This window comes from Canis lupus, chromosome 29 (genome assembly GCF_011100685.1).
Source record: "Canis lupus familiaris isolate Mischka breed German Shepherd chromosome 29, alternate assembly UU_Cfam_GSD_1.0, whole genome shotgun sequence".
In the NCBI taxonomy this organism is placed as follows: domain Eukaryota; kingdom Metazoa; phylum Chordata; class Mammalia; order Carnivora; family Canidae; genus Canis; species Canis lupus.
The window spans coordinates 26,714,479-26,836,374 of record NC_049250.1 but is presented as its reverse complement, the minus strand read 5'-3'; the positions used below and the strand labels follow the sequence as shown (position 1 = coordinate 26,836,374).

Sequence of the window (121,896 nt, the reverse complement as noted above, 5' to 3'; positions counted from 1 at the left end):
CAGATAGTTTTGTTAATTTTGACTTCGTAGTGAGAGATAGCCAGGATCCCAAATCCCTACATTCCGGCCTAGATAGAGACAACAAATATGTAAAGAGAAGAAACACCAGAGAAAATACAAATTTGTTTCCCACTGGCTAGCATTTTGTTCCAAATCCCTGTGTAGTGTTTTATCCTTGTGACCTAAGTAAAATGAGCCTCAAGATTTACATCCTCTTTTACCACTTCTGCCTAAGACCTTGCCTGAACTCAGGGTATTATTTGATGTTACTTTCTCCTAGGTCCTTACTGCCTTTATGTGATAAAAATAATATAATGAAAAGAGACACCACCCAATAAAAGAAATTAAACTCTCTGCTTTTCTACCCCAAGATGTTATCCTCAGTATAGTAAAACCATGGGTGCCTGTGAGCATTCCATTTTGTTACTGACTCATTTTAAAACTTTTCAGTGGCATAAATAGAGCTGGAGCGTCTGGAAACTTTGCAGTTTTTCCAAATTAGTGGTTCTCAGGTGGTGAGGGTGAGGGCGGTGGTGGTGGTGGGGGGGCGGCGGCAGAAAAAAATGACAAAGTTGCACAGGGAGTGTTCTCAAGGGGAAGTGTGTGTGTGTGTGTGTGTGTGTGTGTGAGAGAGAGAGAGAGAGATAAAGAGGATGTATATGGGTGGAGGAAGGAGTGTTGTAAAACCTTCAAGGGATTCTGATAAACACTGATCTTTTTCCTGATTCAAAATCACTGCCCTGCAGATGAGCAAGTGAAAACCATAGGGGTGTAGGATGTAAGAGTTGGCTCTGATAGATGATGAAGTCCAGGAAGTGGGCTACCAGAATGGAAGTGCAGGTGAAAATTATTGGAGTTAAGGCCCAGAAAAAGTGAGGCCAGAATACTGGTATGTCTACCACAGGATGGCTGAGGCTTTGAATTTCTCCTTTCTCACTCGCAGCACTTTCTCAAGCATCAAATACATAGTGTATGTTCAATAAATACTCTTAATAGACTGTGCACATTTCAGAAAAAATGTATTACTTTTAATATCAATTATGTGAGCATGCAACATTACTAAATACAAAAGTCATACAAGCTCACAAATTACTTCAGAGACTGCCACCCTTTAATTAAAGAACAATTTGGGGCCTATTAAGACATCATAAATCATAGATGCTTTCCTGTATTTACTTGATAACTATACATTGTCTTCCTATTGTCACAAGCTTCACTCAGAAGCTTGGCTACCTAGCAGTTACATTTCTTTACCCATTATTGCTTCTCTGAAGAGAAAGAGCAATATCATTCGTCTTCAAAAATGGTGCATTTTCACTGTGTCTGAGTAAGACTCAAGTGTAGAGCATTTACAGTGAGCAGTTCTTGGAGTGTTGCCTAAAAATTGAAGACTGCCTGTTATATATTAGAAAAACATTTCTATGGACTATGAGAACAGTATGTTGGCATAGGATGTTTATAATTAATAGAAGGTAAATTTGACAAGTTCATATCTATGACAAATGAGCTGAAAACTGAAATTTTCCTATTTTTAGTTAATTAAACAAAATGAGTAGCATGTCACAAAAAATTCTGAACCATGCTAAATTCATAGACTATATGTCAGAAAAATATTTTGGGGGAGTATAACACACAAAATAAATTCTACTTGAATTTCTTTTTTTTTTTTTTTTTTTTTTTTTTTTTAAGTGCACTATCAATGGTCTGGTCACATCTGTGTCATTTCTCTTCTAGGTAACCTTGAGAAAGACAATTTCCTCTTCCAAGAGTCACTTCCCTCTCTAAAATATGGAGGTTGAACCAGTTCATCTCTAAATGTTCCCTTACAGATAAAGATGCTCTATAATTAGCTTAGTTTTATGGCATGTGCAGTAGAAAGCTCCTTGGAAACAGATAAAAATAGGTTCAAATCTAATTTCATCATTTATTAGCTCTTTAAACTTGAAAAGTTATACCTTATTAAGCCTTAATTTCTTAATCTGTGAAATGGGATAACACTACCTCTTTAATCAAATTATATAAGGAGAAAAAATAAAATGTGAGAAAATGTGCTAGGAAGTGATTAGCATAATGTCCATTGGTTAGTAGGCACTCACTGCATATTCTCAACCTAATGCCTTAGTTTTCCGCCCTTTCCTTTTCTCCTTAAAAATTCAATCCCATGTATATTACTGACTTGCAAGTAAAAGATATTACAATATAATTTGGAAGACACTGTGGACTTTTGCTGAGCAACATTTATAGGATGTGGACATTTTGGAAAGTTGATTTTTATCTTCTAGCTTGGGAATGCCTCAGGGTTTGAATATAGCAGACAAAGTAGCAGTAAAAGGTCAAAATAATTCAAAAGCTCCATATGACTTTGCAATTTAGCACTATTATATATTCAAAGACAAGCATGACACCACATGCATTAATAATAGTATATCACATAGGAATATAAACTCTCCACATACACTCAGCACTAGTCCTAAACTTAACAAAATCACAGGTAATCAGTTTGGAATTCCACAACTTTAAGGATGGAGAGAACTTTATCTAGATTCACAAGAAAGCCATGAGGATAGTAAATGAGGATATTGAAAAAGTGATTTTATGGGTTGGATGTTTTAAATGGACTACCAGAGATTGTCTAAAAAAGCTTAGGAACCTCTCTTCCCACTTGTAAGTCTATTAACAGGTGGATTTATTTGAATTTTAACGTGAGATTTTGGACCCTAACTGGTTAGAATGAAGTACTCTACTATTTAGTCTTCCTTCTATTTTCTGAGAGACTCATTCTATTAACATTTTTTTCTAGTAATATCTGATTGAGAACCAAATGATACCCACCCTTATCCTACTTATTTGGAAAATACTATAAGGGGAAATGAGGGCAAACTGGCCTTTTATCCTATAAGCAGCTACAGAAGAGGGCTGAATTCCCAGTATGTCCATGGAGATTATCTGTGGAAATGCTGCTTAACCTACCTCACATGGGACTATCTCTAAGACCTTGAGGATAATTAAGTGGGGTATTTATTGTAAAGGGTCTTCCTGTTATCTGTTATTTGTCCAGTTATCCATGAGCCATTGGCATATTACTGGTTCCTTATTTATTACTACTGATAAATGATTTTATAATACTGACCAATGGGATTACATAGCTCACAGAAACTTTCCATAGATGAACCATGATGTCAAAACACAGCAGAGGCTATCAACAGTATTTTGTTAGCTTCTAATGATAATTATTATTGTATCAGAATGCAATTCACACTAATTGTTAGTAAAAGTTTACAAACATTAAAAAGTGCATAATAACATTTGTATCTGATAGGGCTGAAAAAAGACATGAAAAACACAATGCAAGGGCTTTACTTTTGTGATTGGTGTCCACATGATTGCAAGATAATTTTTTCCATCTGTTACAGCTCCATGCAGATAAGTTGTCCTCCAAATTTAAATAGTAGCATACAGCATTGAGAAGTTTGATTCCATAAGAACAAAATGTTTCCCGTTCTTAATATTATCTTGTTTTATCTTTCCCACCATCTTGATTATCCAAAATCCTCATAATTAAAAACTTTAAAAAAATATATTAGTTGGGAAAAGTTCTCCAATTGAAAATAAAACAAAATTTGCATATTGAATTCTGGTCTGTGCAGACACCAAACAGACTGAATTCAAGTAAAATTCACATTAACAGATAGTTTCAAATGCCTGTATAATAGAGCAAAAGAGTCTTAATTCATTGGTTAGACTTAATAAATTCACCAACAGTGAATCATGGGGAAAGATTAAGTTAAAAAAAAAGTGCGATCTATCCTGTGTACACCACCACACTGTGGAGAAGGAAAAAGGCAGCCCTTTTAAAAATGAGTGGTATAAAAATTCACAGTAACATACATTATTTTTGTTTCTCATAAGCAATCAAAGAAGGGGGCAGTGCTGAGCATCTATTATACAATACAAAACAGTGTAAATAACACAGCAGGAACACACAGATACATAATGCTAAAAAACAGTGCTTTCTGGATGGTTCTTTTACTGGGTGAATACTTGGACCAGAGATATTTAAACTCTGGGGTTCAACCAACCTTTTGCAATTAGACACAATTAAATCCTCTGACATTGTGAGGGGCCAGATGCTACAGGAAGAATCATCATCTAGGTCAGTGCTACTCTCTACAAGCATTTTGTCATATGGTCAAGTGAAAAGATCCATACAAAAATGACATCCAAACACAAGCCACATGATTTCAACCATTGCTAATGACAGAGGTAGAGAAAAGTCTGTCTGCAGCCACAACCTCTGCCCCCATTTTTAACATGATAATGAGCAGATTCCTACAATGCAGCACAGCTATATTTCCCCCCCCTTTTTCACTCATGGAAACAAATGCATTCCAGCCAGGCCTGGAGATTTGAGACATTGTCAGATGTTGCTGAAGTTATCAAAGTGGGCTTTAGCTTTCAGATTTTGCTGCTTCTCCCTGGGCTTCCCCACTTTGTTCTGTGGAACTTCGTTGTGCATCTTCTTCACCTTCTGTAAGAGACAATGAGAAAAAGATAAAGGCAAAGTAAAAACTATTGTCTATATTTACTGACTCTTAAGATATCATATTGGGAATTTAAGAGATACTCAAAAAGTCTGAAGTTCTCATAGAGACAAGTGTATTTTATTGATAATCAATTCTTCAATTAGTGTTTCAAAGGCTGGCTAATTCTGGTTCTGTGAACTAGGGACAGCATAGCTCAAAAACAAAATAATAATTTATACAGTGCTTAGTGATCACCTATGCTTTTGATAAATAGCTAGGAAATCTCAAGGCCAGGTTTTGACACTTAGAGTTTCACAGGTTGCAGAAATTGAAAGTGATTTTAGGCAGAAATCAGAATGGGAAGCAAGTTTACTATTTCACTCCTGTCTTATTTTAAGAAATATTTAAAATTGCATTTTACATTATTTATATTACTTGTCGAGAACCCACCTGCTTTCTCAGATGTTTCGTTACTTTACCCTGGGTGGCTCTGCGGTTTAGCGCTGCCTTCAGCCCAGGGTATGGTCCTGGAGACCCGGGATCTAGTCCTATATCAGGCTCCCTGCGTGGAGCCTGCTTCTCTCTCTGCCTGTGTCTCTGCTTCTCTCTCTCTGTGTGTTTCTCATGAATAAATAAATAAAATCTTAAAAAAAATTAAAAGCAACAGTACAAGATGAAGGGACATTATGTTAGCTCATGGGTCTCTGGCCAGTAGTTATGGCCTCCAGTCTGCCCTTGAAGAACATAAACTATATCAATATTTGCTGAGTGTTTGTTACCATAATTCAAATAGATAGAGGTGAGTAGGCTGTTCCATTCTTTAAATGGATGTGTTAAGAGGCAATTTCTCCTTTATTCTTAATGAGTATACACAAAACATTTCACCAGATACTATACTTTAAGGAAATTAAAGGCAGTTCTACATAAATATACATATTCTGTTCCTAAAGGGGTTTTCAGAGTATAACCAGGCATTATATATCATGTTCACAAACTACTTTCATTATTACAGCAATGAATAGCCTCCCAAAATGTGTAGATGGCCTGAATCTGAAATGTGTAGATTAGCATACAACAAAAACTTGATAAATATGAAAAGCTCTTGGTAACCAAAAGAATGAAGTCAAATTAGGGCAGATACAAGACAGAAGAATATTTAAGGATGAAACTGACTGCATAAATACAAGATGAGGAATTTGACTTCCATGGAGCTTGGAACTTTCTAGGTGTCTGAGAACTCTTCTCACAGCTTAGCATAATGCTGCAGTCACAGATTCGTGGCTAAATAGGTGCTTGTTAGAAAGTTGAAATAAACATGGGACAGCAATATTGTTGAGTATAAACTAAAAAGAAGTTGAAACACTCAAGAATTATAGAAGTCCCTCATAATATTCAGCCATTGATATTGCATTTGTCATTATATATTTGTCATAATTGCAGTTACTATATTTAGTTCTTTGTACTTAGAATAATAAAAAAGTTACTACTGTTTATATTTTGCCTGTTGCTGGACTTTAGGATTTGAAGAGAAACAAAAATTTTTAGGAGCCTGGAGAATAGTAATTAAAATATAGAAATGTTTAGAAAAGAAGACATTTGATAGCATAAAGATATTTTAATTAATTTAACTTGTTTAATAATACTGCTAATATAAAATATAATTATTTTATTATATTTATTAATATGAAATGAATTTATTTCACTTGTTATATAATTTAATATATTCTCTTGTATAAGCTAGGTCTTAATGCTGATGAGTCTTAATTTCAGCGAAGACTGAAGAGGAAGAAATAGAACTGCTCTATCAATAATATTAGAGGTGTCTAAAATTAATGCAGATTATTTAAAATAGAATATTATTTACAAATAAAAATATAAATCTCATAAAAGAAATTAGCAAACTCTCAAAGACCACAGAAAAAATTTTACTTACTTCATGCAACCAAATTGCAATAATTCCCTAAGTCCTTTCTGACAGCTGCTTTCCTAAGTAACTTCTAGTAGTAAATAACAGAGAAACAACCAAACCTAAAGTATGCATAAGCCTGTATATTTCCAAGGTGGTGGTAGTAAAGTTTTATTTTCAATTTGAATTTGAAAAGACCAATCTGTGACCTGCTGACCCTTAGCCATTGAATAAAGTACTATCCCTAGGTATTTTAGGGTAATGTTGTTTAGCTGTTTCATTAACATAAAACTCTGACTCCGTTTTCCAATAACCAGAAAGCTTTACCATCATAAAAATTCTAATAGCAAAGAAGTACTGAGTGGTTACCATGAGTCAGAAACTCCTAAGTGCTTTTCATGTACACAACTTTGTGGTTCCTCTGTGGTAAACTCCTTTTTTTCACTTTTAAAGGTTATTTTTACACAAGATTTGTTAGGGAAAGACATCCAGTTTTAAATCTTGCAAAAGCTATGAATGAAAGAACTATTGGGATTTATTGAAATACTCAGAAATACTTTGATATTACAAACTTGTTTTACTTTTTCATTGGTAAAGTCTGATTACTTAGGTAGGAAGAGTGCAAGGCCCAATAATAAGACAAATTTTCCACACACTAGTTCTATCATGAAAAGAAAACTGTAAGACCTTTTTACCAAAGACACTGATGTAATTTTACTTCCATTTTTCAATAGAATTGGTCCCAGAGACGCTGTGCCTTTGAAATGGTTATTGAAATATTACAGATGGCCGATATTGAAGGGCTCCAATTTTGTTAAATATTCTATATAGAAATTTCAGAGCTTTTATAGAGATTAGGATTTTTTTAAAAAACCTATGTGTTTTATTGATTGCATTACCAAAATAAGATTAAGGATTCTGCATTTGAGTGGGAAACCCTATAAAGAAGAGTCATTGAAAATGGAGTATGAGTGATTAAGAGATTAGTCCCTGACTTATCTTCCTTAGACTGTTTATAACTCTACTAAATTACTTTCAAAGGTGATTTTTCATGTTTTAATCCTACTTAGTGAAATGCTACAAATCATCCCATGTTCAGAGAGAGATGTGTGTCAAGCAACTCACCTGTCTTGTTGATATCAAGACCTGCTAATTTCAAGGCTAATTCATTGCTGTTGCCACTTGCAGAGGAAACCAGGATATCATGTATTGCATTTCTTCTACCTGTTCTTCCTGAAGCAATGAAATCTGCATATGTAGTTTCCACATCAGTCATTGCTAACAAATATCCACATAGCAGGGACTACAAAACAAAGAAAAACTAATATAAGGTTGGTGAATGGTAACATTTAACAAAGACACTTATTAAATTATTGGCCTACAATCTGAACGTGAAATAATGGTCTTGCTTAGGTGTCCACAGAGCAAGTAATGCTTTAATCCTTGATCAAACATCAGGGAATTTTTTTCTGTAAAGGCCTGATGGTAAATAAATTAGGCTTTGAGGGCTAAATGGTCTCTATTCCAGCTACTCAGTTTTGTGGTTGTAGTGCAAAAGTAGTTAAAGTAATTACATTAAATGTCAAACAAACTGTATTTGCAAAAATAATAATAGGATCAGATTTGGCCTGAATACCATAATTTGTGGACACCTGGTTTAGATCATAAAATTCTCCTTCTCTAATACTATTTCAGTCAGTCTTCAAAGGCAGAAAGAAGAACCTGAGATCAGTAGCATACCAAGGTTGGGAGCAGAATGGAAGTGGTCCATCCTAGAGATAAGCAGAATGCAAGTACATTGTCTGCAGAGTCTAATAATGAAATTAACCAAAATTCAGTTTGCTTTTTATCATCACCATGTGCAAGCAATTCTAAGCAATGTCAGTGACCAAATAACTGCTCCAAGTCCAGGAGGATGGCTCCCTTTGGCCCCCTAGTTAAGTCATTGCTTGAGAGGAATAACAATCTTTCTTGACTGAATCTTTGAAATAAAATGTTCAAGTTTAAAAAGGAGTCAATGAGGGGTGCCTGGGTGGCTTAATCGGTTAAATCACACTCTTGATTTCAGCTCAGGTCATGATTTCAGGGTTGTGAGATCAACCCCAGTGTGAAGCCTGTTTAAGATTCTTTTTCTCCCTCTCCCTCTGCCCCTCCCACCCTAAAAAAAAAAAAAAAAAAGCCAATGAAAGTGACTTTTCCAAACTTGTAATATATATGCTTAAAGACTCAATGAAATAAAATATTTTCAAGGTACTTTTTTAAAACGATTTTATTTATTTATTTATTCATGAGGCACACAGAGAGAAAGAGAGAGAGAGAGTCAGAGACATAGGCCTGGGGAGAAGTAGGTTCCCTGCAGGGAGCCCGATGTGGGACTCAATCCCAGGACCCCAGGATCACAACCTGAGCCAAAGGCAGACACTCAACCACTGAACCACCCAGGTGTCCCTCAGGGTAAAATATGATATATGCATTAACAAAAAACTACCAAAACCAAATCTTTAGTTTTTTTCTGTTTAAATTTATGTTCTTCCCTAAAAATCAAAAGAAAGATGGATAGAAGAAATAATAAATTTCTGTTGTATTGTCTAAACATAATTTTAAAGTGAAATCATTTCCCTCCTATTCCAATTACATTTTTTATAGTTTAAGATTAAGAACATATCAATAATCAAGAGAAAGGAATCTTTTCAAAAGATAAGAAATATGGGCAGCCTGGGTGGCTCAGCGGTTTAGCGCTGCCTTCATCCCAGGGTGTGATCCTGGGATCGAGTCCCACATCGGGCTTCCTGCATGGAGCCTGCTTCTCCCTCTGCCTGTGTCTCTGCCTCTCTCTCTCTTTGTCTCTCATGAATAAATAAATAAAATCTTTTCAAAAAAAGATAAGAAATACGGGGGAAGTAAAAGTTGGAACCCATACATCATCATGGCATGCACACACTCTGAAATAACTTGATGCCATCTACACTGCAATTTAGGAAAGCAGTCAGTAGCACATTCTTTTAGACTTAGTTCCCCCAATGCATAATTGATGAGGGAGCTACTAATTCAATCTAGAGAAAACTTATATTTTCTCTTCTTTAAGAGGAAGCTGAAACAGGAAGGAGGGAAGAATAGCATAATATACATTTGAAATGGGAAAAATATGTATGCGACCTACTTACTGTGATTATATTATCAGTAACATTGGTTTCCATTCACTCAACTATATCTACTATTATTTTTAAGGGAATATGATTTAATGACTATTATTTTACTTAAAATTTCAAAATGCTCCTCAGAAGATTATTTGGAAAATCACTTGACCTCTTGGTCTTCCATTTTCTAATAAGTAATAGGACAGCTGAATGGCATGATGCTTAATTGCACTTCAAGCGAAGATGTAAAAACAATGATCACTTAAAAATATCTCATTTCAAAAATTTTGAGTTTGGAGATTTCTTTCATAGCCATAACCACCTATTCTTTTTTCCCACTTATTCTTTTTTTCTTAATGAATCTGTTCTTCACACTGATTATATTTTTAATTCCTTTAATCCTTATTAAGCTTCCTCTAGATCCAGTCTGGATCAGTTGCTGACCAATTTCATGTAACTTCTTATTGGCATCAAAAAGTTCCTTTGACCTACTGTCACTTTGATCTTCCTAATAAGCTTCACCTAGGAAAACAGTATGGAGCACTTTCTCTGATTTCATTAACTGGGTAACTGAGTGTTACCAGAAAAAGTCACAAAATTGTGCCAGTTGGCTCAACTAGAAATTTTCGATTCTATTATTAGTATACACTCTGAGTTGTTCAGAAATTCTTTAGTTCACCTCTAGTTGACTCTTTCATATGCTTTTCTCTGTGGGAAGGATTCCAAATGCTTTCCAGGCCACACAACCAGATACCACCTGCATTAAGAGATGACTTTGCATCTTCCTTCTCTGAGAAGACATAGGACATCTACTGCAAATTCTTTTAAATTTCTTCCTCTCTCAAACACATTTCTCTGTAAAACATTATTTCTTCTTTTCTGGATGACCTAGGCTCTTTCTTTCTAAGATATGATATTAATTCTATTTCCTGTCACCTCCTGTAGGACCTTGCTCCATCCATTATTTTTTCCTCAATAATAATTTCTTCTTTATCCTCTGCATTTTCCCATAAGTCTATAAGCATGTTCAAGTCCTCTTACTAAATAAACAAAAACCAAAAATCAAAACCAACAACAAAAAACTCCAATCATTTAACCAAATATTCTTGCTTCAACCTTTATACATCTTTATACATGTATAAAGATACATCTTTGCATAACCATCTCTTTTCTTCATTAAATTTCTCAGAAGGTTTCAGCTACTTTTATTTTCTTACTTTCCTTGAACAAAACTTGAAAATTTCTGTATTCCACTGGCTTTATTTTTTTTTTGGAGATTTTTTTTTGGAGATATATTTTTTTTGGACATTACTTTCTTACAGATCACTAAAATGGTTTGTATTAACATTAAATAGCTGCTTAATTATTAAGTTTCTGGAGAGTGCCCATCCTGTTTGAATTCTCTATAATACTTAATATTGCCAGTTACATTCTCCTTGAAACTCTACCCTGGCACATAATGCAAGCTACAGAGGCAAGATTATTAAAGGTATTATTATAGCTCTCTGTAATTTAATCTAGACTTTCCATATTTCTGTACTCAATGTTTTATCTATAAATTGTGATAAATATACTTAGTTCTTAAGGTGGCTATGACAATTTATCTGCATTATGTATCTAAAGAACCTAACAAAATATTTGGTACGTGGTGGGTACTGATAAAAGAAAACAAAAACAAAACAAAACACCACAGCTGTCACCTTACTATCCTCGTTCCATCCTATTTGACTTTTGTATTCTTCAGATTTCTCTTCCTACGGCACATTTTGTAGGAATTCAGGGTCAGTCCTTGGCCTTTTTTGCTTCTTTCCTTTTGAACTTGAAATACTCATCTAATCCTGTGGCTTTTAATTCCTCACTATGGATAATGCAAAAGTATGCATCTCCTGTTCAGACTTTTTTCCTCAGGCTCCTCACACACAAGGGCAAGTGCTTGCTAAATAGATATTTTCACCTAGTTTTGCACAAGCATTTCAAATTCAATAAAACAAAATAAGACGACAATGAAACACAAATAGAGTAAACTGGCCTCACTAATACACTCTGTTGGAGCATACTTGTGCTTTTTTCTCTCACTCGATAGCCATGTGTGTAATCGCTTGACTGGTCATGTTGATTTTTATTTGATCTCATTCATTTTTACTCCTTATAAAACGCAGGAAAAGATCTTCTCAGGATTATTGCTGAGTTTTCCACAATCTGGAAAGAACTTACTTTTGTTGCCTTACCTTCAACCACTAGCTCTTATGCTAGGTCCCTTGCAGAATAAGGCACAATATTTTTCCAGAGTTTCTCAGCTGCTCTATTGCTCAAGCCTGTGATTCTTTTTTTAAAGCTTTTTTTTTTTTTAATTTTTATTTATTTATGATAGTCACAGAGAGAGAGAGAGAGAGAGAGAGAGGCAGAGACACAGGCAGAGGGAGAAGCAGGCTCCATGCACCGGGAGCCCGAAGTGGGAATCATCCCAGGTCTCCAGGATCGCACCCCGGGCCAAAGGCAGGCACTAAACCGCTGCGCCACCCAGGGATCCCCAAGCCTGTGATTCTAATTCAAATGCCTTCCTCTGACAAACTTGCTTGTTGAAATGGACTTGTCTCAGAATTCAGCCAAATGCCATCTCTCTCTGTCTTCTTTTCCCTATCTTTTCAGCTGGCACTTCTGCTTGGGCCTTGATTTGTACCTATTACAGAGCACTTAAATTCTAACTGGCATTATAATTACCTCTCCTCCTAGACAGATCATAAGCTCCAACAAAGCAGGAACTACATTTTAATGTTTTAATTACATATAATTTCTAGTAGAGTCCTTTGCATATACTCAGTGCTAAATGAAGTATATTGAATAGAACTAAACAATACAGAAAAAAACATTTTGCATCCTTCAGTAGCCACAGAAAACTTCCCTCTTTCCAATTTATACTAAATTACCAAATCCTAAAAATTCATAAATTTTTATAAGTGGAGAATCAGAGGACTAGACAATTCTGTGACATGCATATAACCCTAATAAATATTATCTCATAAAAGTTTAAGGAAAAGTGAAGATACAGGAATAAGTATGTCTCATAATCACTGTTACTGTCTCTCACTCTTAGTCTCTTTATGGGTTTTTAAAACACAGGCTTTTAAAAAAGCACAACTGCTATCATTTTCATCTAATAATGCTATGGAGCAGGCAAAAATATCCTCATTTTCAGATGAGGATAAATCTTAGAGATTATTAAGTGACTGCTAGGTAATACACAGAGCTATGACTTAACCCAAGTCTATGGGTTTTGCATAGAAAGCATTACATTTTGCAATAGAAATTCTTATTTTTTTGCCATTATCATTTTTCTATGTAGACTGTCATAATAATACATGTGACTGTCGGGGCTTAATATCTAATTTACTTTGTTTTTAATAGTTTTAAGGAGATTTGAAATATCAAGAATGAGACAGGTAAAAAATGTGACATTTTTCATGAGAAAATATGAATTAAAAGAATGTGTACTGTGTTGTGATTTGTATATCTGGAAATGTTAAAAGATCCTGGCAGTAATTCTATGTATAAAGAGGGGAGCCAACAACTTAATTTGAATTTTCACTTAGTGTTCTCTTAAGTAATAAGCACATGGAATAAGAAATGGGGTTATGACAGGTGTAAATGTATATTAGGTTCACCTTCAAAATGTGTATGTATGGCTTTCAATTGGCTTGAAAGACACTAATGGTGAATGTGAGAAGAGCTTAATCTTACAAACTTCTCTCCTTAAGTACTTATAAAACATAGTTACTAGACTGATGTGCTAAGTATTGTGTATTCCACTTTAGTCCATTAGAATTATTATTATAATAATAGCCATCATAAAAATAGTATTTCACTTTTATTACATTTTCTTTCTCTGGACAATAGACTTATTTTTCAGTTAAAAGAAAAATAGCTGACAAATAGAACACATAAATACGTGAATGAAGAACACAATTACATTTTTAAATAAAATATATCGGTGCTGTGTACTCTTTTTTTTCTCTCTCTCTTTCCATGATAATAGTGAATTCCCATTAGATGCTGAAAAAAGATATTTTTACATGTATGGCAGCTATGTTATTTTTTCTTTCAATTAAACATTTAGACACAGCTCTTCCGTTTAGTGAAATGACTATCAGAGACCAGAAATATCTTTTACACCAAATACTCCACTGTATAATGACTTGTAGTTTTGCTTAGATATTCTGGGGAAGCTATTGCTAAATGATTATGTCTAATAACCAAAAAATGATAAAGGTTAAAAAAATCTAATGTCAACAGCTGGTAGAGGTTTAATAGAGTTTAATTAGTACACACTCTGGCCTTATAAAAATAATCAGAATAAAACCTGCAAAATTTACTCAAAGTGGGCTCCACTAAAGTTTCCTGTTTATGTTGCTATAATTAGAATTTTGTAGATAAAGCAACATGGTAGTATTGCATACAAACAAGATAAAATGATATCCTTTTGTATCCAGTTATACAAAACAGCCAATTAGACTAATACTCATAGTTTGATTAGAGAGGGAAAAAATACATTTTGTTATTTAAGTACTGTTCCATTTAAAGTTAGGTTAAATTTTAAAGCATAAATCTCCAAATATTGATATCTAAAAAGTCAATCAAAATTCATGACTAAGGAACAAGCTTTCTCTTTCTTTTCTCCCTTCTTAAAAGATTTCTCACTCTTTAACAAAAGAAACAGAATATTGTTATTCTAAAGATTCTTCATTTGTAAAATGGACTATTAAACTGAATTCATGATTCATGTTGGTCTTTCTTGTTTATGCTCTTTACCTTTTTAAATATCATATATACAAATTATTTAAGAGAATAAACCAAAAGATTTTACCCTTGTAGATTTTACAGAATTAGAGAGATTGCAAGAGGCTAGGAAAAGTATGTACTTACGTCTCCTATATTAAACAAATTGAAGCATTCCACATAGATGGGTATCTTAAAAGAAGTTGGGCCTATGAAGCTGCTAAAGTGATTTTTATAGTGACATTGAGTCATGAGCCAAATGGTGACTGGATAACATGCTAATTTTACTCCTGTAAATGGGGACATATGAAATGAGCCTCACAGACTTGGAAGAAAGAATGGAGAGAATGCCATCAGCAGGCACTGAAGTCTTCTCTCTAGTATGAATGGTATGATTTCTTTTAAGTTTAAAAGAAAAGGAAAATTCTTCCTGTGCCATATTACAAATGCAATTATATAACTTCTCAATTGTTACTTTATGAAATCATCAGAAGTATGTTAAAAGCTTTTGAGTAGTTTACTATATGCTTAAGGCTTGGTCTACATTAGTGTTTCTGGAGCATTTTGGTCTCAGATATCCATTACATTCTCAAAAATTATTGAAAACACTAGTGAGCTTTTGTTTATGTGATTATATCTGCTTATATTTATCATATGAGAAATTAAAACTGAAAAATTTTAAAATATTTATTAATTCAGTTAAAATAAATAATAAGCTCATACATGTTTCCATAAATAATATGTTTTAAATGAAATCTATTTTCCAAAGGAAAAAAAAGTGACAAGAATGACATTATTTTACATTTTGCAATTCTCTGGCTTAATTTTGTAAATGTCTGGCTTTATAAAAGACATCTGGTTTCTCATATCTGCTTCTGCATTCAATCTGTCTCAATATGTTGTTTTAGTTGAAGTATATGAGGAAAAGCTGGCCTTACACAGATTTTTTAGTTGGAAATATAAGGAGAGTTTTAATAGCCTTTTCAGATGATTGTGGATTTTTTTTCAATGTGGAACTCAACCATATCAATAAACAGACTACGGACTCTGTTTTATTAAAATCTATGGTCTACCTTGCACTTTAAATGGATCTTTTGCAATACATACATACATACATACATATATATATATATATACACACACATATATGTATATATACATATATATATATATTTTAGTATCAAGCATTAGTCATTTGGAAGATAACTGGTTCACTGGGTTATGCAAAAATTCCAAATAGTACCATATTATACAATATCACATTTGTTAGTAACACTACCTATCTCATCAGAAAAGTCTTTAAAATTTGGGAAATTGAGAAGTTCACAGGGGCAGATAATAAGTTTTCCAAAACTGTAATTTTTGTTTGAAAGCTCAGATTTAATCATTGGCAACAGATACAGTTGGATTTTGCTCCCCTTGAAGTGACAAGCTCATTTTGTTCATTTTCAAGAAAATCTCTGCCAAATATCCAAGTTTGAAAAACTACAGTTTGCCTGTCAGTTGTTCTTTCAAGTAAAAATGGTGACTAATGAAAAAGTGGCTAATTCAGCTCTCAGCCCAAGTAGTCACCCAAGTACTTTACTTGAGAACCATCTACTTTGGTACTTTGGCAGAAGGGCTTCATGTGACTTCCTGTTTCATCACAAAGATGTTAAACAGATCTGTACTCGAGGGTGAAGATTTGATAAAAATTTAGCATTTTTTACTGCTTCATCAAGTATATCTGTAGGTAAATCTAGCATTTTAAAAATATTATCTGTAAATGTGTGATAGTGAAGAATACCAGGGTTACTAGTAGAACTTGGTGTTGCTGACTTGATTGGTGTTATGTGCCAGCAGTGTTTCCCACCAGGCTTTTGCACCATTCATGCAGTGTTGGCCAATAAAAAAAGGCAATTATCATCAATATTATTATGAAAATTATTTTGAATCTGTGAACCCAATGAAATGTCTCAGAGACTGGCTGACAGGGTTTTGGCGACCTGCAGGAGTCCAGGGACCAAATTTTGAGAATTGTTGATCTCATATGACCAGGAAGCTGTCTGATCAACACTATAGATTATGGAAGGAAACTCTTTGGTAAAGAATTTAACTGAGCAAATTTTTGATTCCTAAAATACTCTGGAAATATCAGCTATTCTATTTCCATGCTAAGTACTATCTTTTTCTCTTTTCCTTTCCTGTTATAATTCCTTCTTGTTTATCTAATTCAGGCTTAAGAATCTAGTAGCTTATTTCCAAAAAACAACCCCTTAATCTCACAAATCAGAGGGTTTCACACTAAGTATTGATATCAGAACAAAGTTCTAGAACTTGAAGCCTCGATTCCCTTTTTCCATGAATTGAGCTATATTCTAGTCACACTTTGGAATGAATGACAGCAAAGAAGAAATAAAAAACACAGAATTTTGTAAAATTCTACAAAAGTCTTCTCTGTTAAGGCATGATTAAATTCCTGCACCAGGTGATGATACTGCATGCTCCAGAGTATTATTTAGTATATAACAAGGACAGGTATTGCACTTCAGAAGAGTTTGGATAGGGTCCCATTGAAAGCATTCTTTCAAAAAGCAGCCTCATATACTGAGTTATATCACAGAGATGGCAATTTTTATTACCTAGGTTAAGTCAAATTAGGTTTTTATTCTGAACCTAAGGCATTGAACTTTTTTTCACAAAAACATTGCTAGAATGAATTTTGCCCAATATGAGAAAAAATAGAATGTCTCTTGCTGGTTTTCACAATAAAATTTTGATTAATATTATTAGAATTTATATCCAGTCGCCCTTGGTTGAAGGAAGTTCTTCACTTTCTTCCTGGTTTTCAGTGTATAATACAAATTCTGAGGTTCAAAAATGTTCCAATATTTGATACTAATGATTATTCTTCTCAATCTTTTCTCTATTCATCAATTCATCTCTGATCCCAGTGAGGTGATAATTGTGACCCTTATGTTTTCATTCAAAGTTTTATGTATAGTTATCTATCTAGATATATAGACAAATAAACATCTATCTATATTTCTATTTCTATCTATCTATCTATCTATCTATCTATCTATCTATCTATCTATCATCTATCTATCATCTATCTATCGGGATATACACAGATATATACTTCCTTTTTTTGACATGGGCACATTTTCACATTGTTTTTGTAAACTCATAATTAGTCATTTGCATCATCACTTAAATTATTCTCTGGAACTTCCTTTAGCTCAGATTCAAATCTTTTTTTTTTTTTTTCCTTTCCACAATGCTTATCAAATCAAAATTTTGTAATAAGAAATCTCAGCCTAAAAATGTTTCAGAGCCAGAAGTATAGGCTATATTGCTTTAGGAAATAATTTCCGTGTCTAATTAGGCAACAAGTGACTTCAAAGTTACTCATTTGTAGCTTTGTTCATTTCTAGCTGACCTCTTTACCATCTCTAACAACAGCAATTTATTTTATTGTGCTTCTTCAGTCTTAATTATTCTTTCAAATTCTTATTCTCCACAGAAAATCTTGCCTGATGACTTTATGAAGATCAAGGTCATCCTACATAATTTTCTTAAGTTCCTCTTTCTTTATCCTCACATGAAAATTGTACATCTCTTTATTCAAGAGTCCTTTTGCCCAACATTAACACCTGACTAGTACTTTTTATTCTATCTCCTTTTTCATTATTGTTACTTCAGTTCTGCCCTTTACTTCTTTTCCCTATTTCTCCAATGCCTGTAAAATTGCTTACATTTTCCCTGTTATATATAAAATATATTTCATCTTTTAATTCTTTATGTTCTTTAGGACACTAACATATTTTTTTCATTTACTCCCAAACTTACAGGAAAAGAGGTAGATACTGATTTTTCCTGCTTTCTCTATTTTTATTTTCTTTGCAATATGACTCACACATTTATTAATTTATCAGAATTGCTTTCTTAAAGAAAAACCATTACAGATTAATCACAAAATTCAAGGTTTTTCACAATAATAATCTATATAAAATTGTTGACAGCATTTTACATTGCTATTTCTCTCTTGAAATGTTTTTCATCTTTGGCTACCAAAGTTACTGCTCTTATTTCCCCATAATCTTTTTCTGGTATTTCTTCTTGCTCTTTCCTCTGCTTACCTCTTCTATAATATTTATTCTTTTTCTTTTTGTTCTTTATGTTCTTTTTGATAATCTCTTTTACCTCCATACTCTTAACCTGTATATAGGTGACTATCAAATCTATAATATTTGGGGCCTGATATTTTTCTGAAGTATAGCCTGAGAAATTCTTTTCTTAAGATTTTATTTATTTATTTATTGCATACACAGGCGAGAGTGGGAGAAGGACAGAGGGAGAGAATCTGAAGCAGACTCCCCACTGAAAACAGGGTCCAGAATAGGGTTGTATCTCACCAGTGAGAGATCATGACCCGAGCCAAAACCAAGAGTCAGACACTTAGCCCACTGAGCTACCCAGGTGCCCCTAGTTTGAGAATTTTTATTGCCTATTGAATATTCCACCACCATGATTGTCCTCAAAAACTCAAATTTAGTTAAGTTCAAAATGGAATCTCTTTGCTGTATCTCCACCTCCACCCCCAAAACTATACATTATTTAATAATTTTAGTGCATATTATTACTATTTGCTCAGGCATCTAGGATAGAAATCTTAAAATTGTCTTCAATTACTCTATCCCAATAATTATGCACATTTCTTCTTTACAGCTAATCATTTTTCAAACCTCATTATTTTAATTCTATCTGTTCAATGTCTATTTTATATTCTTCATTTCCATTTTTTCTCTGGTCACTGCCTTCATCATCTTCTTGACACTGAAGTTATAACTACTTTCTTAATTAAATATATTTTTCTCCAACTTACCCTTTACATTATCACCAGAATGAACTTTATAAAACATAAAAATACTCAAAAATTCTTCAGTGGCTCCTTGAAACCCACCAAACATAGTTTAATTTTTTTTGCATGGCCTTCTAGAATGTGAAGCCAACCTACTTTACAAGTATCTTTCCTTAAACTATCTCTCTCCCGTATACTAAGGTTCATTCATAGCTATCACTTGTCTTCTATTGGTTTTCTTTTCTTTTCTTTTTAAAAATTTGACAGAGAGAGAGAGAGAGCTTGAGCACAAGTAGGGGAAGGGGCAGAAGAAGGAGAAGCAGAAGCAGAGTCCCCGCTGAGCAGGAAGCCTGACTCAAGGCTTGATCTCAGGACCCTGGGATCTTGACCTGAGCTGTAGGCAGATGTTTAACTTACTGAGCCACCAGGCGCCCCTCTATTGGTTTTCTAATGCTGTTTTCTCAACCTAAAATGCTCTTCTCGCCCAATGACAACAAAATCCTGCTCATCTCTCAAGGTGAATTTATAAACCACACCCTCTTCCCATTTCCAGGTATAATGATGAATTCTATTACAGTGTTCATTTAATTTGTGCTGTGCAATAATTAATTATTTTTATGTTGCTCTTCTCTTTTATTTTATTTTCCTGGAGATTTGGGTCTTAAATTTTTTACTTCCTCACAGTGGGAGTTGGTTCAGGATTTTTTATGTTGTTCACATACCTATAAAAAGCATTTTGTAGAGTTGATTTTAATTATCTTACTTAAACTTCTTATGGGTTAAGTAAACTTATCAAGGTCATACCATTGTCAATAGTAAAGGTAAGCTGAGAAAGCAGGTTTCCTTATTTTTATTCAGTTCTTTTCCTGTCTTGAAGACTTTTCATCAATTTGAGGAGGTGAGCTATAAACACTTCCTCTAATATACTTTTCTTCTATATATTCTTAATTATAATAGGATTTAAAAAAAACAGCAACAAAAAACACTCTAGAGTTCGTAGTAATCTTTCCTATTTTCACTGTACTTAACAGCTCTCTCTTTTTAGAGTGTTGTTTTTAATTAAATATATATGATTAAATAGCAAATTAATGCATGGAATGATCTGTCCTTCTCTTGTTTGAGCATTTTACATTACTTATTTAATATTTCAAGGGGTTTATAAATCATTTATCTGCTAATCTTTGCAACATCCCTGCTGAGACCGTCAATTAGCTGAAGAAGTACTGCTGGTTGGCAAGTGACAAGTAATATTACTTGCACTTTACAGATGAAGAAACTAAAGCAGAAAGAGGTTAATCGACTTGACCGTGTCTTACACAGTCTGTGGTAGTACTGATGTTAGAATGGGAGCCTGAGGTTTTTCACATCAAAATTGCAAAAGCATTAAAAGTCTGGGGCTGGTGCTGTTCTTAGTTATATAATACTTTCTAAATCCTCTGTCTTCTCTTCTCCTTTTTTGGGTCTGTAGGATTTTAAGGAGAAAAGATACCTTTAAAATCCATACCTTCTCATTGAACTAAGACTATTTTTCCCTATATCAAATAAATATTTAGCTTTTGAAAGGATGCTAGGACACTGACACATTTATTTTCAAAATAACTCATTAACTTTTCCATCTTTAAAATAACAATGAAAGGTCAAATCAAGCTCAGTAATATTGTCTGGTCTGCTCCAAGTTATAACAATGACCATAAAAATAATGAAACCATTATTGTTTGCTAGTGTTTTATCAAAAATAACAAAATATTGACTATATTCCAGATTCCACACCAAATTATATAGTTTGTGAGAATTATATAATTTAAATTTCCCAACAGTTCTATCAAATATGTATTCTCATTATCTCACTTTTAAAGATGAAACAACAAGGATTTGGAAACATTAAGTCATGAAACTGGTAGGTGATTTAATCACTTATAAAAGTAGCTGACTGGGCAGCCCTGATGGCCCAGCAGTTTGGCGCCACCTTCAGCCCGGGATATGATCTTGGAGACCCGGGGATCAAGTCCCACATCGGGCTCCCTGCATGGAGCCTGCTTCTCCCTCTGCCTGTGTCTCTGCCTATCTCTCTGTGTTTCTGACATGAATAAATAAATAAAATCTTTAAAAATAAATAAATAAAAGTAGCTGATTGTCAGCAATATTTCTTTTAAAGTATGGAAGCAGTTCATATACTGTTTTAAGACATAGGATGATAGTTTATTGACATCCCTACAGTACCTGGTTTTTTAATATTATCATCTGAGATGGAAAATAATTGACATCACCATTTCTTCCTTGATTTCTAGATTTGTTTTAGAAACATTTTGCATTCCAACTCCCATAGATCTGGTCTACTCATCCAGGTGATGGTCCTCATCTTTAGACGTCTCAGGGCTGTTCAGCCTTGTGATAGTAAAAGCACACTCACCAGGAACTAGGAGTTTGAAAAGGACTTACTAAATTGATATCTAAAACAAAAATGATTTCAAAATATGAAAAAAAAAATCTCCAAAACTGAGATATAAACTTGGTTAAATAATTTTTCCAATACCAATATTTGTACAATTCATCAACTGCTATGTTGTTCAATCTCAGAGAGTTCTGTTGGGCCTAGAGAGTGAAAGAGCAAGCATACAGTGGAGAGAGCTGTCTGGTATAGGAGGGCTGGGACTTTGTGACTAATTGAGTGGGGAGCATGAAGGTAGAGTGCCCTTCAGTGAGAATTCTGGGATTGCTTCTAGATCTCTAACTTGGATGGATGATAAGATGGCATTTTTTGGTGAATGCTAAAGGAAAGGCAAGGCAGCAGCAGCATAAGTCTAAAACGTCACTTTAACATTTCACAATGTCACATTTAAAGTAAATCTGGCATTCTTTTCTGAATGAATGAAAATGCATTCACTGAAAACACACATTCACACACATGCTAATATCTGCTCTTCTGCAATCAAGTATTTTTTGCATAATGTCTAAATATCTATCCCAATTGAAATAGTGCTTATGCAACTCCAATATGCCTCTTTTCAGCCCAAAAGAAAAACAGTTGCTATGATTATGTTTTCATGTATTTTAATATATGTATCATCATTGCCAATTATCTGCTTTGCAGTTATGAGTTTTCTATATAGTATTTAATATCTTCCTTTATTGAAAATCTCATTGTTCAGGGGCACCTGAGTGGCTCAGTCAATTAAGCATCTGCCTTCTGCTCAGGTAGTGATCCTGGGGTCCTGGGACTGGGGCTCTCTGTTCAGCAGGGAGTCTGCTCTCCTTCCCTCATGTTCTCTCTCTCAAATAAATAAAATCTTTTTAAAAAATGAAAAAAGGGGAAAATATCATTCAGTATTATAATGTTTTTCATGTTTATTATATGTCTGAATGTTAGAATTACTGATTAATCTCTCTATTAATGGAATGATTTTCAGGACAATGTTTAATACTCTTTTTCTCTACCATCATTATATTTTAAGATTTTCCATACATCACTTTATATGGGATTTTCAGATTTTTTAGACTTTTTGAAGTCAGTAGGATAGGCGCCAGAGAGAAAAAGGAATGCTGATAGCAACACAAATTAAAGAAATATCTTAACAAATTAAAAATGCATTAACTAGCTACTGAAAAAATATATAAATATTTACATAATATATAGTAGCTATATAAATAATAGTTTTAAAATGAGATAATAGGGATCCCTGGGTGGCGCAGTGGTTTGGCGCCTGCCTTTGGCCCAGGGCACGATCCTGGAGACCCGGGATCGAATCCCACATCGGGCTCCCGGTGCATGGAGCCTGCTTCTCCCTCTGCCTGTGTCTCTGCCTCTCTCTCTCTCTCTCTCTGTGACTATCATAAATAAATAAAAATTAAAAAAAAAAAAACTTAAAAAAAAAATAAAATAAAATGAGATAATACAAAGCAAGCTATGTTAAAATATGAATTTTAAAATGTGGTAAAATCACTATTATAAGAAGCTTTTTATAAGGTGAGAAGACAAATAATAAGTGCTTTTTTGTCTAGGAGACAAATTGTTATTCTGAAAAACCTCATGACATTTCTTAGCTTATCAAAATCACTTTGCGGGATCCCTGGATGGCTCAGGGGTTTTGGCGCCTGCCTTTGGCCCAGGGTGTGATCCTGGAGTCCCGGGATCCAGTCCCACATCGGGCTCCCTGCGTGGAGCCTGCTTCTCCCTCTGCCTATGTCTTTCTCTGTGTCTCTCATGAATAAATAAATAAAATTTTAAAAAACAAAAACCAAAACCCAAAATCACTTTGCTATCAATATTAAGCATCTCTGTTATCAACTCTATTATCAGTATTGGAAATTGTTATGACTCAATCTCATTAGAAGGAACATTTAAGAAACACTTAAAGCGATAAACATTGATTTTAATAAATAGAAAACCACTTATATGATGAAATATAATAAACTGAGAAATTAAAAGATCTCAAAATAGAGAGATTCCATTGACCAAAGTATAAACTACTAAAGGATGGAGGTTTCTATTTTTCTTATTTGTCCTTCAAATTTCAGAAACGGGTTATAAGTATGGTGTAGGGTACAAAGTAAATATTTTTAAAACATTTTTTGAGTTCATTACCTTTGTGGTACAAATTAGGATTTGTACTGACATAACTAGAAGATTTTTATTTCGGCACTCTGAATTGTTAATGTCTTTATCTAATTTCCATAATGTCTGTGTCCACCAAACTTATTTGACCACATGCATCTCCTAAATTCTAGGCTTTCATTTTTGCATATCACTTCATTAATTCACACCAACCTTTGATATTTTTATAGCATAGCTTAAGAGTATAAAAACACATAGAAGCATTTGTCAAAGAACTCTAAATAAAACAGGTCTCAGAAGACAACTACCATATGATTTCACTCATGTGGAATCTGAAAAACAAAGTGAATTAACAAGCAAACATAAGGTAGAATCAGACCTATAAATACAAAGAACAAACTGATAGTTATAGGGGTGGGTGGGCAAAATGGGTGAAGGGGAGTAGGAGATACAGGCTTCCACTTATAGAATGAATAAGTCACAGGAATAAATGGCACAGCACAGGGAATGTAGTCAACAATTTTGTAATAGTGTTATATGGTGACAGATGGTAGCTATACTTGTGGTGAGCACAGCATAATGTGTAGAGATAATGAATCACTATGTTGTACACCTGAAACTAATGTAACATTGTATATTAACTGTACTCAAAAAAAAAAAAAAACAGATCTCATATATGAAATTAGAGGCCTGCTTGGTTATACTTCTATCTAAAGGCCTTATCTAAAGCAAGACCTATCAATCCTGCTGCACATATAAATCACCTAGGATGGCTTTTAAACCTACTAATGACTGACCCTACTATCATATTTGATTTTCATCTAAATGACAATAATAGTTTTTTTATTTGATTTTGTTTATTCATGAGAGACACACAGAGAGAGAGGCAGAGACATTGGCAGAGGGAGAAGCAGGCTCCATGCAGGGAGCCCGATGTAGGACTCGATCCTGGGACTCCGGGATCACGCACTCAGCTGAAGGCAGACACTCAACCGCTGAGCCACCCAGGCGTCCCAATAATTTTTTGATTGAGAACTTTATTTCATTGTCTGCAAAGGCAGCACAGTATTTGATAGGAAATGTGTTTCTATGTGTGTTTGTGCACACACACGCAATCTCTAGTGCTTTTAAAATTATGAGACAGGGTTAACAATAATAGCTGAATTCCATTTATCAGCTTGGTAAAGTGCAAAGAAACAGGGAAAATAATTCAAAGATTTTTTTTTTTAAAGTCTTGAAGAAATCTTTAGGAAATTAATACAAAATGGTGGAACATAAAAAAATCTTGTTTCATTTACTCCCTAATCTGTAGCACTGCAAACAACAGAGGTTAACCTGGAATTTAAATTAAGTTATGCTATATTGTATTAAGTATAACCAATAGCCAAAAATTAACTTGCCGTTAATTTTTTCCAAACAGATCACATTTTTGTCCTTCCTTCTCTCCCCATCTACCTTTAAGTTATATCAACTCTACATTTCACCATGTTACTCCTAATACATCTCCTCTACTAGAATGTGTTTCTGTATTTACTGCTATTTAATAGTTCAACAGTAAAAAATCATAAATGTAGGCAGAGGCATTTTAAGAAGGAAAGAAAATGTCCTTACACATTTTAAACTAGAAATAGCAGTTCAAAATGAATTATAAAATACCAAAAATTTTAAAATGTAGTTATAACTAAATTTTGCAGTTAGTTATCACCCCTATTAAAGAAGCAAGAAAGGCAAGGCATAGAAGGAATGCGTTGTTGAGGGCAATGAAAATAAGCAGGTACTGAAAGCTACTATTTTACATGTCATCCATGTTCAATGGATTTAGAAGGCAGAGGTTTGAGTGCCATTATTATTACTTGCTTACCATTTGATGCTGGGCAAACTTTTGAATTTCTTGGGATTCTGTTTTTTTGGGGGGTGGGATTCAGTTTTAATGACTTCAAAATATGGGTTCCCAAACTAAGAAAATACTTAAAAGCTTTTCTAAGCCTAAAAGTCACTGACCTAGTGTCCACGTGCCCTTTACAAAGCTAAGTTTTCACAAAAGATAGCATATTTCTAAAAGCTTTTGGAGATAGAAAAAGCTATATTTAGATAGTGTGTTCAGTGTCCATGGGTGTTCTCAAGTCTTACTACTATTTTTAGCCAGGTGTAGGCCAGTAGGACAACACATTTACTTTAACTCCTAACTGTCCAGGTTTCTTTGAGTTAAAGATAAGTTTTCCATTATTCCAAATGTTGACTTAGGAAATTGTTGAAAAGAAGAATTGTTTTAATTTATTTATTAAATTGCCCCACTGTTACATGACCTGACTGGAAACATGATTTATAAGGTTGTATTTTGGTTTGGACATGTAGTCTTTATCCTGTTGTTTCTTTCTTTCTTTTCTTTTCTTTTTTTTTTTTTTAAAGATTCATTTATTCATGAGAGAACAGAGAGAAAGAGGCAGAGACACAGGTAGAGGGAGAGCCTGATGTAGAACTTGATCCCAGATCCCGGGATCAGGCCCTGAGCTGAAGGCAGGTGCTCAACCGCTGAGCCACCCAGGCGTCCCACATCCTGTTGTTTCATTATAGACTTCTTATAGGCTAAATACGTGCAACTGTTTTGTATTCCTGAGTGTGAGTGTTTCTTAGCTTTTTGTTTTGTTGTTCTGTTTATAAATTTCAGGCTGATTTTCCCCAATTTGAATGCAAGTAGGAATTTATAAATTTCTTAAGAACATATTTTCATTCTTACGAATCTTGATTTTATTCTAATACACAGGAGACTTTATCAGATTCACAGACATTTGATAAAGAACAAAAGAAAAAAAATATCATTAGGGAAAAACCCAAAACCTCAAATGTAAAGTGATATAACTGATAAGAAGTTTACGGTGTTAGTAAGAGAAATTAGCACAAATAGACCTACCATTGTAGACTTTTAACTACACTAGTCTCCAGGAGGAGGAGGATTACCTGAATTCACCAGTTCTAATTTTTGTTACATATGGTTAAAACACATTTTGCACACATGTACCAGGAAACATTAAAATAAATGTTCATGTAAGTGCTGTTCATAATATGTCCAAAACAACCCAAATACCACCAACAGAGTAAACAATAAGCATATTTTCTTCTATTTACAATGCAATATTATACAGTAGTAAAATTAATGAGCACTAACACAACATGGCTGAACCTTAGAAACATAATGGTGAGTGAAAAAAAGCAAGCAGAGGAGACTACATAAAATATGAAATTATAAAAGTCAATGATAAGCAAAATCACATATATAGTTAAAAAACATACATAAAAATTAAATGAATGCTGAACATAAAAACAAGAACAGTTATTTCTTTGGTGAAAGCAGGAAAGTGGGATGAGGGTGAGGCACAATGATTCAGCAGTTTGGATTCTAGTTCTTAGTTTTAGTGGTGTGTGTGTAGTTTATTTTGTTATTATATCTCATAACAATATACTTGAATATGTTCTTTTGTATGTATTAGGTATTATATAATAGTATTTTTAAAATTAGAATCTCCTATATACCAAAGATAACCTCTAGTCATTAATTATAGAGAAGGAAGTCTACTTTGACCCACATATGTATTTATTCATTAAGGTTGTAAAGTTGAAATCTTTCAGGGACTCCTGGGTGGCTCAGTGGTTAAGTGTCTGCCTTTGGCTCAGGTTGTGATCTCAGGGGCCCAGGATTGAGTCCCACATCAAGTTCCCCACAGGGAGCCTGCTTCTCCCTTTGCATATGTCTTTGTTTCTGCCTCTGTTTCTGCCTCTCTCTCTCTCTCTGTGTGTCTCTCATGAATAATAAATCTTTAAAAAAAAAAGTTGAAATCTTTCAACTATAAAAGTTTTCCCTATTCATATGAGGACTTTATTTTCCATACGGAGACCTCCTACTTTGGGACAATTTAAGTGATACTAGTCCTGTGGCTGCCTAGGAATTTTAAAAACAACTGATGAATAAAAGTGGACCATTTCCTCACACTATACACAAAAATAGACTCAAAATGGATGAAAGACCTAAATGTGAGACAAGAATCCATTAAAATCATAGAGGAAAACGCAGGCAGCAACCTCTTTGACCTCAGTCGCAGCAACTTCTTACTAGACACGTCTCCAAAGGCAAGAGAAACAAAGGCAAAAATGAACTATTGGGACTTCATCAAGATGAAAAGCTTTTGCACAGCAAAGGAAATAGTCAACAAAACAAAGAGACAACCAACAGATTGGGAGAAGGTATCTGCAAATGTCTTATCAGATAAAAGGCTAGTATCCAAAATCTATAAAGAACTTATCAAGCTCAACACCCAAAGAACAAATAATCAAATCAAGAAATGGGAAGACATACAAAGGACCAACAGACACATGAAAAAATGCCCCACATTGCTCGGCATCAGCTAAATACAAATCAAAACCACAATGAGTTATCACCTCACACCAGTCAGAATGGTTAAAATTCACAAGGCGGTAAACTACAGATGTTGGTGAGGATGTGGAGAAGTGGGAACCCTCTTACATTATTGATGGGAAGCTGGTGCAGCCTTCTGGAAAACAGTATGGAGGTTCTTCAAAAAGTGGAAAATAGAGCTACCCTGTGTTCTAACAATTGCAGTACTAGGTATTTACCCCAAAAATAAACATGTAGTGATCCAAAGGAGCACCTGCACCCCAGTGCTCATAGCAGCAATGTCCACATTAGCCAAACTATGGAAAGAGCTTAGATGTCCATCAACAGATGAATGAATAAAAAAAGATGTGTTTTACATATATATATATATATATATATATATATGTGTGTGTGTGTGTGTGTGTGTATATATATAATGAAATATTATATATGTATAAAATGGAATATTACTCAGCCATAAAATATCTTTTGCCATTTGCAACAGCGTGGATGGAACTAGAGAATATAATGCTAAGTGAAATAAGTCAATCAGAGAAAGACAATTACCATACGATCTTACTAATATGTGGAATTTAAGAAACAAAATAGAGAATCATAGGGAAAAAGAGGAAAAAATAAAACAAAACGAAATCAGAGAGGGAGACAAACTATAAGAGACTCTTAATCATAGGAAACAAACTGAGGGTTGCTGGAGGGGAGGAAGATGGGGTGATGAGGTAACTGGGTGATGGACATCAAGGAGGGCATGTGATATAATGAACACTGGGTATTATATAAGACTGACAAATCACTGACCTCTACCTCAGAAACCAACAATATGTCATATGTTAATTATTTAAATTTTTTTTAAAGATTTTATTTATTTATTCACAAGAGACACAGAGAGAGAGAGGCAGAGACACAGGTAGCAGGAGAAGCAGGCTCCATGCAGGAGCTGATGTGAGACTTGATCCCAGGACTCCAGGATCACACCCTGGGCCAAAGGCAGGCTCTGAACCACTGAGCCACTCAGGGTGGCCCTAATTATTTAAATTTAAATAAAGTCTTAAAAACCTTGATAACTACAATCTCCTGCCCCAAGAGAATATAATTAAAGAATGGAGAGGGATAAGTAATCTCATACATTATTGATAAATACATATAAAGACAAAAATGTTACAAAGTTATTTCCCCATCTAGCAACTTAGTTTTTATTAATAAGTACATCAGAATACCACTGATTAATAAAAGACTAAAATAATCATAATGAGTGGATTTCCTCTTTTTGCAATGAATTCCAGGATACTCTTTTAGAATTTTACTTCATCGTCATATCTGAGAGAGACAGCGACAGAGACTGTGTGCATATGTGTGTGTGTGTGTCCGTGTGTGTGCGTGTGTGTTTGGTTTTGTGGAAGTTGCATTATGCTAAAATTTACATTTCTTTAATTAAATGGTTTTTGTTTTCCCTTAGGAATGCAAAAAAGATAGCAACAGCAGGTTACAGAGAAATAGCTGATGCAGTACTATGGCTATACCTGTGGAAAAAGTATAAATAACTTTAGAAGTGAATGATTCTGAAATTGCCCTTACCTTGTCATTATAAAAATGCTCCAGAAATTATGTGTTGTAAATAATATGGCCCAGAAGTTTATTAGGGGATTTTCTATCCATATATGAGTCATTTAATAGTATGTCTAATGTAGGTACTATGCCTAAATGTAATGGGATGACATGTAAATGATTAAAACTAGATAAATTTTCTACAAAGCTGTAATAATCAAAACAGTATGGTACTGGCACATAGATCAGTGGAACAGAATAGAAAGCCCAGAAATAAATCCACACTTATTTGGTTAATTAATCTTTGACAAAGAAGGCAAGAATATGCAATGGAAAAAGATAGTCTCTTCAATAAATGGTGCTGGGAAACAGGACAGCTATATGTAAAAGAATGAAACTGGACCTCTTTCTTATGCCATATACAAAACCGAACTCAGATTAAATTTGAGTTGGATTAGATTGGATTAGAGACCTAAATGTGAGACCTGAAACCATAAGAATTCTAGAAGAGAACACAGGCAGTAATTTCTCTGATAGCTGCAGCAACACTTTTCTAGATGTCTTCTAAGGCAAGGGAACAAAAGCAAAAATAAACTATTGGAACTACATCACAATAAAAAGCTTTTGCATAGCAAAGGAAACCATCACCAGGGACGCCTGGGTGGCTGCCCGGTTAAGCACGTAGGCCTTTGGCTCAAGGCGTGATCCTGGAGTCTGGGGATCCAGTCCCACATCAGGCTCCCTGCATGGAGCCTGCTTTCCCTTTGCCTATGTCTCTGCCTCTCTCTTTCTGTGTCTCTCATGAATAAGTAAATAAAATCTTAAAAAAAAAAAAAAGGAAACCATTACCAAAACAAATAGGCCACCTACTGAATGGGAGAAGATATTTGCAAATGATATACCTGATAAGGGGTTAATATCCAAAATATATAAAGAACTTATATAACTCAATACCCCCCCCAAAAAAAAAACCTCCCAAAAAAGGAAAAAAAAAAAAAAACACCAACAATCCAATAAAAAAATGGGCAGATAACTAAATAGACATTTTCCAAAGGCATACAGATGGCTAACAGACGCATGAAAAGATGTTCAACATCATAATTATCAAGGAAATGTAAATCAAACCACAATGAGCTATCACCATACACCTGTCAGAATAGCTAAAATCAAAGACACTAAATAAAAAGTGTTGGTGAAGATGTGGAGAAAAAGAAACCCTTCTGCACTGTTGGTGGGAATATAAATTGGTACAGCCCCTGTGAAAAACAGTATGGAGATTTCCCAAAAAATGAAAAATAGAAATACCATATGATTCAATAATTCTACTGGGTACTTACCTAAAGAAAACAGAAACACTAATTTGAAAAGCTATGTACCCTATGTTTCTTGCATCATTATTTACAATAACCAGTTATGGAAGCAACCTAAGTATCCCATCAGTATCCCATGAATGAATAAGAAAGATGTGGCACACACGTATACATACATATACACACAGGAATATTACACAATTATCAAAAAGGATGAGATCATGCCATTTGAGACAAAATGCATGGACCTAGAGGGTAGTATGTTAAGTGAAACAAATCAGACTAAGACAAATATCATATGATTTTACTCAAATGTGGAATCTAAAAAAACCAAATGAATAAACAAGCAAACAAAAAGGAGAATCAGACCTATAAATACAGAGAACGAATGATGATGGCCAATGCAAAAGGTGGTAAGGGGACTGACAAAATGGGTGAAAGGGAGTGAGAGATATAGACTTCCAGTTAGAGAATGATCAAGTCACAAGAATCAAAAGCCTAGCATAGGGAATATAGTCAATGATATTGTAATAGTGTTGTATGGTGACAGATGGGAGCTACACTTGTAGTGAACATGGGGTAACATATACAGATGTTGAATCACTATGTTGTACACATGAAACTAATGTAATATTGTGTGTCAACTATACTTGAAAAAAATTTTAACTAGATAAATTCTTCGGCCTTATTAGTAGTGTGAGATCTATGTAGGCTTTCATTTCATGGGTATTTTTGCCATAGGCCCTCACAAATATGGGGTCTGTGTTGGTCTTATAATTATTCCTAGAATCATGAGGACTGATCCATTCTTTCCACAAATTTTATTGCTTACATTTCATGTGTCAGGTACAGTGCTGGGTCCTGAGAATATAAAAGTCAATACGCAAGGAAATACAAGGATAAACATTTTCTAACATGTTAAGTTTTTTTCATTCATTCATCCATAAGTCATTCCCCACGGTCTTATATTGAGTAGCGAGTAGGATCAAGTGGTGGGCTAAATACTGAATATATAACTGTGAGTGAAATGGAGAGGCCCTTGATTTTTGGATGTCACTACTGTCTTTTGTCTTGCCATATAATGAGTCATCTTTATTATTCCTTTGCCTTACGTTTTTAGCTCAAATTTTGCTAATGAAAAATAAAATCATTAGTTGTATTTTGACATGCATAGGTAAATGAGGTCCTCTTTCCTATGCCCCATTTTCCTCCTTTTTAACTCCCTATGTGCACTACTTTTTGGCAAGACCAAAAATAGATGTGCCCCAACAAGAACCAAGCTGATTTCTTCACAACATTGACTAGAGCTGTTCCCCACTTAAAAGACTACTTGATGTCATCATGGCCATTAATTTGAATAGGAAAATAGAAGATCATGAAGACAATCTAGTCAATGATTTGTCCTAGGAGAAAGGAACAAAGAGATTAATCTGCTGTTCCACATGCCTAACCTCTTAGGATTAAACTAGTCACCAAGATCACTACATGTACTAGGCAACAAGGAGCTAAAAATGGAAAAAAGCATCATACTGTTATTGCATTCATTTTCCTCCAAGGTACTCTCTGATAAACACTACAACTGCCAAGGGAATTGCAAACAGCTTCCTTGTAGGTTATACATCTATCTTTTTCCAAGTAATTATATCCAACCCTCAGAACAGGTGGTTGAATATGTGAGATAAATGTTCCTACCTGATTGGAAACCTTCTTGTCCTTAATTCATTGGCTATACTTGATTTTTTTGTTCTTGGATCACACCTTCTACCAGAAATTGCTCCTTTGGAGAAACCAGGCCTTCCAGAAACTCAAGAAACTGAAATGGAGATGGCAAGAGAAAGGAACATTATTGGTATTTATAAATCTCAATTTTAAAATTTTAAGTAAATGTCCAAACCTAGTCTTCTAAACAATATAATAACTTAAGGGAAATCCACAGTTTATAAGTTTGAATACTCACAAGTGAACATTTTTTTTTTAAGATTTTATTTATTTATTCATGAGAGGGAGAGAGAGAGAGAGGCAGAGGGAGGGGCAGAGACATAGGCAAGGGAGAAGCAGGCTCCCTGTAGGGACCCTGATGTGGAACTTGATCTCGGACTTCAGGATCACACCCTGAGCTGAAAGCAGATGCTCAAATGCTGAACCACCCAGGTGTCCCTCACAAGTGAACATATTATGATAAGAGTACAGGTTGCATTTTGGGCCTTCAAGCCAAGCAAGAAAAGAAAAAAAAGCCATTATCCTTTGTTCATTATAACACAAAAAGCAAAAAAGGCAAGTTTTCTGTCTTTTTCTTCAAAATTTGCTTCCTTCAGTCTTCATCCACATCTTTAGTAAATTATTAATTTGACTAAACTTATTCATAAAATAAACATAGAAACTTAACAAATATATTTCATAGAGACCTTTAATGTGTATTACCCATTGCACATGCGCACCATGAGCTTGTCTTTTTAAGCACTGTTGCACACAAAAGTGTCTTTGTCTTGGGGAAACACACACACACACACACACACACACACACACACACGTGTCTCTTTGTGATGGGGTGGTGGCGAGAGAATACATCTGTTGACTGCTAGTCAGTGATTTAGAAAAATAAATACAAAGGTAAAAGGAAAGGTTGCAAGTAAAGAAATAAAGTCCTGACGCTGTGCTTCAGAAATAATAATAGCAGTTTTCTGAGTAGCTGAGGAAGCAGTCTCCTCAAATTATAGTCACACCTGTTATAGACCATCTGCCATATATTCCAGCATCATTAATGGAAAACAAATGGCACTATATTACCTTCTCTTTATCCATTGGCCATTTTCATACAAATTATTTTTCTCTTCAAAGTTGTGCCTTTTCCTATATGGTTTACATTAGGATCTGGGAAGAGTGACATAATGTGCCATGCCTTGGTACTTTTACAGTGATGTGTCTGCAGGAGTTGGATTATTAGGAAGCTATAAATTGTTGAAATCGTCTTAGGTTGAGTTCCCTTAGAAGCAGAACCTAAGAGAATTTGAATGCAAACTGTTTATCTGGGAGGTAGTCCCAGGAAACTCAGAAGTGGAGTGGAAATTGAGAACAGAGGCATGGAAGGAGGCCAATAGTGGTGCATTACTGAACAGATTACTCTGGGGGAACTACTGTGGGAGTTCATGGGAATTCTGTGAGTCTGTAGAGCATGACTCAGAGTTATCTCAATAATGGGTGAGAAACTTGAAGTACTTATCTTCCGACCCCCCTCTGTCATGGTTGAAAGCTACACCCAGATCCATTAACTCTTCAACACTTCTATGTGTACTGTGTACAGTATAGGCTGATATGTAACATGAATGAGTGAATTTTTAAAGCAAAGGAAAGAGAAAATCATGGTAGCATGAAAATGAATAGCTAAGGATTAGACCAGAAAGGAGTTCCACATACAATCAGTATAAAGAGTGCTCACCAGAGTATAAGAAAAGAAGACATTGGGGAGAGTGTTAGAAGCCAGATCATGAAAGGTCCATGTGTGTATAGTAAATGCTATGGTCTGAATGTTTGTGTCCTCCCAAAATTCATGTTAAAACCCTAATTCTCAGATGTACTGGTATTCATAGGTAGGACCTTTGGGAGGTGGTTAGGTCATGAGGGTGGAGCCCTCTTGAATGGGATTTGTGATTTTGTAAAAGAGACCCCACAGGGCTCCCTAGCACCTTCTGCTACTTGAGGATACAACGACAAATCTGTGACCCAGCATGCTGGCACCCTAATTGAATTTTCAGCCTCAGAACTGTGGGAAAAAATATATTTTTGTTCATGAGCTACCCAGTCAGCATTTTGTGATAGCAGTGCAAACGGACTAAGATGGTTCAGAATGTGAGATTTTTATCCTAAGGAAGATGGGAATCCATTGAAGGATTTTCTTAAAGATACTATTTTTTTTTTTAAAGATACTATTTTTAAGTAATCTCTACACTCAACATGGGGCTCAAACTCACAACTCTGAGATCTAGTTGCTTTACTGAGTCCCCTACTCCCCTGCCCCATTGAAGGATTTTAACTGGAAAGTTAAAGTTAGAGAAAAATTTATTTGCATAACAAGATCAGGTGTTTTTATAAGAAAAAATTGCTTGTTTGTTTCAGTTTTAGAAAATCACTCTGGAGACACTGTGGCTGGAATGCTGGGGAAGTGTGATGACAATTCCGGATATAGAAAGATTAATTAGTAGTCCAATAATATAATCAAACAAAAAAGTAAACATAAAATTTGTGAATTTGTGACTGACAGTTCTTTCAGTACTTGAAAAATGTTATGCCAATGTTCTGGCTCCAAGTTTCAGATTATAAACATGTTGCCATTGGAACTGGTGTTTCTCTGTAAGTAATATATTCTCTCTCCTTGTTTACTTTCAAGATTTTTTTTATCTTTATTACTTATAAGTTTAATTATGATATGTCTCAGCAAGGAAATCTTCGTGTTTATCCTGTTTGCGATTTCTCAGCTTCTTAAATCTGCAAGTTTATGTCTTTTAAAAATTTGGGTACTTTTTGAAAAAAATCATTTATTCATGAGAGACAGAGAAAGCCAGAGACATAGGCAGAGGGAGAAATAAGCTCCCTGCGGGGAGCCCAGTATGGGACTTGATCCTAGGACCCCTGGATCATGATCTGAGCCAAACGCAGATGCTCATCAGTTCTATAATTTTCACTTGTTTTTTTTAATTTCTAGTTCTCTGCTTACATTTTCTATTTTTCCCCCATTTATTTCAAGGAATACATAATGGCTTATTGAAGCATTTACATGATAGCCTATAATCTTTGTTAGATAATTCCAATATCTGACTTATCTTGATGTTGATGCATGTTGTTGGTCTTTTTCATTCATTTTGTGATTTCCTTGTTCTTGAGATCATAAGTAATTTTTAATTATATGTGAATATTTTAAGTATTATAGGACTCTGAATCTTATTTAATCTTCTTATTATTATTATTTTAAGCAGGAAGACCCCTCTATTGAGGTGTGACATGAGGCCTGGAGATGGAAATAGGTATATACAGCTTTCCATTGGGCCCTGTTGACAATATCCCAGCAAAAATGGACACTGACTCACATTGTTTCACTGTAGACAGGTGGCATAGAAATTCAGTTCTCCTTTTGCCCTGCTGATACTTGCCCCCAAAAGTGGGACCATTCATATCACCTTGTGAATGGGACTGGAGGTTCAGCAGGTTCCCTGACATTAGGAGAGGTGGAAGTAAAGTGTTAACTGTCCTTCTTCACACCATCTCATTTCATTTCATTGATGCTGGTTGTGGGTAGAGACTTAGTGCTCCACTGACACCAGAGTGGGAAGATGAAAACTGCCAACTAGCCCCGCCAACTAGCCTTTCTTCTACCTCAATTCTATCTTACTGCTTCAGGATAGATATAGGCATTCAGCACCCTACTGGGTCTCACTGACACCAGGTGTCAGGGGAAAGTGGAGTGCCTACTAGTTCCAATTTGCAACATTCTGTTATATTGATTTCAAGTGGAAGTGGAGGCTAAGCTCCCAAATTGGACTCTAAGACTGTGTGAAGGCAGTTCAGTGTTAACTAGTCCTGTCTTAAATCTCTTTGCTGATAGGTAGGTGTGGAGGCTCAGCCCACTGATGGACCACACTGAAATAACCCTAGTAGGAGAGTCAGAGTGCTGCTTGCTTTTTGGAGGGTAGGAGTGTGGAAGATCAGTTCTTCACTTGGTCCCACTGAAACCAAGGGGCATAGGTGGTGGTTGCAATTTTTCCATTGCATTTTGGCTTGAGCACAATAGGTATTGCCAAAATGGTTTTCTGTTGTTAGCAATCCTTTTCCTCATACTTTGGCTGGAGAGACAAAGTTTTTCTGGAAGCTTTTTCTGTCTCTTTCTATTGGTGGTTATGGATTGGAGGCTCCTGCAATGTACTCTGCAGAATATATGGGAAGCAGTAGTAAATAGAAGTCACCATGTCATTCCTCAAGTCCCAAGGTCCCTAGTAAGTCCATCTCTGGTTGCATCTTTCAGTATCTTCCTATTCTTGTTTGTCATGTTATATTCAGAGTTTTAGTTTTCAGTGTGAGGACCTGGGAGAAATGGACTACTCCATCTTGTTGGAAGCAGATGTCTGGCAGTCTATTGATGTTGGAAGTACTAATTTTCACACTTTGAGGAACGCCTTGGGTGGTTCAGTTGGTTAAGTGTCCAATCTTGATTTTGGTTCAGGTCATGACCTCAGGGTTATGAGACTGAGCCCAGCATTGGGTTACACACTCAACAGGGAGTCTGCTAGAGATTCTCTCCCTCTCTCTCTACCCTTCCTCCCCACTCTCTCTCTAAAAATAAATAAATCTTTTTTAAAAAGTATTGATTTTTACATTTTTAAAACTCAAGTGTTTTGTCGGATTGGAAATTTAAAAATAAGCAAGGAATGAGGCAAGAAGGATATTACATGGTTATAGATCAGAGTAGGAAACTTCAGTATACTTTCATGATTAGCTTAATATTGACACACATGGTTAGTATAAACACATATGTCTCTTTGCTTAGTCAGCTAAAAAGACTAGAAGCAAAGACACTCCAGCAGCAATGCACATACCACCCACCCAGACCTTTGTGTCTAGTACCATTCTACAATAAAAGGATCTAGGAAAAATGACTGATTCTAGGGCTGGGACAGTAAATATATAAGATGAGCCTGGACCATCTTTCAGAAAAAAGGAAATACTAAAAAATACAGACCTATATGGATCAGGACATATCAGAGTAGCAGAAGAGCCAACTGAAAGAGTTCAGATTGGTCATAACTAGAACAACTTAAGCAACAAAGTGAATAAAGTAGTATTATTATAACCTAAAGTATAAAATAAAAATCCATGAGTTCTTATTGATAAAAATAAATAATTGAATACATGATTAAATGGGGAAGAACAGTCAAATCTCCAATGCAGAATTCCAAATAGCTTATATAGATACTCTACCTTAAGCATAACTCTCCATTCCTTAGCTTTGGGCTAAGCATAATGACTCTCTTCCAAAGTATAAAGTATGAAATTGGAGAAAAGACTAACTTTACAAAAGAGAAACCTGAAAAGTCCTACCTCAGCCAGGCGATCAAGGTTACTTTCAGCAGTCATAAATCATGTTGATAGTATGTACCCTTGATGTGATCTGACAAAATGGCCCTTGTACTCTGCTGTCTTCCCCCGCCCCCAAACACAATCCATTAATGGTATTGTACAAAAACCTGATTTATACTACTCAAAATTGTCAAGGTCATCAAAACCAGGAAAGTCTGAGAAACTAACAAAACCAAGAGGAGCCTAAGGAGATATGGCAACTAAATGTAATTATTATCCTGGATAGAATCCTGGAACAGAAAAAGGACATTACATAAAAACTAAAGAAATATGACTGAAGTATGGACTTTAGTAAATGATAATATATCAATATTTGTTAATTAACTATAACAAATGTAACATTCTAATATAAATCATTAGTAATAGAGGAGAATGGGTATATGAAATATGGATATATTCTATACTATCTTCTCAATTTTTCTATGAAATTAGAACTGTTCTAAAAAATAAAGTCTATGAACATAACTATTTTCTGTTTTATAATTTTGCCTGTATTTCTTAACGAATATGTAACTTTGATTTACTTTCATTGATATTGATGTTAAAGAAAAAAACTTTAGAAAGGATATGTAATTCCAATTCAATAAGCAATGACTCTTGGTACCACTTTTTTGGAAGAAGCACTACATAAATCAAAGCAAACTGTCTTTAAATACTGAATTCTTTTCCATGCTTAATCTTTTACATGACTAATGTGTACTACAGGCATGATCCTACTTCAGAGGACAGAGATTATCATAAACATTGTTTGTAGGCAATGTCTAAAGTATAGTGAAATATTAATGGAAGATACTGAAAAAACTTTGGATAATGTATTTTATGTTTTCAAAATGATGTATTATTATTTCAGTCTATAAAGGCTTCATTGTTAATACATATCCTATCCTACCCACCTTTGCCCATAAAACATAAGAAAATTATACTATCATTTGATTGTATATTCATCAATTTAAATTGAAGTTTGTTGGCACTTGTAATTGCCAGTGATACTGGCATGTGTGTTACTTTTGCAAATCCATTACATGGCAAAATATGACCTACACAGGGGAAATCTTTGACACAGTAGGTATCTAAAAGTCATGACTTATAGCTTTGTAGCTAGATTCCCAAACATTTTACTTAGAGGCACGATAGACTGTAGAAAAGACCCATCAGAAATGTTCCATAAATTTAGAGTACATACTGTCATTTAATGTGATTGTAGCTCAGCATTCTATCTCTATCTCATTCTATCTCTAATTCTATCTAATGTGGACTAAGCCCACATTATTTTTATTGCTGCCAAATACAAAAATCATCAGGGGATTTTATCAACCTTTAAAAGTAGTTAAAGTTATTTAAAAAGTTCTCCTTTGCGGTTTTTTTTTTTTTTTTAAGATTTATTTATTTATTTTAAAGAGAGTTAGAGAAGCTTGGGTAGCTCAATCAGTTATGGGTCTGCCTTTGGCTCAGGTCATGATCCCAGGGTCCTAGGATCCAGCCCCCAGTCGGGGTCTCCACTTAGCAGAGATCCTGCTTCTCCTTCTCCCTCTGCCTCCTCCCTCCCCCCACACTGGTGCTCTCTTTCACTCTCCTTCTCTCTCTCAAATAAATAAATTATTTTTAAAAAGAGAGAGAGAGAGAATGAGCACAAGTAGGGTAGGGGCAGAGGGAAAGGAAGGGAGAGAATCCTCAAGTGAACTCCCTGCTGAGTGCAGATCCCAATTCAGGGCTCCATCTCAGAACCCCAAGATCATGACCTGAGCAAAATCAAGAACTGAGCCACCCTTTGCTCTGCATTTTTCAAAGCAGAGAAGTTCTTTTTAGTCTGACCCTGGACACAAAAGTGAGTCGGCCATTTTTTTCCATGGATCCTTTTCTCATCTGTTCCACAGTCTCATTTGTTCTACCTTCTCAAGAAGTAACAATCATTCATCCATGCACTCATATATTAATTATTTATTAAATGAATCTTTATTTAACATCTACATAAGGCAAAAAAAAAAGGAAAAATACTAATCTGTGTTGCATTGAAAAATAATCAACTCGGTTAAAATCTTTGCTGATAACAAGAGCTACTCAATTTACTGGAAATTACATTTCATTATGGAGACTTGGAGATTCAGGGAAAAGCAAGACCTAAATAATAAAATAGTAATAAAAATCAGGCATATATATTGACCCTGTAAAAAAGAATCTGAATCTGTAAAAGAAACTCTAAAATAATTAGGGATGAAAAAAATGATTCGTGATGTTCTGAAGATTGGCAATTATAATTGGAATCTCCATTTTACAGATGAAAATAGAAAGGCTCACAGATTAGGTTACTCACCTAAAACGAAATGGACTGGAAACAGCAGAACTGGAATTATAACTTTAGACTTTATAATGCCAGAGCCTGTGCTCTGAAGTACAATATGTGTATATGTGTGTATGTTGGGGGGGTGGAGAGAAAGAGTTGAATAGGGAACTTCTGAGAAATGACATGAGTACTGCCAAGTATCCATCAGCCAATAATTTAGGAACTTCTAACTATGCAAATAATTGTTAATCACAAGGCTGAACTAAGGATCTCTTACTTTTGAACTAAGAATTAAAAAGCTTCCAGAAGTTGAGTCCAAATTTTACCTTACATAAGATACTTATTACAGAGAGTCAAAGCATAAGTCAGCCTCTAAAGAGCTCTGAAAATACTGGAAATATTCATATCAGTGCAGTTTCATAATGTGGATAATAGAGGATTTAAGAAATTGGAAGATGTACCTGCAGACTCATTTGTTATCACTTCTGTGAATATAAGTGAATAAAAATGAGAAAAGTGGAAATGAATGGCTAGCAATTTTGAGTAGTCTTCTTAATATTCATCTAGGTAAGCACGAAAATGTGGATCTTGAAATGATATTTTTAAAGCACTTATGAGTACATCTGGTCTTTTTATATCAAATAACTTGGAAATGTGAACTGTAAAATAAATCTAGTCTCTGATGATAGAATTGTTGGCTTTATTTAAAGGTATGAAATGTAATATGATGCGATAACCAAAAAGTCTAAAGAAAAGAGCAGAAGACTCCTTCACTACTCCTCTTAAAAAGCAAAATTATAATAAGGACCATGTTAAAAAATATGTTTGAAACAAACAGAAAATCTCCAGTGTTACAGAGCTTTTAAGATTTTTATTTTGGTTTAATTTATAATAAATATTCATATGTTTACATAGTTGTCACAAGGTAGACACAATTTTGAAATCAGCTTTCTTCTTTCTTTCTTCATTAAACATTCTAGTAATGTAATTACTATAACTGTAATTATAACTGTAATTTGGTATGAAGGAGATACAATTAACTAAAACATTCTATTGTTGACTATTAAAGATGTTTTAATGTTTTGTTATTAGAAATGATATAACAATGAACACCTTTATTTATATAATAATTTCCTAAATATAAATTATTTATTAGAGTAAGTTTCCAGAATTAGAATTAATGTATAAAGCCTATAACATTTTTATCTTGCTAGACATTGCCAAATTACTTTTTAAAAGATCAAGTCAAATTATATTGCCAAGAACTTTGCCAATATATCATATAAATTTTTTTATTTTGCTAAAGTAATAAACTGAAACCTCATATTCCATTTCTTTGACTTTTTTTGATAACTACTGAGGTCGAACATCACATATGTATTTAAAATACTAATTGTAATATTTCTTTTTTTTTATTTTTTTTTTATTTTTTATTTTTTTTAATTTATTTATGATAGTCACAGAGAGAGAGAGAGAGGCAGAGACACAGGCAGAGGGAGAAGCAGGCTCCATGCACCGGGAGCCTGATGTGGGATTCGATCCCGGGTCTCCAGGATCGCGCCCTGGGCCAAAGGCAGGCGCCAAACCGCTGCGCCACCCAGGGATCCCCTAATTGTAATATTTCTTGACTGTCATCTCTAACTTTGTTGTCTCTTCATAATCTATAACCAGGTGGCTGGAGAAAAAAAACACATGGCAGGGCAAATTGGTATCCCAATAAATTAAAGATTACTAATTTCAAATGGGTTTTTCAAGACTGGAAATATGGCTCTGACTTACCAATAAGTTTCTAATTCTTTTATTTATTTATTTATTTATTTATTCATTCATTCATTCATTCATTCATTCATGAGAGACACAGAGAGAGGCAGAGACATAGGCAGAGGGAGAAGCAGGCTCCCCGCAGGAAGCCCGATGCAGGACTTGATCCCAGGATCCCAGGATCACGCCCTGAGACACAGGCAGAAGTTCAACCACTGAGCCACTCAGGCATCCAAATTCTAATTCTTAAAGGACTTTTTTTTTTTTTAAACAAATCTCCACTCTACTCAATTTTTCAAATCTCTCACTCTATTCAATAATTTCTCTCTATTCTCTCTACTTTCCTTGTTCTCAGCAGATGAGTTGCCTCATATCTCATTAAGAAAACAGAAGTCAGTAAATAACTTACTATCAAATCCATTAATTCATTAGCATTTGCACTGATTTTTATATTTCTTTTTATTTTAAGAGTTAAAGTTAAAAAGCAACTTATATCACACATGGTGGGTATTCATTTTCTCTCATATTCTCAAGTACTTCACAGAACTGCATTTTCTACAATCCAAATACTCCTTATGAATTGTTCCTATCAAAATTCAACCTATTCTAAACTTATCACTCCTACTTAAAATGTTAAAAACTACACATGCAGCATTGTCCTTTGATCTCTGCTTACCTTTTTTATCCAATTCATGGCTCAGCTTTTCAAACTTATCTTCATTTATTGTTTCCATTTTCACACACCCCATTTATTCTATAATTTATTTCCAACTGGCTTGTCTCACCCCAACCTCTTTGCCCACTGCCTTGAAATTTTTCTTATGAAGGTCACCCGCTATCTCCATGTCAGCAGAGCCAATGGATAGTTTTTGTCCTCATATTTCTAGGTTCTTTCCTTCTTTAAAAAGAGAAAACAAAAACAAATTTGTTTTTATGCATTTATGCTTTTACACCCTTATAATCTTCTGTATCAGTATATTTTAGTGGCTCCCCTTCTTTAATTTGATTTCTAAATATTCTATTAGTCTTATCATCTTCAGTGGAATATACAACTATATGAAGGAAAAAAAAAACAACAACTATATGAAGAATTATTCTCAACATTTAGTGCTCATAATAATACTGATGACAGGGCATTCCTGGGTGGCTCAGTGGTTTAGTGCCTGCCTTTGGTCCAGGGTGTGATCCTGGAGTTCCGGGATTGAGTCCCGCGTCGGGCTCCCTGCATGGAGCCTGCTTCTCCCTCTGCCTGTGTCTCTGCCTCTCTCTCTCTCTCTCTCTCTGAGTCTCTCATGAATAAATAAATAAAATCTTAAAAAAAATAATACTGATGACAGCAATCGTAATACTTCCATGTGCTGGTACACACACACACACACACACATATATATAACCTATATATATATATGAGTTTATATGTTTATATATAAACTATGAGTTTACATATAACCTATGAGTTTTACATATATATAATATATATATGATTTTATCCTCATAAACCTATGAGATAAGCCTTATTATTATTTTTATCTTATAAATAAGGAAATAGGCCTGAGAAATAAAGTATAATTTACCCAGTGTCACACCATCAGTAACCAGTAATGTCCTGAGCTGAGTTAATGCTGGGTAAGTTCAAGAGTTTAGAGTAGACAAGTTAAATAATGTCTCATAGATTGGCCTTAAAGTGAGCAAAATTTAGTTAATAACTTGTAAGGAACTGTAAGGAACCAGAAAGCAATGGAACTTTTTTACTGAATACAAACTTTTAAGTCATACGTCAGTAACTAAGTATGATTGATTCTTATTGAATGAAATTATTTCTTATTTCTCTGTTCTTTTCAAAGAAATATTCTTGTTCTAGTGTTTTACATTTTTTAAATTCATTCACATACTTATCATTCATTAAACACACATTTCCTCAGCACTTTCCATACCCCAGTCTCTGTTGAAAGCCTTGAAGGATTCAGTGGTTAAGGAGAAAGCATGAAGTCTTTGCTCTTTAGCAAATGCCCTAGAGGTAGGGGGAAACAGAGTAAACATGTGAACAAATTTCATAGTGACAGAAATTTAACTGGATGATGGGATAGAGAGGCACCGAGGAAGCAGGTCTCTGACCAAAACAATAGTGGCAACATTTGAATTGAGCCATTAATGAGCAAAGGGAAGTAAAAGGATCAGCGAGTGCAAAGCTGTGAGGCAAATGTGCCTGGAACTAGGTGAAGGTTGGGGAAAGATGTAAGAAGTGGCCAGAGCATATGGTGCCCATAAGCCTCCCTCAATATTTTATGTTTTAGTCTCTTCACAGTAGATAGTCTTTAGAGGTGAGAAACAAGCCAATGATATCATCTAATTTGTGTTTTTTAAATATTACCTTGACTGTTGTGGCTCCTACAAAAGACAGAATAGCTGTGCCTCTTTAAAGTGTGGATAATAAATTTTAAAAAGCCCCAATGAGCTCATAAATGGTTAATTATCATCATTAGTTTCAACTAGATTGCATTAATATAAGCCTGGTTACCCTGTAGTCCTGGAGCATGTTAGATTAGGGAAACCCAATTATTTTCAAATAGTGTGATTTGAACCTCAAGACTGTTGATGTTCAGGAATATTATTTTATTGATGGGAGCTGGGTGAGAGCTTTAGAGTAAGAAAAGAACACAGGTAATAGTTTGCTTTTTCTGTCTATTCTCCCTTTCTGTGGGAGAAGTGATGGGAAATGGGTTACTACTCTGCATTGATGCATCACTTAAATTTCAGAACTAGTTCAATCTCTTAAGTATTTGCTAAGAAACTACTATATGTTAGGCCCTTAGCTGAGACTGGGGATACAAAGTGAATAGTGATAAGAGCAACTATTACTAATAAGAGCTAGGTACTGTGCTAATGCATAACATGTACCATCTTATATTAATTTCTGCATTAACTCTATACAATAGGTGCATTTTCCCATTTTCCAGATGAGAGATCTGATGCTTTCAAGGGGCTCCAAGGTTACACAGCTATTCAGGGGTGTAGGCAGTATTTGGACTCAGAAGATCACCAACTCTCTTAACCATTATGTTGTATTATCTGCAAGAACCCTACTAGAGAAGTCCAAAATTGTACATATATGGGTACAACTGACCCTAAGACTACCTGGCACAAAATAGCTGCTTGACAAGGCTTGCATTTATGTAAGATGCACTTGGAGAGAAGACTGTGAGAGAGGATCATGAAAACATGCTCTCTATACTAAGGGGTAACAAGTGAGAAAGAATAGGGTAGGCTAAAAGTATGATGTTGAGGACCAAGAGGCAGAGTTTCTTCTTGTTTCCCCTCAGAATTATTAAATTATGTCTACTTCACAATATTAGAAAGAAGTCACAATGTAATGAACAGTTTGTGGACACATCTAACCTTCAATCCTGGCAGATGTAGAGTATATAATAGTGGCCCCTAAGTATATTTTTAAAAACTTTCATTTTTCTCTCTTTTTTTAAGATTTATTTTATTTATTTTAGAGAGAGAATGTGAGCACCAGCTGGGGAAGGGGCAGAGGGAGAGAGACTCCTTAAGCAGACTTCTTGATGAGCAGAGAGCCTGAGATGGGGCTTGATCTCAGGACCCAGGCTTGAGGCCAACGTGGAACTTAGAAATTGAGAGTTGGCTGCTTAACTGGCTGAGCCACCCAGGCACTCCATAAAAAAAACTTTCATTTTTTTCTTTAGCCTTGAAGAAAAATAGTTTTCTAATATGTATAATTTAGGAAATTCTTCAGAGAAAATATTTAAAGCATACTATCTCAGAGGAAAGTGATTTTGCAAAAAAATCTACCAACAGAACTCCAAACCCACCAATCATTTAGTGATCTATCATCCCTTGTGTTTATGCATTTTTCTGAAAGAAGGCTCATAATAGTTCATTAATTATCAAAGATAAAGATCCACATTGATGGCAGAAAAGAGCTTCGCTCTGGATTAGACCAGTTTAGGTTTTCCTACTTACTAGAATTATGTAACATTCTTAATCTTTCTGAGCCTGTTTCCTATCTGTAAAGAGGGATAACACTATTAGAGAGGGATGTGTAAATTAAATGATGTACAGAACCTTCCAGATTATAAGAATATGCCTAGGGCTAAACTCAGTGGTTTAGCGCCGCCTTCAGTCCAGGGTATGATCCTGGAGACCTGGGATCAAGTCCTACGTCAGGCTCCCTGCATGGAGCCTGCTTCTCCCTCTGCCTGTATCTCTGCCTCTCTCTCTGTGTCTCTCATGAATAAATAAATAAAATCTTAAAAAAAAATGCCTAATAAATGTTAAGTGATGTGCAAATAAATATTCTGCTTCCTTGAAATGAATGAAACCTGTATTCATGCTCTTTACACTATTTTTTAGCTAATGGTCTAAATATCAAGGTAATGTTTATTAGAAATTATTTTTGTTCTGTCACTGTCCATCTCCATTTCCAACATATTCTTGATGAATCAAGTATCCATATCAGTAATATTTATCACATAAGTTCATCTGTTTAAGATATTTCAATGTAAGGTAAGTTACTACTCAAAGGGATGGCTAAGCTGACTTTGCCAAGATTTCAATGAGATATAAATACATTTTATTCAAACCTAATTTTCAAAGAAGAGAAGAATATAGTTTCAAGATGTGAAAAGGAAAACCATTTCTTTCTTTTTCTTTTTCTTTTTTACAAAATGTTATTTTGTTTTAGAAGAGAAAAAAGACAGTTTGTAGTTAATTTATAATAATTTATAATATAGTTATATATAATACAGTAAATTTATAGCTGGTAGTCTAACATTTTATGGTTGGCTTAAAAGAAAGTGTCATAGGGATACCTGGGTGGCTCTGTCAGTTAAGCATTTGCCTTTGGCTCAGGTCATGATCCTAGAATCGAGCCCCGCATTGGGCTTCCTGCTCAGTGAGGAGTCTGCTTCTTCCTCTCCCTCTTCCCCTCTCCTCTGCTTCTGTGCTCTTAAATAAATAAATAAATAAATAAATAAATAAATAAATAAATAAATAATCTTTTTTTTTAAAGGAAGTGTCATAAATTTACAATAATAAATCATTTTTCTTTGATCAGTAATGCAGATTTACAAATATTCTTTTCTGTGAGTACCAAAAGGAACCACTGTTTTTCCTTCAAGTCCCAGACTCTATTAGTTGTAAATGCTAGTAACTCTCAAATGCAAATAGAATCACTATTCCACATGTGGCAATCAGGAAATGATTTGTGTACCAGCTACCTTAACAAAAGGCTTGCAAACACACTAAATGAGTAGTGAAAGTCAAAATGATGCCAAATGTGTGTGAAACCAGAGCATACAGAATTATAAGTTATTTGGGGGGATTAATTATAATATTCCTTCTGAAAGGTTTGTGTGTTACTATTTAAATGGAGAACACAAAGCACCTGGGTGGCTCAGTCAGTTAAGCATTCTGCTCTTGATTTTGGCTCTGATTGTGGGACTGAGCCCTACATTGAGCTTAGTGCTGGACATGGAGCCTGCCTAAGATTCTCTCTCTCTTCCTCTAACTCTCCCATCATCCTCTCTAAAAAGTAAATAAATAAATGGAGAACACAGTCAGATGATCTAGGTTATCAATACTGCCAAAAATACTCATGTGATAATATGTATTGTAGTAATCGATAAAATTTGATAGGTAAAACTAATCAAATTATAATTTCATTTTATACTTTGGCATGAATATATCAAGTTGGGTCTTCTTGACTAGACGAATACTAACTATAGATAAAAGGAAATTGTGTTTGTTGTTGCTCTTCTTTTGCCAGAGTGCAAAACATTTTATTTATTTATTTACTTTAAATTCAATTAGTTAGCATATAATGTATATTAGTTGCAGAGGTAGAGCTCAGTGATTCATCAGTTGTATATAACTCCCAGTGCTCATTACATCATGTGCTCTCCTTGTCTATCATTCTGTTATCCTATCCCCTTACCTCTACCCCATCCAGCAACTTAGTATTACTATGATTAAAAGTCTCTTATCATTTATCTTGTTTTATTTTTCCCTCTTCCCCTATAATCTTACTTTGTTTCTTAAATTTCACATGTGAGTGAAATCATTTAATTGTCTTTCTCTGATTGACTTATTTTGCTTAGCATAATACCCTCTAGTTCTATCCACGTCATTGCAAGTGGCAAGATTCATTTTTTGATGGCTGACTAGTATTCCATTTCAGTGTGTGTGTGTGTGTACACACCACATCCTCTTTATCCATTCATCTGTGGACAGACATCTGGCTCTTTCCATAGTTTGGCTGCTAAAAACACTGGAGTGCAGGTGCCCCTTCAGATCATTACATTTGTGTCTTTGGGGTTAATACCTAGTAGTACAATTGCTGGGTTATAAGGTAGCTCTATTTTCATGGTGGATAAAACATTTTTAAAAGGAGGTTGGGAGGGTGGGGTTGTATTTATCAACTTGGGAAAATGGCTCCATGGACTCTACATCTGTGATATAAATATTTATTCTAAATCTAAAAGAGAATCTGGATCAGTTACTTCAACACATCCATAAAATAATCATTTTCAAACAGGAAAGAGATGAAGAGATACCAGTATATATATTTTTTCAAACTGCAAGAAGAAACCTACTTTCAGTTTTCATCAGAACCCCAGTTTTCCTGTTACGAGGGCCCACACTTACATTAGTGCTTTCCCTTCCTATGAATAGCACCGCCATCTTCTCACTAGTGCTCATCTCTTCTCTTAATATCTTGGTCAAAATTCAACCATCAGCCTAAGAAATTTGTTCCCAGTTTAACTGCTGTTACCTGATCATGTTATTTCAATCACTTTAGAACATTTATACTACCTACTTCCACATGTAGGTAATATATATGTGAGATTTAAATAAAAGAATGCCCATAAAGTACTTAATGCTCAGCTTCGAGCACAATATGAATATTCAGTAACTGTTGGCTAGCATTATTATTATATTATTTACATTAAAAATAATCTGTACTGGTTGCTCTTTGATTCCCAAAAGGGAATAAAGGAAATAAATGGACATGTACTATTATCTACAATGAGAGGCAGTGCAGGGTATAGAATTAGTGGTTCTCAAGTTGAAATTGACCTGGATTTCAATTCCATCCCTGTCACTTATTTGGACTTCTCTATGCCTCAGTTATATGGAGTTAATAGATATTTCAGGGATATTGTAAGTATTAAAAATAATTGTAGGGATCAGTTGTTAGAGCCTGTGACTCTTGATCTCAGGGTTCTGGGTTTGAGCCCCAAATTGGATGTAGAGATTACTTAAAATAAAATCTGGCAGCCCGGGTGGCTCAGTGGTTTAGTGCCGCCTTCAGCCCAGGGCGTGATCCTGGGGGCCCGAGATCGAGTCCCATATGGGGCTCCCTGCATGGAGCCTGCTTCTCCCTCTGCCTGTGTCTCTGCCTCTCTCTCTCTCTCTCTCTCTGTGTCTCTCATGAATAAATAAATAAATAAATAAATAATCTTAAAAGAATAATAATTAATATTATAATAGTGTTTGGATCCAGAAGAAGTATTCATTGCCCCATTTAATGTAAATTATTAGATAATATTTGATTGAGTTTTAGGAATTTGGTAACAGCTCTGTATCCCTTCCCTAAAAATAAACAAATAATTTCACAGCATTTTGCATGTAATTCCAGGGCTTTGTTAATATAAAAATCAACCAAAACCTTTAGTTGGCACAAACAACTCATAAATATTGTTATAGGGGAACTATAGTTGTTCTTGAAACACAGACTACTATCCTGGAGAAAGACAAGCAACATTTTAATGTCAAAATTTGAGTCAAAACGGAGTTTGCAGAATGGTACCTCCACTAGGTCACAATTTAACCAGGATTAAAATTCCTGACCTGACTGTCCCCATCACAGGCTTGAAACCTGGCAGGTAATCAAGTGCAACCAGTAGCTGAAAAGCCTCAGTTGCTTGTCTATAAAATGGGCATGTTAATACCATTATGATAAGAGAACTTTGAAGATTAAATAAGAAAACACAAGTAAACTCTCCTAGCACCTAACGGCCAAGATATAAACCTTTCAGCTCTTTCACTTCTTTTTCCTTCTTGATTCACTCATATTCCTTCCTTGCCTTTTTTTCTCATTTTGTTTCATGTTCCACAATGGTGAAGTCATTGTAATGCTTTTACTCTGATAATGTCATATAATTTCTAGCATAATAAACAAAGAAAGCCTAAGAAATGATTTAGGTAAATAGTAAAATTATTGACCTCATTTGTCCAGAAATATATCTATTTAATTCTCCTTTACTAGCTGTTTGTCATCCATGGGCACAAATTGGATGTGTATCAAATATATTAAAACTCTGGTTTTAATTATCTCTGGTGCCATTTGGGGTTCCATTTATATACTATATAGCTATCCAAAAACTAAACTATCATTTGTTATCCTCTTCTGTTTTAATACCCTATAACATGTGTTCTAATTAATGGTTATATTGGCATTACATTCATTCTTCTTTGCTTTTTCTCTGATTATAACAGGTACTACCTGACAAGTTAATAACATGGGGTTTCTGAATACAAGGAAGGTCAAAGAAGAAAATAGGATGAGTAATGTAAGATATGACATATAGAACAAGTGGAGCTTTAGCAGTAACAAAACCAGTAAAATTATAGATAATTAATCAGAAGTCAGGAAAATTTTGTCATGTGTTGCCATTAATTGGCCAACTAGAGTAAACACAAACAATAAAAAGCAAAGAGTGGAAAAATCTATTGTTCCTGTCAACTTCTTCTGCTTGTTATTAGAGCAATTATCTCCTAGTTTATGAAACGATAACAATTTATTTTCTGAATTTAAATGTCATCAGTGTAAGATGCGGAGATATATGATGTCTATTACACTTTTACTCATAAATTTAGTATTATAGCATCATATGTTCCACAGTAAAAAATAATTTAGAGGAAATTTGGAATTCATGCAAAATAAAATAATTTTTAAACTTAAGAAAAATTTAAAAAGATTGCTGACTATGTCTTGGCACACTTTCCTTTGTAGAATATGTTAGAGCCAGCCCTTTTTTTTTTTTTTTCCTGGTGATTAAGAGCTACTGTACTACAGAGAAAGCCCCTATTCATATTCATAATTATCAGGCAAATCAAGGAGCTGACTTGCTTAGAATTAGTAACTCCTTTCTTCTTCTCTTCTTAACAAAAGAACATCTGACAAAAAATAAAATCCTACTTTTGTTAAAAAAATAGAAATGATGGAATATCAGAAAATTAATTTAATTTTCACAAATAATGATCAATAACTACTAAATACTGGCCCATGTAAATTAAACAGTCTTCTTTTGTTATCTGATTCTAAATATGAAATACATCCATGTTCAGGAATCATTTCCAAGCAAATATGTTTTGTTTTGTTGTGGGTTTTTTTTTTTTTTTTTTTGGTAACTGAATTACCATAATGAGTAGTAAGATCAATCTGTTTTAATTTACATAACTGCTAAATATAAAATAAAATTTAGAGATTTTTTCACTTCTTTATTTTAACTTTGTTTTTTTTTTAACTTTGTGATAAGATAAAGAAAACTGTACTTTCTATCATATTTTAGTTTTTGCTCAATTAATGTTACCCAAATCCTTGACAGGTAGTATTATCTCTCTGTGTTCTTTCAGAGCAATTTCCTTGCATACCAATCCCATAGAAAAATAAATCAATATCTTTAGGAGACCTTTCAAGGAAGTCATTGCTATTGATTCATCTCTTAAATATGGCCCAATTTAGCAATAAAATGATGAAGTTTATAGCTTCTTCTCAGTGCATTAACTTTGCAAGGTTTAAATGTCTTTTCCTAGATGACAGAGATGGCTTCTATACAAACACATATGGATACACACACCTATCATTTGACATACTTTCCATCTGTAATTCCACACTGAATTTTCCTTGCCATTCACCAACACCAAGGCTAGTTTATCAAACTCCTTTTCCCTGCTAGCTAGTTTGCATTCAGGGGAACAGGGAATAATTCTTGTGTACTTTAATTAATCTACATATTATTTATGAACTAACAAGAAATTATTTTTATTTACTGGTATCTTGATCCTTTCATACAATTACTTCTAACTATATATGGCTTGCAGGACTAGCCTTATGACTGGAGATACAAGAAAGAGCAGATGCCTAAAAATGTCTTCCCTTCTACTAACAGATGCTTGACAATCAAATCGCACCTGTTTATCTCCAAACTTCATCCTTAAATCTTTCTTTGCCCTTAAAATTCAAATACCCACCATACTTTAAGATCTTAGTCATTTTTCCTTAGCCGAAATGATCCGAAAGCAAATTCTGATGATGTGTAGGAGGGAAGAGAACTCGAGGGCATAGGGTTTCTGCAGAGGGTGTTAGGTAACAAAGGAGACAGAATGATAAATAGACTCACAGGGGAAAAACTCAGAAAGTGGGGCTTGATGAAACTTAAGCAAACATTGCAGTTTTGCCTCAGGTCTATTCTAATTAGACAAGGAAGTTCTGAAGGTGACTGCTATTCCTGTAAGAGTCTGCTTGAAAAGCATAAGTTATAAAATACTTTGTGGTCCTGTATATTACAGACACATTGTATAATGTGATTCAAACTGCAAGAAACAGGCACATTCCCATATGGCCTTGGCCGCGCACCATTTTGTAACCTGCCCACTTTGAGCATCAGAAAGTGCCTTGTAGAAATCTGGCTGATCTTATTTGAAATTTCTCATTTCCCAAATTGAAAGAATTTTTATTTGAAAATAAAAATTTAATAAAAATTTTGTGGTCTCTTTAAAAAGACCACAAAAAGACTGTAAAATTATTCACTGACAAGAACCTAATATTTACTACTGTAATATATTGTGTACAATTTATTGACTGTTTCTCCTAAGTATATATTTAAGTGTTCCATAATCTAAAATTTTTAATAGATGTAACTACAGTATGATTCAACAGTATGATACAATAAAATCCTCTTAGAAAGATGGTGAAATCCTTTATTACAAAAAATGTCTCTATCTTATATCATTATTTCTGTGTTAGTGGTATCTATATTTCCCAGCAGGTTGCTTTTCATCCTGGTAAACTTCTCCTAAGTCACTTCCTTGAATCATGGATGAAGTACCAATTGCAGAGAATTTTCCATTCTGTTTATAATTTTAAAAATTTCAACTAACAGTGCCGAGTCTTCACTGACGATTTCTGTAGCTCTCTCTCTTCCTAAATTTACTTGCTTCTTGTGTCAATATTAAGTTTCTGGATTTAAATACGTAATGGTTTTCTAATATGTTCTCTGTTAAAAGCTTTCTTCTCCTTTAAAATTATTAGTAGAAGTGGTATTTTCATGGGAAGAAAAGAGTACCATCTTTACTGCTTGCTATCAGAATGAAACTACATCCTCAGTTGCATAATAGAAAACCTGGCCTGGCATCAACTGGTGGGATTAAAAACCACAGTTTCACTTCCTTGCACTTAAAATATTTACATCAATTTCTCTTTGTTTTGAAAATGGAATACAGGACCCAGTGTGGGTGTGGCCCGTGAATCTGCTTCTGTGACTCATCTTAGACTTGTCACTTCCAACTTCTTTATAAATACACTTTTTACCAATTACTGGGGGCCAGGTTTGGTTACTGCTGTTGGTTCTCAACAGTTTAATATTATGAGGCATCTCTTGAAACTATTTCTTTGCTATGTCTGCAAAGTAGCTCTCCCATACCCTTCCCCAACTCTTGTATTCTGCTGCCTATTTAAACTTAATGTCTGTAAATAATCCATTGTGTTTGTTTTGTTGATGGACTGGCTATTTTCCAAGATTTTGTTGTTGACCTTGTCTGACTGTTTAAGGATGACCTTTTGGTGATGTTATAAAACTTCTTAAGAAAAGTAAACAGATGTGCTCATCTAGGTGTCTTCTAAAGCCTGCAAAAAAACCAGTAGTTTAAAAAACAGAATGGCTTTGGTATAGAAATCTGTGGCATATTTCATCTGCACCTGCAAGCTTTAAGCTTCCAGAACTAAAAATTAAGTCTGAAACATACAATCAGATACAAAGAAAAAGCAAAAAAGAAACCAATAATGTAATTTTTCTGCTGGATAGGTGAACAGTACTGAATGGATATGTGAACAGGATAGGCCTGCTACTTTTAATATTCTCATAAAGATGGTAACCAAATAACCAATCCAATAAAACAACCACTTTTTCCATGAGAAGAAGAATTAATAGACATGGATGTCAGGAGTATCATACCTGGCAAGAATTTTGAAGGTCTCCTTGTATAGAAGAAGAAGTTGAGGTATGGAATGGTTAAGTGACTTGTTGAAAGCAGAGGTCAGAGTAGGGTCAGACTAGGGATTTTCTGCCTCCCCATCCAGGAGACCTGACCTTATTCTTTGATTGAATTTGCTGAGTGTTTATGCATTTACATCAAGAGAGCCCACATGTACCAGATTTGTTTTCATTGTTACCAGTAGAACCAAGTTAGCAGCTTTACAGGTTTTATAGTATATATTAGCCCAGTCAAACTAGTCAAAAATTAGTCAATCTAATATTTCCAAAGAGATAGTGTTTTGTAGGTTCTTTTTTTAAAAACTGTTAATGAGAATTAGATAATGTATGTTTGCATATGTATGTTCAAACTTAAAAGATAAGAATAGAATTTTTTAGGTTTTTTTTGTCCAGTTGTATATGATGACATAAAAATAGAACACTTGTAGTTTAATCAAATATACTTTCAGTGTTTATTTTTATAAGCACCTTTATATATCTCTACGGTTTTAATGATAATTTGTGGGACAACACAGAAATATTATGTATTTTCAAGCTAACCCTGATTTTAAAAAAGTCTTTTTTAAGTATTCTAAATTATGTGAAGACTAGAAGTACTATTGCTTTATCTACTTCACAGAAAGTAGATGATGTTTAGCCTTGAAATAATGCTACACCAATCTCAGGAAACAATTCTTAGATGAAAAACTCATTCTTGGGATGCCTGGTGGCTCAGCGGTTGGGCGCCTGCCTTTGGCTCAGGTCATGATCCCGGGATCTGGGATCGATTCTCACATTGGGCTCCCTGCAAGGAGTCTGCTTCTCCCTCTGCCTATGTCTCTGCCTCTCTCTCTTTCTCTCTATGTGTCTCTCATGAATATATAAATAAATCCTTAAAAAAAAAAAAAAAGAAAAAAGAAAAAACTCATTCTCCTCATTGTCTTATCTTTTCACAAAAATTTAGTTCAAAGAACCTGCCTTTTTAAGATTTCGATCACTTTTCACCATTGTTTCCATGCCATTTCACGTTAAGGTTGCTTGATCCTGTTGCTAAGCAACCTTGCATTCTTATTGGGGCTTAATGATGTACTTACAATTATTTTAAATATACCCATTTGTATATAGTTTCTTTAAGAATATCCTAATACTTTTGTCTAAGAGGCTTTTGTATAATATCAATGAGGGTTCCTCATTGCAATTCATAGTTCAATAGGAATATAAATGATAGAATAGTGTTTTCCAGAAGATTTGGAAGAATGCCAGGAGTACACTGGAAAAGCACTAGATCTTACTTTTTCCCAGTATGCTTTTTTTTAGAACAGGGTAAAATCAGTGAGATGACAAGGAATTCACAAAGGATTTCAAAGAAACATAAAGAAGATGTTCCTTTTATTGACTAGATTAAATTATTGTTTTTCTTCTTACCCCAAATTCTGAAGAAAAATTGTGTAAATCTATATTATTTTGAAAAAATATAATAGATTCCATATAATCCTGACATGTAAGCCTGACATGGGTATCTGAATTTGATCAGGCTTTCAGATCAAACTGAATTATTAACTAAATTCTCTTCACCTGTTTGCTCTTGTCCCAGACCTTCCTCTTCATTCAGAAATATCCAGATGGGACTGGCATCAGAAGCCTTAATATTTCCCATACTGATATGTAGGGAGATATAAGGGGACTACCAGCACGTCTCTAGCATATAGTTAGAGTTAATGCTCTATAACTATAGTTATAGTTAGTGCTCCCAATGTGTATCTGAAAAAAACAAAAAAAAGATTTTTCTTTTAAACCATCTTTTTCAGTTATAATAGAATCGAAGAAACAAAGATATTTTGTTACTGAAGAATCATAGAGAATATTCTAAGTACAAGAGAAAAGCCCCACTAATGACAACCCAATAATACATAGCTGACAGTGCTGCCAAGAGACAGTCTCCTGTGGTGACACCACCTTCACAAGTTTCTTGGAGGGTACCCCAAACATCATGTTTTCTTTATAACTATCCTGTCTCTAGCATTTAAAGATACATCTAGTACTGTGTTAATTCTATTTCTATTTTGAGGATGATCCCTTCTTAGGAGTGTAACCTAATATACAAAGTTTAAAGTGCTGATTATTTGCCCCTTCTTCTAAAACTTTAAATTATTATAATTTAAGTTTATTATTAAATGGCCTCTCTAGATGTCAGTTTCCTTACTTATAAAGTGAGGCTTGCAATGCTTTCCTTTCCCTTCAAAGGATTAAATCTGATATGCTAGCATGGTATCTACTATATGGTAAACATTCAATGTAAGCTCCCTTTCCTATTATTATCTTCATTGTGCGTGGCCCACTTCTAGTTTTCTAGGATTTACTAGTTCATACCTTCTAGGAATACATGGTTTCTGATCATCTTTCCTTACAACCTTCAGTTTTACCAAACTTTAGTTGGCTCTTAATTCTTTTGTAATTAATTCCTACATTCTTATTTCCCAGCTCAGCTACTTTTCTGAATTTTTTAGAATTCAGTTTATTTTAGCAGGCATCAATTGAGGTACTATAAAGTGAGGTAACATTACAGTATGTCCTGAGATTACAAATGTAATCAGGATCCCTATCCTCATGAGGTTTATAGTCTAGTGTCAAACAGTAGTAGTAAAGAGACAAAAAAATGTAATTCTTTGATTTTGGCAAGATTGTTCCCCTGTGAGAACACATAAGTGAAACAACTAAATCAGATTCAGGAGGATGGGAGATTAGGAGAGCTTTCTGTTCTTCTAGGTTTTCAGAATTGACAAACAGATCTATATCTGTATTCCAAGTTTAGATTGACCTACCAGCCTTAACATTTCCTCTCAGCTTGACTAAACTTTAGACAGGTTTTTTCCTGACTAAAGGACCCTAACCTCTCCTTATGTAAAACATTTGCTTTAGAAAACTTGCAACTGTGAATTCTTTCTCTGTCCTTTTGAGTTGTAAATCTTCTTTTTCATTTTTTTAAAGATTTTATTTATTTATTCATGAGAGACACAGAGAGAGGGAGAGAAGAGAGAGAGAAAGAAAGAGAGAGAGAGAGGCAGAGGGCAGAGACACAGGCAGAGGGAGAAGCAGGCTCCATGCAGGGAGCCTGATGTGGGACTGGATCCCAGGGTCCCAGGATCACACCCTGGGCTGTTAGCACCATGGCGCTAAACCACTGAACCATCCGGGCTGCCCATTCTTTTTTTTTTTTTTTTTTTTTTTTAAAGATTTTATTTATTTTTTTGAGAGAGAGTGAGTGAGAGGGAGGAAGTGCGCAAGTGAGGGGCAGAGGCAAAGGGAGAGTGAGAAGCAGACTCCTCGCTGAGCAGGGAGCCAACGGGACTGAATCCCAGGACCCTGAGATCATGACCTGAGGGAAAGGCAGACACTTAACCGACTGAGCCACCCAGGCGCCCCAAGGGATGTAAATCTAACATCTTGACAGTTTTACAACCATGGAATATCTTTCTCAATGACCTGGGAGCCATATATTTGAAACACAATCAAGAAAGATAGCACCCCCATTCTCTGTGGGACAGTAAGAGTCTACTTCAATAAGTGCCAGTTAGAAAACACAGATGGAGTGCCCCTGACCAATCTTTCCACTTGGTGTCCTCCAGTACTATTTCACTAGTTCACCCCAGCACTGAAAACTCTCTTGCCTTTTGTTTCAGCAGAGTTGAATGTCTCCCCCACTGCAGTAGTCTTGAATAAATGTTTCCTTGCCTATTTAATTTTGTCCTTTGATAGGATGCATTTAAGTCTTGTACAAGGGGGAAAAGTTGATTTTTACCCAATGTTCTACTCATTGATATCTAGGACTTAATCTTTGTAATTGCTGATTAAAATAAGGCCACCATGTCAATGTCTAGAGCACTCTAAACTCTCACCAGCAATAAATGAAATCCCAGAGAGAGTTCACTACATTCTAAATGTAACTAGAATTATTTTCCCAAAAATATATGTCTTTATATATATGCACATGTGCCTTTGCTTCAAAGAGACTCTGAGCAAGCTAAAATATTCATATTCTTCCTAATAGCTGTATACTCATTCTTTTGGTATTTCAATGATTTCAAAGGATCAGAACAGAATCATGAGCAAATTTGGGAGCATCATTCACCATCAATAAATTACTCAGCAAGCACTCTACCTGCTGTACTTTCCATGAAGCTCACTATAGAATCAACTGAGACACTAACCTCTCATACATTGAGAAAATTTCAGATATTTGATAGTTTTAGCCAAAGTTTTGAATTTTAAAATGCATGGATATTTCTCAATCAATTGTAATAAATTATAAATTATCTTCAACAAATATTGCATAATAAAATTTTCTAAAGATTGCTGTGGAAATTAAGCTTAAGTTTAAATTTAATTTTAAGGTAAATAAAAATATTTACTCCATTTTGGTACTTTTTATCATTATAAAATTTATAAAACCAATTTTTTTCTAATGTGCACATTTGTTATACCAGCTTTTTCTCTTTCCAAAAAAAAAGTGTTACTAATATAATGGCATATCATACAACATATGGTACCTTAGAATTAAAGAAATATAGGAGAATGACTCTGACTACCTCTCTATGCTACATGCAAATTCATTACTCCAAACTTTCTCAGTTTTTTTTTCTTTTAAAGATTTATTTATTTATTTGAGAGAGAGCGAGCACTTGCAAGCAGAGGGGAAGAGCAGAGGGAGAGGGAAGAGAGTCCCAATTAGACTCCATGCTAAGCACAGAGCCCAATGGGGGCTCGAGCTCATGACTCTGAGATCAGGAGCTGAACTGAAACCAAGAGTCAAGTCGCTTCACTGAGTGTGCCACCCAGGAACCCCTCTTGGTCAGTTTTTTAAAAAGATGCCAGTCATCTAACTCACACAAACACTCATAAACATATATCTTTCTTGTTGGAGAACAAGCTTGGTGTAAATAAGTGGTAATTAAAGTTAATGTGTTAATTTTATGTAGTTATAATTTACAATACAGTAGAAATGTAGTTTTAATATAAAGATGTGTATCTTTTCCAAATATATGGGAGACTCATATAACGACCTCACAATGTGTATATTTGTCCTTTAGATTAGGTTTAGAATACACTTTACTACTTTAATGAGTTGAGTCTATATCTTATAATCATACCTTTGCCTTTATAGTATATTGTAGATTCAGAGTCTTTGGTGGGAAACATATCCCATGAATTATAATAGTATCATTAGTGGAAAATGCAATATTATTTTAAGATATAATAGCATGAAACTAGGACAGATTTTCACCGAAAGAAAGGAGTTGCATATATTTGGCCCTTATTGTCAGGCCTATTTCTCCCTGGTAATTGCCCAGTCTTCATGTACACATTACAGTGCAGTGCTCTTAAGGAAATCCAGCATTCTTTGCTCTATAATCTTTTCTTCCCACAAAATACTTGACAAACATAGCTATTAGCTCTATGTGAAGTGGTTGTATATATCAAAATTTCTTCACAAGCTCACTTAACCAAGGTACCAAATAATTTATCCAGATTCCAAAACAAATCAGTTGAAGAGCTAAGTATGCAAAAAAATCCCATAATACCCTAGATTCCAACAATGAGATGTAGTTTTTATTAATTTTATACCACTTAGCAAGCTCAGATTGGGTCTTCTTTTTTTTTAAAGATTTTATTTATTTATTTGAGATAGAGAGAAAGAGAGAACATGAGCTGGAGATAGAGGAAAAAAGAATCTGAAGCAGACTCCATGGAGGGCAGAGACCAATGAGGAGTCAATCCCACAACCAGATCATGACCTGCGCTGAAACCAGGAGTTGGCCTTTTAACCACTGAGCCACTCTGATGGCCCCAAGTTGGGTCTTTATGTTAAGTTTCTTTAACTAACAAATGCTTAAGAGCACACTTTAAATGCATTACAGCATGAGACCATGATAGGAAATGCATTAGGAATATAGCCAAAGGGAAAAAAGTCACTCACATATGCCCTGTTTTCTGCTAAAGGGAGAATCTCATCTCCATAACAAGGTTATTAATGTGTGATATATTTCTTTTTTTTTTAAGATTTTATTTATTTATTCATAGAGAGAGAGAGAGAGAGAGAGGCAGAGACACAGGCAGAGGGAGAGGGAGAAGCAGGCTCCATGCAGGGATTCGTTCCTGGGTCTCCAGGACCACACCCCAGGCTGCAGACAGCGCCAAACCGCTGCGCCACAGGGAGGGGCTGCCCTGTGTGATATATTTCTGATAGAAAGTTCTTATCTTTGAGAAAGATCATTAAACATTGTATTTATGCAGTTTAACGTTTCTTAAGATACACTTTTTGAAATAATACTTTGTTACCGTAATTGAGAAGTTTCAGCTATTTCAAAGCTATTTATCTCAATATTCATGTAAGATACTTATGAAAACATTTTATTAATAATTTTATGAAGATATTTAACAACAACTTAATATTAGAAATTTAGAAAACAACTTAATATTAGAAATTTAGAAAAGAAATAGGACAATAAAGGTGCTTCTGGTTTAAACTGAATATAAGTAAATTGGACAAAGTATGTTGCTGTTTAGTAAGTTAAAGAAGCTTTGCGCAGTGGCAGTATTGTAGCCAATGAGGTTTATCCAAGGCGCAATTATTGCTAGTAAGTTAAAGAAATTAAATTTAAACATCCCTCATTTTTTTAACACATTTTATAAATCCATTCAGATTAATCTGGAAAACTTCATCAGGAGGTTTACTAATATTTGAAGGTAGAACACTTTTTTTTTATTGTTTGGCTGATTTTTTAAAAGAGCAACTAGGGCAAGATTATGTAAATCAAACTGGTGCAAACAACATCCTGGCTAGTCCACATCAGTCACTTTACTAAATTTCAAGGTTATTAATTACTCAACTTATCTTTCGACTTTAATTTTAGAAAGCCTCAAATTAGCAACAAGTTTTATCTGAGTCAAAGCAGTAAGGGCTTTACAGGATGATTTGTTAGATTAATTTTTCCTCAATCAAAACACAGATGATTAAGATACATTAATTGACTACATAGAAGTCACATATTCTTCAGTGAATAAAGGCTTCCCTTCTCTGCTCCTGATGGCCATCTGTGTGCAAAACGTAACAATATTAGTTCAACTCTTATTTTTTTTTCCTGATTCAGAACTTCAGTATGAATGATGATTAGCTACATGACTAACAGGACAGGAAGCTCCTCAAACATTTTTTTTTAACTCACTAACACAATCTTTTGTATCAAGCAGCAGCTCACTAAGTAAGTATTGAATGAGTGGATAGATTCCATTCATACACAATCATAATAACTAAATACTTCTTTAAAAATCTGAGGTTTAATTTTGTGGTCAAGTACTAAAAGATGGGCAGCCCCAGTGGCTCAGCGGTTTAGCGCCACCTTCAGCCCGGGGTGTGATCCTGGGGACCGGCGACCAAGTCCCACATCGGGCTCCCTGCATGGAGCCTGCTTCTCCCTCTGCCTGTGTCTCTGCCTTTCTCCCTCTCTCTGTGTGTCTCATGAATAAATAAATAAAATCTTAAAAAAAAAAAAAAAAAACAAGTACTAAAATATGAAGTAGAAGTCAGTACTTCCATTTATTTATAACATGACCTCTGTCTTCAGTAGATGGTTTAAAAGGTTAGTTTTACCAGTGACTTCACAAAACATACTAAATGGGTTAGAAGAACCAAGATATTTATGGTATATATTTAATTGGTTTGAGAACTGAGTGAACAGGTATTAATTCTAAAGACAATCTAGTGCCAGCTTCAGTAATGAGGCCTAAACTGCACAGGTTTCAAACTCAGACCCACACCTTGTTCATTTTGGCTCACTTAATGCTTCTTGATGCTGCCACACAGGCCCTTATTTTGAGAAACAGGTGATTTAACTATGCATATGTATTTTTTTATGTTGTATAGAAAGCTAGACTCTACATTTTGTATGTGATATGAGAAATATGATATTTGAGGTATATTGCTATTTATGATAAACTCTGATTTACATACATTTACCTCAACTGAAAAAAATGCTAATTAATATTATCCTCTTTAATGTAATTACTAATAATCTCTTCTTCCTTAACTATATGGCCCTGTATCTAGGCAACATATCTGCAAGATCCCAAAGTTATCACCACGGGAGTATGCCATCAGAGAAACAGATTTTCCAAGTGAAGTCAAGTGACCACTTATGGTTTTAGCATGATCAAAAAATTAGTAATTTTACTGCATTAGTTGCTATACAAAGCCATGGATTTCATTAGCTATTCAGGAAATCTTCAAAACACCACATGGCTAGGAGGCTGGGCCAGCTTTTGCAAATTACAGCAAACCTTCATAAAATAATCTATGGGGCATTCTTGATCTAAACCCAAACAGAATGGGATTAAATAATAAATCTTTCAAGAAGCTTGGACATGGAAAAGATTTGTCACTTAGGATGGCAATTCAGCTTAACAACTGAGGCAATGAGACTGACAGAATATACCCTTTCCAAGAAAGAAGTTAAAACAATTTCTGTTGATGGTAACAGTATTTCCATAGGCTTCTGTTTCCAGAGGTAATATATAGTATCGAAGAAGAACACTGAAAACATATAACCAAGTCTTCATAAAGAATTGGAAAAATACATCAAATCTCTCTTGAGAAGAACTAAGCTTTTTTAAATTAAAAATAACCATTATTATCATGATAAAATTATAATCTTATTAATATTTTATTATTAAATAATTATTATTTGCAGGGAAGACAGACTGGCATCACATCAGCATTTTACTACTAAAATGTAATCAGTATACACAATATGTACACTGAGGATTCCCACTTTTGATCTTAAGGTTATGCCAGTTTATCACAATTTTTAGTAAAACTCATTTTCAAACTTATTGTATCTCACTATATCAGAACTATTTCAAAAGGGATCTTGTTAGGCATCTCCATAAAAAAAAAAAAAAAAAAAAAAATCCAAGCCATGCTTTTTCCATGAAATCTTTGGAGGTTGCTATGACAATGGTATTTCTAGCTTAGCTCACAATTCATATTCTTTAGTTCTTAGTAAAGTAATCTGGTTCTGCTTCTTGGTATCATTTTCTAAGATTCTGAAAGATAGTCCCAAAAGTTTTCTCCAGAGATTGGGAGTGGGAATTATTAAATGCTGAACTTAAAAAAAATCATTTCTATATATAAACTACCAAAACTGAAACAGGAAGATAATAAAAAATCTCCCAACAAACAAGAGTCCAGGGCCGGATGGCTTCTCAGGGCAATTCTACCAAACCTGTAAAGACTTAATACCCATACTTCTGAAACTGTCCCAAAAAGCAGAAATGGAAGGAAAACTTTCAAACTCATTCTATGAGGCCAGCATTACCTTGATCCCAAAACCAGAGAAAGACCCCCTAAGAAGAATTACAGACCAATATCCCCGATAAACATGCAAGCAGAAACTTTCACCAACGTACTGGATAATGGGATCCAACAGTACATTAAAAGTATTATTCACCACAACCAAGTGAGATTTATTCCTGGTCTGCAGGGGTGGTTCAACATCTGCAAATCACTCAACGTGATGTTCCACATAAGGTCCAGAAGGTTAAGAACCTTGTGATCCTCTCAATGGATGCAGAAAAAGCATTTAACAAATACAGAATCCTTTCTTGATTAAAAAAACAAAACAAAACACAAAATTCTCCACAATATAGGGAAACAGGAAACATACCTCAACATCATAAAAGCCGAAGAGGAAAGACCCACAGCCAATATCATCTTCAAAGGGGAAAATGGAGAGCTTTCTCCTAAGGTCAGGAACATAACAAGGATGGCCACTCTCGCCACTTTGTCCAACATAGTACTGGAAGTCCTAGCCTCAGTGATCAGACAACAACAACAACAAAATAAATAAAAGGTGTCCAAATCAGCAAAGAAAAAGTTAAACTTTCACTCTTTTCAAACGACACGATACTTTATGTAGAAAACCCGAAAGACTCCATCAAAAAATTCCTAGAACTGATAAAAAAATACAGCAAAGTTGTAGGCTATAAATTAATGCAAGAAGCTTGTTGCATTTCTATAGAGTAACAATGAAGGAGCAGAAAGAGAAACCAAGGAATTGATCCATTTACAACTGCACCAAAACCTGTAAGATACCTAGGAATAAACCTAACCAAAAAGCTAACAGACCTGTACTCTGAAAACTATGGAACACTTCTGAAAGAAATTGAGGAAGATACAAAGAAACTGAAAAACATTTCATGCTCATGGACTGGAAGAACAAATATTGTTAAAATGTCTATGCTACTCAAAGCAATCTACACATTCAATGCAGTCCCTATCAAAATACCACCAGTATTTTTCACAGAGCTAAAACAAACAATTCTAAAATTTGTATGGAACCAGAAAAGACCCCAAATGGCCAAAGTAATGTTGAAAAAGAAAACCAAAGGGGCACCTTGGTGGCTCAGTTGATTAAGCATCTGCCTTCACCTCAGGTCATGATCTCAGCGTCCTGGGATTGAGCCCCACCTGGGGCTTCCTGCTCAGCTGTATTATAAAGCTGTCATCATCAAGACAGTCTGGTATTGGCACAAAAACAGATACATAGATCAATGGAACAGAACAGGGATCCTTGGGTGGCTCAGCGGTTAAGCATCTGCCTTCAGCCCAGGGCGTGATCCTGGAGTCCCAGGATCAAGTCCCATGTCAGGCTCCGTGCATGGAGCCTGTTTCTCCCTCTGCCTTGTGTCTCCGCCTCTTTCTCTCTCTGTCTCTCATGAATAAATACATAAATAATCTTAAAAAAAAAAAAAGGAACAGAACAGAGAACTCAGAAGTGCACCTTCAACTCTATGGCCAACTAACCTTTGACAAAGCAGGAAAGAATATCAAATGGAAAAAAAGTCTCTTCAGCAAATGGTGTTGGGAAATTTAAACAGCCACATGCAGAAGAATGAAACTGGACCACTTTCTTATACCATACACAAAAATAAACTCAAAATGGATGAAAGACCTAAAGGTAAGGCAGGTATCTACCAAAATCCTAGAGGAGAATACAGGCAGCAACCTCTTTGACTGTGGCCGCAGCACCTTACTGCTTAGACACATCTCCAGAGGCAAGGGAAACAAAAGCAAAAATGAACTATTGGACTTCATCAGGATAAAATGCTTTTGCACAGAAAGGAAACAATCAACAAAACTAAAAGGCAACCTAGGGAATGGGAGAAGATATTCATAAATGATACATCTGTTAAAGGACTAGTATCCAAAATCTATAAAGAACTTACCAAACTCAACACTCAAAAACAAAGAGTCCAGTTAAGAAATGGGGAAAAGACATGAACAGACATTTCCAAAGAAGACAAAAAATGTCCAACACACATAAAAACATGCTTCACATCACTTGTCACCAGGGAAATACAAATCAAAATCACAATGAGCTACCACCTTACACCAGTAAGAATGGCCAAAATTAACAACTCAGGAAACAACAGATGCATCTGGCAAGGATGCAGAGAAAGGGGAACCCTCTTACTGTTGGTAGGAATGCCATCTGGCGCAGCCACTTTGGAAAACAGTATGGCAGCTCCTCAAAAAGTTAAAAATAGAACTACCCTAAAACCCACCAATTGCATTACTAGGTATTTTTCCAAAGGATAACATAGTGATTTGAAGGTGCACATGCACCCCAATGATGTTATGAGCACTAAGTGTTATATGCAACTAATGAATCCATAAATTCTGTCTCTGAGACTAATAATATACTACTGTATGTTAATTGAATTTAAATAAAAAATTTAAAATATAATTTCTATTTCATTCAATAGTGAAAGCATTTTCCATAGTATATAGTTTGGGGGAATTATTCTAATATTAAAGCATATATGGCATTTAGTAGATATAATCCACATTTAATTTAATATGTTCCCTATTTAATTTGTGCTTTTTAATTTGTGCTCATTCCCCAACCCCTTTTAACAGGGGAAATTCACAAGTAATATTGTTATGAATATCCATTTTTCTTCTAAGGAATTGTTTCTTTAGTACAATTTAATAAGACTGAGACAAGGGTTATGATTTTTTTGTCTATTTATAGTATTTATAAAAATGCAAAGTTGAATGTGTATAGATGAGGCATATATAGTATCCTGTTTCCACTGCCTTCCCTCAGTCCACATGGCACATTTACATCATTTGTGTGACCGTTGAAAGCATTCAACTTTTTGACTCCTGAAGTACAGGGTCAAAGGTATAAGTATTTTTATGACTTTCAATACCTATTATCATTTAACTCCTCAAAACCAATTTTACCTATACTTTTATTTTATTTTATTTTATTTTATTTTATTTTAAGTAAACTGTATGCCAAACATGGGGCTCCAAATCACAACCTTGAAATCGAGAGTTGTGTGCTCTACAGACTGAGCCAGCCAGGTGCCCTCAATTATACCTATATTTCAATATCATCAACTTTCATTTATTTGAATGCTTTCTACATGCTAGGTGCTGTTTAGGCACTGGGGACACAATGATGAAATAAGACAATGAACAGGGAGTTAAATGAGGTGTGATATAATAGAAGTTGGAATAGGGTGCCAGCGGAACTCATGAGAAGAGTAGAAACCAGCCTTCTCCAAATAGGGTCACTACATGGGAAAGGGATAGCAGGCAGATGAAATATGGAGGAAGGAGAATACCACAAACAATGGCCTAGAAAATACAAAGCAAAGCACATCTTAAGTATCATGAGAATATAGAAGGTGAGGTTAGTGTTGAAAGACATGAATATATAAGAATATGTATATGTATATATGCCAGTTTTATAATTACATAATCATCTTTAGGTGTCATTTAATATTTGTCTAATGTATTAACATGTTATAATAATGTTTTCAATACGCACTGCATCTGAGAATATCAAATTCCTGGCATAATCAAACAAATAAAAAGTGGCACACAGATTAGGAAACTCAGTACCACTTGAAAGAAGACAGGCTTCTGTGGTTTAACAGCAGCATGGGCCTATGTGTAGAAGAAGAGGAGTTGGAACTGTAGCAATAGGTGGGAACAGTTGAAGAACCTAAAGTGCCAGGCTATGAAGTTTATTTTGGATTTTTCAATTGTCACTGAAATGACAGAGAAATGTTAGAGGAAACAAAACCATAATGAAAATTAACACTGATTCTCTTAATTAAAGCTAAATTCAGAATGTTCTGGAAACAACCTCCGAGTAATTGAAGGAGGAAAACCACATTCATAAAGAGATTTTCTCATTCTGATTATCACTGGCACCCCCATACCAACCTTTAGGCCTAAATCCTAACACTTTTGTGAAGGTATAGTCAAAACAAAACCATCTCATTTTGTTTCACTTTACTACAAATTATATAGAAGAAACACTGAAAGAATTTATGAAATGATAAGAGAGTGCAAGAGTGTGAGAAATATATAAAGAGTCTTGTTTACAAAGAACTAGTTTATTCTTTATAGATCATTGTTAACCTAGAGTCCATGGAACTTTACACTGGACTCCATGCATTTGTTAACCTATGAAATAATATGTAAGACATTGTGTGCATTTGCATAGTCTGTGTATAAAGGATGGAAGAGGGCCTTTACAAATAGATAGAAAAGAAATTCTTGCTGTTGTCTATTATGCAAGCCAAAAGCAGATGGGACAATTTGGCAGAAACAATACTATAAGGGATATAAACCGTTTGGTCCAAGTGCACAGCTCTCTGGTTTGTGTTGAAAGAGTTATGTTACATTATTCAAAAATAAATTTTATAATGTCTGGAACAAGAGTTCTTTCCCCAGTGTTCAAGACACAGAGGGTTTCTGAGAATCTCTTTGAAATCACACTCAAAATTCTGTGCAAATGTATATGTGTATGTACATTTTCTAAGAAATCATTAAAAGGTTCATAAACCTTTCAATGACACTTTCTCATTCCATTTCTGTGCTGGATTTCCCATTTCTGAAGGTAGAGATTCCAGTTCCTGAGACCTTGGGTGTAATTCAGCAGGTGGTGAGGGCACCCTCTCCAACATCCTGCATCTCTGAAGTGTCCATAAGCAAAGCAAGCAGCCATCTAATTATGAATATCATTCCTCACGATTGTTATTACTGTATTTTAGAAGGTTAACAGATGGGGAAGAAATGGTAAAGAGGTAGACAAGAGACTATTATAAGGGCCAAAGTTTAAAGTAACAGAATTTAAATTATGATGGTGTAAGTGGGGATACAAAAGCAAGGATGAGAAGGAGGGATGACTTGATATTTGATATTGTTAAAAAAGAAACAGCACACCTAAAATGGAGTCACTTGGGCTAAGCCCCATGTCGGTAAACCAAGACTTAATATCTACCTAACCTGACTGCAGTTCCAACCTCTCTTGAGAATATAATCTTAACCAGTGAGTCTGAAATTTCCAGGCCAGCACTAGTGAGGTAATCCACTCTGCCTTCCCCCAAAGGAATGTGACTCTGCCTGAAATAATCCTTCCTTTTGTTCATGATTTCCCTGCTCTATCTCTTTCTGTATTTAAAAGTCTTTCCATTCCAGCAGCTCTTAAAGTTACCTTCTATTTGTTACTTGGGATCCTGCCTGATTCATGGCTTGCTGAATAAAGCCAATTGGAGCTTCACATTTTCTAAGTTGTATTTTGTTTTTAACAGCACATACCACAGCATTTTTTTAAACCCAAGTTGTCTTTAGTGTTTGGAAAACAAATTGTTTTTTAAAATTGTCACTAATGGGGAAAAGAAGGAAACCAGAGATGGTATATAATAGGAATATAATATATTTTGGAAAAAAGCAGACTACAAATTTTAATATTAGCCATACATTAATTTGCAGAACAGATAGGAGCTGGACTTCTATATTACTAATGCTTACAATATATGAATTTCTGGTTATCTCAAGTTCATTAGACTTCTGATTATTGTTGCACTGGAGTCCTGGAAGTTTGAATTTTGAGATATGGAATAAAAATGAGGTCATGGCATAGATAACTAGAGATGATGAAACTATAAAAATGATAAGGAGCTTGATGAGTCCTAGCTGACCTCATTCAGGAAAGTGTAAGTGGGCACTGTTTCTGGAAGATATAGGAGTGGCTTGAACAGAGAGTGGGTCAATATTACTTACTGACATTCAATTCAAATTAGGGGAGGACAGAGGATGTAGAATAATAATCAGAAAGTCACATAAATGTAAGAAGCTGACTGGCTTTCTTTCACTAAAGATAGAGAAAGCTAAATTTCTGGTGGAAATGTTAGGGGAGGGCAGTCCCGGTGGCTCAGCGGTTTAGCGCCACCTTCAGCCCAGGGTGTGATCCTGGAGACCTCGGATCGAGTCCCACGTCGGGCTCCCTGAATGGAGCCTGCTTCTCCCTCTGCCTGTGTCTCTGCCTCTCTCTCTCTCTCTCTGTGCCTCTCATTGAGAATAAATTAATAAAATATTTTTTTTTAAAAAAAGGAAATGTTAGAGGAATCACTTGAAAAATCCAAATTTCAATTGAACTGAAGAGATCAGAAAATATTAAGAATAAAGAAAATTTAGTTTATTCATGGGGAACATGGAAGTTTGAGTTAGTAAAAACTAGTGTTAAAACATGTCTTTGCCATGCATCATTTGAATAATTCTGAACTAACCAGAAAAAAAATATGAACTATAATTCACATTAAGTCAATGTTGAGGAAAGTGATATATTTATGTAAAGTTTAATACAGTTGGTTATTTCCAATACTTTATTTAAAGTTCACATTAAAACATATAGAAAAAAATTACAAAAATATCTACCCATTTAAAAGAAAGCAATGTTATGCTTTCTTAAAAAGTCCTGAAAACAGGGTGCTTGGGTAGCTAGGTCGGTTAAGTTTCTGCCTTCAGCTCAGGTCATGATGCCAGGATCCTGCAATTAACCCTGCATCACATCGGGCTCCCTGCTCAGTAGGGAGCCTGCTTCTCCCTCTCCCTCTGCCTGCCACACCTTCTGCTTCTACTCTCTCTCTGTCAAATAAATAAACAAAATCTTGAAAGAAAAAAATGTCCTGAGAGTTAAAGACAAAAAAAAATATGAAATGTAAATTATTCACTGAGGTTTCTGAAGTAGTTAGAAAGTTTGAATCAAAAGGAGATTATGTTTGAGGCACCTGGCTGGTTCAGTAGGTAAAGCATGTGACTCTTGATCTAGGGGGTCATAATTTCAAGCCCCATGTTGGGCATAGACCTTACTTAAAAAAAAAAAAAAGTCGAGAGAGATTATGTTTAACAAGGATATGTTAGTTTAATGTAATGGTTAAAGAAATAGAAAGGTTCAGTGGGGATACTTTTCCATGAAACTTTCCCCTCTGGCAGCTGTTGAACAAAAGGGAGCCAGCATTTGCCACTCATTTCCCTTGAAGAGGGGTTAACTTCTTCCAACAGGATTAAACTTCATGGTTAAGAGCATGAGGTTGAACCTTTTGTGCTTGAATCTTAGAACTGCCCACTTGCTAACTGTACATCTTTTGACAAATTACTTACCTTCTCTAAGTCTCCTTATTTTTATTTGTAAAATGTAAGCACTACTTATGAGAGTTAAATGCCACTGAAAAAATTAATTAGTATGCATTTAAGTTCTCAATAAATTATGACTAGGAATATTATTTGTCATCAGGAATTTGGGAAGTTAGATGGAGATAGTAGATGGATTCATAGGGGAAATGCAAGAATCCACGAATGTTGAGGTCAGGTGTTCCCTTTCAGTTGCCAGAAAAAAAAAAAAAAAAAAAAAAAGAGGTAAGATTAATGGGAAGGAGAGAAGAGGTTGAAAACTTGTAAACGATTTATTTCTTTTCTTTAAATTTAATATAATCTTGGGATGCCTCTGCCTTTGGCTCAGGGCGTGATCCTGGAGACCCAGAATCAAGACCCACACTGGGCTTCCTGCATGGAGCCTGCTTCTCCCTCTGCCTATGTCTCAACCTCTTTCTGTGTGTCTCTTATGAATAAATAAATAAAATCTTTAATTAAAAAATTTTTTAATATAATTTTAGTTCTTTTAGGAAGGGCCCAATCTCTCCAGTTTGCCACAGCCATCTTCCTTCTCTCTTACTTGTAATCTGGCCAAATTTGCTAGGCCCTATGGACATTTGAGTAGTGGAAGTGTGTTTGAAGTGTTTTACACATAAAAACAGAAGAAACTTAAATACTATCTTCCAGAAGAGATGCAGTGTGTCTGTGGGGTCTATTTGTTCAACATCTCTCTTAACAAATCAGCTAGAGCTTCGAAGATAAGAATTCTCATCCTTTCTGACACTTGTTTAGGGCAAGGACAGTAGCAGGAGTAGCAGAGAAATCTCAGACTCAGGTAGTAAGACAACCTACCAATAACCACAAGGACCTCCATTACTATTTCTTACTGTCCTCCTACTATTAGAGCTTTCAAAGAAGTGATTTATACCCTATCATTGCCTTTTCATTCAATCCCTCCATATATCTCCCACAATCAGATTTACATTTTTTACTTCATTTTCTTCTGTGAGATTATAATTGCAAAAGTGAAGTGAACTTGGTTCATTCTTCTCACTTCTTGACTCCAATGAACTATGAAACCAGTAAATAGTTTTTTCCTCTTTCTCTCATCCAGCAATCCACCCTGTAGGGTATGAAATCCTACAATGTGTAAAACAAAATTGTTCTCTTACAACATATTGAATTGTGTACATAGTGCTCGCTTTGGCAGCACATATACTAAAATTGGAACAATACAGAGAAGATTAGCATAGCCCTACACAAGGATGAATTGTGTACATATAAATCTTCACATTCACTATAGGTATATAATATTCATTTGTTATTCTTTATCTGTTTATTATATTCATTTATATATATATAAAATGAATGTGAAAATTAATTTTATCTTTAAAAATTTAAGCCCTCCAGGTAACAAATATTTTTGTCTTTGTGAGCTATCTAGGTCTCTAGTGAATATTCTTCTTTTTTTTTCTTTTTCTTTTCTTACAACTGTCTAAAAACATAATAACCATTCTTAGCTCAAGCATGGATTTGGCCTGGAGGCCGTAACTTACTTACTTGTGCTTTAAAATAACTGATTCAGCTTACATTGAGGTAGAGTTCTCATTAGAACTAGCCTTCTGAGAAAGGAACTGCTATAATTATTTTCTCAATTTCTTATCATACATAGACTTTCTTCAATATAGCAAAAATGTTACTGTTGAGAAAACTATTTGCTATGCCTGTTAGTTGATCTCACCAACCTTTTCCTCCACATTTTTTATGCTATGTTTAATCAACTTAAATTATTCACAGTTGATTTCTAGGGCTACCAATAGACCACCTCTGCCTTCTGATAACACTGACTCACCTTATTTCCCTGGGCTTTTTTTTTTTTTGGTCTATCATTTTTTGCTTCAGATTTCCCATATTTAAGTGTCTTGTTAACATTATGCATAATACACTCATAGAAGAAAGAGATGAAACACCTTTCTGCCAAGGCAAACACCCTCATTCACAATGCACAGTTGTTTCTTCTCAATTGTGTGCAGGATCTGTCTGCTGGCATGGGTCATTACCATCTTCAAAGATGTAAGACTAAGATATATACCATCTGAACATCTCCAAATTCTGCCTATCTTCCAGGCTATAAACTTTAGAACAAGATTTGATTCTTATGCATCTATTATGGTCTGAATGTCTGTGTTCCCACCAAATTCATATGTCAAAATCCTAATGTCCAATGTGATATAGCATTAGTAGATGGGGCCTTTGGGAGTTGAAGTCATGAGGGTAAAACCATCGCGAATGGGATTAGTGCCTTATAAAGGAGGCTCCAGAGAAATCCTCTGCCCTTTCTACCAAATGAGGACATTAAGGAGAAGGTGCCAGCTTATGAACTCCAAAGAGGACCCTCAACATAAGATGACCATGTTGGCACCTTGATCCTGGACTTTCCAGTCTCCAGAACTGTGAGCAACACATTTCTGTTCTTTAGAAACCACCCAGTTGGTGGTATTTTGTTGAAGCAGCAAAATCAGACTAAGAATCTTTCTCCCCTTAGGGGAATAGTTTCTAAACCAATTACAAAAAAAATAAATAAATAAATAAATAAACCAATTACATAGTAAAATTAATGTTTACCTCATCACACACCAAGTGATGTCTGATGAGGTAAAGTCCAGAAACAGATTTTCTGAAGAGTTTTATCATGATCTACTGCCACATACCTGAAAGATTCGCTTTCATTAGTATTAGAAGCAGTGGTTTTCTTCATGGCGGTGCAGATTCCAGCATCTTACTACCCCTATCTAAATGAGCCTGAATGCCTCTTTCCTTGTCCTTGTTTGGGAATTACTCTAGTTTAAGACTTTGCTTAGTTGATCTTCTGACTGGTTATTGTCATAAGTATCTATTCTCTTGAGCATTCCTTATTAGTCTGATATCCCAGGGCAATTTTAGGAGTGTAGAGTAACAAAGAGTATCTTATCATGATGAGGGGAAATAAAGGAAGATTATTGTTCATTTATTCAACATTTATGAGTAGTTCCATGTGCCAGGCATTTAGGCATTGTGCTTTTGATGCTAGAAATAGTGAACAGATCCTGTTTTCAAGTGGTTCATAGTAAAACTGGCATGACTTTCTACTAGACAGACAATATAATGAGTAGGTGAAGTCCCAGAATAAGGGTTACAATTAGAAAGGGGACACATGATAAACAAGTTTATCGTGAATTACTTTTTGAGAAGAGGACATCTGATTTATTTTAAAGAAAACATAGGAATGTGAAAAACAACAAAAATGTTCAGAAATGAACATTCAGGGTAATAACATGCATAAGCAATGGTGCTTCTAAAGAACTGCCAATAGTTAAGTAAAACTGAAGTGTAAGAGCCACCTGAGTAAGTAACATAAGAGATACCAAATTTGTAGTGGATAATCTACTGTAAGATGATCTATATCATCTTTCAGGGCACTTGGCTGGCTCAGTCAGTAGACCAACTTGACTCTTAATCTCAAGGTTGTGAGTTTAAGCCCTGCGTTGGGTGTAGAGATCATTTAAATAAATAAAACTTTAAAAAATGTCACCTTTCATTCTAGAAACATATACTGAGTGGCTCTGATATGCAAATGATTGTCGTAGGTCTGCAGTGAAAAACCAAGACCTTACCATCATGGAATCTGCATTCTAGCTGTGAAGGAGACAATAAATAAACCACTAGTAAACTATATTGTCTGTCAGATGGAGACAAATATCTGGAGAAAAAGTTTATAAGGGATGAGATAAGAGCATGTGTGTATTAATGTGTGCAAGGGTAAATGTTGCACTTGCATGTTCATGTGCAAAAGTTCTTTTTTATAGGATGATCAAGCCTTCACTAAAGAAGTGGCTTTTGAGCAGAGACTTGAGGGTAGTTTTATCCTGTTATATCTTTTATTATAATATTCTAGTTTTACACGTATGGACTGTTTTTCTAGAACATTTCTAGCAGATAAAATTGTAAATGCAAGGTCCTTTGAATGGGAGAATGCTGTGTTTTGAAAGCACAGCCAGAAGGTTGGCGTTCCTGGTGTGGAAACCTTAAAAAGAATAGTGGATAAAGTGGAAAGCTGATGGCAGTGGAGGTGGTACAGATTAGACAGGGCTTTTTAGAGAGTCTCTTTCAGTACTTGTACCCTTGTTGCTCCTTCTCTCTTAGAGACAAGGAAATGTCTAGCCCCAGGCACTAAAGAACAGGTATTTGGTATTTTTAACTAAATACTTAAGCTTAAAAGCTGAAAATCTTCATGGAGAGATTTTGCTAAATTTTTATAACTTTTTTTTTTAAACTACATCAGAGAATTTTCAATGTAAGTAAAAGTACCATCAGGATTTATGTGTTTTTTGTTTTGTCTTATTTTTTAATAACAGAGAAGAGAAAGTACCATTACTACTTTGCACCTGAGAAAATTGGAGCAAAGAGGTAAAATGCCTTCTTAAACTATAAACCTGGGTTTAAGAGTGGGAAAAGTGGTGCTGTAAAGACTGCCCTAGGTCAATCACCCACTCAGAGGACAGCCCTTTACTTTCAATTGACTCCCCAGGGCAGGAGCAATTACCTTCCCAACCTCTTGGACACTTCAGTAAGCAAGATCAGAGAACAGCTTCAGCTTTTCATAAGTCTCTCATTCCTCTTCCCAAGTCTCCAAAACCTTTTACCTTGAGCAATGGTTCATCAAATATATACAAGCAAAAAGTATTTCCTAGGAACTTGTTAGAAATGGAAATTATGAAGTGGGGCCCCCCACATCATTTTGACAAGCGTTCTGACCTCCCGATTCACATTAAAGCCTGAGACTCATTCTCTCCTGGTCTGAGAGAGAGAGAGAGAGCCAGAAAGAGAAGGGGCTGGTGGGGGATGGACGAGGCAGGAAAGCCCAGGAAATAGTGCTGGAAAGTGAATTCAAATAGCTTTTTATATTGGGTTTTTACCTTGGTAATTTACGAATGATTGTAAACAACCACAAATTGAAACACATAGTTACTTTAAGGTCTCTTTAGCAGAAATCAATCTTCTATCATGGCAGTTCTCCTATATTCTGGTCTATTACTTGATAGGTCATTTCCTCACAGGGATGACTAACAGCAATTCAATGGAAAATGCTCTTTATATTTAAACAGCACTTTCTGTTCCAAGATGTCAAAATGCTTGACAAGTAGTGAAATGTAGCTCACTAATTTTCTCAACCTCGTGGCAGTAAATAGTCAACATCTACCATCATTGCTGTTCACTGGTGATTTCTTGGCAGGGAAAGTTAAAAGTGCCTTGGCTGTCTATTGGAAGTCAACGGCTGGAGAAACTATTGTTCATTTTGGATCCCATAGGGCTGTATCTGATGCATTACTCACTGAGTTCTATTATTACATCCCAAGGATAGATAACTACACTCATCAAGGTGAAAGCCCAAAGATCATTCTTGTACTTTCTTTGATTAAACCTAGTGTTTGAAAAATCATCTGGCCTAATCTACATTTAATGATGGTATGAATGCTACTTAAATCCCTGATACTTTTGGTTGCTTAGAATTGATGCCACTTGAAGAATAAGAAGCAAAAGCTCATTCCATTGGGGAATTCTTGAGAGCCACGACTGTTTTAGTCATCCGTCACTCCCCAGTGACCAGTGCAGTATCTGGAATAGTATATGTAATCAGTAACTATTTTTTGAATGTATGGTACGGAAATAAGTCAAGATACTTTTAGAGTTGGAAGCCACCTGTCAGGAGGTGAAAAACTAGTTTAAAAACTCCAAAATCTCAAAACTTAGTGTGAGATGAATGCTTATAAAAACCTGATAAACCTTAGTATGAGATGAATGCTGATAAAAACTTGATAAAAACCTGACAAAAACATCTACTAATCAGTCAAAAAAAAGTTTCGGAATTTAAATTTGGGTATGTTTTCAAGATGAAGATTCCTCTTACCTACCATTTCTTATGATAAAACGTTGAAGCCTATGACCAACAGACAATGTACTGGTTTGTGACTTAAAATTTTGGTAAGTTTTATCCCATTTTGGAGGCCTGAAATAAAACTAATGCACAAATATTCAAAGTTTCATCAGTGAAAAAACCTAATTTCCAAAATGTTGAAGGCTGGTTTCTCAAAATATTAAAATGATCACATTCATAAATGAAAGCACCCTATTTTTTTTTTTTTATTAAAAAAAAAGGGACTATAGGAGCACCAGGCTGACTCTGTTGGTGCAGCATGCAACTCTTGATCTTTGGATTGTAGTTCAGGCCCTGTATTGGATGTGGAGATTGCTATAAAATAAAATAAAATAAAATAAAATAAAATAAAATAAAATAAAATAACTATAAAGTTGCATCATTACTGTTAGTAATTTGATTTTGTTTGAAAAATTTGCTTGTTTTAAATAAAACAAAGTTCAACTACAGTGACCTATCATTAATCTTAAACTTCCTGTGTTAGATTCGTTCTGTACCCAAAACGCCAACCATGCATATTAAGCTGAGATTTGTTTTTTGTGTATGATTTCTGTTCCCCTTTCCTGTTTGAATTTTACCCTTTCCTTTAAAAAAAAAAAAGTTATTTGTTCATTCATGAGAGACAAAAAGAGAAGTAGAGACCTAGACAGAGGGAGAAGCAGGCTCCCCGTAGGATATTCAATGCAGGACTTCATTCCAGGACCCCAGGATCACGATGTGAGCCAAAGGCAGATGCTCAACCACTGAGCTGCCCAGGTGCCTGAATTTTACCCTTTCTTAACAATCTTGCTAAAAATCAGTGTGGTTTATAACCACTCTGTTTAGCACTCTACCATCAGGACCTAGGATAGTGAGTAGTACATAAGAAACAAATACAATTTCTAAATTACCCTGATTAAAATCCATACTTCTCCTGGCTTTAAGCACTTGAAGACAGAAATAGTTTCTAATTGCACAAGAACATATGAATAATCCAGAGTAAATGTTAACTATAAATACAATGATCTACTAAAGTACAGAAAACATGAAATCTGGTATTACTTCCTGATAACCCTGAATTCAGAGCTATGTTAAAAACTTACTTGAGGCGTATTACCATTTTCTGAGTACACACTGAAGGAAGAAGTTGACAAGAGAGTATGTAAGATTTTCCAGGCTCAAATAGAGCTTGACTCATCTGCATGGAAACAGCAGGAAGGGTAAAAGACAGAGGGTCCATTGTCTGCTGGATTAAGCACCCCCTGCTGCAAGGCATGCAAGAGAGGAGACTGACATCTAGGTTTCAAGGATCCTTACTCAACTAATCTGCTCTTACAGGATCAAATTATAGGCAAAAAAAAAAAAAAAAAAAGAAAGAAAGAAAGAAAAAGAATATGAGAATCATTGCTGTGTACCTTTAAAAAATGTGGTTCAATGAATGGTCCATTAACTCTGACCAATCAGAATAATTCCTCCTTTCTTGATGGAACAGTTCTGGTGGAAATGAACAGAGGTGGGCATGGGATGGAAGGGGGGTACTTTCCTTCTGTTACAGATTTTAAACTTTAATTTTCCTATGATTTAAGCCTAACTTCAATCTTACTAAAATTTATGGGCTTTTTAAAAACTAAAATTAAATAAACTGAGTACTGAGGGTGAAAAAACACCTCATAATCATTTTTTTCATAATCATTTTAAGATAGATTTATTGCTGTGAAAATTACCAGAATTGTCTTTGTTCCAAATATGAGACTGCCATAACATTTCAATTATGATTATTAGTGAATAAAAGTTCACCGGTTGTCTCCATCTGGTAATATTACCAGAGACTTCACTTGATGAAATTTAAAATTATTTATTGTATTGAAAATGCTACAAGACCCTAAATTGAACTACATTATGTAGCACATAATATCAACAAATGGGCAGAATTCTGACATCTCTCCTACCTTCATCAGCTCTTCCTCCTTTACCTCCTTCCTTTCCTCCGGTTCTTCCCACAAGCAAGTAAATGGATGTATAACAAATAGTAGAGATCAAAACCCTTATATTCGGGACATCTGGGTGGTTCAGCAGTTGAGTGTCTGCCTTTGGCTCAGGGTGTGATCCCAGAGTCCAGGGATGGAGTCCCATATCAGGCTCTCTGCATGGAGCCCATTTCTCCTCCCTCTTCCTACATCTCGCCTCTCTCTGTGTGTCTCTCATGAATAAATAAAATATTTTTCTAAAAAAACCCTCATATTCACAATAGGAGTTGGGAATGTGGTATCTCAAAATAACAAGTTTTAGATACTTTAAATTGGTTTTAAATACATTATCCGTGTCTTACTAGCTGTGTGACCACTGATAACTTAATCATTTTGTCTGTTTGCCTATACGTAAAACAGGTAATAATAATGTCTACCTCTTAGGATTGTTGTCAGGGGGAATCTATTTGGTTTTAGAACATCATTTAGCACAGAGTAAGCAAAATAAATATTATTTTTCACTTCTCTGAATATGTAAAACATTTACAATTTGGATCCATAGTCTCAAAATCTAATATTCACTGATGTGAATGGCTGATTAGCTAAATGGAGGGGGGAAATGTTATAGTAATTATTCCTTTAGTTTTTCATTTTATCTTATTTTTTTAACTGAAAACTAGAATCACCATTTCCTGGCATTATCTGTTGTTGATAAACAGTTCAAAACCATAATGTTGTTTGGAGGAGGCACTGAATATTTGAAATGAAGGGAACTAAGAAATAGTAGAAAATAAACTTTTTGGATTTTATTAATCCCAAGTGAAAGATGAAACTAATGGTGACATATGTGAAAACTATAGAAGTCATACAAAAAGAACCTCAAGTACTTACAGAATAGTTGAAATTCAAATGATAGCAAATGACTAATTCTTAAATCAAGAACCCTTCACTAAAATTAAAAACATAAATGCTTTCTTTTTCTTGCTTTCTTGTAGGAGGTGAAAGAGTACTTGGTAGGTGTCAGACTATTTTAAAAAAGCAGATTATAGTGGTGATATTTTAGAAGCACAAAAATACTGAGGCAGATCTTATAAATGACTTGTTTAAAATAATTTCATACTTAATAGAAACCTAGTAGAAATGCGTTACAAAATTATCCAATGTAGCTACAGAAGAGAATTTTCTGTGAATTTTATGTTATTACGTTTTAAAATTATAGATTATATGGCCAAGTGCTCCAATTTGGTTGCAAATTATATAAATAATGTTCTAGTTCGAGGCAAAAATTACTACGCTTAACTTTCACCTAGTAAGTGAGTGTGTGCTTGTGTAAATAAAATGATATAAACTCATGAATGTTAGCATTGTGTCAATGAAACTAGATTAGTATGTTATTTAACTCAGGTAAACCATTAGCATCATCAGTGTTTATTAAGCAATGCAATCCTTTAGGTAGGAGGCATAATTCTCTAGAATAGAAGTTGATAATGGCAAATACACAAACTGGAATATGGTGAAAAAAAACAGACAATATAGATTTTTTAAAAATTAAACCTAAAAGCCTGTTTAACATGATCTCCTCTTCAAGTTGATGAAAGTAATAATGTAGATTTTCCTGGGTCAGGCTCCTGTGAGGTCTACAGGCAAACATAAGTAGGAATAGATCTAAGCCTATTTCCATTTTTGTGTTTACCCTTAAGCATGTCCAGTTCTTGTAGCATAGAGAAAAAGCACTAGATTGACCATGGCATGAAACAAGTTGAATTCTGGCCTTTTACTTAATAACTCTGGGTATTGCTTAAGTGGGCAAACTGCTAAGCATCATGAACTTCAGTTTTACTCTCTGCAAAATAAAGATAATCCTTGCTCTTCCAACTTTGGAAAGTTAGGATAGACCAATGAGAGAATGAATATTAAAATGCTTTGAAAATATATAGCTTTCAAAATTTAATTTATCACCATTATTTCAGGATGAAGTTAAACTTTCAACTAGTGTGAATTTCCATAAATCTGTATAAAAATTGAACATTTCAGCAACACTCAGGAATGTTTAGATGTTACAAAACACATCCAAACCAGCATATTTCTTCCTAAACAGTTAAGTAATACATACACTTTGTAATGTGTTTGGAAATATCAAATGTGATTGAAAGGAAGTAAAGGTCACCCTGACTTTCTATTTAAGTTAATTATTGATAATTGATTTTTAAACTTTCTTTGGGTCTTTTTCAAAATCTATCTATGTGATATTCAAAACCAATATACTTTATATATTATTAACATTCTTTTCACGTAACATTTCTCAAAAAGGAAAATTTTTTAAGATTTTATTTATCTATCTATCTATCTATCTATCTATCTATCTATCTATCTATCTATTTATTTATTTGACGGGATCCCTGGGTGGCTCAGCGGTTGAGCTCCTGCCTTCGGACCAGAGAGTCCTGGGATCAAGTCCCACATCAGGCTCCCTGAATGGACCCTGCTTCTCCCTCTGCTTTTCTCTCTCATGAATAAATAAAAAAAATATTTTTTAAAATTGTTATTTATTTATTTGAGAGAGTGCACATGGAGGAAGTGCACATGGAGGAAGGAGAGGGAGAAACAGACTCCCCAGTGACCAGAGAGCCTGATAGGGGGCTCAATCCCAGGACCCCAAGATCACAAAATCAGGACCTGAGCCGAAGGCAAACGCTTAACCAACTGAGCCACCCAGATGTCCCTCAAAAAGGAAATTTTAAGTAATAGGTTTCTATATTGTTTCCTACTTTAAGCATCTTATAATAATTAATGATGAAGGCTATATATGAGCTATTATGTAGATTAATGAAATAAAGTTTAGCATAGATAACCTAAATAAATATATTAGAAATTCATGTGTTAAAGGATATCTGTTTTTGAGTGTTTGAATATTTCAATTGTTTCATAGGTTTTCTAATATTTATATTTAATTAGTCCATGTAAATTTTTAGTTAGTATTTTTTAATGAAAATGAAAAATGTTAAATAAATACTGCTCCACTTGGAAGCTGACATAAAAGCCCTAGAAAGCTTCCTTCTCCTCAAATAAGGTGGTAGATATTAAAGCACTAAAGAAATACAGTTTACACTTGAGTTTAAATAAAAATCTGAAAAAATACTTTAGAATTGTTGCTTACTCAATATTCTGTTAATAACTGGTAAAAGACATATGGAGAATGATTAAACATTAATAGTTTTTAGGCTATGCTCTAAAATATATCATTTTACTGATGTCCAAGAGACATTTCAGTCTGAGATTAATAGGGCAGAAACTTTAAGCCAGGGAAAATTCTGTCTTGATAATGCATTTGAGACAGCAGTTATTAGAAACCAGAAAAATAATACCAATAACCTTCAAATTAATATTGACCCTAAAGTTATAGCAACTGCAACAGAAGTTACATACTGAATTAAAATTCCTAAACTAGGGATCCCTGGGTGGCTCAGAGGTTTAGCACCTGCCTTCGGCCCAGGGCGTAATCCTGGAGACTTGGGATTGAGTCCAACATTGGGCTCCCTGCATGGAGCCTGCTTCTCCCTCTGCCCATATCTCTGCCTCTCTCTCTCTCTCTCTCTCTCTCTCTCTCTCTCTCTGTCTCTCTCTGTCTCTCTCTCTCTCTGTCTCTCATGAATAAATAAATAAAATCTTAAAAAAAAAAATTCCTAAACTAGTGGGGCACCTGCGTAACTCAGTTGTTTAAGCACCTGGCTCAGGTCGTGATCACAGGGTTGTGAGATAAAGGCTGGTATTGCTCTCTGTGCTTAGTGGGGAGTCTGCTTGAGATTCGCTGCCTCTCCCTCTGCCCTGCCCCTTGCTGTGCAGCTCTCTCTCACAAATAAATAACTTTTTAATTCCTAAATTAGTATTATAATTGATGCAGTTTATATGAAATACTTCAATAAGTTAATAAAATGAAAACAGTAAAGATTGTCATAAATATTCATGTCCTAGAAAGGATTTCAAGGGAATTTCTGATAGTATAAGTTAATACATGATTAGTCATATTACTTTTATTTATAAAACATCCAAACATACATCTACAAAATTATATGTCGAGAAATGTATTCTAGAATTAATTTTTGAAACAGTGCTTTTATTGTTCTTGTATTTTCTAATTGAGAGATCTGGCCTTTCAGCATTTTTAATTAAGTAGGCTCCATGCCCAGTGTGGGCTCAAACTCACAACCCTGAAATCAAGAGTCTCATGCTCTACTGACTGAGGCAGTCGGATGCCCCTTGGCCTTTTAAGTATTTTTAAATCATAAAGCTATCAGATATAAAGCAGGAGGAAACCCAATAACCCAGGTCATGGCATTTGTTAATATAAGTATCTGTATAAAAGTGTTATAATAACAGTTAATGAAGTAGAACCAAAAATAGACATCACTGATCAACAGTGACTATTTTAAAAATCTAGTTAATATTATACTACCTGTGTGAGGGTGGCATGGAAGACTGAAATAAATGTCAGACCAAGCTTGGTTCTCTTACTTGAAAAAAGTTGTAGTATATTGGGTCCATGTCCTGATTTGGAGCTATATAACTGTTATTCTCATGTTTCTAGTTTACATTTTATTAGGTTTAAGTGTAAAAAGAACTGAAATGTTCCTTCCTCTCTTTCTCTGCTCATTCTCCCACAGAAAAAGCAAAGGATACGTAATGAGTAGATAGATCTGATAATTTACAATGGGACAAGTCTCTATTCTGAAACACCGTTAAAATGAGAACACTCCAAATGAGGATTTTGTGAGACACTGGAAATTATAGCATGAATATATGGAAGAATGTGTTCTGTACATGGTAAAACATATTCTTCAAAGCAGAAAATCTGATGGAAGGCCAGAGAATGTAATACATTAAAAATGATCAAATGAAACAAAAGTATGTTCCAAGCTGACAGGCAACTATAATACTATTCTCACATAATTGGATGGTAGTTACAACTTGGTAAGATCAAGTTTAAAAACGTTCAGTTGAATAAACACATACATACACATGTATATATCAACCTGAGTAGGTAAATACATATTTATATTTATATTCATTAAAGATTCTTACTGAAATTTTAAAAATATTCTCCTAACTTTTGAAAAATAAATAGTGAAAAGATAAATTTCCTTTGCAAAACATCTCTGGAAACAGAGTCTTCAAATGCTTCTCCAAGAACTTGTCTATTTTAAATGAAATCCAGCTATAATCAAATATTTGAAATAGAATGAAAATCTTTAGGATGCCTGGGTGGATCAATGGTTGAGTGTCTGCCTTCAGCTCAGGGCATGATCCTGGGGTCCTGGGATCGAGTCCCACATTGGGCTTCCCCGCAGGCAGCCTGCTTCTCCCTCTGCCTATGTCTCTGCCTCTCTCTCTGTGTCTCTCATGAATAAATAAACAAAATCTTTTAAAAAAAGGAGAATGTTCATGAAAATATACACATATACATGCATATATATTCACACAATTGATTAAATATAAGTAATATATAATATATATAAATTTATTTCGAATATATGTGTTTACATGTATTTACATGTTTAAAACTGGTATTTTCATTATTTTAACTTCTCATCTTAGAATTAGACTATACCAACAATCTATGCCTCAAACCTTTGGTGAATAGCTAATAAGTTCAGTGTTCAGGGATTAACAATATGGGTTTGGAAATTTAGGACACACTCCTACTAATGACTTCTACATTTTACTTGAAAGAATATAGTCATTCTATTACCAGGTACACATGAATAGGCTCTATCAACCAAAACAAATTATTGCAAATTTGGCTGGAGCTGTTGATCACCAGAAAATTCTCATTTGTGAACAACTATGCCTTAGATACAAGCTCTAGACAGTTTTTGTACTGGTTTCCTTAAACCAAATGACTTATATCAACAATAAAAAAACACATTAAGAAAAAATACATAAGGATGCCTGGGTGGCTAAGTCAGTTAAGCAACTGACTCTTGGTTTCAGCTCAGGTCATGATCTCTGTCGGAGTCAAGGGATCAAACCCTTCGTCAGGCTCCTTGCTCAGCGAGGAATCTGCTTGAGGATTCTCTTTCTTCCTCTCCCTCTGCCCTTAAATAACCCTCACCCTCTGGGTGTATCACTCTCTCTCTCTCAAATAAAAAAATAAATCTTAAAAAAAAATTAAAAAAAACCTTTGTGCTTTTTAAACCCCACAAGTGATCATACTAAAGCAGGTATGTGTATTAACAATGCAGTTTTTATAGGTGGGGTTTCCACTCAAGTTTTCACATTAAATGAGGCTTGATTTTTTAATTTCAGTTTAAAGGTGTTTGTGTTGATCAAATCTAATCAGTAGCACCTAGTAATGAACAAGACCCTAAATATTAAAATGCTTATATGTTCTCTCTAAATTCTTTGAGCTTCAGTAAAATAGATAGTATATACCAAAAAGAGTCCTTGGTATATGATGTACAATGCAGTTACAAGTTAATTTTCCTTTTTGGACAACTTAATGATATGAACAATGATAAACTTTTTCAGTTGTTACATACACATACACACACATACACACAGGGGTCTAATACGGCAGATAATTATCAGGCTCTTTATAAAGACTTTCGTTAGTGGAAGTAAATGTTAACCACTCCATAAATTAAAGTTGTTGTCTCCCAGGAACTTCCACAGTGTATTACAAAAAAAAAAAAAATAAGTCAACTGATCTTTTAAGTACAGGAGCCTCCCCAATTTATCTGACATTTGCTTCTGACATCATCGCCCTTATTCAACAACCTTAATATAATTTCTGATAAATTAGTGACAAGAGTGACATATGGTAAAATTCAGAAAAAAATAAGATGTAGAATTAATAGCCAACTGACTTTTCCCAGGTCATCCAATCAACTACTTGCAGAGTTAAAAATAGAAGCTAAGTCTAATTCCCACTGCTACTGCCAGATCAGAGCCCAACAGCTTTGCTTTGTGTTGACTTCAACCTCTCTCACCAGTGGCATTACCTGCACAGAGACATCTCCCCATGAGGCTCAGGGGCATTTCAAGGCTTAGTTTAACTAACATGGGAGAAGTAGGAAAAGAGTTCATAAACATTTGAGAAAAATTATGGTAATGAGGTCTGGTTGTAAGTTGCCAATGAGAATAAAAACAACAAAAATTGAAAACATTTATTAACCTTTACAATGTTTCAGACACAGCACTAAGTTGTCTTTTATGTTCTCTCTCTCATTTTTTTTATAAGTATTTCTATCCCAGCTTTCTTTTTTTTTTTTTTTAAGATTTTATTTATTCATGACAGAGAGAGAGAGAGAAAGATGCAGAGACGCAGGCAGAGGGAGAAGCTGACTCCATGCAGGGAGCCCGACGTGGGACTCGATCCCTGGTCTCCAGGATCACACCCCAGGCAGAAGGCAGCACCAAACCGCTGGGCCACTGGGGCTGCCCTATGTTCTTTTCCTTAATCTTCACAACTCTGTGATTTTCCTGTTTTAAATACCAAGAAACCACTCACAGCAGTTAAGCAACTTACCCTAAGTCACAAAGATAGTAAATTGTAAAGGTGGGATTCAAACTAGTTGGAATTCAAAGCTCAAATTCACTTCTTAAAATACATGAATTAGACATAAGTGGTAGCCCAAACTCCCAAAATAAACAAAGAGAAGGGAAAGGTCTAGTTATCAGCATACTTTGAAGATGATGCTTAGAGCTTTTTGATTCATTTTGAAAGTGATCAAAAGCAGCCTGAGAGCTCTGAGTAAAATTATCAAATTGAACAAAATACATTAATTTTATACTCAAACATTTTGAAATCAACTCAATTCCTTTGCTTTCATAACACTGTACTACCATGTTATTTCATTTTCCTCTTTAGTTATTAAGGGGAAATTCAAACATTTCGGGTTTTGGCCTGAACGAGTTAGTGTTTTTTAAAAAAAGATGCCAACACTCTTCCACTTATTCAATGGACTGTTTAGCGTCAGACCATTTTAGTGTCAGATTTAATTTCTGTGGTGAAATAGTGACTTCACAAAGCCCTAGTAAAGATGTTACAGGATCATTATCTCAAACCTACATACAGGTGAAAAATGCTTTCAGTCAACTGAAATTTTGCTTTCTCCATGAGTGTGTTCTTTATAATAAATGAGATTGAAAAAGGCATGGAGATAAGAGAATCACTGACTAATAGTTTATTATTAAAACCTGTATCAAAAAAAAAAAAACCTGTATTTTGCATTGTGAATTTTCTAAAAGTCCAAACCCATTGTAGTTGAAGAAAGAAGGGTAATGTCATGTTCTTCTATCCAGAGTAAATGGACTGTGCTTGGCTGAGTGTCTTAAACTGCTTACTAAATGTATCTCAAGTTTTAATGTGCATCATCTCTAATTCCACCTATCAAAACCTCAGAGGGAAGATAAAGTTTGGCAAGAAAAAAACTCATCTCCACCACACCTACGAAAACAATCACAATGAAAATGTGTAGAATGCCAATTATTTTGTGTTGGGGCAGCTTTCAAAACTAAATGGTATTGATTTATTTTGTTGTTCAACAAATATTATAATGCCTATAAAGCCAAATATAAAACTAATCATTTGACTTGGAGAAACTTTTATGCTCTTGATATTTTACTGTTTTAAAATAACTGTGTACATTTCCTTACTGAGTGCTAACCATAGTATATGATATTAATAAGCTCCCTAGAAACCTGAATAGTTATAAAATATACCAAATACTAGTGTTTCATGCTTTATTTATTTTGTTCTCTAAGATGGAGATGATATAAGTAATGAAACCTAGATTTGTTTTCTATAGGAGCACCAACCATGTCTTGACCTTTATCAATGGAGGCTCTCAGGTTACTATAAGCCTCAAATCATTAGACAATCCTAGTAAATATGAATGTGTCACAGTAGTAAAGAATGTCAGCCCTATTGCATTTTGGCTTGATCAACTGCAGGAAAGCACAAATTAGTTGAAGGCAGTTTCCCCAAGAATAACTCACTTCCTTAAGATGAGAGATTAATTTGGATGAAAAATGGTTTGTCACAATTTATTTTGGAGGGTAGTAGTTTAAAAAATGCAAATGCAGTCTTTTCAGAATGAAGCCTCCTAAAAGTGCATTGTTCTCCAGGGAGCTTATCTTATAAATAAACCTCATATGTGTAATTTACTTTTCTAAAATTTTCATATATTACTGTTGATTACAAATTTTAAAATCTTTAAAATCTTTTTAAATTTTTACAATATTTAAAATTTGACAGTCTTTGGGGTGCCTGGGTGGCTCAGTCAGTTAAGCATCTTCCTTTGGCGTAGGTCATGATCACAGGGCTCCTGGATGAGCCCCTCATCCAGCTCCCTGCTCAGTAGGGAGTCTGCTTCTCCCTCTCCCTCTCCTACTGGCTCTCTCTCTCTCTCTCTCTCTCTCTCTCTTTCTCTCTCTGTCAAATAAATTAATAAAATCTTTTTTTAAAAAATTCGACAGTGGGGATCCCTGGGTGGCTCAGTGGTTTAGCACCTGCCTTTGGCCCAGGGCGTGATCCTGGAGTCCCGGGATCAAGTCCCGCATCAGGCTTCTGGCATGGAGCCTGCTTCTCCCTCTGCCTGTGTGTCTGCCTCTCTCTCTCTCTCTCTCTCTCTCTGTGTCTATCATGAATAAATAAATAAAATCTTTTAAAAATAAAAAAATAAAAAATTCGACAGTATTTAAATCTGTATTTGATTATTGAGACAGATTATTCTTAGTGAGTTCACTGGGTACCTACCAATTCATATTCAACATTATTTTTGCAAGTCCTAGCAAGATTACGTTTTGTGAATGGATAGAAGATATTAACACCCTGGTTGTTTTTCACTACATTTCAATTATCAGAGAACCTGAGTGTGAAAAATCATGGAGAAGAGTGTTAGAAATGGCATTAAAGAGATTACTGATTTTTTGGTTTATGCAGTCAGATTCTGCAGTATACAACAGAAGGAACAAAGTAGGTTGTACTGCTGCTATGACTGTAATAACCAAAAAAAAAAAAAAAAAAACCAGTATTTCTACCCTCAGTCTCATCAACATGGTAGTGCATTGATTAAGGTATGGGCTTCTTTTTGCTTACTTAGGCAAAGGTCAGAATGCTTATTTGTTTTATGCCTGCTCTTTAAAGGTTTGATCAGACAGCAATAAAGACAAATGTATTAGAGAAATGCTTATTAATAGGTTCTCCATCCCAATCAACCAAAGAAAAGGCATTCCTTAAAATACTGTTGTGAAATGTCTAGGGTATGTCTATCTATGTTCTTGCAACCTTTCAGTTTTAAGTAGCTTTTCAAAAATATGTTATAAACATGTCACTTCATCCTTGACATTTTAGTATGGTAATGTCTAATTCAGGTGCAACATGATGCAATCTCCAGCAAGCTCTTTGTTTCTCCCCTGTTGGACAATGCAAACCAAGACAATCTTCTGAGAAGGGAAAAGTCTTGCCAATTCTGTTATACTTCATATGTGCCAATATTCTGTAGTTTAGCTTACATACAACACTCCTAACAGTATAAATTAAAAAGGATACACTAAAAAGAAACTAAAGAAAAACACCAACCCAACAAAATAAAAGAATTACTACAATGCAGGTACATAAGTTTGAAATAAACAACAGATCATTTGGATTTAGATTCAAATGACCCATTGCTGGAGTTTTAAAAAAAAAACACAGGGATCCCTGGGTGGCTCAGTGGTTTAGCAACTGCCTTCAGCCCAGGGTCTGATCCTGGAGATCCAGGATCGAGTCCCACATCAGGCTCCCTGCATGGAGCCTGCTTTTCCCTCTGCCTATGTCTCTGCCTCTCATTAATAAAAAAATTTTAAAAAATCTAAAAAAACAAAAAAACAAGCAGACATACACACACAAAACTAGCTACAGACGTTCCTAGTTTTCTACACTGTTGCTGTAAGACTTGACTGACATCTGTGATGTACTCTGTAATATCTTTGAAATGATGCAATGAGTGTTTGAGAGACTTGTAATCTGTCAAGACTTGTGTATAAATATATTTCCTCCATAAACTAGAAATGAAGAGTGAGAATATTTCCTTGCTCAAATCATGATAAATGGATTTCCTTATTTTACTTGCATCATTTTTAAGATAGTTAGAAATGGCTACAGAAAATACATATCTGTTGAAGAAGTTTATGATTTTTTTTGTAGTCAATGTACTTTTTCAAATTATAAATGTTCATGCATTGTCTCTGACCCAACAATAGCACTCCAAGAATTTTTCCATAAAAAGTTAAAGCATGAATCTTGTGTGTTGGCACCATCAACAACAAAATAAAAACAAACAAAAGTAAAAGCACCAACATATAAAGATGTGTAACTTTGTGTCCATTACCACATATCTTGAAATCATAAAACAATTTGGAACTTAATATTTATCAAAGGGTTTTCACTTAATAAAATCATGGCACATTTCTTGTACATATTAGACACCTCATTTTTTGTACATATTAGACATCTACTAAAGGTCATATGGAGTGTTTGTACTAGATATCATTAATATAATAGGCAATATACCTAAAATGTTTTGCAACTAAAAAACACTGTATATATATGTATATATATATATATGGTGTGTGTATATATATAATATATATAAGGTGTATATATAATATACATATATATGTGTATTATTCAGCCTCAAAAGTAATGACATTTTGACACATGCTGCAATATGGATAAACTTTGAAAACATTATGCTAAATAAAAGAAACCAGACATAAAAGGACAAATATTGTATGGTTCCACTATATGAAGTGGCAGGAATAGGCAAACCCACAGACACAGAAAGTAGAACAGAGTTTACCAGAGCCTAAGAGGAGGGCAGCGTGAGGGGTAACTGTTTAATGAGTACAGTTTATTTGAAATGATGAGAAAGTTCTGAAAATGAATAGTGGTGATAGTTGCTCAACATGGTGAATGTACTTAATATCAGTGAAGTGTACATTTTAAAATGCTTTAAACGTTAATTTTGTCATTTCTATTTTACCACAATAAAAAATAATAATAACCCACTATAAAATAAAGTATAAATTTACCTTGCATTAGGCATTTTATCAAGTTTCCATAAAACTGCACTTATTCTAGGAGCTTATAGTTATTATCATATTTTGGGAAGTTTAAGAAAAGCAACAGTTTAAGTTGGCCTCTTGAGGTTTCTTTCTCTCCATTTCTGTTTTTTTCTAGATTAATGTTGTCACACTTCTCTTTGAATACTAGCATCAGCAACAACCGTGACAGCTAGTACTAGTCTCTTCAAGTATCAATCAGGTAAGAATTTTTAATGCACTTTATGTTGGCGATTGTTTTAGAACCTAGGAGGGATGAACATAATTTGTCATTCTTCCCTTAACTTAGCAAAAGCAGATACATTACTGCAGACAGCACTACCAGAAAGAAATAGTAACTTTGAGGCAGACATGCATCCATCCTAAGAAAACTAAATATGTTTCGAAGTAGCCTACACCGCTCAACTGTTGGCAATGTTCTTCTACATATTTGGCACTACAGTACTCTAAGTCTAGAACTGCTTCTTTTTTCGTAAAAAATGGTTTTGATTGGAAAACCCTAAATAAATCATTTGGAATGTATTACACATATTCAGAACTCCTTCTGGGATTCCTTTTCCATGAATCAGGGTTCTTTGAATCACTTTTCTTACTGGCACTTGTTTCCAAATCCTCTTAGCTGCCTTTGTGCCAGTGATAATGAAGAGCTCTCATTTTAGGTTCTAAAGCAGGGAAAACAATAGAAGGAGAAAGTCATTTCAAGTTCCAAAAATGTCTCGGCTAATGAAAGATACACATATTGTCAAAGTGAGTCCAGAGTAGATGTTCTTAAACTATTTGCTAAGGAGTACTTTAGTGGGTCCTTAAAAAAACATCTGCAATTGTATGCAAAATTCTATGTGTACGTTTGTTTGTATATATACTTGTGGAATGAATGTGCAGCCTTTATTCAATTATCAGAAGGAATGTTAAGATCCAAAAGTTTAAGAAACACTGGAAAAATTAATTACAAAACAATTTTTAAACTACTCTGATGGCTCTGACCTTACATTTTTATTAGGCTTTCCTTTACTCTTAACACTTCAAAGACCATAGAGTGCCTGGATGGATCAGTTGCTTAAGCACCCGCCTTTCACTTGGGTCAGGATCCCAGGATTCTGGGTGGAGCCCCACATCAGGCTCCCTCTCCCTCTCCCTCTGCCACTCCCCCTGCTTGTTCTCTGTGTCAAATAAATAAATAAAATCTTTAAAAAATAATAATAAAAAAAAAACACTTCAGAGAGCAGCATGGTAACGTGGAAAGAATGTCTGCTAAACATTTAGGTGACATCTTTGAGTCTCGGTTTCCTTGATGTAAAATTAGCATAAAGTAGAAGGTTAAAATTTGATACCACAGATCAAAAGTATCTAGCAGTTTTTCAAGGCAAGTATTTCTAGACTTGAAATTGGACGAGTACTTATATATGTAAGGTAACTTCTCCTGCTTATTTTTCAATAGAATGCAAGCATGTTGAAAACAGATACAGTATTTTCTTTAAAGTTTTGTTTTGTTTTGTTAAGCTTAGCATACTCTTAAAATGTACGTGCTAATATATTTAATGACATGTAAGCTCACATTAACTTTTGTTAAATATAATTATTTGAATGTGCTTTCACTATATTATTATATAAATATTTTTAAAAACTAAACAATACTTGCACACATTTTGGAAGCTGAGCTTGACTAATGGTGAAGAGTAGGTAGAGATATACCCTTGGGAAATAATAACCAATATCTTCACTAGAATCAAATTGCTGAATGTCTACTATGCATATACAAAAGGTTCCTGACTTATGATGGTTCAACGTATGATTCTTCAACTTCATGATGATGCAAAAGAGATACACATTCAGAAGAAACCACAATTCAGCTTTTGAATCTGGATTTTTTTTCCCCCAGGCTAGCAAGCAGTACAATAGTCTATCATGACGCTGGGCAGTGGCAGCGTACCACAGGTCCCAGTTAGCCATGCAATCATGAGGGTAAACAACCAATACAATTAACAACCATTCTGTACCTACATAACTATTTTGTTTTTTACTTTCAGTATAGTATTCAATAAATTACATCAAATAATCAGCGCTTATTATAAAATATGCTTTGTGCTAGATGATTCTACCCATTTGCAGGTCAATACAAGTGTTCTGAGCTCCTTTAAGTAGGCTATGCTAACCTATGGCGTTTGGTAGATTAGGTGTATTAAATGCATTTGACTTAGGGTATTTTCAACTCACAGTGTATCTATTGGGATGTAAGCCCACTGTAAGTCAAGGAAGAACTGTATATAGCTAGTCACTGTACCATGAGTTGTAGGTAATAAAGGTTGTCAGTCACAAACCGTGCTCTCCAAAGCTATTGTAAAAGAACAAGTCATGTTCACACTAAAGAATAGACCAAGATAGAAAGTGCAATAGGAATTTAGACAAGGGAGAAAACGCATCTGACACGAGGATGGTGGGTATGGGGAAAGCAACATGGAAGAGACAGTGTCTGATGTGATCAAGGTTTTAGCATATACAGGGTGAGTGAAAGGAACGGATAAAGACATTGAAGCGGGACATCACGCGGCACAAACTGGAAATAAAAACCACTTGGTTAGACGGATCATGGGGTAGCTTAAGGGGATTAGTGAGAAACTAGATAAAGAGATATATCAGTGCCTGATGCATATTACGTATTAATAATACTTTTAAACATGAGTATTTTATTAAAAATAACATGGATAAGAACTTAAAAATAAAGACACAGTGGGACACCTGGGTGGCTCAGCGGTTGAGCATCTGCCTTTGGCTCAGGGCGTGATCCCGGTGCTGGGACTGAGTCCCGCATCAGCCTCCCTGCACAGAGCCTGCTTCTTCTCCCTCTATGTCTCTGCGTCTCTCATGAATAAATAAATTAAATCTTTAAAAAAAATACACAATGAAGAAGTGAAATATTACATAAATTTGGCAGTTAGGAGGCCATTGACAACTTTCAAAATAGCACTTTTTTCTACATATTCTCAGTGGAGACACCGGTTGAATAGAAATACACTTCTTTAGCTTTATCGTTTCTACTTTTTTCTTTCTTTTCCTTGTTTCAGAATCTCAAAATAAGTCTATTTCAATTGTAGCTAATAGCAGTAAGGCAGTACCAGAAATTGCCTTTGGCTATTAGAGGTCAACTTTGATGCCTAAATCTGTACTATGTTACTGGTAACACTGACCACCCACCATGCTAAATGTTTTTTTTTTTTTTTTTTAACTTGGTTAGAAAGCAGAAGATTGACTTCATTCTATCTTGTCAAACCTACAAATAATGCCTGCAGTTCATTTAACATCTAATAGTGCACATCCTCTTGTTTTTCATTCCTCCTCCATCTCTTGAACACCAGGCAATTAATCTTTCTTTCCCAGGGAAACATCAAAAAAAAAAAAAAAAAGGAAATAAAGTCATAAATCAGTTTCAATCATGAAGTCATACATATATTTCTTCTTAGAGCTCTGAGTTAGACATTTTTCTCAGAAAAGTTGTTTTATTTAAACATAACAAAGTCCAAATTCAGAAATCCTTTAAATTTATTTATCTACCTTAGTTGCACTGAAATGAAAAATTCAATTTTCTAACTTATTTTCTCTCTTCCCCAAAAGGCTTCTCCAACCCAGGTCCATAACTTAGTGAAGTCATCTCACCTGTAAAATCAGTGGCAGGTATGATGCCAGGTTAGGCAGCACTAATCCCCTAATTCTGACCCATTTCTTGCCAAAGAATTCAGTTCCTTCAGAAACCAAGTAATAGACATTTTCAATTTCTATTATGAGGATGTTCTCATGCACTAGTAGTCAACATAAAGAAACCTGAAAGTACAGAAATTTTTATTGTGCTTAAGGTCAATCATACTAATCTGTATTTCATAATTTATTTTAAAAGAATTATTATCTTAATATTTATTATCACTTATTATTCCGAATAATTATTTCTATAGTTAAATATTTTAAGATGAGTAAAGAAAGGTGGTAGAAAAAAGCGTTTTGTTGTTCTTGCTCTTTGTTCCCCTTTCTATTTGGTGTGCCTGATTCAAAATTACTGAATCTTAAAATTTTAATATTTGAAACTCAAACCCCACTCAACACATAATAATAATCACTACAGCATGCCTCCCCCCCCCCAAAAAAAAAAAATTGGTGCTGAGGTTTTCACGATCCAGGGGAAGAGTTCCTGGAGTGGGCCACTTGGAGTGGGAATTGCCCACCCCTCCACTCCCTCTGCCTCATATACTAGGTAGAGACAAAGAAACCAACTCAAATCCTTCTAAAGTGTATTTTATAAAAAGAATTTGTATTCAGAAAAGCAATAATGACATCTACTAGAATGAACATGATTTTTCAGAACTAATATCTTTGTCTAAAAGCAATATTTAAGAAGGAAGGGAAGCAGAGATAAAATTTTAGCTATCAACCTTACCTCTCTTTTTCACTGATCTCTTTTAATTTGCTAAAATAAAATTACATGGCTATTGAGTCAGACTGTCTAATTTCAAATTTAAAGATAACAGATCGCCCATTAAATAGAGTATTGGCACACAGACACTCCAGTCTGGCTTATTTGCAACTGTTCTCTGTTGGTGAAGTGACACATTTGCAATCTCCATCACAGCCATCTTACCCATTTCAAAGCATATTATTCAAATGTACATCCTTAGGTGGCAACAGGAATAAGGCACTTGAGTTCAGTGGCAAGAGATTTTTGGGGAAATCCTAGAACAAGTGGTCAGAACCCCTAAATGGCAAGAGTGATTAGAGAATGCTCAAATAACCTGAGGCTTAGATTGGCCAGCTCCGGTGGCTTTCTGAATGCCTGTGGGGAAAGCCTATCTGGAAACTCTTTTGAGGTTATTGGGGAATCCTTGGACAAACATACTGCTTGCTCTTTGGGGAAGACCAACCTCAAACCCTACCCAGGTAAATGTCTCACAACCCAGCGGGACTAAAATAAAAAAGCTTCAAGAATAACTGGATAGACACATTCACATTTGTAGTTCCATCTATGCCTATGCACAGAGAGAAAATATAAGTATGGTCCTCTTTCTGACACCCCAACAGATTCTGCTGTCCTCGAAATCCTCTTGCAGCCGCAGTGACTACGGCGAAGGGAGTTATCGGGAACCATGTTGGTACTAGGCTAAAAGATAGATTTTTCGTGTCCTGTATTTGGGGGAAGGACACAGGTAATAGCATACAGAGAGAATACTAAAACTGGTGTAGGGCAATGCCCTTTGTAGGTCCTTGACAAAATCAGTCATGGAACAGAGGTTGTCGATAGAAGCTGACAAGAGCTGGCTTGTGAATGGACCCGGCTTCCCAGGGAAATCAATGAAGTAATTGACAGAGAGAATATGATAAACGAAGGGAGAAGGTGGAAACAAGTGCTGCTCAACCCAAGCTAAACTCCAAGAGATAAGAGAAGTTTCTCTTCTAATGTGAGACTCTTCCTAAAGGTTCAGGATTGAAGTAGGTGTTTGACATTGAAATGGGGCAGAGACCCATTCCGGTAAGTAGGAAGGGAGAGGACAGAGGAAGGTAGGAAAGATTTCTGATTACTTCCCCAAGATGCCTCCAAGGACCTGCTGCTCCAAACCCCGAAAATGACCAAGGGAAGGTCGAAGTAGAAAGATAAAAGTGCAACTCCGATCATCTCACATCTTGAATCCTCAACGTCTAAGCGAGTCTGGCGCTGGAAACGGTCGATTCTCTGGAAGAGTAGAAAGGCTGGCCGCCTTCTTTGTTTGCCCAGTACCACCGCTCCCGCAATCTCCAAGCACTTGCCTGATTAACATTTCAATTCCAGTTGTTGCTCCTTTTCCATTGCAGAATGCAGCAGGGGTATCTCCCTTCCCGGTGCACTGCCGACCCCGCGATTACCCGAGCGGAAAGAACCGAGCTGGGGGCTAATAATAGCCGGGCTGCTTACCTCCTCGGGACCGAGTCGGCGCAAGTCCGCGCGCCCGCCGCCCCGGGGCCGCAGTGCCTCCGCGCCGGGCCCAGTGCCTGGTCGGCCCCGCCGGCCCCCACCCCACCTGCCGGCTGCTGCAGCTGCTCCCGCCGCCGCGCTCCGGCTGCATGAAGTCATCCCCCGCCCGGGCCGGATCGCCACATTCCCTGCCAGGCGCGGGGGGAGAGGGACCTCTCTCGGCCGCCGGGGAGGGCTCTTCCAAACCGCGCCTGGCAACCGCTCCCCCTCCGGGTTTGGGGTTTCTTTCCTATTAATGCTTTTGGGCAGGAAGCGTAGCCGGACCGTGGACCGAGGGAGAAGGGCCGGAGAAAACTGTCTGCAAAGCGCCTTCCCTCCCAGGGCTCCCCTGTCACGCCCGCTGCATGGACAGCTCCAGGCGACTGAGTGGGTTTCCCACCCTCTTCATTTTCCTTATCAGTATTGTTCATTTCGCTGAATTGGAGACTATGGGATTGTCTTTTAAGATAAACATGTAAACACTCCGGAAATGTTTTAAATTAGCAATCAGTCCATCTTTCTAAGCCCCTCGTAGCACGCCTCACTTTCCCCCAGCGCGCGCGCACACACACACAGTACGCACATGCACACACACACACACACACACACACACACAGCCGAACCACTCACAATCATGAAAGCTGGGACCTCTCACCCTCTTGCCTACGTAATAGAACGGGAAATTCCCCAAGGAGTGGAGAAGTAGGACCGACCAAAGAAAGCCCTCGAGGAAACAGAGAGGGCTGGCCCCAGGATTTCGTTGCTGTTTAGTGGTGCACTTTGTGGACAGATGTTGCCTCTAACACTGCCCCCCCACCCCCAATCCCTCAATTGGGCTGGCTGCTCTGGTGACAGCTGTAACATTTGAAGCCAAGAAGCAGAACCCACATTAACAGATGGCTGTATTTTCCCCGCCGAAGGATTTATCAGAATTGGCCTTAGGAATAATGTAAGCAAATACATGTATAAGTCCCTTCTTAACCTCTTTAAATTGGCACTGGCCATTAACCTCTTCTCATTCTCTCTGCTCCTTTCTCTGTCTCCCTCCCTGCCTTCCTTTCTTTCTCTCTGCCAGCTCAGCAGTTTGAGAATTTAAGGGGGGGGGGGGGGGGGGAAGGGGCCAAGGATTTGCTGTCTTTATGGTGGAACCAGTGTTTCTCCCATTGTTAAGCCATTCCCAAGCAGAGAAGTTCTTTGACACCTAGAGTTCAATCTGAGTGTGGTTTCCTCATTTAACTTACTTAACTTACTTAACTAACTTCACATTCCTACTGATAGAATTCCCATCTCTAGGTCCAAGCCAGCTTCACCTTGTGGATTTGAATAGCAGCCTAAGCAGTGCATTGGGCAAGCCAAGGAAGCACGTTCCATCCATGAAGAGTTCCCATCCCTCTGTTTCCCAGTTCCAAAATTGAAAGGTAGTGTAACAAATAGAATTCCAACAAAAATCATTAAGAATTCTTGGCCCTAGAATGAATGATTTTTGGAAGCTCTGGCAACCTAATTCATGCCTCTGAGCCTCAATTTCATAAAATTAAGTCATTAATATCACCATAGACTGGGAGGTTCTTAATCTGTATCAAAAGGTATGTAGAATGTGGATGGGAGATTTTACGTCTTTAGTTTTACTAACCTATAACTGAAATTTAGCATTTAACCTTTCCTTTAAATACAAATGCAGACAGTGAACCAAAATAACATTCGCTATACCTGTGACTGACTTTGTCACCTATAGAAGTCCCAGATAACTTCCTATTTCAGTTTTTATAGATCTTTCAAAATTACTACTCTGATGCGACAATCAAATCATCATCACCCTTTTTTTGGTTTTATTTAATAGATTATATATTCTTAGAATGGTATACAGAAAATATAAGGAGGTAGTACAGGGTTCCCAAAAATTCCATTCCCAGTTTCTTCTATTAACATCTAACATTACTATAGTAGCTTTGTTACAATTAATGAATCAATAATGCTACATTAATATTAACCGAAATCTGTACAATTTCCTTGAGTTTTACCTAATGTCTTCAATTATTTTCCAGGCTCCCATCCAGCACACTACATTACCTATAGTTGTCATGTCCCCTTAGGCTCCTCTGAGCTGTGGTAGTTTCTCAGATTTTTCTTGTTTTCTGATAACCTTGACAATTTTGAGGAATAGTGGTAAAGTATTTTGTAGCACTCCTCACTATTGTAAACCCTCTGATGCTTTTCTCATGATAAGACCCGGATTATAGTTTATTGGGAGGACAACCACAAGATAAAGTGCCATTTTCATAACATCACATCAGGAGTATGTACAATCAATGTGATTTTCGACTGTGATTTTTTTTTTTTTTTTACTGTGATGTTGACTTTGATCACCTGACTGAGGTAGTATCTCAGATTTCTCCACTGTAGAGTTACTCCTCCATCCCTTCCATACTGTACTTGTTGGAAGGAAGTCACTATGTGAAGCTCATGCATAAACTCATGTTCAACCTTCTTTAGGGCAGATTATGTACATCAAGTATTTGAAATTCTTCTGCACAAGAGATTGTCGTTTCTCCTCTAAATATTAATTTATGCAATTATTTATTTATAGCAGTATAGACTCATTCATGTTTATTTTATACTTTGAGTCATAATTCAATGTTACTTTATTTTGTTCAAATTGTTCCAGCTTAGCCATTGGGAGCTCTTTTTGTTGGCTTCTATGCTCCTATGACATACTCCGTTTGATGTGTGTGAGTGTATTACTTCATTACTTTCTGGCATTACAAGGTGCTCCCATGTTGTATTTTCCTACCCCGTCCTAGAATCAGCCATTTCTCCAAGAAGCCCTGATCCCTTTTCTTGGAGGATGGTAATAGAAAGCAAGATCTGAGGGACACCTGGGTGGCTCAGCGGTTGAGCATCTGCCTTCTGCTCAGGTCGTGATCCCGGATCTGGGGATTGAGTCCCACATTGGCTCCCTGCGAGAAGCCTGTTTTTCCCTCTGCCTATGTCTCTGCCTCTCTCTGTTCCTCTCTTGAATAAATAAAATCTTAAAAAAAAAAAGGAAGAAGAAGAAGAGAAAAGAAAGCAAGATCTGGGCTATAGGTATGGTGGTTGCCAAGGGGCTATCATTTATTTAGGCTCTAGGAAACAGCAGAGAAATATATATTTTCACTAACCCATTCATGTGTACATAGCTATAAATATTTCTGTATGTAACTATCAGTACTTATACTGAGCTAAATAAGAGTTCATATTAATGTTTTTAAGTCTAATCCATTAATACATAGATCATTCTAGCTTCCTCCCCTTGCTTATCCATAAATTCCTACAATAACAGTAAGAAATGTGGCTCCAACAATCTTTCATCCATTTGCTTAATTGTTCCATTCCAGTGCACATGCATTGCAAAATAATAATTGTTAACCCATTACCTCAATATCACTATTTTTAATTATATTTTTAGTTAATAGAACCATTGTTACATTTTGTTATTTAGGGAATTTAAATACCTGTGCATTTTTATATCACAAATTTGGTTTCTTAAATATTTTAATAACTGTATTTAAAGATTGCTAATTCTTTTCCTTTGAAATAATATATATTTTATGAATTTAAAAGTATTATATTTTCCTTCTTCTTTTTACAAAAGATTTATTTACTCATTTAAGAGAGAGAGAACATGGAGAGGAGCAGGGGAGAGGGAGAGAATCTCAAGCAGACTCCCCAAGGAGAATGGAGCCCTACTTGGGGCTTCATCGCAGGACCCTGAGATCACCATATGAACTCAAATCGAGAATCAGAGGCTCAAAAAACTGAGCCACTCAGGCTCCCCAAAGTATTATTTTATGAAGAGTTAAATAAACTGTTCCAAAATGTCAAAGGGGATCGTGGTAAAAAGGTTAGGATCCCAACCACAGAAGAGTTTTTTTTTTGGTTTTTTTTTTTTTTTTTTTTTTTTGAGGATATACTGAAATGATGTGATTTGCCCAGTGCAGGCATTAGGGGGAGCCTGTGCTTGACAAATGGTACCCTTGGCCACTTGGGCAGGCTTCCACCTTCTTTTAAGTTTCTAAGTACCTTGGAAGAGAGAATATGCTAAATCTTGTGGTTAATAATTCATAATTTAGGGGAGCCTGGCTGGCTCAGTCAGTTAAGTATTTGACTTCAGCTCAGATAATCTCAGGGTCCTGGGATGGAGCCTCATGTGGGGCTCTTCGCTCAGCACAGTCTGCTTGTCCTTCTGCCCCTCCCTCCATTTGTGTGTGTGTGTGCAGTCTCTCTCTCTCTCTCTAAAATAAATAATATCTTTAAAAACATTGTAATTTAAATGCAGGGTTTGCTAGGTATCCGGTGCTAGAGGTGAAAGTCTATATAATGTTAAGGAAAAGGAGGATGGGTAGGTGAAGGGAACCGGAAGACTGAGGTGGCTCTGAAGTCCAGGGGTTTTGTAGTTGAACAGACAGGCTTGGATCCTTTCATTCATGATCTGACTTTGTCTCATTTTTGAAATAAGAAGAACAATGGCTGTTATATAGGCTTGTCCTTAAGAGTGAAAATAGATATTTGGTCTTTTCCTTTAATTTGTCTGAAGCAGAGATTAAATGTGGTGACTTGGGAGAGTCCTGGAGCATAGTCTGCTGTCCTTCCTGGTATAGTTTCCATTCTACAAAGCCAGACTCACTGGAAGCATAGATAGTTTCTCATGATAATTTAGACTCCTTCATCCATCAAAGTACTCTTGCCAGGTGCTTTTTACTCATGGCAGAGAATCAGTATTGATGGTGCTAGGCAAAAGACAAAAATTAAAAATGTAAAATGGCAGAAATTAACTGTTCAGATACTATAACATGTCAAGAGGCATAAAGGAACTAGAAAGAAAAGGAATAATAAATGAGAAATGTTTTATGTCAACATATAGAGCTTGAATCTGTCTTCTTGAAACTTGACACACACCAGTATGCTAGATAAATTAATGAGTGGAGGCTAGAGTAAGGTGAAGATCATTTTTTTACCCTATGACTTTTCATTGCATGGTCTTTTAAAAAAATAATCTTTTGCTCATGACTTTGCGGTCTGCAATTCTTCCTTTCAGATATTCTGGAGTTAGAGATCAAATGGCCTAATGATATCATGAGTCTCAGCAAAGGACAATGTGAAACCAGAGCCAGAGGCCCTGTGTGCCTGAAGCTGTCAGCAGTGGAACCAGTCCTTTGGGTTAGGGAGTCCTTCCAGAAGGGGCTCATTTAAATGCAAATACACTGTCAAGGAGTGGTAACCGAGTATAGAGTATCTCATTAGCAGCCATTAACAATTTAGCAGAGATTAGCTTCTCAGATTTATTATGGAGAGGAGTTGTCAGGGTGATTTGGCTCCAGCATCTGTCACCCAATGACTTGCCAGGTCTCCTGCTCTCATCACTCCATAGGAGTCTGCCTAACGCTGGGAATTTGGTTTACTAGGAAAGAATTGGGCATTTAGTATGTGACAGTCAATATTGCTTCACATAATTTTGATTCATACGTAAGGGTAGGAGAATTTCAATAATAATAATAGTGTGTGCGTGTGTCTGCGTGAGTGTGTTTAGTGGCTGATCGGTTTGGGTTGACTAATCATGCTCCACAGAAATCTTAAAATTTTATGACAAGTATCTCTTTCAATGAGGTCAGAAAATATATCATGTAAACATGTACAAATGTAATTTAGGGGTAGCAAAGCTGTAGTTATAGTAAAAGTTGCATTCAAATAATTATTGATAGTTTTAGATTTCCTCCATTAATATGAAAACACGGATGCAAGAATATAAGATAACAATTACATATAAAAAGATTGGTATTAGATAATGTACAGTATCAGCAGATCTAACGGAAAGAAGGGAAAGCGACCACAAACAGAACAGAAACTGTTTCTTTAAACATTGCTACAAATTCACCTTGTTTTTACCAGTAAGGAGTTGACATATAATACCAGATCAACATAATACAGGGAGTATTCTGTAATTGGAACCCTGTATTTAATTGTGAAATGTATATTGGCCTAAGTGAACTGCTTAGTGATGGCATATGATACATTCAATAGTGTGGTGTAAGTAACTCTCAAATAAACCTTTTTTAAAAAATCATTATTATGAAGTCATGAAGTAAAACAATCTACCTACATAGTGCTCTTTAAATTTTTTTTTTTTTACTTCAAATCTTTTAAAGAATCTGACCAAACTAATAAATCCCTTCTGAGGAAAGTATTCTTTATTTTTTTAGTTTTTAAAAGATTTTATTTATTCATTCAAGAGAGACACACAGAGAGAGGCAGAGCCATAGGCAGAGAGAGAAGCAGGCTCCATGCAGGGAGCTCAGTGTGGGACTCCATCCTGGGACTCCAGGATCATGCCCTGAGCTGAAGGCAGACGCTTAACCGCTGAGCCACCCAGCCATTCCGGAAAGTACTCTTTAATAAAAACTTTCCTATTTTAATGAATGGATTATTAAATAGTATTTATAAAGAATTATGTTTCTATAATTCTTCATTTTTTCATGAAAAAGGAATATTCAGTTCCTCAAATCCAATTTAGGCTAATAAAAAAAATGAAATTTAAATTTGACTTAAATATAGGTTTCTGTGAACTGTGTATGGTCAGCAGGAAGCTGATATTTATTCAGCAGGTATTAATGGAGTGTCCAATACATGCTGTTGTTCTAGGAACTGGAGTTACAGAAGTGAACAAATGAATCTCTTCCTTGTGGATATTATAGTCCAGTGAAAGAAGACCATAAACAGATAAACGTAGCTTTTTAGTTTTGGAAAGAGCCACGAAAAAGCAGTGTAATGATGCAAGGGTAGGGGCAATTATATAGGGTGTCCATGGACATTTGAGCAGAGATTTGGAAGAAGTCTAGGAACAAGCAATAGAAATACAGTTGAACCTTGAACAAAATGAATTTGAGCTGCATGGGTTCACTTATAGGTGTATTTTATAGCACAGCACTACTGTAAATGTATTTTCTCATGGTTTTTTAAATTAATTTTCTTAACATTTTCTCCAGCTTACTTTGTAAGAATAAAATATGTAATACATGTAACATGCAAAATATGTGTTAACCAACTGTTTATGCTATCAGTAAAACTTCCAGTCAACAGTAAGCTATTAGTAGTAGTTAAATTTTGGGGAAGTCAAAAGTTACACTTGATTTTTGAATGCACAGGATGTAGACATCCCTAACTCCACATTGTTCAAGGGTCAACCCTACATTGAAAAATAAGTTTGGCATATGTAGGTAGGTGGGCTTATACTTTATGTGTTCCAGACGAACACATATGTAGGTAGGTGGGCTAGTTTGTTTGTAGTGAATTGCTCAAAGGGGAAAATTGTTAGAAGATGAGGTTAGAAAGTTAGGTGAGTGAAAAATCAGTTAGGACCTTTTGGACAGTGGTCAAGAGAAAGCTTTAAGGGATTAGAAGTTTGTTTTTGGGATATGCTAAATTTGTGATGCCTATCAGATCTTAGGGGAGATGTGAAGTAGACAATGGATATACTAGTCTGAAACACAGGGAGAGAGATGCCATGGCTGTAGCAGAAAATTTGTGAATCATCATAGTATTTAAAGTCTTTAGACCAGATGAAATTACTTTGGAAGTAAACGTAGGCAGAGCATACTTGATGTTGGAGGACTGAGCAATGGGACACTCCAGTATCTAGGAAGATCCAGTTAAGGGTAAAAGAAGTCAACAACAACAACAACAACAACAACAACAAAAACAATTGTCCCAGAGGCCAAGTGGAAAGGTATTAGAAAGAAGAGAGTGATTATTAGTTTTACGCTGCTAGTGGATTAAGATGAGAACTTATAATTTAGTATAGGATTTGGCAACATAGAGATCCTTCACAAGAATAGATTCTGTATAATGGAGAGGATAAAAATCAGCAAATGGGAGGAAAGAATTAGAAACATCAAGTAGAACTATCTTTTTTGACTAGTTTGGTATAAAAAAGCAGAGCCACGGGGGCACTAATTAGAGTGGGATATGGAAGCAAAGAAGGTATTTTTCCTTTAAGATGGGAGGTATTACATCTTTGAATGCTGATGGGAACATCTAGTAGAGAACAAATAATTGATATGAGTGGGAGAGAGGGGATACAGTAGAAAAGAAATCCTTAATTAGGTAAGGGGAAAGAGATCCAGCGCAGAGTGGAGGTTTTGGCCTGAGACCAGGGGACATATATTTCTTCTGCCAAGGGAGGGAAGGCAGAGCGTGTGGCTTGGTTGCCCCAACGAGGTTGGTAGACTTGATGTTTGGAGCTTATGGAGATTCTATTCCGATTCCACCTGTATTCTCAGTGAAATAGGAAGCATCTGAGAATTTAGAAAGAGGAGTAGGTGTTGGAGATGTAAGGAAAGAGAAGTTGTGAAACTGTCACATAAGAAATAGGGAAAGGAAATTAATTCATTAGTCAGTTTTCTGGTCCATACTGAGAGTTCACATAGGGTTAGTGATTACGAATTAAATGAGACCAGCTAGCGATTGCTTATTTTTCTTCAGCCATATTTAGCTGCTTGGCATAGGTGCTAAACTGGCATAAGTTTCTATTTTGCAACAGCTGACATTTTGGACAGCTAATCCAACTGAGAATGAGGGCCAAGGGACTTCAGAGGTTACAGGAAGGAGTGATTCTAGTGATGAACCATAGAGTCTAACTGGGGTAAGCAGGGAACTGAGGAATTAGACCTTGAGCACCACACTTGATTTTAACTGTATATTGGATCACAAGAGCTGAAAATCCTGACTGATGGTGGTAAGTTAAGAACAAACATAACTAGAACCCCCATGGTTCACTCTATCATGCAAGAATACACAGTGTGTATTTCAGCTTAATTCCTGACTGTAATTTCTTGACCCTTAAATTAATGACATCATCTAAGGTGAAGTATGCATTTTTGATAAGTCTTTCAGAAATTTTTTAAAAACTTTTTAAATTTTAACAATGTTACGATAGAAATAAGTATAATAAGAGCTTGCAGTGTTTTCTAGTGCTTTCCAAGTTACTCCTGGTTCTGATGTTCAGATGTACTTCCTCTAGCATCAGAAATAAGAACAAAAAGCAAAAATTAAACAGACATCTTATCTTTTAAGAAATATGTAGCCCTGTTTTGTTTTTCTAATCTGGGCCAAATCTCATTACTGACTTCACTTCCACTTTTTCTTCCTCCATTGTTAGCAGTTTATTACTGCTAATTTTCCTCTCACTGTGTATATGAGGCATGTTTGCCCTCTCGTGGATGATTCTGTAACTGTCACCAGGAATTTTCCTTGTTTTTAGAGGGGGAAAAAAAAGACTGAAAATGCAAATATTGTGTTCAATGGGAATTAATTTTAAAGAAATGTCAAGAAATTGAAACAACTAGATATTGAATCCTCTTCTATTAGTTTCAAAATCTGTGATTATGTTAAGGACCACACTTGGGGTGCCTGGGTGGCTCAGTCAGTTAAGCATCTGACTGTTTCAGCTCAGATCATGATCTCAGGGTTGTGGGATCAAGCCTCGTTGTGGAGTCTCAGGCAGGGGCTCCGAACTCAACAAGGATCTGCTGGAGATTCTCTCCCTTTGCCCCTCCTGCCTGCTTAGGTATGCTCCTGCTCTCTCTCTCTCTCAAATAAATATTTAAATTAAAAATAAAAAAGAAGACACTTTCACTCAATCTGTAAGATGATGGTCACAGAAGCTAAAATTTTGACATTCTTCTTAAATATGAGAATACAGAATCATGGAAGAAAGCTAGTCTGATCCTTATTTAAATATTAAAATCCTTAATGTTTTAACTGAGAAGGATGAAATGGCTTTTCTTCAATTAATGATTATATAAATAGAAGTAGGAGAAAGCCTGCCATTGATTAATCTTCACTTACTAAATACAAAATAATACAGGTTATGAGAAAGTCCATTCTTAAGACTGTGTGCACAGCTCCTAGAGAGTAAAGAGTATTCAACAAACATTTCTTCTTTTCTTTACCGTTTCATTCATTAAAAAAATAACAAGAAAAAAAACTATTGAATATTTACTATGTGCTTGACATTGTTTCAGATTCTGGGAATAAGATGTACTTTATTTCCTTAAAAGAGTTGCAAGCTGATATAGAGACAAAAATTGCAATAAAGTGTTATAAATTTCATTGCAGAAGTTTGTGCATGATATAAGTGCAAGCAATGTAATTTAAGTTCATTCTAAAAACTTAGTTCACAGAAGTTTCATAGAAGAGAGGCCTGAGCTGTCTTGAGAGGTCCTTAAACAGATGGAGTGTGGGAGCTGAGAGCAAGGGGGCAAAGGCAGTTTAGTTTTAGTAAATGTACATGGACACGATCTTGTGGTTTATTTACCCATGCTTACAGGCCTAAGAAGGACACCTGCAAGTAGCTTCATTATCATCATCATCATCATGTTAATAGTTAATGAATATTTATTGTCAGGTAGTCAAATAAACTTTACATGTAGCACCTACGTATAGCTGGTTTTCTACCACCCACCTATGTGTTCAATATTGTTATTATCTTACACAAATAAAAATGAAGGCTTAGAGAATTTGCTCAAACCTAAGTGTGCACACTTTCAACTGCATTTACTGAGACTCTTCTGTGCTTAACTGGCTCAGGATGATTTGCTCGTATTTAAAATCTCAGATATTGGTTGGCAAGTATAGTAATCTCATAAAAGGTAAAGTGAAGTAATATATTTTGATGTTTATGGTATAGTATGGTGAATGCACTGAAGTGCCAAAAATGAATAATGAAAGTGAGAAATACACTAAAAATAGATCATAAAAATTTGTGTATGTATGTCTAATTGGGAACAAAGATTTTTTTTGTGTTCAATTTCATACATAACAGGATTTCACATTCATATCATCATTAAGCAGCATCAGATGCAGCATTCAGATGTGCATAGATGCACAGAAAGATAATTCACATTGCCTGCACATTACAGATAAGTATCTATTACAATAGTTCTCTAAAAATGAAATAATCCAGAATTTCTCATTGTACTTATCAATTCGTATATATGAGTCATGTTAAATGAAGAATTATTGATTGGAAATTTTATGTTTGAATTTTTTACATGTATCAGTAAACAATTTCTTTCAGCCTTAAAATACCACGTTCAACAAATGGGTTATTATGCTCAAGAAAGTGATCAGTGCAGTCAAGTGTCTAGAATCTAAACACTGTAAGAAGTAACTGAAGGAGTAGAAATAGATCAGATGAGACAAGACCAGGATGCAAAGGTGATGACTCTAATCCGCTATTGGAGTTGTCCTATAAAAAGAACTAGTCTTTTCCATACTGAAGATTTTAGATCAATTAATCAGGTTTAGGTTGATAAAAGGATGAGCAATTTAACAAGTAGAACCTTTCAACTGTAAAAGAGACATTTTACAATTTTGCATTTTAAAATAATGAACTTCCTGTCACTGAAGTGTTTTCGCAGAGATTGAAGCTAAGAAGTTGGAAAAGGAAGATTTTTTAAAAAGATTTTATTTATTTATTCTCGAGAGACCCAGAGAGAGAGAGAGAGAGAGAGAGAGAGAGAGAGGCAGAGACACAGGCAGAGGGAGAAGCAGGCTCCATGCAGGGAGCCCAACGTGGGACTCCCGGATCATGCCCTGGGCCCAAGGCAGGCGCTAAACCACTGAGCCACCCAGGTGTCCCAAGAAGAGTTTTTACAATGAGAAAATTCTTTGATTCTATGGTTTACCAACTCCTCCTAAGTTTGTGTAGTTCAAATATTCCACCCATTGTGACACTTAAAATGTATGATGTTTTTAAGTGGCCGTTCAATGTTGTTTCCTGTGCCATACCTTATGAGTGCTAAGTAAGCTTTGTTCTGTGCAAATCTTATCTTCCTCACTGAATTAGCATTATCCCTAAACAGGGAGATTTCTTTCATAAAGAAATTTGAAAGAAGAAATGTCCAAACTAAGTTTTTACAAAATTGTGTTATCAAATTTAGTTTACTAAAAAACTTCAAACATGGAAGCATGAATTCCCATGTACATTTTACCCAGCATCCCCAGATGTTAAGTTTATATTATCAAAGCACAATTATTGAAACCAGAAAGTTTACAATGACACAATACTTTTCAACTAATTTTTAGACTAATATGTGAATATCGTCTATTGTCTATTGTCCTGCAGTCATGTTCATATCCAGGATCCCTTGTTGCATTTATTTGCCATGTCCTTTTATTCTTCAACCTAAGATAGTTCCTGTGTTTCTGCATCTTTATGATCTTGAACTAATGGAGAATCCTAGCCAGTTACTTTGTAAAATGTTTTTCAATTTGGATTTGTTTGATAATTTCTCATGTTTAGACTGAGGTTATGCATTGCTTGATAAGAACACCATAGGATGATGTTATGCCCTTATAAGTGCTCCATTCCAGGAGGTTCAAGAAATTCATATGTCCTGCTACTAACTTTGATACTAACTTTGATGGCTTGGTGATAATGATAACTGCAAAGTTACTATTTTTTGTTTGTAATTATTTGAGATTGCTCAAATATTCTGCCTCTTGTTTTATTTTCCCATACTAATTTTAACATCCAGCAATAATCCCTGACTCCAACAATTACTGTGGTGTTTGACAAACGATCATTTTATGTTCCCATCATTTCTTCTGCATTTAGTTGTTCTAGTTTGACTGACAGGAAGAGCTGTATTGTCTCCTTTATTTATGTATTTATTCAGTTATTTATTTATACATATCAGTATGAACTTATGGATATTTATTTTATTCTATGGGCTAAAATCCATTGCTATCATTCATTATTTTGTTTCTCAAATTTTTCCAGATTTGGTCATTGGTGCTCTGTCAAGCTGTCTCCTATATTTTTTCTACACAGATATATCCCAGCCTTGAGTCAGTCATTTTTCCATAAAGTTCTTGTTCCTTGTATTAAATAATGGTATTTAGAAATCAGCATCTTGGTATGAGGTGTGCTCATTGCTACCCAAATTACCCTATTGCCCTTTGAGTAGGCAGACGTAAAAACATATATACAAATACATACATACACATATGCAAATAAATGCTTATTTTTAAATTTATCTATCTGGGTGTGTACACACACACAAGTTCAAATTGATGCATGAATTCAACTAATGCTCTGGTTCCAATCCAATACCATAGGACTTATTCCAGCCTCTCTTACCATTTCCTTATTAGTAACTCCTTTCTTTAACAATTAAAAACGCAATGCTCATTAGCCACTATCTATTTTTTGCTCAGTTTGAGAATGCACATAAAATATTTAAAAATCATTAGCCTGTATCCATGTTAAAAATAAACTAAGACGTTTAATATTGTGTATAGTTAGTTCTGTCTTTAGCCTTGCAGTATATACTGTTTATGTTTAATTATAGTATAATTAAGGTACTATTTTCCAAAGTTACTTAAGTTAGTTCTCTCCTATCTCCTTCAGTGTGATTTTGTTACTCATTTGTAATAAAGTTAGGTTTACTTGTTGCTATTTATGTCCCGTTTGGGGATCCTTTCAAATTCTGATTGATTTTAATTATTTATTTACTTGGGTATGTGAAAAATATTCATAGTTTTAATTGGAACTATACAAAAATACATGCTCACTGTCATCTGCTTCTCATCCCTTCTACTCCATTTCCATTCTTCCTTTCTTTTGGCTCAGTTCCCAGCTGCTTCCTGTAAATGCTAATCGTACTAGTTTCTGGTTTATCCTTTTCTGTATTTCTTTTTGCACAGATGAGTAGATACATGTGCATTTTGTTATAGTCCCTTCTTTCTTACATGAAAACTGTCATACTATACTCTTTTGAACTTTGCCTTTTATGTATGTTGGAGATCACCCTATATCAGTCGATAGAGATCTTCATTTTTTTTCTTTTTTATAGCTGCACAATATCCACAGAATGTGAAAAAAACATACAGTGCTTTGTGCTCAACTCAGACTTAATGAACCAGAATTTCTAGCAGAAAAAACTGAGAATCCATCTATGTAATAAGTTCTCTAGGTAATTCTTTTCATCGGGTAAGTTTGACAAACACTAGTTGACATCTCTACAATTAAGATGTCTAAAATGAAAACTTCAGTTATTTAATTATTCTTTCTTCCAAACTGTTTCATCTTGCAAATATTTTCTTCCTCAGTGAATGCCACCATGATTCAAATATTCAAATACTAATTCAAAGCAAAAACCTAGGAATAACACTTGATCCCTTACTTTTCTTCAATTTTTGCAGAGCCTTCATCAGTAAGTGCTCTGGAATCTACCTCCAAATGTGTGTGTGTGTGTGTGTGTATTTCTCTTCATATTTATTGCCAATTGCCACCATTTTAATCTAAGCCATGTGTCATTTCTCCTTTATTCTACTTAAACATTCTAGTATCCCATGAAAATCTAATCATTTCACTATCTTCTCAAAACCATTAATGGTTTTCACTTACATCTAAAATAAAATAAAATCCTTAGCCTTGTAGATTTTGGTCCCTATCAATCTGATCAACTGTCTTATGTTGAGCTCCTTCACACCGGTATCAATCATTTACCTAGGCATAGGAGGAGATTTTTCATGTAGGGCTTTTGAGTAGGTAGTTTCTTCTTCTTCTTATATTGTTGTTGTCTTCTTCTTCTTCTTCTTCTTCTTCTTCTTCTTCTTCTTCTTCTTCTTCTTCTTCTTCCTTCTTCATCCTCTTAATTTAGCTTTCTTGGCACTTCCTCTTAGAGACCTTTCTGGAAACTTTTCTAAAACAAGCCACTCTCCATCTCTCCCTTTAGTCAGTCTTTATCTAATCGCTTTATTTCCTTCCAAGCAATACTTGTAAATAAAGAAATGTAGATGGACAGGTACTTTTTCTTTTGTATCAGAATTTAGCAAAAGTTGTAAAGAATGGAACCAGTGAGAGCATTATATGGTAAGTTTTCTGAACTCTTCACTAACTTGAGGAAAAAATACTAAAACAAATATTTTGTTTTCATTACATTAAGATGATTTCAAGCTCCTGTTGCCAGATTACCACACATACCAATATTACCTTCTTGTGGAAACCCTCTCCTATAAATGATCTTAAAACTCTGGGTTTTATGCAGCTCAAGGAGGTAACAGTCCCCATCTAAGTGTGACAAGAATGGACTCTGATTAGTTCCTTTCTGTTATTGATTCTTTTTTTTTTTTTAAAGATTTTATTTATTTATTCATGAGACAGAGAGAGAGAAAGAGAGAGAGAGAGAGAGGCAGAGACATAGGAAGCCTGATGTGGGACTCAATCGTGAGACTCTGGGATCATGCCCTGAGCCAAAGGCAGACGCTCACCCACTGAGCCACCCAGGCATCCCTCTATTATTGATTCTTGATGCCACATTTGGTAGCCATAGACACTTGTCTTACATATCAATTGTATGATGCTGGTCTACTGTTGATTAAGCCTTGTGCACCACATGGAACTTCAGTGTTGCCAATCCCTTATTGATTGATCAAGATCTGTTGGATTCCCAAGCTTGCATTTCTTAGTCTTGATTTCTTCATTTGTTTATTTATTTATTTTTTAAGATTTTATTTATTTATTCATGAAAGACACAGAGAGAGGCAGAGATGTAGGCAGAGGGAGAAGCAGGCTCCTTCCAGGGAGCCTGATGCTGGACTCAACCCCAGGACCCCAGGACCAAAGGCAGATGCTCAACCACTGAGCCACTCAGGTGCCCGTTGATTTTTTCATTTATAAAGTATTCATATTCAGAGTTAATGAAAAAAATTCATATAAATACCTACTTGGGCACTTTATTTATTTTTATTTTTTTAAACATTTTATTTATTTATTCATAGAGACACAGAGAGAGAGAGAGGCAGAGACACAGGCAGAGGGAGAAGCAGGCTCCATACAGGGAGCCTGATGTGGGACTCAATCCCGGATCTCCGGGATCGTACCCTGGGCTGGAGGCAGCACTAAACCCGCTGAGCCACCAGGGCTGCCCTAGTTGGGCACTTTAAAAAGCTACCAGTTAACATTAATTGGTATTATAATTACATTTTAATGTTAATAAGGCCATTATTTCACTTTAATTGCTTAACACAAATATGTGCCTTATATTCACCATAATGAATAACAACCTATTAGTAAAGATGTCAAATGACTCACCAAAACAGTTTTGTTTATTGTCTGTCATTGAACCCTAAGACTTTTTAATGTACTAAGGGATCAAAATTTTATACTATTTAGGAACCAATGTCATAGCTGTTCTATTTTATAATTAAAGATGAATTGTTTTCATTTACCTCCCAATGTACAATTTTTGAATGGCCTGGAATGAGACAAATTATCCTTTGGGCTGAAAAAAAGGATAAAGAGGCTCAAAGCAGATGAAAGAAGGAAGCCAAAGAAGAATAGGGAAAGCAGGATTAGTTCCTCTTTCAAAAGAGGGGCAAAATACTAGAACTTTCTATAGGGAAATTGAAGTACACCTTTCTTTCTGAGATTTGAAAGGAAGAGATGCCCTACATTTAAGTATCTAGAGTATATCTTCCATTTAAAAATGAAGCTAGCTAATCATCTGTTGAGGAAGAAGAGAGTAAAATAGCCTGTGAACAAGTCCTTTTTGTGGTATTAAATGAAACTAATTATAATGAATCTCACATATCTAATGAGTTTAAAATTCCCCTTGGAGAAACTGGTCTGCCCTTTATAAAGAAGAGCGAGGAGTCCAATTGCATATAGTAGGACAGTTTTACTAACTGCCTAAATCACACTTATTTAAAGCTTCTGTTCAAAGTCTGTTATAATTTTTATTATATATGTAATTATATAAATGTAATTATATAAATATATATAATGCTAACAAGAAATTTTAGCTACAGTTCTTTGATTAGTCTCCTTGTAGTAACATATTTCCCTTTCATTTCCAAATACAGAGTAGTGATAGTTATTTTTAATTGAAGTGAAAAAATTGATTGTGACTATCACAATACCTTGAGGCACTTAAGGAAATTAGAAAATAAGAATTTAGGATCATGGTTGTTCATTGACTTTCTTCATAAAGTCATTAACATTATTTATTACTAAAACTCTTATTTTCTAATTATTGACTGGGTTCCTGTGATATTTAAATAGATTATATTAATGATTTTATAATTGTAAGAATTAGAAGTTGATGCTTTTTCCCCATTATTAGCAAATATTTATTCAAAAAATATTGTAGGGCAGCCTGGGTGTCTCAGCGGTTTAGTGCCGTCTTCTACCCAGGGTATGACCCGGAAGACCCGGGATCGAATCCCCTGTCCAGTTCCCTGCATGGAGCCTGCTTCTCCCTCTGCCTGTGTCTCTGTCCCCCCCTCTGTCTCTCATGATTAAATAAATAAAATCTTAAAAAATATAAATAAATAAAAAATATTGTACTAAACAATAGTGTTATTTTAAATATATGGGACTTTAAAAATTATATTTTGAGTGAATAATGCCTTTAGTTTTGAGGAGTGGCCTACTTTTTACTAATCTTGTTAGTCAGTGCTGTTTGTTCCAAATAAATCATCTTTATTATGCTAAAAAGCAAGCACTCATTTTTCTATTTTTATGGAGACTGTGTGGAAAGTTCCTGTGGGATTGATGGGCACTCTCTAAAAAACTAGTTGCCTAGGGACCTACTTTCATAAAAAAACATTTCCCATCATTGTCACTCATGGTCATCTTCCTGCTACACCCAACAGTCAGTCTTCAGAACTCATTTTAATCAACCTGTTCAGAGCATTTGACACAATCAATCTCTTCCTCTTTGAGCACTGGCTACCTATGGCTTCAGTGCTACCACCCTCTTCAACCTCACTAATCATTTCGTCTGGATCTTCTGTGTCAGACATTCCTCCTCTTCCAGATATTAGACCTCTTTTTTTCTTTTATTATATAGGGGCCCTGCTCAATGTAACCCATGCAGCGTCCTGGAGAGTCAGTGAGATTTGCTATGCTGGGTGCAAATTATTGGGAAAAACTAATGCTTCCTGTACTTTGAAGGGCATCCATGGCTGACCTAACCTATATTTCATATATGGAAGAAGATGCTCAGAATGCTATCATTTTGCTGTTCCTTGCTACTTTCAGTATATTTTTCAAAAGAGAGGTGAACTCAGGCTAGAGTTAGCCAACCTGCAAATGGAGATAAAAGGGGATGTTACTATTTACCTGTAGCCTGTAATCTAAACTGATTGAGGATATAAGTTAGGACCATGCAAAGTAGAAATATCCAACTGTTTCTTTACCTGGGACGGCAGAAGCAGTTACAAGACATGGCTGTGATGTCTTCAAAAGGAGATTTGACTGTGACCTCAAGTCTTTTGTAAGCATCTTCCTTTAAAAGTTAAGGCAAGACAGTGGGAAACAGTCCAGCAGCAAAAATTAGATTAAGGACAATATATTTCAATCTGTATAGTCACTTCCTATATACTGCCCCACTTCCTCTCTCCTTCACTTCTGGTTCTAGCCACAGCTATAGGGAAAAGTCCTATTTGGCATTAATTTTTTTAAAGATTTTATTTATTTATTCATGAGACAGACAGACACACACACACACACACACACACAGATAGAGAAAGAGAGAGAGAGGCAGAGACACAGGCAGAGGGAGAAGCAGGCTCCATGCAGGGAGCCTACTGTTGGACTCGATCCTGGAACTCCAGGATCATGCCCTGGGCCGAAGGCAGGTGCTAAACCGTTGAGCCACCCAAGGATCCTCCATTTTTATTTATTTATTTATTTATTTATTTATTTATTTATTTATTTATTTAAGGTTTTAATATAGGCATTAATCCTATGCCTGACAGTAGTCTACCTCAGAGTATCGTACTGGGTATTTCTCTTTTTTCTGCTCCAGGGCTTTTCTAAGTCTTTGGCATGGGACATAGTGGCACCCCTCAGTACTCATAACTCAGGGAAATTGGGGTGATCCTCAGCTAATGGGGGATATGAGCCAGTGGCTGAAAGCTCTTTCATGTCTCCTCAACCAAAAAATTTTGAGAATCATTTCTTAAGTCTCTTTAGAAAGTCACACATAAAACCAATCATCTGCCATGCCCGTACTGAAACCACTTTCCTTCCTTCCCTATTCAATATCCAGAACCTCCTGTCTGTTCTCTGCCAACACACTCCCAAATAAACTTCTTGTACAAAAGAAAAATCTTGGCTCTGTGTTAGATATGAGAGAGACCTTGGCTAAAACACCAGCTAAACCCACACTTGAATAGGGCCTTCAGAGAGTGTAAGTTCAGATAGAGTGCAATGAGCACAATACAGAGGTCAGTTGGTGCAATATTAGAACCTTGAAAAGTTTGGCTAGATGAGAATTTTGGCTGTGGTAACCTACACCTGGGGCTGATTGGAAACAAACCTCAATTCTACCAAGTTTTTGAGGGACTTGTTTTGCAAAGAACCCACAAGCCTGACTTGAAATAATGTCTGGTCCCTAACTTGCACCAGCAGGAAATGGACTGTAAAAGTCTGAAAGGATACCATTCTCTTTAAAGTCCATGTCAAATATAACTATGGAGGATTATGGACAAAGAATTCTTGGCAGAGAACAAAACCAGCAGCTACCAGGTTGGCTAAGGAAGGAATTTATCTTACCTACGGAAAAGAGCATGTTTGCTATTGCTGCCCAGCAGGATGTAAAAATTGCTATGGAACTTTTCCAAGCTCTTATTATATATTATTTAATTTGGAAGGAGATAATTTTAGTTTATAGATTACTGGTCCGTGAGAAACTACATTTGCAGTTTGTGGAGAGGATTGAATTACTAAGGGATCCTGGAACCATTACTAAATACACTAATAATTGTGCTTGTCCCTCTGGAAGATGGTGAAAATGTTCTTTTTTTGTAGAAAGAAGGATGCATATTGATATTTGAATGGCCAAATGGGCAGATTGGCTGAGACTTACAGGTTTCAGATTGTATCTATTTTCTTCTTATACCTCAATAGAATTCCTAATTTTTACCTACTTGCAGAAATAATCAGAATAAAGATATTTTCTATTGCCAGTCCTCTTAGATGTGTCCATGTGCCTATGGTCTGGCCAACAGTGCAGAAGCAGAAGTGCAGTTCTGGTATTTCTTTTAAGTGAAGATCCTATTCTTTCCTCTATACTTCTTCCATCCTGGTGCAATATGGGTATGAAAGAGGAAGAGTCATTGGATTGTGAGGAACCGAGCACATCCTAAGCATAGTGGAGTAAAAAACTGAACTAGACTCTGTTTTATACAAGACCAGAGCCACTGCACTAGTCTCAATCTGTCTTTATCTACATGCTTAAGTGAGAGACAAAACAAGTCTATCTTTAGAAACATTATGTTTGGTCGGCTATAAGCAGCCTAATTTACTAACATAGCTTAAGACTTAGATGTGACAGGGCTATAGGATGTGGGTTTTCTTTTTTTTTTATTTTTTAATTTATTTTTTATTGGTGTTCAATTTACTAACATACAGAATAACCCCCAGTGCCCGTCACCCATTCACTCCCACCCCCCGCCCTCCTCCCCTTCTACCACCCCTAGTTCGTTTCCCAGGGTTTTCTGGGGAAGAGATCTTCACTCCTAAAAGATTCCCCCCCACACACCTCCCTGTGAACATTGTCATACCTGGATTGATGCCTGGTGCTGTTGTCACCTTGCTCCAGCCTAAGTATGTAGTCATCATTGAAGTTGGCTCTATCAGTCTGAGTCTAGTCAGGAAAATGGAACTGAGTTCTCAAACAGAGAAGGATTTAATGCAGGAAATTAGTTACAAAGCCTTTAAAAGTCCTGGAGTAGCAAAGAGCAAGGCAGGAGGAACAAACGGTAGAAAAGAATGCTCCTCTCACACTTTGGCTGAAGTCCTTGTCCCTACATGTGCCATCCCTTTTGCTGAAGGCAGTACTAGTGCCACAGAGCAGTAATGTAAGAGCCTGTACTACTGACCATATACTACATAAAACTTGAAATTTTCTGCATTGGTCTTCTCTCTTCTAATGCCACTCACTGAGGTTGCTACATCAAAAAGTGTCACCAGAAGAAACAAAACAGTTTCTTTCTCTTTCCATTTTACAATCTCCCACTAGTTTGCACTGACATGTATACCTTGGAAATGTAGTTTGACGCATCGAGCCCCTTGTGACATAGAGGAGAGTACTGAGGTAGGAATGGAGCTGACAGTCATCAGACAATGACTAGCTGAGTGTCAGAGTGACAAATGGAAAGAACTACATAGTTTGATCACATTGTTAACCCAGTATGTCAATTGAATCAGAAGTCTGCCATATTTCTGAATTTCCCCTTAAGTAAAAGAAATAGTTTCCTTATAACCTCAGATAGTTTGAATTGAGGTTTCTATAATTTGTGGCTAAAGTTATGGTAAATTTCATGTATAGAAGTATATTAAAATATATGAGATTATGTTGCCTCCATAATTTTTCCAAGTTTTCTGCTGATATTTTGCATTTTCCATACCATTAAAATTATTTATACTGTTTTATTACATTTTAAGGAGCTTTATTTATTTTAAAGATTTTATTTATTTATTTGAGGACAAGTGGGGAGCAGAGGGGCAGAGCGAGAGGGAAAAGCAGACTCCTCGTTGAGTAAGGAGACCAAAGCAGGACTTGACACAGGACTCCATCCCAGAACTCAGGATCATGACCTGAGTCCAAGTCAGATGCTAAACTGATTAAGCCACCCAGGTGCCCTATGCACTGCATATTTTAATCACCAGTCTTTTAAGTTTGGGATGCTTATAACCATGGATGTAAATGATGCTAAAACAACTTTATTGTTCTACCCAAGGGATGTTTATCAACATGACCTGATGGATTTAAATTCATGTTTATTCAATTTCTTATCATTAATTTTTTTCCTTTGGCATTAGGCAGACTGTACATGATTATATTTGTGCAAGGTTAAATTTACGTGAGTTTTGTTTATATTATTATTTATATGATCATACTGGGGGTTTATATTATAATTTATATTACAAGATTTTTTTCTCGTATTGACTTGCTTTTTCACAAGCACTAAAGCATTTTCCTATTCAATATAAAATTATTAAAAGAAAATAAAAGTTATGGAGTACCTGATGGGCTCAGTCAGTAGAGCATGTGACTCTTGATCTCTGGGTTGTAAGTTCAAGCCCCACACTAGGTGTAGAGGTTACTTAAAATAAAATCTGAACCAAAAAAAAAAAAAAAAAAAAAAAAGAAGGGGCACCTGGGTGGCTCAATCTGGGAAGCATCTGCTTTTGACTCAAGTCATAATCCTAAGGTTCTTGGATCAAGTCCTAGTTTGGGCTCCCTGCTCTGCAGGAAGCCTGCTTCTCCTTCTCATTTTGCCCCTATCTTGTGCTCTCTCTCTCACTATCTTTATCTTTGTCTCAAATAAATAAATAAAATCTTAAAAAAAAGAAAATAAAAATTACAGTATTATAATAGACAAACTTTACCATCTTTTATCTATCTTTATTGTGCTATTTCAAAATATGCTTATTTGTATAAATATATGTTTGATTTAATTGTGAATGTTTAGATATATTTTATTTCCACCTATTCTAATGGGCTGCCATCATATTATTTAGGTGGATAGAACTTACCTTAAAACCATTGAAAATAACTTTAAATTTTAACTTAATGGAGCTTATTTTGTCAAATCAAAATATGGATTTTAGAGAACAACCTTTGCTTTACATTTAAAAACATGTCAATAAAGCAGAAAAGCTTACATACATTTGTCAATGAATCTTTTACAGGACACATAATTTATGTCCTGAGCAATAAGGGAACTCATTACTGTCTTGATAAATACATGATAAAATGTCTTGTTTATTGTTCCTCTGATGAATTCACTGGACCAACAAAGATAAAAGTACAACAAACAATTAAATAAATCTTAGTTGAATCAAAAGAAAGCAGAGCTCAAAATTTTTATCAAACTTTTATTATGTCCTTTAATTGTCAATAGTTTCATTGTAATTTGAATACTTCTTGATCTTGTAAAATAAGTCTGCAAAATTTTATTGCCTTTTTATTAATGAGTCTTTCAAAGACACACAAAGAAAGGTAATATACCCACAAAGAGTAAGATATTTATTTAGTAATAGAATGATTTTGCTAATATTGGTTTTTCTCAAATATACTATGGTTTATAGATATGCTGCATTCAATGGTTAGGCCACTAGTTTTTTCAGAAGGAACAGTTAACGTGTATATATTTCACAAATATATAGAAAATATATTTCTAGGATTAAAGAAGGAAAAACAATGGAAAGAATAAAGGAGGGCCACCTGGGTAGCTCAGTGGTTGAGCATCTGCCTTCAGCTCGGGTCATGATCCCAGGGTCCTGGGATCGAGTCCCATATGGGGGTCCCTGCAGGGAGTCTGCTTCTCCCTCTGCCTATGTCTCTGCCTCTCTCTCTGCATCTCTCTTGAATAAATAAACAAAATATTTAAAAAATAGAATAAAGGAGACATAGCACTGAATTTTCTTTTAATTTACATTTCAAATTTTAGTATGCAGATAATATTATAATCTGTTAGAAAAATTATATTTGTAAATTTATTATAAATGCCATTTTTTTGGAGAAAATTGGGGGCAGCCCAGGTGGCTCAGTGTTTTAGCTCAGCCCAGGGTGTGATCCTGGAGACCCGGGATCGAGTCCCACATTAGGCTCCCTGCATAGAGCCTGCTTCTCCCTCTGCCTGTGTCTGTTCCTCTCTCTCTCTCTCTCTGTATGTGTCTCATGAATAAATAAATAAAATCTTAAAAAAAAAAAGAAAATTTGGTCAAGCACAATGTTGGAAATATATGGAAAATTATTTTGATTACAGTTGTTTACAACATTATTTCAAAATGAATACCTGGCTATTAATTTCTAACCCGTTATGGGCTCGAACTCACCACCCTGAGATCAAGAATCTCATAGTCCACACACTGAGCCAGGCAGGCATCCCTAGATACTAATGTAGTTTTTAAAAAGTAAGAATAATATTGAACTTTGCAATATTGCTTTCACTGTCTTGACTACTCTAAGACTTTATTATTGTTGAGGTTCTCAGAAACCTAGATATCTTCTAGCATATTTTATTTAGCTGTCAACCTCGATTGAGTAGGCAGTTCTGTTCATTATGCTTTTTATAATTTTTCAAGTATTTACAAGTGGTGATTAATTTGATTGATCTAAGGGATGCCCAGGTAGCTGGTAGAACATTATTTCTAGGTATGTCTGTTGACAATGTTTCTAGAAGCTTATCATTTAAATCAGTAGCCTGAGTAAAAAAGTGGTCTTATCACTGTGGGCAGCCATAATCCAATTCATTAAGGGCCTGAATAGGACAAAAAGGCAGAGGAAGTATACAAATGTACTCTGCTTAAACTGGGACATCCGTCTTCTCCAGGCCTCCTGGCCTGTTCCTGATTCTCAGGTCTTTGGACTCAGGATGGGACTAATACCATTGGCACTCCTGGTTCTCAGGCCTTTGGGTTTGGATTGGAATTACAATACTGGCTTTCCTAGGCCTCCAGTTTGTAGCAGACAGCAGATTGTGGAACCTCTCAGTCTTCACAATATCATAATCATGTGAGTCATGCTTTACATACATTTATATTTATATTACATATATTTATATTATTTATATTATACACCTATCTAGCTGTACATACCAATATCTTATTGGTTCTGTTCCTCTGGAGAATTTTGACTAATACAGATTTTGTTATGAAGAGTGGTTCTAGAAGAATGGAATTTTAAGGATGAATTTTCTGAATTGGTTCTGGAGTTTTTGGAATTGGCTTATTTCTAATCTGATTAGATTTAAAGATCTAATCAGACTCCATTATAACTAATCAGACTCCATTATAACTAATAATTCCATTTCCAGAAGTAAAGAGCACTGATAATCCATGGCTTAAACTATTTAGAGATATGCAAAATAACTGCATGGATTACTAGT

At 35.3% G+C, this 121,896-nt stretch overlaps 1 protein-coding gene and 2 non-coding genes across 4 annotated transcripts; 2 read left to right on the top strand and 1 right to left on the bottom strand.

Annotated features, from left to right (window-relative positions):
- Positions 1-1,002: 1,002 nt before the first annotated feature.
- On the bottom strand, positions 1,003-97,040 carry PKIA (cAMP-dependent protein kinase inhibitor alpha). 2 transcript variants are annotated; one of them, XM_038579577.1, is made up of 4 exons: positions 96,910-97,040; positions 32,690-32,810; positions 7,555-7,732; positions 1,003-4,528 (listed from the first exon to the last, which is right to left on the bottom strand). In XM_038579577.1, exons 3-4 carry the CDS (start codon positions 7,703-7,705, stop codon positions 4,449-4,451), a joined length of 231 nt encoding a protein of 76 aa, XP_038435505.1. In that variant the 5' UTR covers positions 7,706-7,732; positions 32,690-32,810; positions 96,910-97,040; the 3' UTR covers positions 1,003-4,448. The 2 variants fall into 2 exon arrangements, with proteins under 2 accessions (XP_038435505.1, XP_038435503.1); XM_038579575.1 differs by lacking the exons at positions 32,690-32,810; positions 96,910-97,040 and adding an exon at positions 14,487-14,640.
- On the top strand, positions 61,018-61,153 carry LOC119866785. The gene has a single exon (XR_005381297.1). It is a non-coding gene; the product is annotated as a U4 spliceosomal RNA (small nuclear RNA).
- Positions 72,150-72,255, top strand: LOC119866799. The gene has a single exon (XR_005381310.1). It is a non-coding gene; the product is annotated as a U6 spliceosomal RNA (small nuclear RNA).
- Positions 97,041-121,896: the final 24,856 nt, after the last annotated feature.

Coding starts and splice junctions, on each gene's coding strand:
- PKIA (XM_038579575.1), bottom strand. CDS start 14,591: ATGACTCAATGTCACTATAAAAATCACTTTAGCAGCTTCATAGGCCCA. Junction 7,733..14,486: donor ATTTGTTTAATATAGGAGAC/GTAAGTACATAC, acceptor TTTGTTTTGTAG/TCCCTGCTATGTGGATATTT. Junction 4,529..7,554: donor TCTTGATATCAACAAGACAG/GTGAGTTGCTTG, acceptor TGTCTCTTACAG/AAGGTGAAGAAGATGCACAA.